The 140,461-nt window shown below is 47.8% G+C and overlaps 5 protein-coding genes across 10 annotated transcripts in view; 3 read left to right on the forward strand and 2 right to left on the reverse strand.

Annotated features, from left to right (window-relative positions):
* The first annotated feature begins 4,736 nt into the window (after positions 1–4,736).
* TRIM67 (tripartite motif containing 67) lies at positions 4,737–48,773 on the forward strand. Of its 2 annotated transcripts, none has more exons than XM_047703466.1 (10): positions 4,737–6,430; positions 32,909–33,004; positions 34,093–34,215; positions 35,216–35,326; positions 36,473–36,632; positions 38,694–38,839; positions 41,363–41,501; positions 42,836–43,139; positions 45,730–45,892; positions 46,880–48,773. In XM_047703466.1, the coding sequence occupies exons 1-10, from the start codon at positions 5,393–5,395 to the stop codon at positions 46,943–46,945; spliced, it is 2,346 nt and encodes a 781-aa protein (XP_047559422.1). In that variant the 5' UTR covers positions 4,737–5,392; the 3' UTR covers positions 46,946–48,773. The 2 variants fall into 2 exon arrangements, with proteins under 2 accessions (XP_047559422.1, XP_047559423.1); XM_047703467.1 differs by having other exon boundaries at positions 36,473–36,626.
* An 8,567-nt stretch (positions 48,774–57,340) lies between these two features.
* C14H1orf131 (chromosome 14 C1orf131 homolog) lies at positions 57,341–73,098 on the reverse strand. Of its 2 annotated transcripts, none has more exons than XM_047701971.1 (7): positions 72,874–73,098; positions 70,706–71,052; positions 60,771–60,827; positions 59,980–60,075; positions 59,744–59,830; positions 58,935–58,987; positions 57,341–57,637 (listed from the first exon to the last, which is right to left on the reverse strand). In XM_047701971.1, exons 1-7 carry the CDS (start codon positions 72,959–72,961, stop codon positions 57,499–57,501), a joined length of 867 nt encoding a protein of 288 aa, XP_047557927.1. In that variant the 5' UTR covers positions 72,962–73,098; the 3' UTR covers positions 57,341–57,498. The 2 variants fall into 2 exon arrangements, with proteins under 2 accessions (XP_047557927.1, XP_047557926.1); XM_047701970.1 differs by having other exon boundaries at positions 70,706–71,058.
* GNPAT (glyceronephosphate O-acyltransferase) lies at positions 72,429–109,441 on the forward strand. 3 transcript variants are annotated; one of them, XM_047701967.1, is made up of 17 exons: positions 73,531–73,569; positions 73,608–73,790; positions 83,402–83,584; positions 90,951–91,127; positions 93,705–93,834; positions 96,804–96,931; positions 97,181–97,256; positions 97,496–97,647; positions 97,768–97,898; positions 99,554–99,777; positions 102,513–102,755; positions 104,115–104,194; positions 105,057–105,197; positions 106,302–106,398; positions 106,475–106,568; positions 107,760–107,821; positions 109,139–109,441. In XM_047701967.1, exons 1-17 carry the CDS (start codon positions 73,546–73,548, stop codon positions 109,180–109,182), a joined length of 2,169 nt encoding a protein of 722 aa, XP_047557923.1. In that variant the 5' UTR covers positions 73,531–73,545; the 3' UTR covers positions 109,183–109,441. The 3 variants fall into 3 exon arrangements, with proteins under 3 accessions (XP_047557922.1, XP_047557924.1, XP_047557923.1); XM_047701966.1 differs by lacking the exons at positions 73,531–73,569; positions 73,608–73,790 and adding an exon at positions 72,429–72,812; XM_047701968.1 differs by lacking the exons at positions 73,531–73,569; positions 73,608–73,790 and adding an exon at positions 73,185–73,324.
* Positions 109,442–126,353: 16,912 nt separating this feature from the next.
* On the reverse strand, positions 126,354–131,217 carry EXOC8 (exocyst complex component 8). Its single transcript, XM_047702141.1, has one exon. The coding sequence runs from the start codon at positions 131,074–131,076 to the stop codon at positions 128,899–128,901; it is 2,178 nt and encodes a 725-aa protein (XP_047558097.1). The 5' UTR covers positions 131,077–131,217; the 3' UTR covers positions 126,354–128,898.
* A 125-nt stretch (positions 131,218–131,342) lies between these two features.
* The window catches only part of SPRTN (SprT-like N-terminal domain), a 12,685-nt gene continuing 3,566 nt past the window's right edge, over positions 131,343–140,461 (forward strand). The window contains exons 1-3 of one of the 2 annotated variants that reach the window (XM_047702142.1): positions 131,343–131,920; positions 132,918–133,017; positions 137,697–137,825. In XM_047702142.1, the coding sequence (XP_047558098.1) occupies positions 131,700–131,920; positions 132,918–133,017; positions 137,697–137,825 (450 nt within the window). In that variant the 5' untranslated portion in view covers positions 131,343–131,699. The remainder of the gene's footprint in view (positions 131,921–132,917; positions 133,018–137,696; positions 137,826–140,461) is intronic. The other variant, XM_047702143.1, reaches the window with a different exon arrangement.

A 140,461-nucleotide genomic window follows, 5' to 3' on the forward strand; every position in this document is an offset into this window, starting at 1 on the left:
AAGGTCAGAGGGAGAAGCAGACTCCCCAAGGAGCTGGGAGCCCGAGGCAGGACAAGATCCTGGAAGTCCAGGATCATGACCTGAGCCAAAGGCAGTTGCTCAACCAACTAAGCCACCCAGGTGCCCTAATCAGGTAATTTCTGATTGACTGGTTCCAGACTCCATTTCTAGGACAGCCAAAATTGTAATGAAGTCTAAGTTTGGTGATGTGGGTCTTAGCATAAGTGACTCTATTTGGGCCTGTTGTCTTTAACAGCACATGCACACACAGACACACACACACAAGAACAAAACGAAAATAACCTATCTGAACCTGAGACTTAAAAGGAGAAAATTTCCATGTGGATCTGTTGATACCTTCTGCAGGAAAAAAAAAAAAAAAAAGAAAGATTTCCACTAGAGCTATACTATAGGTTATGGGGGTGGAAAATCTTGAACCTACAGCCAGTCAGTTGGTCCACAAAGACAGAAAACTTAGTAGGAGCCAGCCAATGGTGGAGAAAACACAATGCAGGGGACAAGACAGACATGATCCCATCTTTGAGGAGCTCTTATCTGGAGGAGAGAGATACACAAATAAAATGGCAGATGATGATAGTGCTACAGAGAAATAATACAGGATGTTTCCAGGAACATATTAGAGGCACACCCAACCTGGTGAGTGGGAGTAGCCTGGACAGCCTCCTGTTCAACAGTGCTGAGTGAGAACAGAGAGCATAGCTTGTCTACATTCCTGGCCTCCCCTCTACCATCCACCAATTACTCAAAGCTCAGAGAAAAGTTGGCAACTGTGGCTTAAAGGAAATGCTTGAATTTGAAGTCAAACCAGCTCTAGGCCCATCATCGTAAGTTCTAAGACCTCGAGCTTCCTCATCTCAGTTTCCTTGCTTATAAAATGGGAATAATAAAATATTTCCAAGATTCTAAGTGATTATAAGATGCCTATTAATTTAATAAAAAATTTTCAAGGACTGGGTAAGGAGAGGGAGAAATTTCTCTCAATTATAGGGACTTCCTGATTTCAGCCACATCAATATGTAAAAATATGCCTATCATAAGTTTGAGGGATTGTGGTAACCCAAGATTGTTTGTGAAGATTAAATGAGATTGGGGCGCCTGGGCAGCTCAGTGGGTTAAGCCTCTGCCTTTGGCTCAGGTCATGATCTCAGGGTCCTGGGATAGAGCTCCACATCAGGCTCTCTGCTCAGCGGGGAGGCTGCTTCTCCCTCTCTCTGCCTACTTGTGATTTCTGTCAAATAAATAAATAAAATCTTTGAAAAAAGAAGTAAAAAGGATTAAATGAGATTATATGTGAGACTATACTTCCACACTGTGCTATGAACTGAGCATCTGTGTCCCCCCCCACACACACAATTCATGTATTCAAATTCTACTCTCAATGTGGTGGTGTTAGGAGGCAGGAACTTCAGGAGGTAATTTGGTCATGAGGGTGGAACCCTCATGAGTGGGATCAGTACCCTTATAAGAAAAGACATGATGGCTTGCTCTCCTCGCTCCCCTTCCCCATCCATGTAAGGATACAAGATGAGAAGTCTGCAAATGAGTAAATGGTGTCAGCAGACACCAGGTCTGCCAGTGCCTTGATCTTAGACCTGCCAGCCTTACTTGCCTCACCCTCTGCATGGCCCCACCTTCAATAATATACAAGTGACTTGAAAAAAATGGATAGGACATTCAATCCTGGGATCAAATTTCTTCATGAGTCACTTTTATTAAGTATGATATATTGTTATTCATTACTAATATACAGAGTCTTTTAGAACCAAAGGGAAATTTAAAGTTCAATGAGTTCTTTCCTTAAATTTTATCACACAAAAAACTGAGAAACAAGACTTTTCTACCCCTATGGTATATGGCAAAGTTGGGACAGAAAGAGGGCTGGTTTTTTGTTTTTTTTTTTTAAGATTTTACTTATTTGGGACGCCTGGGTGGCTCAGTTGGTTGGACGACTGCCTTCGGCTCAGGTCATGGTCCCGGAGTCCCGGGATCGAGTCCCACATCGGGCTCCCAGCTCCATGGGGAGTCTGCTTCTCCCTCTGACCTTCTCCTAGCTCATGCTCTCTCTCACTGTCTCTCTCTCAAATAAATAAATAAAATCTTTAAAAAAAAAAAAGATTTTACTTATTTATTTAACAGAGAGATCACAAGTAGGCAGAGAGGCAGGCAGAGAGAGAGGGAGAAGGAGGTTCCCTGCTGAGCAGAGAACCCAGTGCGGGGCTCGATCCCAGGACCCTGAGATCATGACCTGAGCTGAAGGCAGACACTTACCCCATTGAGCCACCCAGGTGCCCCGGAAAGAGGGCTTTTTATAGGCAATGTTGACAACTGTTAGTAATTATGGTTCTATACAGTGAAATGCTGGATCTAGCTGGGTAACCTCAGCTCATATAAAGCAGCTGTAGAATACCAATCCCCCAAGTGAGCAATGCCTTAGCAACAGTGCAGCATGAGACTAAGCTGATAGGTTGTGGAACTGAGGTGGTGGTGGGGATGGAGGGCGTGTGAGAAATGTCGAGGTGTTCAACTCTGGTGTATTAGATGAGCTTCCTCCCCAAGGGAAACAAAATCATGCTCAGCCTGAGTGACAGGGTTATTGGAATTGTAGGTCCTCTGTAGAGGGAAAGATTTACATACCCCTCCAGCAGCCCTCCTAATGTCCCTAAGCAGTTTACCTTCATCTGAAAATGACAAAGAGTGGGCCTCAGGTTTATGACTGCTTGGGAAAGGGGGCTGTTTACATTGGAATTGTAAGAGGTTATTAGTTTCTTTGTGGTCACCAGGAGGCTGGGCTGGGCTGCACCAAGCAATCACAATGTGGAAATCACAAGAAATGCATCTTCAAGTGCATTCAGTCATAGACCCACCTATAACTCATGCCAGGCATCCACAACTTGATACTGTAGCCACTTTCCTGAAGGCTTATCAAAGCATTGCAGGCAGGATCCAGCTCATTATGGCTTTATCTATAGAGGGTGGATTAGGACAGGCTTGTCACTGTCTCCCTCCTTGGGACTTGATACCTGGTTAAATAATTATTCTAAGCTCTCTGTAGCTGAAGGGAAGTCAAGTCAGGTCTCTTATCCTCCGTGGGGCTCTATCTGGCAGGAGGCTGACCTGCCTGCGCTTCAACCTTAAGACAACCTGGGTCCAGGCCGCTCCGTGCAAAACCACTCGGAAGAGTTGCAGGATGTTAAAGCCGGAAGTAGGCGATACAATTTGTATTCAGGATTACTTCATTTAGTTCACATACATAATTTGACTTAACAGATGCAAGATCAGAGACTAAGCGTAAGCAAGTTGCTCAGTGTGGGGCGACAGGTCAGTAAAGGACCTGGCAGTCCCAAAGGTGGGGGCCACCCCTCTCCCCCAGTGGTCTACCTGTGAGGGATCCCTGTCCTTAGACACGGAGCCGGTGTCAGGGCTGCAGCCTTTTCCCGCTATACCCCGCCAGCCAGAGCAGCCCCCTCACAAGGTGACTAGCAGATGCAAGTCTCCACGCCTTGCTCGGTGGCGCCTATCTTGTCTTTGTTTGGAGTAATGGAAAATCTGAGAACCGGGGAGGCGTGACTTCAATATTCATAACATTTTTAAACAAACGATTTCCTAATTTGTGTGTTTCATCCCTGGTGACTCTTCCGTAGGCAGAGCCTGCCGCGCCGCGAGCCCTTCCTTCTGCCTATCCCCACCCACCGAGCCCGCGGCCTCCCCCCATCATCCTTCCCTCCGCAGCTGAGAGAGAACAGCGGAGAGCAGACGAAACAGCTAGGGCCGCGGGTGGGAGGTTGTTCCCGGAGCTCGTGGCTGGCAGGGAGATTTCCCCATTCATAAAATTAACACCTCTGCTCGCTGACTTCCCGCCGGCCCCAAACAGCCCCATCTGCCGCGGGCTAGGACTGGGTCCCGGGGGCTCTGTTCCAAGGGCCAAGGGGCCTAAACTGACGCGTTTTCGCGTTTCTCCAGGGAGTCCCGTTTTAGAAATCCTATCTGGTGTCCTCAGTCTGTATGGAAGACTGGAATCGACCGCGGATGAGAACTCTGGGTTGAAACCAAGACAGAAAATGGCTTGTGGTTCCATCCGTAAATAAAACCTCACCCTTTGACTTCAGGCTGTCCGACATTTTGTGACTTGCATTTTTTGCTCTATCGTAGATTCAGGAAGCGCCTGTCAAACCATGCCACCTACCCATTTGTAAACAACTGGCTTTTTAGGTCCCCTTCTACCCTTTTATGGTGATGGGTGGGAGCGCGGGAGCAGGCACCGGAGAGGACGGCAGGGGCGGGGCGGGGCAGGGCGTTGCACTAATTCGAGATGCAATCTCCATCCAAATAATACATTAGTATTAACAATGATCCTCTCCACGAAACCCTTAAAATTGGCCCTTGACTCCCGTCGCAGCAAAAGGCGAGCCCTTATTCGCTGAGCTGACGCCTCCCCCCCGCCCCCCACTACTCGCTGCTCTGGAAATTACAACTCCTCAGCACGCCGCGCAGGGAGGCGGCGGCGGCGGCGGGAGGGAGGCGGGGAGGGGATTCCCGAGCCAGCCGGGCACTCGCCCTCCGCCCGCCGGCTGCAGCGTCGCGCGGCCAAGGTCAGAGGCGCCGCAGGAGCGGCAGCAGCGAACCAAGGAAGCGGGTCAATCCTTGCGGAGGGGAAAAAGCCCCAGGGCGCATTTGCGCCGGAGAGGGCGGCGAGCGAAGGTCCCCGAGCCGGCCGGGCTCCGCCGAGACAGTCGCTGGAGCGGCGACGCCGCACGCCAGGTGGCGGCCCCTCGGTCCGCGCGCAGGGAACCGGGGCTCCGCGGCCCGCTGTGGGCGCTGTCCGTCGCCTCGTGGTGCTGAACCCAGCCCCACGGCCGAGCGGCCTGCTCACCCGCCTTCTCGCCTACGGATCGCTCTGATTGGGGCGGGGCAGGGGCAAAAGGGAGCCCTTGAGCAGCTGCCCACTGGAGACGAGGGACTGAAACAGAACAGTTAGAAACGGCAGCCCGGCCACTGGTCCTGATGTGCAGAGGAGACGCGCGCTGCAGCCGGCGGCGGCGCTAGTGCTGATTCATCACCTAGAGCGCCTCACAGGCCATCGCGAGGGCAGCCGACTGGCTCTGGACTCTGGCCGCAGGTTGAAGCCGCTGGCGCAGGAGCCTCGCAGGCAGGAGGTGAGGACCCTCTCCCTTCTCTTGCCCCCAGTGGTCCTAGGGCGGTGGCCCCAGGACTGAGAGAGGGGCGTGCCCCGGGGCTGTGAAGTGGTCATGCCTGTGTAATGCCCTCGCTTGCAGTCTCTCCGGTGCTAACCACGCTTGGTCCCCTCCGCCTGTCTCTGGAGCTCGGGTCGTTCCACATCCCACCCTGAGCAGCTCGGTCTGCCCGCGCCGCGATGGAGGAGGAGCTGAAGTGCCCCGTTTGCGGCTCCCTGTTTCGGGAGCCCATCATCTTGCCCTGTTCCCACAACGTCTGCCTTCCGTGTGCTCGTACCATCGCTGTGCAGACACCGGACGGTGAGCAGCACCTGCCCCAGCCACTCCTGCACTCCCGGGGCTCGGGGCTCCCGGCCGGCGCCGCTGCGGCGCCCCCTCTGGACCACGACGCTGCGGCTGGCCCAGCCTGCGGCGGCGCGAGCGGGAGCGCAGCTGGCGGCCTGGGCGGCGGTGCGGGAGGTGGCGGGGACCACGCGGACAAGCTGAGCTTGTACAGTGAGACAGACAGTGGTTATGGTTCCTACACCCCGAGCCTCAAGTCCCCCAACGGGGTTCGCGTGCTGCCCATGGTGCCTGCACCGCCTGGCTCCTCGGCCGCCGCGGCCCGGGGTGCCGCCTGCTCCTCGCTGTCTTCGTCCTCCTCAAGCTCCATCACGTGTCCGCAGTGCCACCGCAGCGCGTCCCTGGACCACCGAGGCCTGCGCGGCTTCCAGCGCAATCGGCTGCTCGAGGCCATCGTGCAACGGTACCAGCAGGGCCGCGGGGCGGTGCACGGGGCGTCCGCAGCCGCTGCAGTGGCCATCTGCCAGTTGTGCGACCGCACCCCGCCGGAACCGGCCGCCACGCTATGCGAGCAGTGCGACGTGCTCTACTGCGCTGCCTGCCAGCTCAAATGCCATCCATCCCGCGGACCCTTCGCTAAGCATCGCCTCGTGCAGCCGCCGCCACCACCCGCGCCTGCCGAGGCCGCCTCAGCATCCCCAGGCGCGGCCCAGGGCGCCCCCAGCGGAGGCGGCGGCTGCAAGAGCCCGGGGGGCGCCGGGGCGGCGGGGGGCAGCGCTGCCCGCAAGTTCCCTACGTGCCCCGAACACGAAATGGAGAACTACAGCATGTACTGCGTGAGCTGCCGAACCCCGGTGTGCTATCTGTGCCTGGAGGAGGGCCGTCACGGCAAGCACGAGGTGAAGCCGCTGGGAGCCATGTGGAAACAGCACAAGGTGAGCGCAGGCTGGGCGGGGCGGGGGCGCACAGGTGCAAAGAAGAAGGTGCGAGAAGGGTGCCTGGCCTCTTCCCTGGAGAGTTGGCAGAAGGCAGGATTTACTTCATTCATTCATTCCCTCATCATTTATTTGACAAACGCTGAAATGAATCCAGATACTCTGAACCAGGTGTGGGGAAGGAGAAGAGCATGAAAAGATGACTTAGGTGATCCCCTTCCCCCTGACAGTGTATGATTCTGCACAGAGGGCACCCAGAATGCAGAAGCAGAGCTTTTTCACTCCCAAAGTTGACAGCCCTACCGGAATTATGACATTCAGGGCCCCCTTCCTCAGTGAAAAAATATTTTTTAAATGCAAGTGTTCCCACCCACTTGCAGGAAAATGTCTGAAGTTTCCCCACTCTTGGTTCATCTTCCCTGAAGGCAGCAAGGATTCTATCCTAGCCATCAGTGAGAGGACACACTAATTCCTACAGAGCAGAATTCCCCTCAGCTTCCAGAGCAGAAACTTGGCTACTTTCTCAAGAAGTCTCCAGCACTTTCTAGCCCCAGAATGCCTCTGGGGAAGACATAATTCCTCGTGGGCCTTATTTGAGAATTTGGGTGTGTGCCCTTTTAAGAAGGGAGGATCATTTCCCCCCCAGAGACTTTGCCTTGCTGGGACTCTGCCCCTAATGGCAGCAGAAGTATGGGGGCCCTGTAGAGCAAGCCATACTTTCCTCTGCAGGCTGCTGCAAGCCTTCTTCCCCAGTGACTTGCCTGGGGCTGCCACCTCCCTAGTGAAAATGGAACAGACTCTAAGTGCCAACTCTTGCCTGTCAATGTGTCCTTGGTACCTGTCCCTGGGAGGGAAAATCCTCAATATCAGGTCACATCCTTGTTCAGGTTCCCAGGCAAGAGTGGGGTCAGTCTTACTAATGAATTTTCACCTTAATTTTCTATCCAAAGGCCAAGCCATACAACTGGACTCACAGGTACCCGAGGTCAATGATTCTGGCCTAACAGAGTTAGAGTCCCTTGTCTGATGAACACAACTATATCTGCAAATTTGTACACTTATCATTCAATATCCTCTTTCCAGTAAACTCTCACTCCCCAAAGAGGCAGAGGTCTTGAATGGCCCATCAGGAACTATGTATTCTGCTTGAGGAGGAAAGACATGGGAAAATAAACAATCTGCCATGCTTACCTTGCATCATCCAACTGGAAATGGACAAAAAAGGTAGCATAGATCAGAAGAGAAGGAACTAAGCGTTCCTCTTATAGATTTGCTATATTTAGTTACTATATCATTTCATCTGCTACAATGTGTGTGCTATTATCATAATTTAACATTTTCAAATAAAAAATCAGAAAAGAAATGGGGGAAACATCAGACATCCACCTTGGAGTAGGAAACGTGCAGAAGAGACATCATTTCACAACTAAAATCTTTTGCAAAAAGGCTGTGATCAGTTATCAAGACAAGAGGTGTAGGTTCACATTCAGATTTCACAAGCTCTTACATTTTCACAGCCTAGAGGCCAGAATTAACTCTAGGTGTTGCCATCTAAATCTTTAGGCTTAGTGGAGAGTGGAAACCAACTTGAATCGAGAGGAGCGTGCAATCTTAAAAGAGACTAAGATTCTTGCCAGGAAAATTAAGTTGGATAATGATCTATGGTTTCGAGAACCAAGATTATGCAGGAAAAAAAAATCATTGGTCATCCCTCCCTTGGTATCCATAGCACTTTTAGAACATTTCTATCCTCAACCAACAATGCAAAGTTCTGAGGAAATATTTTAAGCACAGGTGATATTTGCTCAACAGAGTGGGAAAGTTATCTGTGGGAAACAGGACAACGCAGAGTCTGGTGTCTCAATTTTATATGCAATGCCACAGCTTCAAGGAACTAAGACATCCTCCCAAATCCAGAAGGAATGATGTGAGATACTTTTCAAGAATGAATAGAAGTTCTCCTGTTATCTTTTAGCAGGTGCTATTCTTCTACAGAAAGGACAGTTGTTGAATGCTTACTATGAGCAGCTCGACGAGGGGCTAGGGAGCACAAGTGGAATGTTTGGTCTGGTTTTGTGGACAGGCTTCTAGACCTCCACTGTGAGGGTAGCTACTTTTGAAAGAGAAACTGGAACACTCAATTTCACATGCCCACTGGGACAGTTTAAGTTCAGTGAAACTTAAAGCCTCTGTTGTTATCATCCAAAAATCCCAGCAGCCATGACAAAGCCTTGCAGTACTACCAGAACTAGATTTGGGACAGAAATACTTCCCTAACATGCCTGACTGCAGAAGCCTTCATTAAGGCCCTGCTCTAATTCCTCCCAAGCGTGACCGGAGTTTGTCATCTAATTAGTGATTTTTTAGCAAAGAGACATCTAAGTGACACTGAAATCTATTTTAAAACAAGGTTGATTATCACCTTTTGAAAACAGTGTAAAAACTTTAGGTTTAGGGGCGCCTGGGTGTCTCAGTGGGTTAAAGCCTCCGCCTTCAGCTCAGGTCATGGTCTCAGGGTTCTGGGATCGAGCCCCACATCGGGCTCTCTGCTCAGTGGGGAGCCTGCTTCCCTTTCTCTCTGCCTGCCTCTCTGCCTACTTGTGATCTCTGTCTGTCAAATAAATAAATAAATAAAATCTTAAAAAAAAAAAAACTTTAGGTTTGGGCTATACACATTTTTATGAATTCAAGTTCTTATTGAAGTATAATTGGCATACGATATTCTATTAGCTTCACATGATTCGACATTTATATACATTGTGAAATGACCACCACAATACATCTAAATTACCATCTGTCCCCATACAAAGTTAATACAATACTATTGACTGTATTGCCCCAGCAGGTACATTATATCCTCATGACTTAGTTATTTTATAACTGAAAGTTTGTATCTCTTGATTCCCTTCACTCATTTCACACACACCCAAACCCCTTCCTCTCTGGCAACCACCCCTCTGTTCTCTGCATCTATAAGTCTGGGTTTTCTTTAGTTTATTTGTTTTGTTTTTTAGAATCCACTTATAATGAAATCATGTGGTAGTAGTCTTTCTCTGACTTTTCTTTTTTTTTTTTTTTTGAAGATTTTATTTGACAGACAGAGAGAGAGATCACAAGTAGGCAGAGAGGCAGGCAGAGAGGGGGAAGCGAGCTCCCTGCTGGGCAGAGAGCCCCATGTGGGGCTTGATCCCAGGACCCTGAGATCATGACCTAAGCTGAAGGCAGAGGCTTATCCCACTGAGCCACCCAGAAACCCCTCTCTGACTAATTTCACTGAGCATAATACCTTCAAGGTCCATCCATGTTGGCAAAAGTGGCAAAGTCTCCTTCTTTTTATGGCTGAGTAATATTTGCACGTGTGTGTGTGTACGTGTGTGCGTGTACCACATCTTCTTTATCCATTCATCTATTGATGGACCCTTGGGTTGGTTCTATATGTTGGTTATTGTAACACATTTTTAGATGATTCTTCTGGAAAAGGATTAATCATTTCAAAGAACCTTTGATGTGAAGAAACATGTTGTGAAAGATAGGACACAGAGGGGAAGCTTTCAGGAGAGCTTCTGTCTTTTTGCCTATTCATGATGGAACTCTAATTGTCCTGAAGCAGGGGGAAAGGATCATTGTGAACTCTTTCTCTCCCATAGAGTGACATGTCACAGAATGTCAACCAAGTCTTCCGTAACATCTGCTGGGTCCAAATGGTTAACCCTGAAATTAAAATGAGTAGAAACTGGGGCACTTAGGTGGCTCAATCCTTAAGCATTTGCCTTTGGCTCAGGTCAAGCATCTGCCTTCAGCTCAGGTCATGATCTCAGGGTCCTGGGATCAAGCCCCGCATCAGGCTCCCTGCTGGGCGGGAAGCCTGCTTCTCCCTCTCCCACTCCCCCTGTTTATGTTCCCTCTCTCGCTATCTCTCTCTGTCAAATAAATAAAATCTAAAAAAAAAATTTTTTTTAATTTAAAATGTAAAATGGGTAGAAATTGATTCCTGAACTGAGGTATAAAATGCAGAATAAATCCTTCTTTAGAAACCTTTGGAGAACCCTGGAAAATAAGAGAGTATTAAAACGAAATCTTGTGGGGCGCTTGGGTGGCTCAGTGGTTTAAAGCCTCTGCCTTCGGCTCAGGTCATGATTCCAGGGTCCTGGGATCAAGCCCCACATCGGGCTCTCTGCTTGGCGGGGTCCTGCTTCCTCCTCTCTCTCTCTCTGCCTGCCTCTCTGCCTACTTGGGATCTCTGTCTGTCAAATAAATAAATAAAGTCTTAAAAAAAAAAAAAAGAAATCACCCTGAATAAGGTCCAGTACATTAAAAAAATAATAATAATAAAAATAAGCGAAATCTCGTTGATACCCTAGGATTACCGTTCCTAATGAGTCATCACTTCACAAGAGCAAAGGAGGTGATGAGGTCTGGAAATCTCAGGGAAAACAAGATGTCAGGCTCCTCTCATGTCCTGAGGTTCTGCCAAAGGGCACGTGACTTCTCAGCACTGTGTTCCTACCTTGTTTTATAAAAGGGATAAGGAAAGGCATTTCCCCTTTAGAGCCTCAGAGGAAAGATTCCTCCATTAAAAGAAAAACACAAAAATAAGAAAGGCAGAACATGTAACCATGGCTGAACTATGATCAGAAGTACACTTACTTGAAATCTGGTAGTACATTCTAATTTGGAGACAAAAAAAAATTCTGCTTTAGGTTTTTCTTGTAGAATTCTATCATACATTTGTGTCTTCTTTTTCTTTAATAATACGATATAAATATATTTTCTGTCAGTTAACGTACATCATTTCTGATGACTGCATGCCATTCCTTCATAAGGATTTAATATTTTATTTGATCAAAGAGTCAGTGCTGGACTTTAGGTTGTTTTCAGTCTTTTGCCGCTGTAAACATCTTTCTAATCAAATCTATGCCTGTGCTCTTAATTATTTCCTCAGATTAAATTTCTAAATATGGAGATGCTATGTGAAAAGATATCTGGCCTTAAGATATTTGTTTCATGTTGCCAAATTGTCTTCCATAAAGTTTATACCTATTTTCTCCCAATAGAAAAACTATGTAAGTAATAAAAAATGCATGTAGACAGGGACCATGGGGAGTGAAAATAAGGTGGATTACCTTGTTTCTCGTAATTAGTTTCCTATTTTCATCACACTATTGTTAGATCGATTTTTAAATCTAGATCTAGATTTTTATATTTAAATCTATTTAAATCTAGATCTAGATTTTTATATTTTTAACTACTAGTTGGTGATCTGCCTTCTCTCAAAGATTGGTTTGATCTGAGCAGCTATTGCCCAAGTATCCCTCTTGATTTGAAGGCCTGTGAAAAGACTAAGCCTTCAGGGCTGACCTGAGGGCATTTTAGGGTGGGCTTGGATGGGGGATAGAGAGTTCCGTAGAAAGAAGTACTTGGTAAAACTCTTTGGGGAGGTCTGAGTCCTACCACTCTATGCTGATTGCTGTACACTAGCTGCTGATTCTAAGACCAGTGCTATAGAAGGGCAATGCATCAGGGTCCTCAAAGCACGTGGCATGGAAATATGCACAATCTGAGTGAAAACCTAGATTTTTGAGAGATTGAATCTTTGACCACCTCCGAAGTTCTCAGAAATGAAGTGGTAGGCTGGCTTCCATTCCATCTGCCCCAGGTTGGAAGAACCAATGGGTAATCTGCTTCAACTTCTGGAAACATGAGCTTATTCTTATAACTAAAGTCTACCACATCCTCTCAAACCACCCTCTATGCTAACATCACCATGTTTTGAAAGCCACCTGGGCTATAGCCCAGCCCCACGCTTGGATTTAATTCCAAGCAGGTTGGGAATTCCGGGAGAATTATTAAAAAGAACCCTTATGTTAACAGCCTTTGGAAGGTATGCCTTCCTCAGCATTCCACACATTTAGAAAACAGAAAGTGGGTTTCAGAGAAGGCGGCAAAAACCTATAAACTTGAACTGCTTTTACCTTCCTTTTGAAGACTGTTTGTAGACATAGAAGGGTTTAGAATTTAGGAAAACCTTGAGGAATGTGAAAGGACATTACTAGTGGTAGATCTACTTCCTACTGTCATACTGTGGTGTCATTCCATGGTTGAGGTTTCGTATTTTAGCCCTTTGCGTGGATATTCATGGTGATGAGACTTTAGCTGTGGATGTTAACCATGTGGAGTGTTCTAGAGGGGAGCTTTCTCTTCCTCTCTGAGACAAAATCAGGGAAAGGGTTGACAAACTATCGCCCACCATCTGTTTTTGTAAATAAAGTTCTACTGGCACAGAACCATGCTCATTTGTTTATATATTGCCGAGGGCTGCCTTTGGCAACAGAGGCAATTGGAAGAGGGGAGTAGCTTCAACAGGGCTCCGTGGACTGCAGAGCCGAGAACATTTACCGTCTGGTCCTCTGTAGGGAAACAGTGTTCTGACCTCTAGACTAGGACCTGTGACCACAGTGTGGTCCACTGAGCAGCAGCGCCCAGGAGCTTGTTGGAAATGTAGACTCATGAGACCTGCCGCAGTCAGATCACTGACTCAGGATTTGCATGTTAGCAAGATCCCGTGTTGACTCGTACGTACTTCAGTATTTGAGAAACCCTGATGGGGATGCTTCCTGGTGCCCAAGGCACTGGGCCCACCATTCTAACTGTGCAAGTCATCTGAGAAACAGGGTGCCCCCTCAAGCCTGAAGATACTCGACACATGGACCCTAGAGAGTCTGTGCAGACTGAACCAGAGAGTCTTACTTAATTACTCTGGCACTAAACAGAATCTTTGGTTCAGCAAATTCTACGTGCTGGGAGACAAGGCAGTGTTCAAGGACCATAGGGCCCAGAGGAGCAGGAATCTCTGAGGGGTGGAGGTGTGTGCAGAGCCGTCTGGGCCCTCCTTGGGCTCCAGCATGGGTGTCTTGGGAGAAGGAAATGCTGGACAACTGATCTTTGCTGCTTTCCTGGATTGAAGAGAAACCCACTGACTGTTGGTATCTCTGCATTTCCTTTTGGTCTGCTAATTAGTTGTTCTGCAAAGAAGCAGAGAGTGCTTTATCCATTCTTGGGCCGGTTTTGAAGGTCCTGCCTAGGGAGTGGTGGAGGTTGGAAGTATCAAAACCACGGAACCTCAAGGGGCAAGGGAGAATCCAGGTGACATTGGAGAGGAGGTGTAGGGGGGAGGGTGTGAATTTGCCCCTCCCCGCTTGGAACTTCCTCTTACAAAGCAAAAACTGTGCAGGGTTTACAATTTTTAATTCCTGGAATAGGCTGTTTTCCAGCAGACATCAGAAATTCCATCCTCCTCATTGTGCAGACGAGGAAATCCAGGCACAGGGGCTTGCTAAAGTTGCACCGCAAGTTGTGAAATGATCTAGGAAAAAAGATGATCCTTTATATTTCTTCACTGTATGTTTTGATTAACTATAAAAATGTAATAGAATACTGTGCACGTATCTGAACAAAAGCACATGTTTACAGCTTCATCTAAAGAGTAATTATGAATGAAAGAAATATTTTTAAAAGTACAGACAGAGAGTGGGACAAACCCCTCTTTCATTCAACTGTAATGGAGCAGCAGAAAATGGAAATTAATGGGTGAGGAAGAGACAAACATCCTGTTTAGAATAAAAAGCATAAAAGAGTTTGAGGAGTGCCTGGGTGGCTCAGTTGTTGAGCGTCTGCCTTCAGCTCAGGTCATGATCCCAGGGGCCTGGGATCAAGCCCCACGTCCGTCCGGGCTCCTTGCTCAATGGGAAGCCTGCTTCTCCCTCTCTCACTCCCCCTGCTTGTGTTCCCTCTCTTGCTGTGTCTCTCTCTCTGACAAATAAACAAAATCCTTAAAAAAAAAAAAAAAAAAGACAGAGTTTGAGGGCTGGAGGGAATAGAACAGATCACATAGTACCCCCTTCTTCATTCTCCAGGTGGCTCTAGAGGGGTTAAGTGGTTTGGAGGTGGGAGAAGAGAATGGTCCAGAAGGGACAAAGACAGGTGAGGTGGGGCTGGTGAGCTCGAGAGTGTGGAAGAGGTCTAAATGACAGACATAGCAGACAGGAACCCTGGCACCTGCCAGCAGGGGCCTTGGTCACATGTCATTTGAAAAATATGTTTAGGGGCGCCTGGGTGGCTCAGTGGGTTAAGCCGCTGCCTTCGGCTCAGGTCATGATCTCAGGGTCCTGGGATCGAGCCCCGCATGGGGCTCTCTGCTCAGCAGGGAGCCTGCTTCCTCCTCTCTCTCTGCCTGCCTCTCTGCCTGCTTGTGATCTCTGTCAAATAAATGAATAAAAAATCTGAAAAATATGTTTAGACGCTACATAGTTTTTAAAAATGAGGTCAAGGTTGTGCTAGGAAAGTAGGCAAATATTTGTACAAATATTGTCCAAACTCTCAATCCTTGTTAATAATTTGATTCTAGGTGGCAGTAGTAAAACGGGGAATCCAATAAAACATGAATAATCAGAAATGAGAGACCTCTTAAAATGAAAACTGTGGCTTATCATCACTCAATAAATTATGTGTTGCCATATGGCTGGTCCTACCCATCAGCTGAGTGGTAGACCCACATAACTAAAAGTAACGAAAAATGGGTAACGAAAAAGCTAATGGTGCCTTTTGACCTTTAAGTCCTTTTTCTGAACTTATGCTTCTAATGAGCATTTATTCTTCAATTCAACTAATTACTTTTTGAATCAACATGTAAATCTTGAAGGTCTATACCATACCAGGTACCATTCTAAACACTGAGGCCACGGAAGGATGTGTTCTCTTCCCACAAAGAGCATAAACATAGTTCCAAGAGAAAGAAGATCAACAAATGCACAAATAAATTGGACAATTTTTTATATTGCATGATTTCTTAGTGGATATTGGATAATTTCTGATATCCAATAAGATGGAAGTAAAATAATGTGATTAGAAGGACTTCTTTTTGGGGGGAAGGTTGAAAAAGCAAGACTTGAAAACTAGATGAGAATTGGCCAGGCCTGCCCAGTTCTAAAGGTAGCATGTGTCACAAGGTAATCAAGAACCAAGAACCAGAGCTGGAAGATGCCTAATGTATTTACAGAACAAAAATGGGCCCCTGTGTTTGCAGTGTAATTTTAAAAAAGGTGAATAAGTAGCAGGAGCAGAGAGATAGGCATAGTGAAGAGGACTCAGGTCCTGGCAGGCCACAGGGAACAGGCTGGATTTTATGATAAATGCAGGGGGACAGCTGGAGGCCTTTAAGCTGGGGAGTGATGTTTATTTATTTTAAGTTATTCTAATTGCTGTTTACAAACTGCATAGTAGGGGGACAAGAGTGGAGGTAGGAAGACCAACTGGAGGGTTGGGCTATAAAGATGGGTACTTGAATTAGGTGAGAGACAGCAGTAATGGAAAAAAGTTTACATGTTCATATCCTCCTTGGGATTCTGAGCTACCTTAGATTTGTGGGTGGATGTCTTTTATTATTTTTGGAAAATTCTCTTATATTAAATCTCTAGATAATTCCTTTGTTCTGTTCTCTCTCTCTTGCCCTTCTGGAATTCCAAGTACACTTATGTTACATTGATATTGTTCTACAGATCTTGGATCATCTGTTCTTTTTTCTTCAATCATTCCTCTTCTCTGTGTTACATTTTCAACAATTTCTATTGACCACTCTTAGAACTCACTGATTCTTTCCCAGGCTGTGTCATGTAAACTGATTAGCCCCTTTCCAGATTTCCTGGGCATTTTCCAGTTGTCCTCGCCTTCTCCAGCAGTAGGGAGCTTCAGACAGTTTGGATCTATGACTGTTTTCTCCATCTCCCCCAGAAAGATAGGTATTTTCTCTTTTCTCTTTCTCTAGCTACATGGTGTCTTCACCTTGCTCAGAGTAATGGGGTAGATGGATGGGAGTTGCTGCTTGTCCCTAGTGGCTTAGGATTTTTTCATGGAAGGGAGAAGGGTCCTCATGGGGCTTTGTACTTCCTTGCAGTAACTGTCACATTCCTCTTGCAAGTCAACTTCTGGGGTGCAAATGTTTCCCTTTTTTCATCCAACTGTCTCTTTAGATTGTGTAACTAATCAGGTTTCACTTTTCTCTTCGGCCGCTAAAATGCTTAGAGCCAAATATTTGGTGCCTACATAATAGCTTTAATTACGTTACAGATTCCAAGACTTGTTTCTGGCTTCATTTTATATCCCCACCTTTCTCTTTCTCTCTTCTAAGGTAGGCACTATTGAATTCTATAGACCCTTGCAAACTGTCTTAAATACCCTTTTGAAACAGACTCATAAAGAAGCAAACAGTGGCCTGCTTGAATAAACAAAAGAGAATAAGAAACCTCTGGAAAATCTCATTAAGATAGTACCCTACTTCTGAGCAGTACGCAGTCACTGCTCAAGAAATGCTGCTTGAAAACATTCAGATCAAGGAACAGGGACCTTGCCAGTCACTGGGACACATGACTGCTCCCTTTCAGTCCCATAGAATAGACCCCAAATGACTGTACTTGTTCTGGACAATAGGATCATTCACCCTATTTCACATCTTCCGTGGGAACATCACCGCATACCATTAGCTTGTTGGAGGGTGTGATTATTACCCCCAAATCGGTTTCCTTTACAAGTATTTGCAGCTTATCACTGATGAATGTTTGTCTTCCTCACAGAGGGGCAAGTCAGGACACATTAAAGGCAAGAAAATCCTTTTGGGGGTGATAGTGTCGGGAACTGTGAGAGGTGTGAAATTTTCGCCTATGTACAACTATCGAATTCACTTACTGCAAGTTCGTGGATGCACTCAGAAGACATGAGACTCCCACGTCCGACATGAAGAACAATTTGTCACTCATAGCAATAGCAGTAGTCAGAGTATCAGCATGTTTACCCTGAGCCCCCGCTGACACTGGGGTTGTATGAAAGGACAGATGCCACCTGCACACATAGTAGGTTGTATCACAGGAGAGGAACCCTGAACCTGTGGAGCCCGAATCCTTTATAAAGGGTGGTCAGTGTGGGGCACCTTGCTCCAGAGAGGGACAGCATCTCTAGCTTCCAAGAGGGCTGTCTATACAAGCATTCTTGGAAAGACTGTCCAGAAAAAAGGGTAAGCTGTGCCTCATCAGTCAGACTTACAGAAATGAGAGACCCATGGAGAAGTCTCTTCCAATAGTATTAAATCAAAATTGAAATTTTCCTTGAATGATTTCTGCTTCATGTACATCCTGGGTTACACAGGCTCTCTGGTTCCCAAAGCTGCTTCTTTCCATTAGGGGACACAGGCTTCAGAGCCATCTGGGCAAAATAGGCAGGACTCATGCTATCATCTGCCATGTTTGGGGTTTGCTGGGTGTCATGATGAGGATGGCAGTGGTGGTGGCGATGGTGATAATGATGGAATCTCTGTGTGGTCCCCAAAATGTATGAGTTAAATCTGCACTGTCAAGGTACCTTCATTCCTGAGTTTATTTATGTTTTCTCTAGCACATGAAGGACAAATGTCATCTCATGGCTCTCTGTACTATCCAATCAAAACATTCCATTGGAAAAGCGTTTCTTGGGCACCTTTACAACTCACAGGCTGTGATGGGGGCTGTGGATACATATAAAATAGGCCACAGGACAGCTCACAGCCAACTGGAGGAGGAGGATCATTTTATAACCCACCCAGTGTACATTAAACTACCATTAAAAGTGGAATGAGTGCCATATTTGAAACGTGAATGCACCAGGGAGGGAACAAAGAGCAGAAGGCAGTTAATGCTGCCTAGAGTTTCAGAAAGGGAAGAGGAAAAGAGTAGTGAGGGGAGACTGAAGAGAAGATGATGCTTGAGCTGGTGTCTTGAATGATGAGGAGTTGTATTAGTCAAGAAGGAAAGAAGGAATCTAAATGTATAGCAATGTGTGAGGTGTTAAGATGTTTAAAATCTAGTTCCTACTTTCAAGCAGCTTATTATCTGCTGGTTGAGTGCCAGGGATTAACATATATTCACTTGAGGCAGAGGGACATTGAGAAATATGATGTCATTTCTGATTTTTGTTTTTTTTTTAAAGGGATCTCCAATTACCCATTTTTTAGCATCCAAGACTTACTGAAAACATCATAGATATGGAGTGGTAAAAAAAATGATGTGATACATGGATTCCAGAAGCCACATTAAAGGGGATATCTAGCCTGAAAGGCTAAGAAAGACTGAATGTTAGCTTTATTTCAATTTCAATGGAGAGCAGGAATAGCCTGGCTATATTCCTTTGGAAGATTCTAGTAAATTTTTATCATTTTTCCAGGCTGTTATATTTACCCTGTTTGCCAGTAAAACCTGGTAGCAAAAACCTCTGACCATTTCAGCTTGTTTTGCTCGGTGATAAGGGTGGGAAGAGAGGAGACCAGAAGAAAAAAGTGAGAAAGCTAGATGAGAAAAGAGATTCCCAGGAAGAAGGAGGCCATGAAAAGGAACAGACCGAAATGTTGATGAAGAGGATGATCTGGGATTGGTCCTTAGCTCCACTCATTAGATAGACGGAGGGTTCATGTCTCCACTGATGCATGAGAAATAAAGAACAATGTCAGAGCACAAGTCACCGGTGCTGAAAGCATATGGAACCAACCGCAAGTATGAAGGAGCACAGAGCAGGGAGTCATACCAACACAAGGGACGACTGCGAGAAAAGAGGGGAGTTGAGGCGGGTTTAGACAACTGGAAGAATTTGGAGAGGTGAAAAGGAAGGAGGTGTCCCGCCAAAAAGGCAAATGTACTTTTCTGTAATGTGACCATGGAAAGAAAACTCTAAGGCCGGTCAATTCTTGTCAGCTGTGATTTTCACAAAGACAATTTTATTATGGTGACCGGTGACTGCAGTTAGCCTGATCCTAAAAAAGCAGTCTGGGTTACTGGGTGATAGTAAAGGTGACAGTCACCTGCCTTTGCTCAGCGAATGGTTTTTGTTCATTGGCAAAGTCAGGATTCTGGTCCCAGAGCTTTGTGAACCTGACTTCTTTTTTTTTTTTTTTTTTAAGATTTTTTATTTATTTATTTGACAGAGATCACAAGCAGGCAGAGAAGCAGGCAGAGAGAGAGAGAGGAGGAAGCAGGCTCTCCACTGAGCAGAGAGCCTGACGTGGGGCTCGATCCCAGGACTCTAGGATCATGACCTGAGCCGAAAGCAGAGGCTTAACCCACCGAGCCACCCAGGTGCCCCTGAACCTGACATCTTACCTCAGCCTTGTTAGGTACCATCCACGCACGATCAGTATTACTCTCTGGTCTCTGGGCTGTCTTCATGCAAGCATGGTCTTGGCCGTGCCTAATTTTACCAACTACGTCTTCCCAGTCTTTATAGCCGCTCATTCTAATACTTCAGACAGCTTTAAAACTAAAATCCCATCTCAATTAGATTTTTCTTGTTTATACCTATCAGTGGTGTCTTGCAGCTAACAGACCTACCAGGTGTCAGTCTCTATTTAACCAACTTGATACATCACACGCATAAATAGCACTACGCCGAACGCCTTGATGGCAAGAACTTTGTCTTATTTATCTTTGTACTCGCAGCACCCAGCAGAGCCGCTGGCACCCAACAGGCCATAAGAAACATTTATTTCATAAAGGGATAGTGATAACACCAAAATGTATTCTAATAGCAACGCCACAAATGACTATTCTGGTGCAGTCCCTATTAACTCATGGTGAATCATGAAATAGAGTGATTCATGAAGGGGGGAGCACTCCAGCCAATGGCATGGAAAATAAGGGGAGGAGGGATTTTGCATTTTTCTGAGCCCCTGATCGAAAAGAGCCATCCACACTCATTAGCATGGCAAACCCCCCCCCGCCCCGCCCCGCTTCCTTATATGTGGAAGCGGTATCAGAAGAGGGAGCTGATCTCATAGCATGAAAAAAATCTAGCTGGAAATGTTCGTGTGACTTTTCCCAGATGTTAGCATTGCTGTCTTTTTTTTCCCCACCAAGTTCTTAAATTGTAATTCCAGTATAGCTGGCATACAGTGCTGTATTAGCTGCAGGTGTAGAGTCTAGTGATTGAAGAATTCTAGATGTCATTCTACACATCACTTTAGCACTGCTGTATCTCATCCCGAGACTAGATTGGGCAGAAGTTGCCTAAAGTGACATTACTGAAATATTTAGTGCTGTGGAGTGTGAATGCAGGGAATAAGAACATTCATTTTAGAGACAACAGTCCTAAAACTCTATCTCTTGCCATGGAATGACCCTGTACTAAATGTGATAATGCACTTGAAGAACTTCAGGCAGTGCACAGCTCATAGTAAGTGTTCCAAGTCGGAAAGCCACCCTTGCCATCATTGTCATGATTATCAGTGTGACGGTCAAGGCCGAGTGTGGTGTGGCAGGGCACCAGGGCAGAGGCCATGCCCAGGAGTCCTCCTGTGGTAGGGCTAAAAGCAGCACCATCCTTGGTTGGGACCATCTCATACCATCACATTAAATGGGTGCCCAAAAAGAGCCATCCCAGGATTGCCTACACCAGCCGTCCAGTTCCTCACTGGCTGAAGTAATGGGGAGGACAGGAATTGAAATCAAAATGTCTAGGATGGGCTTGGAGTTCTGTCTTTGGGTCAGTTTCTGATGCCTCTGTGCCTCAGTTTCCTCATACTGGAAAGGCTGATGTGGGACGAAGTGAGACGAAGTAAGTAAACGTGTATACCATACCTTTGAGACACTCCTTCGTTACAGACCCCGACTCCTTTCCTGAAGGTACCAGGAACTTGACCTGCTTCCCTTTAACCCCTCACCCATATTTATGATGTGAGACAGACTTTGTGTGAAATGATGCCATGTCATGAATACGTATGAAAGGGTATGTGGCTGGATGGGAGAGTATACAGAATGTATGTGCTTGCTGGGGTTGCTGAAACAAATGGTCACAAATGGGTGGCCTAAAACAGCCACAGTTTACCAGCCCTGCTGACACCTTGATTTTAGCCCTGTAAGACTCCAGAACTGTAAGAGAATAAACCCAGTATTGATCTGAGCCACTAAGTTTATGGTAATTTGTCATAGCAGCAATAAGAAACTAATACACCCTAAGAACTCACAACCAGGGCAACTGAATAAGTCTGAGAAGTCAGGGAAAGGCAGATCCCCTCAGAGGATTCTCCTACTTTGCATTAGCCCTGGATGGGGGCAGTAAGGGGGAGTGGAGTCTTCACAGATACAGGTCTTCAACGTAGACATGGCCATGGCAGCAGCCTCCGTCTAGAGGTTTCAGGTTTGGAGGATCACAGACCAGAGCACTGGATCAGTATCTAGAGCCCCATTCAAATACCATGTCTCCTCCTTAGTGGCCCAGTGGCCAGAAACACAGGATTCAGTCAGTGGGGACAGAGCAGATCCTCTACGCTGTCTTGCCTCAGGGGACCCCCCTCCAAATCTGGGCCACATCCTCTGAAAAGAAGCTGCCTAGTAAAGTAAACCATGATTGCTTAGTTCTTCCACCAAAGATATTTTCTGCTAGCCTTAGCCTGTGACCCACAGTAGACACAGAAGAGGCCTGCCACCCAGCCTTGCTCCCCTCACAGAAAATACTGGTCTAATCTTTCCCTAAGCAGACTTCTAGCTAAGGGTCCTGTCTCCTTGGCATCAATCCTTCACACCCTGTGGAACAAAGTCTCTATGACCTGGCCCCTTGGGAGTGGGCACTGGCTCCTGGGAGCCAACTGGGAAGGATAGATATTACGGGATCAATGAATCTGGGAGGTCTGGCTGCCACTACCTCATTAGGGAGAAGGGGTGTTCCCATTCCCATCTTAGCACCCTGTGTGGGTCAAGCCCTCCTGTCTGCCAGGACCTCCATGCCCTTGCCTGTCCCTATGAGATGTGCCCTGGGAGAGGAATGCTAGGTTTTCCAATCTCTGGCTCTGACCCTATATCTGTTTTAATAGTTAAGGCCCATCACTGGGTTTCTAAGCCTCAATTCAGGCTGACCACTAGGACAATTTTGTTTATTTGGCTATTAAGCTCTTAAAGCCTGTGGCTAGTTTGGGAGGAGACTGGGAAACAGAGTTGTTCTCTGACAGCTGGAGAGGGGATGCTGCTATGGGACAGGGCTTCTCCAGCTGTTGACAGGTCACTCAGAAAAGGGAGTGAGCAAGGTAAGGTGGAAGAACGCTTCATCTTCAAGCAGAAGCCAGGCATAGAAGGGCATCAGTATGACCCACCTAGTATGATGACATTTGGGTGGGTCAGTAGTGGAAGAGTTAATACCCAGAAGTCATGAAAACCATCTCAATCAGCAGGGTAGGATCAGACCTCCAGTGCCCAGTACCATATGGGGCTCTGTGCCCTAGAAACCAAACAGTGGGTTCAGAGTGGCCACATGGCCATTTTAATTATGCCCAGCATGTGGGAGAATTGAATCTTGCATAGCTCAAGGGAGCTAGTCAGACAAAATCTAGAACAAAATCAACTCACTGACACAGATATTCATGCAGCACATTCTAGGTGTAAGAGACGGTACTGCCCACACAACAGGCACAGAACAAGCTTTTCAGGCATCAGGGGCCTGGCATCAGCCAACAGAACAGGAAAGCTAAGGCACTTCTGGGCCATGTGTCTCAAAGGCAGTGAGCTATGCCCTAGAAGCTGGCCCTGTTTGAGATCAAAGGGCATACTTCATTTGGGGAGGGTAGCAAAATCTTCAGAGGGAAGTGGCATTTGGAAAGGGTCTTTACAGATGGATGGGATATTAGCAGGCAACAGCAGGCAAAATGTGAGTGAGAGAGCTTATGAGGCAGAGGGCACAGCAGGAGCCTAGGTGGGGAGGACAGAAGCTCAGGGGTGGCAGAGCTCAGTTTGACCAAAGGTGGGGAACCACATGGGCAGCCCTGGGAGGTGATGCTACAGGGAAACAACATCCAGAGCCTTGGATATTGAGCAAAGGGCTGGCCCTTGATTCAATGGGGGGTACAGAATGTTGGTGGGAAGGGAAATGACACGGCCAGAGGTGCATTTGAAAGACAATGGTCAGGAGGTTACTTGGATATGCGGGATTCAATTTTCTGGCATGACCTTTGAAGTGGTGATCTTCAGCATGTAATCATGTAATCAGACATTGCCCCCATCATTGCATGTGGGCAGCACTGAACTCAAAGCCCCACCTTACACCCTCGTAGATTCTGCTGGGGGCCTTACCTTTTCTCATTTAGCAGTGGGGTCTACAGTGCTAAAAGGAAGGATCCCCTAGCTCATGGGAAAAATGTTCTTCAAATTTCAGTGGTGATGTTATATGCACACAACTAGATGTCGTGATAAGATGGGTCTGGGGGCACCCGGGTGGCTTAGTTAAGCGTCTGACTCTTGATTTCTGCTCAGGTCATGATCTCAGAGTCATGGGATCTAACCCCGTGTTGGGCTCAGTGCTCAGTGTGGAGTCTGCTTGAAATCGTCTCTCTCCCTCTGCCTCTGCCCCTTCCCCTGCTTGTGCTCTCTACATGAATAAATAAATGAATAAATAAATAACAGATAAATAAAATCTTTTAAAAAAATAATAACATGGGTCTTATTTCTCCAACCTCTTCAAGCCCTTGGACGATAGCCTCCTTGACAGGGGCATCGAGTTTCTAGAGCTTTTACATTCGAACAAGAATGGCTTCTAGTAATCGGTATGACCTTGGGCAACTTCACAAGGGAAACATTCAGTAAGTGTCCACTGTGTGTAAGGCATGCTACTTTCTACATCTAAGGGTATGCACTAACCCATGTGTGCACTCCTTTACAGTCGCCTTTTACTGGAAGCTCGGTTTCTCCCTGTGTGAAATGAGAGGCTGGAATGAGCCATGTCTAGATCCTTGGTTCTAACCTCCTGCCCTCCTGCCAGGTAACTGGATATGAGACAACAAAGACCAGGTTGGAAAGGATGCAGTTTAGGAGCCCGTGCACAGAGACCATAACAAACATAGGAGAATTATCTCTGAGGCCATCTGAACCCAAACTATAATAGATCCCAGTTAAAGATGCTACGTATTTATCTGAGAGAGAGATGGAGACAGAGAGAGAGAGAAAACAAGCAGCGGGGAGGGGCAAACGGAGAGGGAGAAGCAGACTGCCCCCTGAGCAAGGAGCCTGATGTGGGGCTCGATCGATCCCAGGACCCTGAGACCAAGACCCAAGCTGAAATCAAGAGTCGGACACCTAACCGACTGAGCCACCCAAGCATCCGCAGTTACATAATTTAGATAAATGCATGCCTTCGGCTGTTCAGGCTGCTAAACAAAAGGCTTCAACAACAGATTCATCTCTTCCTGTTCTGGAGGCTGTGAGTCCAAGATCCAGGTGCTGGCTGAGTCAGTTCCCACGGAGACCTCTCCTCCTGCCTTACTGATGGGTGGCCTGCCACCCCCCGACTGTGTCCTCACATGGCCTTTCCTTGGTACGTGTACAAAAAGAGAGAGGGAGTAAGATTTCTCCTGTCTGTCCCTCTGAGGACACGAATGCCATCATGGGAGCTCCACTTCATGACCTAGTTACTTCCCAAAGGCCCATGTCCAGATATTGTCACATTGGGGGCTTGGGCCTCAACATATGGATTCTGGGGTAACACAAACATTCAGTCAGCAACAATTCATATATAACAGGCCCGGACTGAAAAATTAAAGAGGATTTCGGAAATGCTAGGGTTACATTACGAAGCATAATCGTGAGACATCTTTGGAGGGAGGGGTTATGACCATCCTTTCTACCTTATAGGGGAGGACAGTGTAGAACAAAGAGACGAAGATAACCCAGCTACCCAGTGACAGAGCCAGGATTTGAATCATACTAGCCCAGAGTCCTCGTGCCTTGTGCGTTATAAGGCCCTGCGCCACCATCCAGAATGGAAGACGTGGGCCCTGTGTTCCCAGAAGCTGCTCCTTGGAGAGCTGCTGCTGAAGATGTGATGCTGAGCCAGACAGGCTGTTGCCCTGACCCAGCTAGGAAATGCTTATATTAAGCTGTCTGTGTGCACAGGCTTTACAGGAATGTAATTCTAACCTTAAAAGAATAGGATAAAATGCAATTTTTCAATTCAGATTAAAACCATTCAATCATGGGGTACATGGGTGGCTGGCTCTGTCAGTTGGGTATCCGATGCTTGATTTCAGCTCAAGTCTTGGTCTCAGGGTTATGAGTTTGAGCCCTATGTTGGCTCCACACTGGGCGTGGAGCTTACTTAAAAAAAAAAAAGGAAAACCCATTCAGCCATGAATCACTATATTGTACACCTAAAACTAATAGAACATTGGCTGTTAACCACCCTGGAATTAAAATACTTTCCAAATCCATTCATTCATAAAAAACATTCATCTTCTGCCCAGATATTTCCTCTCTTTTCAAGAGTTTGGTATACTCACCATCTGAAGAGACAACACAACCCATTCTCATTTCTCAGACCACAGGCTCTTCTCTCAGACCAGAAAGGGACAATTTTCAGTGTCCACTACTAGTACTCCAAACAGTCCCCATGGAAAAGAAGAAGCACATGTCTTTAAAAAAAAAAAAAAAAAAAAAAAAAGGAAACAAAATATAATATGCTGTAAATCCTTAATACACAGCTAACAAATAAACCACTTGCCTCTTAAGAAATGATTTCCACATTCACCCCAAAAACCTTTGTTCTTTTCCCACTAGAACACCCAGGTCCAGCTTCCATAATGCTGTCCCCTGCAGAGGTAGAGGTGACTTGTGCCCATTTCACACATGGAACAATCAGGGTCAAGACAAGTACAAGTGTGTGCTTACAGGCATCCCCTAATGCCCACCCCTGACCCTGGCACTCATACTGTCATCAGAGGTTCTTCCACACTACTGGGCCCTGGGCCAGTTTGCGCTCAGGCAGCCCCTCCAGAGGACATTGAGAAAAAGGGGCAGGAAAGATAAGACAGCAAGGCTGGTGGGCCTGGCAGCAGTGTCTACTGGACTGTGAGATTATTCCCCTTTGAGCTGGATATTGGCCTGAGGTCACTGGTGTCCTTCAAAACCACTCTGTTCTTGGGCTCCCTGCCAGGCTCCTTGGTCTACTTGCCAAGGAGGAAGCAGGTGGACGGGCCCTGCGGTGGGTTAGGCTGCTGGGAGGCTGGCACTGGCTGGCCGGAGCAGGGACAGAGTGGAGCTGGTGCCAAGGGCCGTCTGGAGGGTGGACAGCCCTCACTGAGGCGGCCTCTCAGGGCTTCTGGCTGGTGAAGGGTGAGAACAGTGATGACAGAACTAGCAGGGCCTGTGCTACATTAGCATGTACCTCCTGTCAGGCCATCACTCTGCTTTTCTTAATCAGCCAATGAGCATTTTCTGAGCCCCTACTTTGTGGTGGCACCACTGGCTAGACAAAAGACAAAGACAAAAGACAAGGTCCCCAGCATCAAGGACTATATCGGTTCATGGGAGATGGGCCCCTCCCTGGGGAAGGAGCTGGTGCAGCCTCTGTGGGCCCCAAGCTTTGGGAGACTGGAACGGGGAAGGAAATGCTATGCTTTTCTAGACACTAATAAACTTCAATTAAAAAGACTTGTTGTTGGGGCGCCTGGGTGGCTCAGTCGGTTAAGGGTCCAACTCTTGATTTCAGCTCAGGTCATGATCTCAGGGTCATGAGACTGATGACCTCATCTGGCTCCGCATTCAGTGGGGAGTCTGCTGGAGAGTCCCTCTCCCTCTGCCCCTCAGCCCGCTCTCATGCAATCTCTTTCTCTCTCTCTCAAGTAAAATAGGGGTGCCTGGGTGGCTCAGTCGTTAAGCATCCACCCATGGTTCAGGTCATGATCCCAGGGTCCTGGGATTGAGCCCCACATCAGGCTCCCTGCTTGGTGGGAAGCCTGCTTCTCCCTCTCCCACTCCCTGTGCTTGTGTTCCCTCTCTTGCTGTGTGTCTCTGTCAAACAAATAAATAAAATCTTAAAACAATTAAAAATAAAAAAATAGGTATGATTATCTGTTTTGTGTGTGTTGAGTTTGAGGAGTTCTTTATAGATCCTGGATATCAACCTTTTGTCTGTACTATCATCTGCAAATATCTTCTCCCATTCCATGGGTTACCTCTTTGTTTTCTTGACTGTTTCCTTTGCTGTGCAGAAGCTTTTGATTTTGATGAAGTCCCAAAAGTTTATTTTCGCTTTTGTTTCCTTTGCCTTTGGAGACATATCTTGAAAGAAGTTGCTGTGGCTGATATCGAAGAGGTTACTGCCTATGTTCTCCTCTAGGATTCTGATGGATTCCTGTCTCACGTTGAGGTCTTTTATCCATTTTGAGTTTATCTTTGTGTACAGTGTAAGAGAATGGTCGAGTTTCATTCTTCTACATATAGCTGCCAGTTTTCCCAGCACCATTTATTGAAGAGACTGTCTTTTTTCCACTGTATATTTTTTCCTGTTTTGTCAAAGATTAACAGACCATAGAGGTGAGGGTCCATATCTGGGCTCTCTACTCTGTTCCACTGGTCTATGTGTCTGTTTTTATGCCAGTACCATGCTGTCTTGGTGATCACAGCTTTGTAGTAAAGCTTGAAATCAGGTAACGTGATGCCCCCAGTTTTATTTTTGTTTTTCAACATTTCCTTAGCGATTCGGAGTCTCTTCTGGTTCCATACAAATTTCTGGATTATTTGCTCCAGCTCTTTGAAAAATACCAGTGGAATTTTGATTGGAATGGCATTAAAAGTATAGATTGCTCTAGGCAGTATAGACATTTTAACAATGTTTATTCTTCCGATCCAAGAGCATGGAATGGTCTTCCATCTTTTTGTGTCTTCTTCAATTTCTTTCATGAGTGTTCTGTAGTTCCTCGAGTACAGATCCTTTACCTCTTTGGTTAGGTTTATTCCCAGGTATCTTATGGTTCTTGGTGCTATAGTAGATGGAATCGATTCTCTAATTTCCCTTTCTGTATTTTCATTGTTAGTGTATAAGAAAGCCACTGACTTCTGTACATTTACTTCATATCCTGCCACGTTACTGAATTGCTGTATGAGTTCTAGGAGTTTGGGGGTGGAGTCTTTTGGTTTTTCCATATAAAGAATCATGTCATCTGCAAAGAGAGAGAGTTTGACTTCTTCATTGCCAATTTGGATACCTTTTATTTCTCTTTGTTGTCTGATCGCTGTTGCTAGGACTTCTAATACTATGTTGAACAAGAGTGGTGAGAGTGGGCATCCTTGTCGTGTTCCTGATCTCAATGGCAAGGCTGCAAGCTTTTTCCCATGGAGGATGATATTTGCTGTGGGTCTTTCATAGATAGATTTTATGAAGTTCAGGAATGTTCCCTTTATCCCTATACTTTGAAGCGTTTTAATCAAGAAAGGATGGTGGATTTTGTCAAATGCTTTTTCTGCATCAATTGAGAGGACCATGTGGTTCTTCTCTCTTCTCATATTAATTTGTTCTATCACAATGATTGATTTGTGAATGTTGAACCATCCTTGTAGCCCAGGAATGAATCCTACCTGGTCATGGTGGATAATCTTTTTAATGTGCTGTTGGATCCTGTTTGCTAGGATCTTGTTGAGAATCTTAGCATCCATATTCATCAGTGATTTTGGTCTGAAATTCTCCTTTTTGGTAGGGTCTTTGCCTGGTTTGGGGATCAGGGTAATGCTGGCTTCATAGAAAGAGTCTGGAAGTTTGCCTTCTGCTTCAATTTTTTGAAACAGCTTCAGGAGAATAGGTGTTATTTCTTCTTTGAAAGTTTGGTAGAATTCCCCAGGGAATCCATCAGGTCCTGGGCTCTTGTTTTTTGGGAGGTTTTTGATCACTGCTTCAATCTCGTTACTAGATATCGGTCTATTCAGGTTGTCGATTTCTTCCTGGTTCAATTTTGGGAGTTTATAATTTTCCAGGAATGCATCCATTTCATCTAGGTTGCATAGCTTATTGGCATTTAACTGTTGATAATAACTTCTGATGACTGTTTCTACTTCCTTGGTGTTAGTTGTGATCTCTCCCTTTTCATTCATAATTTTATAAATTTGGGCTTTCTCTGGGCAGAAGATATGAACAGACACTTCTCCAATGAAGACATACAAATCGCTATGAGACACATGAAAAAATGTTCATCATCACTAGCCATCAGGGAGATTCAAATTAAAACCACATTGCGATATCACCTTACACCAGTTAGAATGGCCAAAATTAGCAAGACAGGAAACAACATGTATAGGAGGGGATGTGGAGAAAGAGGATCCCTCTTACACTGTTGGTGGGAATGCAAGTTGGTGCAGCCACTTTGGAGAACAGTGTGGAGATTCCTCAAGAAATTAAAAATAGAGCTTCCCTATGACCCTGCCATTGCACTACTGGGTATTTAACCCAAAGATACAGATGTAGTGAAAAGAAGGGCCATCTGTACCCCAATGTTCACAGCAGCAATGGCCACGGTCGCCAAACTGTGGAAAGAACCAAGATGCCCTTCAACGGACGAATGGATAAGGAAGATGTGGTCCATATACACTATGGAGTATGATGCCTCCATCAGAAAGGATGAATCCCCAACTTTTGTAGCAACATGGACGGGACTGGAAGAGATTCTGCTGAGTGAAATAAGTCAAGCAGAGAGAATCAGTTATCATATGGTTTCACTTATTTGTGGAGCATAACAAATAGCACGGAGGACATGGGGAGATGGGAGAGGAGAAGGGAGTTGGGGGAAATTGGAAGTGGAGGTGAACCATGAGAGACTATGGACTCTGAAAAACAATCTGAAGGGTTTGAAGCGGTGGGGGGTGGGAGGTTGGGGGAGCCAGGTGGTGGGTATTAGAGAGGGCACGGATTGCATGGAGCACTGGGTGTGGTGCAAAAACAATGAATACTGTTATGCTGAAAATTAAAAAAAAAATTTCATAATCAGAGAAGGAATATGGGAAATTCCTCTCAGGCCTTAAAGGAATAAACTGGTTTAATGAGGACTACAAAATAAATAAATAAATAAATAAATAAATTTAAGTTTCATATTAAAACAAACTATTTTAATATTTAAAAAAATAAAATAAAATAAAAAATAAAAAATAGGGGCAGCTGGGTGGCTCAGTCGATTAATGTCTCTGCCTTTGGCTCAGGTCATGATACCAGAGTCCTGGGATCAAGCCCCGCATCAGGCTCTGCTCAGCAGGGAGCCTGCTTCCTCCTCTCTCTGCCTGCCTCTCTGCCTACTTGTGATCTCTCTCTGTCAAATAAATAAAATCTTAAAAAAATAATAATAATAAATAAATAAATAAAACAGAAAATAAGTAAAATCCCTGTTAAAGATCCCCTGGGGCCCATGAATGATGCTGACTTCTCTGTCTCCTTTGTGGGTGCAGCTATCTGGGAATGGGCTGAGTCGTCCTGGGACCTGTGCCCCTCCCAGGCTGGGTGGAGAGACCTGGCTGGTCCAGAACAGTAGTGAGGGGCCACCTGTGGGGCTTGAAGCTTGCATTAAATAAAATGTAAAATGAGGCTCCTCAGTTACATTCGTGGCCTTTCAGTGCTCAGTACTACCCATGGCTGGGGGCTGCCAGCTACCGAATTGGACAGAGCGGACAGAACTCTTTTCTCATCCCTGTAAGTCTCATTGGCTCATCTTTGTGCATCAATCCTTGCAGCAGAGAATGGCACACACTGGGGATGGGATTAAGGAGGGCGCATGTTGTGACGAGCACTGGGTGCTATATGTAAGTGAGGAATCACCAAATTTTACTCCAAAAAACAATATTGCACTCTGTTAATTACCTAAAATTTAAATTAAAAAAAGGAAAGAAAGAAAGAAAAGGGCATACCCTGGGTGAGCCACGGGGGGAGGCGCCTAAACCACTTGGGGCAGGGGTAGGGATGGGGAAGGCAGTGGAGAATGCAGAAGCTTCTCTGAGCAGGACTGAGCCCAAATCTCACCTTGACCTCACCTTGAGTGTTGGTGCTCCCTAGGTCTGAGGCCCCCTGCTTCTCTTTCCGCATGTCTCCCTGAGTCATCTCCTCCACTCCATGGCCTCACTGACCCCAGTCCTCAGAGATGCTCAGGCAGGCTGTCGGTACAGTTCAGTGGACCTCAAAGTACATTAGATCCCCTTTGAGGGTTTCATAAAAGACAGGCTCCTGGCCCTTCCCTTCCTTTCTGATCAGCAAGCCCGGAGATGGGGCCAGAGAAGTTGCATTTTAAACAAACCCCAGGTGACAGGTGCCCCTGAGGCTGCTGGTCCAGAAACCACACTTAGAGGATCTTGGTATGGTCTAAAGATCCTGTTCACTGATTCATTCATTCCACAAGTATCCATGCAATGCTACCATGAGCCAAGGGCTCCTTCTAGATGTGAGCAAACCAGGCAAGTTCCCTGTGCTAGGGGGCTTACATTTAAGTGAGGGGAGACAGCCAGTCAACAAAGCTGTGTGGAGGGGTGATGAATATTATGAAGAACAAACCACGGCAAGGGAAAAAAGCTATTTTATAGGATCATCAGGAAAGGCCTCGCTGATCAGGTGACATTTGAGCAAAGACCTCGAGAAAGCAAGGGAGGTGCAAAGATATGACCCTGGCCTTTCTGCCCATCTTCAGCTTTTTAATTAGAACAGTGTGACTCGTGGTTAATATGCTTAACAATCAAGGTCATCAGTCTCTGTGACAGCTAGGTTTGAAGGCAAATTCGATGGTGTATGTGTGTGCATTTTGTTAAAAAGAAGCCTGATGCTAAAGGCCTTACATTTCATCTGGGCGGGGCACCTGGGTGGCTCAGTCATTAAGCATCTGCATTTGGCTCAGGTCATGATCCCAGCGCCTGGGATGAGCCCTGCTTCAGGCTCCCCGCTGGGAGGGAAGGCTGCTTCTCCCCTTCTCACTCCCCCTCCCCCTGCTTGTGTTCTCTCCCGCTGTCTCCCTCTCTCTCTCTCTCTCTCTCTCTCTCTGTCAAATAAATAAATAATCTTAAAAAAAAAAACAGAAAAATTGCATCCGGGCTGGCAGTTCCACCTCTGGGCCCCATCTGTCCACACTCCTCTCTGGGAGGTGAGGGGTCCCAAAGGTGATAAGGGGACTGCCAAAGAGCCGGTTTCAACTTCTAGACGAGGCCTTAGGGCTCCCAGGGCAGATGGCTCCAGCCCATTTCTAGGGCCTTCAGGCTTCTTCCCTGCCCACCCCCACCCCAGGCAAAAAGGCGACTGAATAGGGGCCGGGTAGCCTGGGACCTGGGATGTCCTTACACAAGCGCCCCAGGTCCGACAGACGAGACACAGAACGGCCACGGGAGGAGAGGCTCCGTGTGCCTTGTCGTCCCGGTTCCGCGAACGTCTGCGGCAGATCGGCCAGCCTCAACCGATGAGCCGAACACTCCGTACCTCTCTGCAGCTCTGGGGTCCAGACAGGAGAGTGTAAGTCAGTCACATGTGTCTACCGTTGCCGGAGGAATAAGCAGTGTTTAGGGCCACAAGTCAGGAGCCTCTCCGCCCGCATGAGGAACGCGGGCTCGCGGGTGGCCCCGGCCCCTCGCCCACGCGCCCGGTAGCGCAAGGTGCGTGCTGTCCACCCCTCACTTTCCTTTTCAACACGTGGTATCTTTTTAGGCCCAACTGTCCCAGGCCTTAAACGGGGTTTCGGATAAGGCGAAGGAAGCAAAGGAGTTTCTGGTCCAGCTGAAGAACATCCTGCAGCAGATCCAGGTGAGCCGAGCCCAGCCCCGGGCCGGGCGGTCAGGGCAGGACGCAGGCGGCAAGGGGGAAGGGGGAAGGGATGATCCCTGCGGCGAGCATGTGGTAGGTGAGGAACATAGAGGTTTAACTGCCCTACCGCGTAGCCTCAAAATATCGCTGTGTCACTTACGAAATCCGTGCGTGTGCGGAGCACCCATGCTGTGTCACACACGAAGCTGAGCACAGGTCACGCAAGCACTGTCCCCGGCCTCAGCGGCCCTGGGCAAGAGTGCGCATGCGTGCGCTCTACGTGGATGCGCATGCGTCTGCGCTGCGTGAGTGCGCATGCGTGGAGGGCCTGTTCACAGCGTTGAGGAATTCGGAAGGTTGTTTCCTTGTCTGCACCGAGAGGAGCAACCCAGGGCACTGCATTCCTAATCTTGGATTAGGTCCACGCTCGTGACTGCCTTTCAGTTTAAGCAGCTCTCTAAAGGCCGTATGTGCCAACACAGCCACATTGTGGGGCACGGGGGGTGAGAGCCGCAGCGCAGGTCACCGCGCGAGGTCGGAATCCACGCTGGTCTCAGAGACCCCGAAGGATCCTAAGACGGAGACAGATTTTGCTGCCGGAGCACTGTATTGGGGGTTGTTTTCCCGTCTTCCGATTGCAGAAAGCAAAAGTATACATTGTAGAAATTTTGGGACCTAGAGAACAATAGACAGGACTAAGGAGTAGTTCACCGTTATCTCCTCACTGTAGGTGACTGCTTCACGCTTTTAATAGGTTCCTCGTGACTGACACACATGTGCGTGCAAGCAGTGTGGAATTGTGCCGTACGTGTGCGTGCACGCGGTGTGGAATTGTGCTGTACTTCACTTACAGACTCCCTTTTTTCCCTTTCCAGTCTTTCATGAGCATTTTGCACAGCTCCCAATGAACAAGGTTTGAACAATGTGCCAAGAATCATGGTACCCCTGCCCTGACTCACATTAACATTGTTTCCAGTGTAATAATGTTACAGATGTCTCTGCCAAGAACTTCTCTGAAATACTTCTCTGTGTCTCGCCCTGGGCACAATTCGGCGTGTCTTCTCTCTAAAGCTCTCTGCCTCCCCCAGGAAAACGGGCTGGACTACGAAGCCTGCCTGGTTGCTCAGTGTGACGCTCTGGTCGACGCTTTAACTCGGCAGAAAGCCAAGCTGCTCACCAAGGTCACCAAAGAGAGGGAGCACAAGCTGAAGGTAGGTACTTGGGTGATGACAACCTGGCCCTCCTCACAGCCTCTGCACCGCACGTGCGGATGCACACAGTAGGCGCTGGGTCAGTATTAGGTGAGTGAAAGATGGATGGATGAATGAATGAATGAATGAATGAGGTGAAGAAGGGATGAGCAAGCTGACCCCACACCTGCTCACACTCACATGACTTTCCCCAAAGCCATACTCTCCCTGCAAAGCTGCATTCGGGTGCCCTGACTCCTGCTCAGGTCAGAAGTACCCTTTCCCATCTTCTCTGAGGTCCTGTTGTTTGTCTAAGGGACTCTGCTTCTCACCTTGTAGAGCAGAAGGGACCAGTGATGGTGGCGAGGCCATGCTCTGCTCAGGTCATCAGCTCTGCCACCTTCTTGAGGCCCTCTCTAATATCTCACGCCCTCAGTAACGAGCAGTAGTAATATGACCAGTGTCCACCGTGGGAAGGGGAGGGTTTCCCCTCACAGGACACTGTGCTCCTGGTGTGAGCAGGTCCACAAACACTCTGCATCGATGGAGGACTGCTTCATTGTCTTGGGGAGGTGGGGGTTCAACCTATTTTGTAGATATTTCCCAAATGAATTAGGAAATAATACTTTCAAGGAAAGAAAGAAGGAGTGTTGGGGATGGTCCGTGTTTTCAAGTGAAACAGCTGAACTGATCGAATTATCCATGACCACCAACAGGAGAGAAGTAAGACAAGAAGTTGGTCACTGGTCCCATGGGCAGTTTCAGACTGTGTACTTTCTTGGCTATCCAGAGCTCAGGAACAGAGTTCATTCTGTTGGGCATTGGGTCCGCTTGCTGGGAAGTGAGTCCATTTATCCCCCAGGAGAGAGGGCCCACGGAGCTCAGGAGCCAGCACCCGGAGGAGAGGGCGCAAGGTGGTCATATCTCCCAAGGCTTTCTCCATGCGAATTCTCCAACCCCCACTACAGCCTGGCTGTTCCTCCTCTGAAGAAATGATTACTGGGGGTTCTTTTTATCGCAGATGGTTTGGGACCAGATCAATCACTGTACACTGAAGCTGCGCCAGTCGACGGGGCTGATGGAGTACTGCCTGGAGGTGATCAAGGAGAACGACCCCTCCGGCTTCCTGCAGGTGAGGCTGGGCTCGGAGAACAGAGACAGGCTTGGCTTCCCACCTCCCAAGTCCACCACTGCTCCTCAAACTAGCCAAAGTTTGGGGAGAGTCCCTTCCAGTGAATTGAGCAGTTACTCCTTTGCTCAGAGATTCTGGAAGACCCAGGTTCTCATCTTGACTCTGACTCTCACTAGCCGTGACCCTGGTTCTGGGTCGTTGTTAAAAGAGGGAGTCAGATGTCATCATTTCTAGGGCCAGAATGTCATGAGTTTATGCTTTGGCTTCCAGAGACCCCGGCTCAACATTTTCCCCACAAATGGGAGAGGACAATCTTTGCCAGACAAGCTGGAAAGACCGTAATGGAGGAAGTGAGTTAGCAGAATCCTCATGGCCCATTATCTCAATGGGCAGAGTCCTGCAGGTGTAGACGGATGGCCACTGCCCACAGATCCCATGCAGCCTTGCTGGGGCATCCCCCCAACAGCCAAGCTGACTCAGGGCCACGAGCATCTCTCAAGAACATGACAGTGATTCAGATGGTGGCTCAGTCCTCTGTAGGGAAAATGATGAATCCCCTTGGCTAGTCCCCAAGTAGTGCACACGGGATCATGGCTCCTCAGGGACATGTGCAAGTGTCAGAATGAGCAAGACTTTCCAGCAGAGGAGAGCAGAGCTGGGGGCTTGATGGGGAGTTTGAAACAGAGCAGCTTGGAGAGAATATTCTCTGGAGAATGAGCTTCGAAATTCTGGGGCTATAGGAAGCACTTCCTTCAGACCCCGGAACAAACCACTTTTATGTTTCATTTTGCAAAGTACTAGATCTAACAAAAGCAGTACAGTGAAGAAGGCTTTTGCATATTTAAAAAAGTATCATTGGCTTCACAAAACGGTTTGGCCTGATATCTTTCAACAGCAAGTTCTTCTTCACATGTAGATGATCACTTTTTCAAAATACAATTCAAATGGTAACAGTGCATTTTTATTTTCCCAGTGTCATGCTGGCAGGGATCCTATCTTCTCCACCGTGGCCTGAGAGCCCATGGCCAGTGCAGCCCCTTCCCCGTCCCCAAGCCACAGGCACCAAGCCCCTCCTCCTTTCCCACCACTTACTGCATGATTTTTCCTTTGCAAATCAAAACCCTAAACTCTGTGCTCCCCTTTAAGATCTCAGATGCTCTGATCAAGCGTGTCCAGGTGTCTCAGGAGCAGTGGGTCAAAGGCGCCCTGGAGCCAAAAGTGTCTGCGGAGTTCGACTTGACCTTGGACAGCGAGCCGCTGCTGCAGGCCATCCACCAGCTGGACTTCATCCAGATGAAATGTAGGGGTGAGCCGTGGTTGGCCCAGTTCAGGCCGAGCTTCTTTCAGAAGAAGCATCCACTCTGAGGGGCAGCTCAGTGTCACTGGAAGACTGGTGACAGGCAGAGGGAGCAGAGGGGGAGGGGAGGGGATGCCAAAGTTACGGGCCCAAGTTCAAGTCCCAGCTCAACCACCCACTAGCTGGGTGGCCTAGGGTGGGGAGCACCCCAGTCTGAGCCTTAGTTTTCCCATTTGTAAAAGAGGATTCGTTATTTATTCAGACACTTAGTGAGCATGCCATGTGTCAGGCACTATTCTAGGTGCAGGACACAGCTTTGAACAAGTCAACAAACTCCTTCGTAAGATTGAGCTGATAGTCTAGAAAAGGAAATAGACAGTACCCAAATATATCATACAATGTCCAATGGAGAGAGATGCAGTACAGGAGAAGAATATTCCAGGTGGCAGAGGGATGGCAAATGCAAAGGTCCTGAGGCAGGAGTCCATTTTCTGGGTTCCAAGAAGAGCAAGAAGGTCAGAGGTGAGAGCAGAATGAGTAAGACAGAGGGTGCTAGGAGGTGGAGGAGAGCCAGGAAGACACAGGCTAAGGGTCAAATATTGCGTGACTTGCACCACGTCACAAGATTAGCAAGTAATGGCCAGAACGAAGGCCAGAGTCCTATTCAAAAGGCTTCCTCTCCGGGGACATCAAAAGTACATTCCGGAGAGGCCATAAAGCTGTTTGGTTTTTTAAAACCAAAATATCAAAGGACGGGGTGCCGCACCCACAGGATCTATGAGGGCAGGAAATCCTTACCTGCAAAATATGTGGCTTTTTTTACACTAAGGACGATACAAGTGTCTTGCTCATCTGCGTGCCCACTCCCACATTTGGTTTGCACCTCAGGCGAGGTTTGGAAATGCTGCCTGCGAATGAGATGTGGTATGGAGGAACGGGGAGCCTGGCAGAGCATAGGGAGGTGCAGCAGAAGAAGCGGTGGCCCTGGAAAGGGGGGTGTGAAAGGTGTGAAAGGAGGAGGCTTGGAGCTGCTCCCAAGGCTCGGATACTGCTCTGGGATTGGGTGGTGGGTTCACAGAGGAAGTGGGAGAGGCAACAGCAGAGCCTAAGATGGAGAGGGGACCCCTACATGCTTGTAAACTGAGGCCCGTGGAGTCGGCTCCTCTCAGCCAGCCCTGAGACCAAGTCTGTAAACAAGACAGGGCTGCACCCAGCTAAACTACCAGTGCCACTTGGAAGACAGCCCGAATCACAGGAGCCAACCCAAAATCTCTGGTGTTTAGAAATCCGGTGTTGTGATTTTCCCTTCGGCAGCTGTCGGTGTGGACTGGATTTATCTCTCAAATCTCTTGAGCCTGAACAAAGTTAGAATATAAACACTTTCTCCCAATCTTGCCATGATAGAACTTAGGATACATTTGATTCACATCCCTAATTCCAAGGGTTGGCTGTTGGCTACTCCAGGATTGCCTCTCCCTCCCGGATCTTGTTCCCTGGACCTTTAACGTTTAAATGTTGTCTCTGGGCCAGACGTTTAAATGTGTCTTTGAATTCTGCATGGCCCCCCCACCCCAACGGCCCCTTCCCAAGCTGCAGTGTAAGCCGCCCACTGGATCCACAGAGAGGGTCCACACAGGCCTTCGCGTGGCTAGGAGGCACGCAGGGACATGTGGAACCCGGCTCTGTGGGAATCCCTCGTGGGTCCCTCGGGGTCTGAGAATCAAAACCAGGGGTTCTCAGTGGGCACGTGGGGAGGAGGTCAGCCCTTCCTTAGGGCTCCAGACACAGAGGCTCGGAGGCCTCTGCCATGCCTTTCCCATCCCCCAACCCGGCTCCAGGAAACGCTGGGAATGCACGGTCACCAGTCACCTGTGCTTGCCCTCGCCCCCACCTGCCTTGAGACAGAGACTCCCGGGGCTGAGGTGTGCCTGCGAGAGGTTGGGAGGGACCGCAGGATGGCCACCATTCCTTCTGAGGCCTGGGAGCTGGTGCCTTGGGGGAGGAGAGTCAACACAGGTGTCCAGTGCCCTGCAAGGGATCTGGGCACTGAACCAGCGGTTCCTGTCACAGTGCCGCCCAGCCCCCTGCTGCAGCTGGAGAAGTGCTGTACCCACAACAACAGCGTCACGCTGGCCTGGAGGATGCCACCCTTTACCCACAGCCCCGTGGACGGCTACATCCTGGAGCTGGACGATGGCGACGGGGGCCAGTTCCGGGTGAGACCCTGCTGCTTGTTTGGAGGGTTCCTAACTCCGAGGCCTCTGGACTAGCCTGTGGGGCTGCCCTCAGCTCCAGTGCTGCCCCCAGAGGGCACTGGCCCAAAAGCAGAGGGCTGGTGGGTCTGGACCCTTGGGAGCTGGGGCCATTCCAACAAGGGCTAGGTCTGGGCAGCCCCCGCAGGCAGAGATGGCAGCCACAAAAAATTTAGGACAGCTTTCCTGTGAAGACTGACACAGGTCTGAGGCCAAGGAGGAGCTCAGAGAAGCTGTCACCTGCGCGGATTGACTTCCCAGTTCACCCCACCAGTGTAGTCCTACCTGTTATTCCACGTCCTCCCAGATACCCCCACTCACACAGGTCCCCACTCCCTCAATGCCCTGTCGCTCCCTGCCCTGTCTGCCTCGTGGATTGTTCTACCTGGCAAAGTGCTCTGTGTGTGCAGACAGACACTTGGTAAATGGTGGTTGGGTTGGGATGACCTTCTGTTCTCATGTTCCCAGTGATGAAATATCACGGGGTTAATAAAGGCTCTTCGTGAGCCAGAGATGGTCTTCTACTCCCCCATCTGGTAGAGACCCCAGCCCAGACCCCCTAATAGAGCTCTACCTTGAGATCTCACACAGCGAAGCTCAGGTCACTGCCAAGGTGCTTTGTGGACAGGAGACCAGGGAGCACAAACTCTGGGTCTTCTGAGAGTTGCTCCTTTTCCTTCCTGAGGACACTAAGACACACTAGAGCAAACCAGTGCCACCACGACAGTTGTGCTGTCCTGGGGAGCTGTGCCATCTGACAAGTCTTGCCGAAGACCAATACTCCTTTTGTTTCTCTCAAAGGAATTTATGCCTTTGTCATTTCATTTTGTTTGTTTGTTTGTTTGTTTGAAAGGTAGTCTACAAGAACGTAAGACTTGGGGAAAGAACTACAGCATTCCCTTGGGAATTGTTGGTCCCCTGTGGCTCTGGGCATTTTAGGGAAGAGAGGACAGAGGTCGGGTCCGCAAGGAATGGCAGCAGATCACTCACTGGGCTCAGAACCTCACAGCTCTGTGGCTGTGCAAAGGAGCAAAGACCGGAAAGAGCTCCTGGACCGGAAACAGGGAAAAGAGCCCCTGCTTCTGAAATGGGAAGAGAAGACTGTTTTAGGGTGTGCAAAGAAGCAGCCACAAATACAGATGGCCTCTCCGCTGTGAGACATGACCAATAACGAAAGCTAGATACGGGGGCTAGAATTGATGAGGAGTCGCACGTTATAGGAGGGAGAGTGTTGGCTTTGAATGCAGACAGGCCTGGACTTGAACCCTGGCTTCCACAGTGCTTCACTCTGATGTTGGGCAGGTTTCCTACCTTCTCCGTGTCTCCTCATATATAAAATATTAAAAAATCAATAACACCTTTCAAGGATTGTGTGAGGATTAAAATGCCTGATAGAGAGCGTCACACACAGCGATTATTATTAATAACTTGGAATAACAAAGGGAGAGCCAATCCCCTAAACAACCAGATAGGAAACATGTTCAGACAAAGTAGAAACAGTGGCACGGGAGGAGGGCCAGGCTGTGCATTTGGGGAAGTTAAGTGGACAAAGGTGAGTTTGAAGTGAATGGGGAACAAAATAAGTCCCTACTGAAGGATCTTTTTGGGGTCCCCTTCAGAAATGTGTCATCCGGGGCACCTGGATGGCTCAGCAGGTTAAAGCCTCTGCCTTCAGCTCAGGTCATGATCCCAGGGTCCTGGGATCGAGCCCCGCATCGGGCTCTCTGCTCAGCGGGGAGCCTGCTTCCCCCTCTCTCTCTGCCTGCCTCTCTGCCTGCTTGTGATCTCTGTCTGTCAAGTAAATAAATAAATAAAATCTTTAAAAAAAAAAAAAAAGAAAGAAAGAAATGTGTCACCCTCTCAGGAGGCTGTGAGCTACGCAGTTCTGGGGGGAGGGCCGGCAGAGGAGGGGGAGAGGGCGTGGAATGCCCCTTTCAGTCCAAATCAACTTGAACCCACCTGTGCTTGGTCACATGCTTCTGCTGTCCTCTTCTTTCCATCGAATGTACCGACCCTTCTTCTAAAAATATTGGTGATTTAGTCTAGTTAGATGCCTAGCGCATGTTTCCTAGCTTAAATTCCCAGCAAAACCCAAAAATTTTCTCTTGCTCCAACCAAGAAGGAAGTGGGGTTTCTGTACCTCCACCCCCTTGGGGAGACCTGTCTGACTGGCTAGCCTCAACGGAGGCTGACAACAGAGCCAGGACATTCTCAGGCGGCATGCTGGCTGGCTGCAGACCCACTGTCCCTCCTTGCCTCCCTAGGACCCCCCCACACCTCCCCTCCACACAGGCAAAGGGGCTGGCCGGCCAGGGGTCAGACTCTGTGCCTGACTTGGACACTGTCTGCGACCCTGCAGCCACTCATCCAAATTTCTCTGATTCAAGAGCTCTGTTGGGGCACTAGCTCTTTGAATGTCAACATGTCACTAAGAGAAATTTTCCAACTAACCGAGGCATCTCCTGAGTACTCTTGGCTGTCTTTTAGGAAGTGTATGTTGGTAAAGAGACCCTGTGCACCATCGACGGTCTGCATTTCAACAGCACCTACAACGCCAGGGTCAAGGCATTCAACTCCTCTGGCGTCGGGCCTTACAGTAAAACTGTCGTCCTGCAGACGTCTGATGGTAAGCACTCAGGCCTCAGGGGAGGACCAGATTCAGGCACTGGGGACAAGCTTCAGAAGGAGGACAGGTGGGAACACTCAGCTGTGTAGGACAGAGGAGTGGAGGGATGGAGGGAATGTGGCAGCGGAAGTGTGTGTGTGTCTCCTCCCGCTCCATCCGTGCCCTGCTCGCTGTGGCCCCTTGCCTGCACGTCCCCTCCCCCAACAAGCCACCAAAAAAGAGCCGGTTCTTCACCCCACTTGCTGGACCGGGAAGGGGAACCAGCAATTGAGAGGCTCAGGGTGCCCCAGGGGCTGAGAATGGGTAAGAGGTCCTGAAGGAAAGTCCACTGGTCCTTGGGTGTGACGATCCCTTGAAAACCTAGTGTGAGAGGCCAGATCTGAGGGTTTACACACCTCGCCACAACCTTTCAGGTCTCTGGCAACGAGAGCACATGGGCATTCAAGGGATTTTGGTCATCTGAGTCCTTAGCAGGGAGTGATGACCTAAATAAAAAACATGTTCCAAAAAGCGTCTTCCCCATTCACCCAGACATGCCCCAGCCTCGGCTGCAGCATCCTGGCATGATGCCAGTCCTGTTTATTGTCATCGTGTATCCCAGCATATCCTCTGGGTGCCCCAAGGGAAATGTGACACGCCTGGTTGGTCTCCCAAGGACGGAGGGGAGAGAGGGCAGCAGCAGATGCTCTTGTCAAGGGCACAACTGGAGATGCTTTTCTGAAAGTGGTGCAACCCACAGGCTCACTTTAGAAATCATGAAGAGGTCACCAGCTGTCTGCCCTCGGGGGCCCCCTAGCCTGGAGAGCAGCGGTCCTTGCCCCACGCACTGTGGTCGTAATCTCAGAGCAAGTGCCTCACTTCCCCCAGTTTGAGGGCTCGGAGAACGGAGGAGGCCACTCGATGGGCTGCAGAACAGGAGGATGGAGCTTGGTGACTTTGGTTACATCACTTCACCTCTCTGGATGTCACCTCCCACACCCACCGTCTTTAACTCACAACCGTGTGTGGAGCATAAGGGAAGGGTGTCCAAGACTCGGACTGCACAAGATGCATTTAGATCTGGGCTCTGACGGCCGAATGTCTGCATTCCTTGGCAAGGTTGGGCTCATGGGATTGAGACGCTGGATGAACACAGATCTGAGAGAGAGAGTGTGTGTGTGTGTGTGTGTGTACATATGTGCACGAGAACGTGTGTGCCCAGGTGTTACTCCTACAGGGAAGAACATTTGTCACGGGATGCCAGCTTTCTGAGAGATGCAAATGAGGCTTTCTCCGAGCCCAGGGTAGAGACCACTAGAGATTTCCATCCCTGATTCTGCTTCCGTCCTTTCCAGTGGCCTGGTTCACCTTTGACCCCAACTCTGGGCACCGGGACATCATTTTATCCAATGACAACCAGACGGCCACATGTAGCAGCTACGACGACCGGGTGGTGCTGGGCACGGCGGCTTTCTCCAAGGGCGTGCACTACTGGGAGCTGCACGTGGACCGGTACGACAACCACCCGGACCCCGCGTTCGGGGTGGCCCGGGCCAGCGTGGTCAAGGACATGATGCTGGGCAAGGACGACAAGGCCTGGGCCATGTACGTGGACAACAACCGCAGCTGGTTCATGCACTGCAACTCCCACACCAACAGGTGCGCCGTGGTGGGGCCTGCAGGGGCGGGGCCCGCTGGCAGCGTCCCTGCAGCCGTCCCCGAGGTCAGGCATCAGCGGGAGGTCAGAGGGGAGAGGTGTTGCAGCTAATTGGTGTCCAGTGTCCCTGTGGAAGTGAGTGTTTGCCTGCAGAGCCCATCGCAGAGACTAGAGCAGCCCCAGGGCACGTGGTTTTATGGGACACTCGGCAAACCCCATGACCAGGTTTTGCCAGGCCCCTAGGCTGTCCTTCCCTTCCCAGTTCTGCTCCCCTTTCCTTTATGCACTGTTAGCTGGAGCCCAAGTCCCCGCACAGCCAGTGCCCTCGAGGCTGTGACCAGGTCTCTGCAAAGGGAGCAGGTGCCATTGGCCAGCTGCCTCTTCACAAACCACAGAGGGGCCCAGTCCAGAGCCCCCAGCTCTATCTCTACCTGCTTAAACCAAACAGGGCCCAGATACACTGCCCACGGGAGGAATAACAGGAAGCACTTTTTATTTTATTTTATTTTTTCAGTGTTCCAAGATTGTTTATGCATCACACCCAGTGCTCCATGCAATCCGTGCCCTCCTTAATACCCACCACCAGGCTCACCCGACCCCCACCCCATGCCCCTTCAAAACCCTCAGTTTGTTTCTCAGAGTCCACAGTCTCACATGATTTTTCCCTCCTGATTTCCCCCAACTCCTTTCTCCTTTCCATCTCCCAATGTCCTCCATGCTATTTGTTATGCTCCACAAATAAGTGAAGCCATATGATAATTGACTCTCTCTGCTTGACTTATTTCACTCAGCATCATCTCTTCCAGTCCCGTCCATGTTGCTACAGAAGTTGGGGATTCATCCTTTCTGTTGGAGGCATCATACTCCATAGTGTATATGGACCACATCTTCCTTATCCATTCGTCCGTTGAAGAGCATCTTGGCTCTTTCCACAGTTTGGCGACCGTGGCCATTGCTGCTATGAACATTGGGTACAGATGGCCCTTCTTTTCACTACATCTGTCTCTTTGGGGTAAATACCCAGGAGTGCGATGGCAGGGTCATAGGGAAGCTCTATTTTTAATTTCTTGAGGAATCTCCACACTGTTCTCCAAAGTGGCTGCACCAACTTGCATGCCCACCAACAGTGTAACAAGGTTCCCCTTTCTCCACATCCTCTCCAACATTTGTTGCTTCTTGCCTTGTTAATTTTGGCCATTCTGACCGGTGTAAGGTGGTACCTCCATGTGGTTTTGATTTGAATCTCCCTGATGGGTAATGATGATGAGCATTTTTTCATGTGTCTGATAGCCATTTGTATACATGGCGCCTGAGGCTTACAGTATCTCATTCAGTTCTCACCAGTATACAAAAGTCCTTTTACAGATTCTAGGAAGGTCTTGGGTTAAACAAGTGTCCCAAGTCACAGCACTACCTCGAGGCGCTGTCAGGACTTAGCTCAGAGTCCCACCTCCACTTCTGTGTGGGGTTGGGGAGCAGGTGGGACCCTGGGTAGGGGGCTGTGGTAGGGGAGCCCTGCACCGACCCAAGGCAGAAGCCCCACTTGGGTGGGAAGCCCGTGTGTGCGACTCGGACCGGTCTGTACCGCCACCCGGTGGTCAGTGTCTGAATAGCACCAGGGGCCGGCTCCAGTTCCTTTTCTCCACCCTGGGCTCAGCACACCCAGGGGGAACCTGCCCTCTTGGGAAGCCCTTTTCCAGTCAGCACCCCAGGTTTTTCCCACGACCTTCCTCATGACCTTGCTCTCTGCCCCTCTATCAGCCTGCAGCTGGTGAGCTCGTGCCCCATCAGGAAGAGGGTAAAAATGGTTTTTTTTGTCAGCACGGAGCCGCTGGGCTGGGGGTAGAGACCTCAGCCCTCAGTGGAGGGAAGGGCGTCTGGTGGACCCGCTTCTGACACGGAGAGGAGGCAGGTCGGCCAGAGCCCCCGCAGCACAGTGCAGCTCACCGATGCTTCTCGCGGAGCGGACGTGAACTCCCACCTTGGCCAAATGTGGGATCAGGGATGCTTATCGGAGCGTCATGACTTAGCCTCAGGCTCCACCGCTGGGATCCACAGGATGGCGACTCCGACAGGGGACTTGGTCACGAGTCCCTGGGCTGTTTCTGAGATGAGCTGAAGCCCCATGGACCTTCTGAAATGTCCTGGAGGCCTGGCTGGCTGTCTCTCTGTGGCTCTCAACCTCTCACGGGTTAAAGCCCTGTCCAGGGCACCAAGTTCGTTCCTTTCCTTGGCAGATAAAGGAGCCTTCCCAACCCACTCCAGGTTTCCAAGTGGGATCTGCTCATCAAAACCCGAAAACTCCGTGGGGGTCCAGGTCTCAGGGACTGTGAGGGTAAACGGGACGGAATAAGCTGGTTCCCCCAGGGTAAGGAAGCAAACAGGAGGGGTAAGGCCTTCCTTTGTGGCCCTTAACTGGTGAGTGCGCTTCAGGAAAAGTCTCATAGCCCGGAAGAAGAGCCCCCTGCATGGCCAGGGGCGCTGTGTGTCGGGGAGGATATTCCGAGCATCCTTTCAGTGACTCAGAGCCATCACCTCCATCCCAAGCTGGGTGTGGTTGGTGATGGGGCTTCCTGGGGCTTCTCTTCCCAGAACGGAAGGTGGCGTGTGCAAGGGGGCCACTGTCGGCGTGCTCCTGGACCTGAATAAGCACACTCTGACCTTCTTCATCAATGGGCAGCAGCAGGGCCCCACCGCCTTCAGCCACGTGGAGGGGGTCTTCATGCCGGCCCTCAGCCTCAACCGCAACGTGCAGGTACTGCGTATCCTCGAGGCAGGAGCCCATCTGGCGGCTCCCCTCGGGGCTCGGGGGCTTCCAGAGGGCACTTGGACGATGTGGGCTGTAAGGCAGCTGACTGTCGTGTGCCCAGGCAGAGAGCCACCTCCCCTCAGCCCACCCTCCCTGGAGACAGTCTCTCCGGCGTGATCAAGTCTCGCCTACTCACTTGAAATAAGCACAGGCTCTAAGCCGGTGGCCAGGTGTGCGCGAGGCTCTCCCCTGAGAGGAAAAACACACAAGTGGGCTGAAAGAGACCCGTCCGAGGGGCTGTGAGTTTCCTTCTGCTCCCTCTCACCCTTCTCTGCTCCCTCTGGTTCCCATGTGAAGCAGGCAAGAAAGATGTCCTTTGAGATCTCAGGGCTGGGCCGTCCCCGGGGAGGGCTCAGGAGGCCGCAAAAGGGTAGAGACAAAATGGGACCCCAGGTGAGTGTGTGTCGGGGGGAGAGTAATGTCGAGGCAGCACCCTTGGCCTCTGGCAGAGCCCTCCTCCCCCTGGGGGTCCTGCTTTGTGGTGCCCACTGGCTCTGAGTATTGACAGGGCTGTGTCCATCACTGATGGATTGATTTGTACCTCCACTCACGGGAGGGCTTTGAGGCAGCCTGAAACGTGGGCTGTCCTCCCACCTGGTTAATAGAATAGGTGCCGGAAAGGCACGGGGGCCACGGAAAGAAAGCAGAAATAAATACATAACCTCGAGGGACATACGGCTGCTGCAACAGAGCCTCAGCCTTGTCTGGGCTCCTGGCTGCCAGGACAGAGTGGGCCATCCGGGCACAGACCAGCTCCTCGGGGCAAACTCGTGGACACTGCAGGAGTGAAATTGAGCCACACAGGAAACAGCGTAGCCCATGAGAGAGAGAAGGCCTCGGGATGCTGCCTGTGGCCATGCACTGTGCTCTGTGAGCACTCGGGGTTCTCATGGTGGCCTCCCCCACCCTCACTCAGCCCGCCTTCTTTTCCAGGTCACCCTGCACACGGGACTGGAAGTGCCAACAAACCTGGGGCGGCCCAAGCTGTCCAGCAACTAGCCTCCCAGCTCCAACTGCTCACCGGCATCTGGCAAGAGACCCCCCCCACCCCTCACTACGTTCAAAGAACCCACAAGGGTAGGACGATTGTGTCACAGGTGCAGCCCCAGCAGCCACTGAGTATCTTAGAGAAAAGTTTTCTTTGGGAGATGCAGAAGAGGTCTGCGAGCCATGCTTGTTAGGGTGTCTGGTTAAACTGGCCACTTGCGAAAGTGACCAGTGGTTGGTGGTGGAGGTGGGTGTGTGTGTCCCTTTCATTCCTCCTGGACATTGCAAATACTCCCAAAGAAGGACCTTTCTCATGTTTCCTGCCATCTGTTTTCAAAGCTCATCTTTTGGGGGAGGGAGGCATGAGGAGGGCAGACTGGCACCCTGAGAGCAGGAGGCAGGAAGACAGTTTGGATTCCCATGCTCCAAGCGTTGACCCTTTGCCGGGACACCACTCAGTCCCGAGGCTGCAGGTTCTCACCTTCGCCAGGAAATGTGATCCTTTTGCTTCTAGGTCCTGGAGGTTCCACTCGGTTATGCCCTTGCAAACCTCAAACAAGGTCGATAGAAAGGGGCACTGATATGGACCTTCACCACTCCCACCGATCTGTTGAGAACCTTTTAAAATGGTTTTCTTTGGTCCTTCGTTAATCAACCAGTCTCTGTCTCTCTCTCTCTCTATGTGTGTGTGTGTGTCTGTCTGTCTCTTTGTCTCTCTCTCTCTCTCTCTTTCTCTTGCACGCATACGCACGCACACACACCACACACGCCCGTAGTTTGCTAAAATTCATTCACTCGGTTGTTCTTAAACACAAAGGAAAACACGGACATCTGGAATGATAGTGTGAGGAGTCGTCACCCGGTGGCTCTTTCTGGAACTGCAAGCCTGTCTGAGTTGCTCTCTTCCAGGCCTGGGACCCCCCTCCCCAACTCAGAGCAGGAAAGGTGGGGGGCCCTGGGGAAGCCGCTTAGAGCCGCCTCCCTTTGCTTGGAGACCCACCCTACTGTCATCCTGGAAGCAGGAGGTGGCCCCAGGAGCAGGCGTGGTTCTGCTCTGGCGGGGGAGGGGGGCAGGTCCTCCGAAGAAGGCAGGAAACAGCAATATCAGCGAGTTCCTCGCCCCTCAGTCTCCCAGGGGGACCTTGGGTGTCCGGAGCTCTAGAGGCCCAGGTGGGGCCTCCTTGCTGGGAACACAGACCTTCTCCCAGGAGACGCGCGGGAGTGATATGCGTCTTTCGGAAAGGGAGCTCGCTTTCGGGGCTCTGAGCCTGGAGCCTGCCTTGCTCCTGTCCCCAGAGCACCTTCCCGTCCTCTTCTTCTTTTCCTCCCTGTCACCTGCCACCCCCACTTTCCATCTGGTAGTGAAACGTTCTGTCTCCTTTTTTTAAAAGAATCTATTTTATCAAGCATTTTATTTTGTCCACTTGCTGGATCGGATTTTTATAAAACTCAGCCCGTAAACCAGCAGCAACTGTGTTGACTCGGTTCTACCTGCTCATTGAGACGCTGCCCTTGCTTTCTGAGTCTCCCCGGCTGATGCTGTGTAGACCCTGCCCCTAGCAGCAGATCCGACAATCCTACCTCAGAGCCCGCGCCCTTGGATTGCAAGGCTGCCTTGTCCTCGCCCTGTGGGCAGGTGTGGCGGGCTAGGCCAGCCGCCGGCATCTTCAGGAGCTGCCTGGTGCTGTCTCAGCCTCTGTGCCGGTCCTGGCAGCCACCTGCCAGGGATGCTGAGGTCCTGCCTCTTCATTCTCCGCCTGCTGCGTGGTTCCTTGGGTGCACGGAGGCACTCCTTGTCGTGTCCCAGAGCTCCGCCAGATCGCCCCGCTGGGGATGTCCCTCCCGGCAACTGCCTCTCTCCTCTTTGCTTCCACTTGCCTTTGGTTCGCTCCTTAGCCATAGCTCCGGGTGGATTCAGCTTGGAAGGCAGAGAGGATTCCTAAAGCTTGGAGGACACAGAGGAGCCACGGCCTTCCTGGGGCTGATGAAGCTTGGCTGATGGGTCCAGACATATCAGCTGTGGGAGAAGAACCACCAGTGCCCTGGGAGTCACACCAGGAGTGAGTGTGGCTGGGAAGGTGGTGGTGGCAATCTGTAGCAGGGTCCCAGTGTGAGGCTGGGGAGCACCCAGAGCGCCCAAAGCTGGCCCCGGCTCTGCCTCATTGGAGAGGAACTGCTCCAGGTCAGTCAGCTGGACTTGGTACCACGCTCAGGACAGCCAGCGCCTCGGTCAGAGGGAGATAGGAACAAGGAGAATGGCAGGGGGTCTCTTTGGGAAATAAAAGGTGGTTTTCCAGAGGGAAGCTTCCAGAACCCCTCACTCCTGTGAGGGCCCAGAGCAGGCACCTTGCTACCTTTGCCATCTCCTCCAGGAGCCCAGCAGCAATACGGCCGATGCCAGGCCACCTGTCAGGCTGTCCTACAGCCACCTCTCCTGTCCTCAGCACAATACACCTTTCAGGGACCAGGATGGACTGAAGAGAGAAGGCAGGTCCATGCCACATACCTGTGTTTTTGAGCGACCAGCAAAATGAAGAATGAATCATCAACAGCTCGGGGCTTTATGTCACCCTCCCAGGAAGCCCCTGGGATGTGGAGTCGAGATGACCAGTAATGGGTTTCTTACCTGCCATCGAATTCCCTGTCCCTTTACAACGAACGTGGTGGCATTTTTGTACATAAAATTATATCAAGACGATGCTTGTTTGTTGGCTGGCCAAGGGATAACTTGGTGTTTGTCTGTTGAGCAGTTTTGGTGAGAAAGGAGTTCAAAGTAACTTAAATCGGCAAGTTCCATTGCGTTGTAAATAATGGCTCTCTAGCATAGTTCTGCGGTTTGTTCTTTGCTGGTGAGCAAGTTTGGTTAAAGTGTATGCCTTTCCTTCCCTTTTTAAAAGTATCCTAATAGCAACTCACTGCATAGCATCCTAGCTCCCAACTCAAAGCAAGGTAAGATAGCACACGCAGCCCTGCCTCCCCCTCTCTGTCCTGTTTGGGAAAATAATGATTCTAATTAAAGTGGACATCAGTAATCCTGACCCACAAAGTAAATGACCTAAAAACTATAAAACTGTATATAGTTCTAGGCTGAATCCTCAGCCATATATGAGTTCCGTGGTTGTGACAGCACTCTCAAGCGCCCCATGGCCTGCTGAGAGGGAGGAGGCTGGGGAGTGAGCCTGGGGATGGGAACAGGCTCCTCCTCCTTGTTCTGGGCGCCCAGGAATGCCCTACCTTTCTCTGCCCACCAGAGCACTCCCCGGAAAGGATGAGGACGCAGGTCCTGCGTGTCATCCTTCCGGGGATATTTGCATTTTAGCCTTAATTCTGACTGCAAGTGAAAGGCTCACCCCCCACCCCTTGAAGGCGTGCTCCCACAGAGGGGTGGGCAGCGCTTACACAAAGCTGTTGCGGGTTCGACCCCGTGGCCATCTGCTCATGGTGAGGTAGTGAGGGTAGGGAAGAGCCCTGGGCAGGGCGGGATTCAGCATGGCAATGCTGGAAAACACTGTCTCAAGGCCCGTCCATGATGCCGGGTTTCTCGGTGTCAGCAGTATTGACATTTTGGGGTGGGTAACTCTCTTACTGTGGGCTGTCCCGTGCGCTGTAGGATGGTTAACTGCATCCTTGGCCTCCACCCCCAAGAGGCCAGTAGCGCCCCCCCCCCAAGTTCGCTGCCATGACTACGCGTCTACAGACATTGCCAGCCGTCCCCTGTGGGACATCCTGGGCCAAGAGCCACTGGTTTGTCCTGTGTCCATGTAGAGTGACGGGTGGGGCTTCACCCCAGTGTTAGACAGAAAGCCTGTATCACCGGGCTGTGGGCCTTCCTCCTAACCCCCAACCCCAGGATGCACCAGAGGGCTGCAGCATTCCGCCAGCGGGGGAAGCTGGGGGAAGATGGGGTGAGCCACAAAAAGAAGCCGAGGGGTCAGGTCTCACTTCGTACTCCCTGCGGATGCCCCCCGCTCCACAGCCCCACTCCTAGAAGGCAAACACTTGTTACCTTCTTTTTCCTTGGCCACGTTTGACCAGAAGTAACAGGAAATTCTTAATGGATTTGTGGCCTTTCTCTGGTTTTAAAAATTGAATCCGACTCCTTAAAAGGTATTTAAGGTCTGCAGTAATTCCAGGAAATCTCCACTTCTGTTTCTCAAGTAAGCTAGTAGCTGTGTTCAAGGGATCGCATTCCTTGGCAGTCCTCCCTGAAGAGAACAGGATCCTGGTGGCTTTAACTTTGAATGGACTGGAAAATCATGGCATGGGTGTGGGCAAATGTCTTAAATCTTTCTGTGCCTCTGTATCCCCACCCGAAAATGGAACGAGTCATACTAACCTACCTCCTCTGATGTATTGTGAGGATTATAGAATAACACTTTTTAAAGGAAAAAAAATAAGTCTTTCATCTATTCAGTCTAGGCTAATGGTTCCCATTCAGTGAATCAAGCCTGTGTGGTGACTTTTCAGAACCTTCTCTGACCACAGACAGTGTCTTCCATCCCAGCCTGGTAGGACCAGGAGCATGTGTTTATTACACTGTTGCCTGGCCTTGAGGAGGGGAAATTTCGACATGTAAAATAGGCTTCACATGACCATACAAAGCAACAAAACACCCCAAATGTTCCCATTGCCAGTGAGGCCTGTTTTAATGGTACTTTTTGTACAAAGTGCCGTAAACAGGCTGTGTATCAGCATCTCATTGTTAGTCCCAAAGGCATCTGAGTGCAGAAGCCCCCATAAGACCTGGAAAGAGGTTAACCTGCCTTTCCGCCACCTCGGTCACCTTAAGTTCTAGTATCTAAGGTGTCCCCCACCCATCGTGTAACTCCATTGTCTCCCAAGATGTCAGGCAGGGGAGCAGCTCTGAGAACCAATGTCTAAGAGTAAGGCTGGAGGCCCCTGCTGGGCGGTCATCACAGCCCTGGGACTCCGCTTGTACTACCTGCTAAGGGGGGTCTGGCAGGGGGGCGGGGGACTCCAGGCTTTCTCAGTGAACAAGGCTGACTTCAGCCAGGGTTTGGGAGTCGAGACCTTACAGGGGAGTCTCATCTGGAGGCGTCACTATTCTCTCAAAGAGTGCTGCTCCTGGAGGGAACAAGCTGCCAGCCCCGGTCCTAGGAAGACCCGGGCAAGGTGGGCACCGCTCATCAGGCCAGGCCCTCAGGCAGGCTCTGAGGAGAGCCCAGAAACAGACTTCGGGTTTGAAAAGTGACCGCCGCGGCTGTAGGAGCGGGAACACGACTGGTGTCTGCTGGGTGAGAGCGCAGCCTGGGGCCAAGCTGAACCTTTCCAGTTCCTCCCACACCCGGTGACTGAGCGTCCCTCGCCCCCAGCTTCCTCGGCACCTAGAGGACACACAGAGGGAGCAAAGCAGAAGATGTTAAATGCATGAGGTAGAATTGCTGCTTTCCCACTAAACTGTGTATTAAGCATGAGAGATTTGTTTAACGTTGGCAAAGGAATTTTAAAAAGTAACAAGCTTTGTGTCCTTGTTTTGACTGCCCAGAGAACGTCCCCGTGCCTGCCTTTCTTTACCCGTTTTCTCCCTGCTCCGCGCTCTCGCATCCACTTCCCGTGAGAGTGGTTGGTATCTGGGGGCAGCTCTTGGTCCCGTTTGTGTTCATGTCCCACTGCAAACACGGGGAGCGGCGGGGGGAGGGAGGGAGGAGGCGGGGGAAGGGGTGGGGAGGAAAGCAACTTTTTTCTAATTTTTGTATTGGTACCCACAAGCGTTTGTATTTTTTGAATTGCAAACACTGTGTTTTCTGGTCTTTGGGGGTCGGTTGAACTTTGTGTATTGCCTTTTGGAAAACCTGAGTTTTATCACAGTCTTACGCAGATTTGAAATAAATTCTTTTGACACTGCCAACACCTGAAAGACAGGGCACAGTCTGTAACCCGTGCTCAGCTGCCAGGTGCGCGTCTGGCCTCAGCAGGCCCTGCGTGCAGGGTGGAGGCGGCGGGAGGGGAGGCCACGGGACTGGAGGCGGCGGGAGGGGAGGCCACCTCTCACCCAGAGGCCCTGGGCCTTCCGCGGTGCCAGAGTCAATCCGGCCGCCGCTGCGTGCAGACCAGGTGTTGGGGCGGTTTAGGACACAGATGATAGGGTCCGTCTCAAAGCACGGGGCGCTCACGAATCCATTCCTGCAAGAGGCGACAGGGCTGGCGTTGGTAACTGGTAACATCGTGGTGAAGATACAGCCATGAATAAAATACTAGCAGGGCTCACAAGACACTGAGAGCTGGGGAAGACATCCTCATTTCTGAGCTCCAAGAAGGCTGACCAGCCCCTTCAACCACACAGACTGAGTCCCCCCCCCCCGGGGGGGGCGGTGTCCGACCTAAAAGCTGCGGCCTGCCTCAAAGTGTGATTGATCCCCAGGAACACCCGCCCCGCACGCCTCCCGCCAGCCCCTTCGGCCCGGCCTCAGGTTTTCAGTCACCTGCCAGATCCCGGGATGGCTGACTGCAGGGGCTGTTGCAGACTGAGACTGGGCAGCACGGCCTTCACTCACAGGGGCTGCGGGGCACCCCCCTTGAAAGCCAAGGAAGCAGGACCCATCACGGGGAGGTCGAGCTGTGACACAGACCCCGCGAAGGGCCCAGCCAGGCTGGGCTGGGAAGGGAGCGCCGGGCTTTGATGGCCTCACGTCAATCCAGCATGGACTGTGCCCCCCCACCCCGCCCCATCCCAGGAGAGAGGTGACACGATCCCCACTCAGAACAATGAAGTGACAAGTACTCGTTCCTAAAAGGGGATCTGAGTGAGGCATCACAGCACCCACCACCACCATCCTCGTGCCACTGACCCACCCTCCACTCAAGTCTGGGGAGAAGCTCTTCCAGAATTCCGGTGAGGGAGGCTTAGGGAAGGCCAGGGACTCAAACTACATTCCCCGTCACTGTAGCTGGCCTTGGAGCTGCATGGGACGCTCATGGTCTGTCAGTCCCGACTCCACTTGCCCTCACCTAGTCACCCTCTTTTATTTGTGATCCAGACCCTCATCCCGGGGGTCCAAGCCTCGGGTCACCAGGCCCTTCTCCCCCAGGGTTGCTGCGTTTGTCTATTTGCCATCAAAATCAGGCTAAAGGAGTATGAAGAGATGCCTGAGGGGACGGCCTGGGTGCAGCTTCCTCCCTGCCCCACTGGTGACAGCAGCCCTATCCTGACAGTCAGGGTCACCCCTGCTGGTGGGACTGTTCTTATAGGGCCAACCACCTTGGTTCAATGGGACATGTGCTGTGCTGTTTCTTCTGGGAAGCAGGGGCTCCAGGTCCATGGGGCCAAGAGCTGTGGGGACAGGAATCTCAAGGTCCTTAAGTGGGTCGCTGGGAGTAACGGTAGGCGGGGTGTCATGTGGAGCGACATTGATCCACCAGACGGTGTCCAGGACGGGAAGAAACCCCTGCGAAGGGGAAACAGCAGTATGCAGGCTATAAGGGAACATGGATCCAGTCACTGGTCTGTTCCGTTCTGAACTGGTCTGAACTGGTCCATCCCCTTTGTGGCTTCTAATTAGAATCTTCCTCTTCCTTTGGATGGCTGTTTTCCTTTAGATGGCTGTTTTTCTTTCTTCCTTTTTTTTTTTTTTAAGATTTTATTTATTTATCTGAGAGAGAAAACATCAAAGAGCTTGCACGAGCAGGGGAAGGGGCAGAGGGAGAAGCAGGCTGGGAGCCCGACAACCCGGGACTTGATCCCAGGTCCCGGGGATCATGACCTAAGTAAGCCAAAGGGAGACACTCAACCACTGAGCCACCCAGACACCCCTGGATGACTGTTTTTCCTGGGGGCTTCTCTCTGCTGCTCATCTTGCTGGAAGAAACTTTCTCAACAGGGAAATAAAAAGCATGGTCTTAAGCCTGATCTCCAACCCTTAAAATACAGGTTTCTTTTAGCCACTAAACGTTTTAGAGCTCCCAGTGGTAACAAAGCCACTCTTTAAGTGTTAATTCAGTAAATTACAAAGTGAAACCCAAACAAGGTGAGTAGTTTATACATGGAACTTTTCCAGAACTGACCAGCCTGTTGGTCCAGAGTCTTGGCTAAGGGCTCAGCTGTCTAAGCCACATGGTTCCTGGAGGTGGGGGTGAGGCGGAGCTGCCTCGGGGCCTGAGCTCTCTGTAGAGAAGGAAAGAACGGACAGGCCACTCCGACATCAATTAAAATCCTCTGCTGTGTTAAAAGTCACAGCTACATATACCACAAAATTGTTTTATTTACATAACTTCTTTTTCTTTTAAAGATTTTATTCATTTATTCGACAGAGAGAGAGATCACAAGCAGGCAGAGAGGCAGGCAGAGAGAGAGGGAGAAGCAGGCTCCCCGCTGAGCAGAGAGCCCGATGCGGGGCTCGATCCCAGGCTGCCGGGATCGTGACCTGAGCCGAAGGCAGAGGCTTTAACCCACTGAGCCACCCAGGTGCCCCTATTTATATAACTTCTAACAAAGGACATTTTGTATACTTAGGAGAGTAAAAATTACAACTGCTTTCCCCACAAGACAGCTGCCAAATCTGCACACTGTTGGTTCTTTCATCATAGTAACATTACACAATGTTTATTTTTCTGTCACTTAGTCCCCATACAGTACATTAGTTTTTGATAGCGTTCCATGATTCATTGTTTGCATAGAACACCCAGTGCTCCAAGCAATCCGCGCCTTTAATCCCATCATGGGGCTCGCCCATGACTCTGCCCCTCTCCCCTCTGAAACCCTGTTTCCTGGAGTCCATAGTCTCTCATGGTTCGTCTCCTCCTCTGATCCCCCACCTTCGTTTTTCCCTTCCTTTTTTTTTTTTTTTAATATTTTATTTATTTATTTGACAGAGAGAGATCACAAGTAGACAGAGAGGCAGGCAGAGAGACAGAGAGAGGGGAGCAGGCTCCCTGCTGAGCAGAGAGCCCGATGCGGGACTCGATCCCAGGACCCTGAGATCATGACCTGAGCCGAAGGCAGAGGCTTAACCCACTGAGCCACCCAGGCGCCCCATTTTTCCCTTCCTTCTCCTAATGTCCTCCATGCTCTTCCTTACGTTCCACAAATAAGTGAGACCGTAGGAAAACTGACTTTCTCTTGACTTCTTTCACTCAGCACAATCTCCTCCAGTCCCGTCCATGCTGATCCTAGCGGCTGAGTAATATTCCATTCTACACATGGACCGCATCTTTACCCGTTCGTCTGTTGAAGGGCAGCTCAGCTCTTTCCAGTTTGCCTGTTGCAGCCATTGCTGCTATGAACACTGGGGTGCAGACGGCCCTTCTTTTCCCATCTGTATCTTTGGGGTAAATACCTAGGAGTGCAATGGCAGGGTCATAGGGAAGCCCTATTTTTAATTTCCTGAGGAATCTCCACACTGTCTTCCAAACTGGCTGCACCAACTTGCAATCCCAACAACAGCGGAAGAGGGTTCCCCTTTCTCCACGTCCCCTCCAGCACGTTGTTTCCTGCCTTGTTAATTCCTGCCAGTCTAACTGGTGTAGGTGGTATCTCCGTGTGGTTTTGATTTGTATTTCCCTGATGCTGAACATTTTTTCATGTGTCTGTTAGCCATTTGTATGTCTTCTTTGGAGAAGTGTCTGTTCACGTCTTCTGCCCATTTTTTGACTTGGTTATTTGTTTTCTGGGTATTGAGTTTGAGTTCTTTATAGATCTTGGATACCAGCCCTTTGTAGGGTCATTTGCGAATATCTCCTCCCATTCTGTGCGTTGCCTCTTTGTTTCGTTGACTGTTTCCTTTGCTATTAAACCACTTTTAGAAAATAAAAGGCAATCTGGGGGCACCTGAGTGGCTCAGTTGGTGAAGCGTCCAACTCTTGATTTTGGCTCAGGTCACGATCTCAGGGTTGTGAGACAGAGCCCTGCATTAGGCTTTGCGCTCAGTGGGGAGTCTGCTTGGGATTCACTTGCCCCCTTTCCCTGCCCCTCTCCCTGCTCATGTGCTCACTCTGTCTCTCTAAAATAAATAAGCCGGGGCGCCTGGGTGGCTCAGTTGGTTAAAGCCTCTGCCTTCGGCTCAGGTCATGGTCCCAGGGTCCTGGGATCGAGCCCCGCATCGGGCTCTGCTCAGCGGGGAGCCTGCTTCCCTTCCTCTCTCTCTGCCTGCCTCTCTGCCTATTGTGATCTCTGTCTGTCAAATAAATAAATAAACTCTTTAAAATAAATAAGTCTTTTAAAAAGGAAAAGGCAATTTAAAGCTATTAGCATTTACAAGTCAATAAATTATTAAGTTTATGAAAAATCACATTATAAGCAAATGCCCAAAACACCAGGGAAAGCAAATCTAGTGTAAATCTCACCGGACAGGATTAAGCATAGGTTAATAGGTTTTTCAATAGGTTTGCTTTCTACGCCCAGTGCAGCTGGCCCTTCCCGCCACCCACTCATCGCCGTGAAACAGACACTTAAGGAACTACACATTTTATTATTCCTGAAATTTTTTCCCTAAAAATAGAAAAGCGGCCTATGAAATATAAAATAAATAAGAAGAATCTGGAAGTCTTATAGGGGTCCAGTTTCAGTGCAGCAGCACTTTGCTGTTCCTCTCTTTATTTTATAAAGGACTTCACTTCGCCACTCGGGAGGAATTTATTTTCTTGATATCAACCTGACTCAGAATCAGCGTCCCATTTTTGAATTTTCCAATCTGCCCAATCCGTCCGCTGGACAAAATACTAGGAGCTGATTTCTTCTTTTTGGATTTCCTGCAGTTAAAGGGGGAGAAAAGTAGCAGAGTTAAGCTTATGAAGAAGGACAAGAGGATGGCAACACCAGCAACCAAGTGACCACGGTCCGCTCCTGCAAACTCCTGGGGTCATCCCGTGCACACCACCCTCCACCGCTCTGCCACAACCACCACCCACCTTCCTGTGGTCCCTGAAACATGCCAGCCGCCTTCCTGTCTCGGGGCCCTTGCTTCTTCTACAGAGAATGTTCTGCTACTGATCTTTCTAGGCTGTGCCCTCCCCTTCACTCAGTTCTCAACCCAGAGGTCACCCCCCTGCCGAATGACATCCCAGCCCTCCCACCCCCAGTGATATTCTTTTATAATGCTTTACTGCAACCTCCTCAGAGAACCTGACATTCCCTTGCTTACCTGTTTGTAGGTTTCGAGGTGTTTCCCTCACTACAATGTAAGCTCCCCAAAGGCAGGTATACCCCCCCCAACCCCAGGCGATCATGGCTGAATTCCCAACACCCGACACCTAAGACACCTATGTGCCTGGCACGCAGCAGACCCTCAACAGACAGACGCATGTGGCCAGGACAAATGACCACCCATGCACAAGCTCACTAAGGAGTCCAAGAAGAGGGTTAAGACAAAAGAAGTCAAGGGATGCCTGGGTGGCTCAGTGGATTAAGCCTCTGCCTTCAGCTCAGGTCATGATCTCAGGGTCCTGGGATCGAGCCCCACATCGGGCTCTCCACTCAGCAGGGAGCCTGCTTCCCCCTTTCTCTCTGCCTGCTGCTCTGCCTAGTCGTGATCTCTCTCTCTCTCTACATCAAATAAATAAAATCTTTAAAAAAAAAAAAAAGACAAAAGAAGTCAATTTTGAAATGGTAATTCAGGGAGTGAGGAAAGGCTTATTTGGACCAAAGCTAAGAAACCAGCATGAAGAGACTCGATGATCTGTTCCTCAGGTCACGGCGCTCTGCTTCCTGCGGTACGGCAGAGAACAGGACACGGCCCTGGACCCTGCCGCCATGCAGGCAGGCTCTTAGTGTGGGCTAGGAATGTCAACCTCAGTTTCTCCACGAGACACCTGAGCTGTCTGATCTTCGCAAATGGGAGCCTGGAGGACATTCCTGATTCAGTTCTGAGGGAGCTGTTCAATCTGGGACACTGTCTTCCCCCCACCTGGGACTTGCTCAGAACGCATGAGGGGCAGTGAAGCACTCTACCGGGCTAGAAACACCAGGTAAACTCCAGGCGTTAGTTTCAGAACTAATCAATAGGTTTACCCAGATCATTCCTCCCCAGTACCTGAGGATGTCACTCACCTGTCTTCCTGCCCTCTCCTCTTCTTTTTCTTGAAGATATCTGTGTCCTGGGCCTGATTTCAGAATTTAGGATAATATATGTGTCAATAATGGATAACAGAGATTCAAAAACAGACAAGAGGTGTGTGATCAAAAGCCAGTGAGGCGGGCGCCTGGGTGGCTCAGTGGGTTAGGCCTCTGTCTTCGGCTCAGGTCATGATCTCAGGGTCCTGGGATCGAGCCCCGGATTGGGCTCTCTGCTCAGTAGGGGGCCTGCTTCTCTCTGTCTCTCTCTCTCTCTCTCTGCCTACTTGTGATCTCTGTCTGTCATATAAATTTTAAAAATCTTAAAGAAAAAAAAAAAGCCAGTCAGGCACCATTTACTTTTCATCTTTTTCTCAAGCAGGCATATTAAACATACACTCGGTTTCATCCTAAAGCTCTTTCAAGAGTGTCAAAGGTCATTCCAGAAAAAACTGACAGGAGAAACATTCCATCTTTCACTATAGGGGAAAGGGAGGGAGCACAGAATCTACCCCTCTGTCATCTGTCATAAGCCCTTGTGTTCTGTACAATGTAAAACGCAACACAGGAGAAAGACCACAATAGCTGATGGGATCTGAGCAGGAACTCGCTATTTCAGAGCAAACCCTTCACGTGAATATGCCGGCTTCCCTGGCTAGTGTTAGAGAACGAAGCTGACTTGAACAGGGGAAAGAATGATCATGTCACTCACTACCTTACTGTGGCCACTGCCTCCCGACTCCACTGTGGCCAACTGCGGCCACCACCTGGTTCTAGCTTGGTAACAAAACGGCTTTTACTCGTACCATTCTCTTTTCTTCTTCCTTGGCTGCCTTCTTTTCTTTGATTTGCTCCTGCAACACCTTGTAATTCACGTAACTGTTTTTGGGAGGCTGAAATGCAACAGGAAAAATAAAATCCAGAGATACCACTTTTTTATTTTGCAAGGATCTCCCAGTAACCCCTCCCCTGCCTTGCCCTGGGTTCTCCCCTTTCCTGTAGGTATCCCGTCTGCTGATGAGAGATAGAAGCAGCCCCTCACCTGAGCACCCAGCATGATGGCGCGTTCCCGCTCCAGGAGTCGTTCCTTCCCTTTTCCATAACCCGTGATCCCAAACCGGTGCACTTCCAAGCGAGCCTGTGGACGCAGAGCGGAATGAACCTCAAGTGCATTCCAGAGACCCCCGGGAAGAGATCTACCTCTGGGGTAGGCCACGTCAGACACGATGTGCTGGAGCGGGAACTCTGTCGTGCTGTGGTTTACAGAGCTCTGTGGCGGTCTTACGTAATTTCTTACCATAACCTCCCAACATGCGTTCTCCCGTGTTGAATTCTGGGCAGATGAAGCAACAGAGCTCTGCATACTAGGATTCTCTCTGCAAGCTACTGCCCTTCCAGACAGGAATTTCCACGTAAAAGTCCCTCTCTGAACATTCGCGCCCTCTGAGAAACCACTTCTCATAGGTGCTTCTAATACAGATTTGTGTTTGTTTGTTTAAAGATGCTGCAGAGGAAGAGAGATGCCCCTTCTCAGCAGTTGAATTACCTCCTCCTGTCTTTTTTCTCATGCACTTTAAAAACATAGTTACAACCGCAGAATACACACTTCCCTCCCTGCTTCTCAACTTACCTCTGCATCGTGGGCCCTGCAGCCACAAACCAGTGTGTTTTAAGTGACAGCCTAGTATTCACCACCTGAAGGCAGGGGATTCGCTTAACCATTATTTCAACCACTGGACATGGAAATATATATATATATGGATATATAAACATATATATTTTTGGGGGGTTACTCCAAAACTGAAAAAAAATGAACAGTTTCAAAACACGTACCTTCTCTAAGTTAAATTCTTGTCTCTCCACACCTTTCCCAGGGATACTAGTTTTGGTCTGAAAAGAAAAAAAATTATTGAGATCCTCTGTGACTGTATCATTGGCGCATTTGTCACCAACAGAGTGGTCATGTTTTAAAAAGCCTTGAAACTGGCCCAGATGCCCAAATACCAAATGACAACACAAGCGTGCTGCACGAAAGTCTTCGTCAAAGAAAAATGGAGAAAAAAAATGTTAAGGTATCAAAGCTTAAGAAAGGATGAGAATTTTTTTAAAAATACAAAAATAAAAAAGATGATGCGAGACACCAACATCTCTCATAAACCACATGCAGAAGATTCTGTTCAGTGGGGGTTTAGAAGAGGGTTAGTGAGCAGGGATTCTGGAGGATAAACACTATATATCTTTTTATTATTTATTTTTTTTTTAGAGGAGAGAGAGTGCGTGCATGAGCAGCGGGGTGGGGCAGAAGGTGGGGGAGAGAGCGTCTTGGGCAGGCTCCATGCCCAGCACGGAGCCCACCGTGGGGCTCAATGTCATGACCAAGATCATGACCTGAGCCAATATGGAGAGTCGGACACTTAACTGACTGCGCTGCTCAGGCGCCCCTTAAACATTACATTTAAATAGCTCTTTCCGGGCGCCTGGGTGGCTCAGTGGGTTAAGCCGCTGCCTTCGGCTCAGGTCATGATCTCAGGGTCCTGGGATCGAGTCCCACATCAGGCTCTCTGCTCAGCAGGAAGCCTGCTTCCCTCTCTCTCTCTCTGCCTGCCTCTCCGTCTACTTGTGATCTCTCTCTGTCAAATAAATAAATAAAATCTTTAAAAATAAATAAATAAATAAATAGCTCTTTCCCTCTTTCTTCCCATCCACCCATTAAAATAATGGCTAACAAAACTCTCTTAACTAAATATTTTTACAGGAACATCACATTTCTAGAAATGGAGATTTGGTTTATAATTCTCAATACAAAATAAAGGTGCTGCAAATGCCTTCAAAGCATGTGATTCTTTACACCGACACGGCCACTAGCTATGGTTACCAGCCCACAGAACTGACCAGAAGCTTGAGATCTGAAGGAAATGTACTGTCACATCTGGCTAACAGCAGCGGTCACCACTCTACCCCAGCCACCGAGTCTAGGCCAACAGGAAGCAGGGTCTGAAAGCTGGGGAGCCTCCAGTCAAGGCACCCTTGCAGCCGGCCGCCCACCAGGGCAGCACTCCCCCCCCCCCATCCTGCTCAGCAGGGGGCGCTGTGGAGGGACGCAGCAGTGCCCTGCACCACACCCTGCTGAGACAGGGGCCTTGATCACAGCTGTCTGCAGGTCTCCCCGTCCCTCCTCCCAACGGAAGCTGTACTCTGGATGATCCTGGTTGTATTGTGGATGTGTGGGTCGATCACTGAATGCCTCCCCAGGTGACAGGCTCTCTGACCATGTCCTGACCTTCCAGAGAGGTTCTTACAAAGTGGATACAGCGCTCACTGCTAAACGTTACCGGGGTCCGGGAATGGGAAGATGTGGCCAGTACTCTCAGTATTGACTGATCCACTACGAACGACGGCCCCCTGGGCAGTCACCACAGTGCTGCTCACCCACTGGCACGCTGCACAATGACTCTTGGCAGGACAGACAGAACATGGCACTACGAGGAGGTCTGCCACACTCCAAGCGTGTGGCCCCGTTCTGTGCTTACAGTCACAGTAAATGCATCTTCCACGTTACTTTACCAAGATTCCTGACTTTGATGATGCTTACGATTTTCCTCACTCCCGTATTTCACAGAATCAGATGCTTTAATTAAGACCACGGGCATACAAAGGACACCAGGAGCTTCCGTTCCTCTTCCCCAGAAAGTCTTATTTCCTGTTCTGTGCCTGGAAAAAAATGTCTTTACCCTGAAGTTAAAAAAACCTTTTCTGCTGGCATGCACACTCAGTCTATTTACTATGATAAACAGTACTACTTCTTCTGGCTTAAGTCTTAATGACTTCGGGATCACCCAGATCCTCAAACACAAATGGTAAGTTAAAGAAGAGAAACTGTGTGCGGTTCACAGACCTCCAAAATCCTAGGAAACATTTACCTCCTTTTCTAAAAATTTAAGTAGTTCTCTCTCTCTATTCTTCCCTCCCATCTGTCCAACGAGGCACCGGCTAACCAAAGTTTTCTGAGTTGAAAATTTCTTTCAAGAGCATGAGATTCCCGGTGTTACTGGAGATGGCACAGGTTCCCTCGGCTGCCCCATTTCCAGAACATCGGCACGAGGAAGGAACATCTAAGAGGACCTAAGCACTGTAATAAAATACTTGGCCACCTGCATGACTGTCACCGTGAGGCTGAAAGCCTTGGGTCTGGGGACAAGAGTGGCCCACAGAGAGGGGCACGGCTTCCGATGTCCCTGCTTTCCCCAACACCAACCCCACAGAACACCCCAGACCCCGCACGCAGGCCTCAGTTCACCCTGGCAGTGGGGACACCTGGGCCGAGGGCCTGTGTGGGCCTGGGTGGCAGGTCTGGGGGGACATAGATACCTTGCCATTTGCAAGCCCTCTGTTAACATTTTGCCAGAAATATCTCCGCTTTGCAGCTCTCGATTTGTCTGAGAAAAGGTCTGGATTCTAGATCCTTTTTATCATAAAAGCAAACATTCTTAGCTCACTATTTTCTGATGCTCAGTTCATAGGCATGACCCTGTCAATGTCTAACTTTTATTCACAGTTTTAAAGAACTTTCAGTCCATTACTTAGCATATATTACCTGATTTAGAAACCATCAGTGCTTCTCCCTGTCTGCTTTCCCCTGGTACTCACTGTAGCAGGCAACACCGGGTCCTCCCCTGCTTCTAGGCTTCCCTGCCTACCTGAAGTTAGGTAGGGCTATGTGAGTTTCTTTGGCCAAAGACATGTGAGCAGAGGGGAAGTATGCCCCTTCCATAAGGAACCTCTAAGAGCCATCCATCGACTCCCCTTCTCCGCCAGAGCAACTGAGAGCCTTCCAGCTGGCGGAGTTCCTATTATCCTGGGCCCCTAGACGAGGACAGTGTGTGACAGCACACTCTGTCCTTGCCAACCCTGATGGACATGTAAAAATAATTAATTTTTGCCTTCAAACCACTAAGATGTAGGGACTAAACTACCGAACCACAGCCTTATCTATCCTGACCACTAGAGCTATAGGGTCCCACACACAGGAAAGAGAAATGTTTACAGATTTTGAGAACTTGCGTGTCAGGCTCCGAAGACAGAAGCAAGCTATAAAACGAAGGAAGAGTTTGGGGTGCGAGATGAAGGCCGGCAGGCCCCTGGGGCTCGGTGAACGCGTCTATGGGCTGACTGGCTGACCAGAGCTATTTGTGGCTGCACTGGTAAGATTCTTTTCTTCTACTAGTTGCCGCCCAACCTTTGTCCAGAGAGAGAGCAGTTGGGTAAGTAAACAGTTTCTTTTCTACCAGCCCTGGATTTGCTAAAGAACAGGGGTGTGGAACAAAGTTATAGGGTGCCCTCGAGGGTAGAGGATTTCAGGGTTGAGCCTCGGGGAGGGATCGAGATACTGCAGAGGTCATGAGAGTAGTAAGCACTGTGGCAGAAACACGGGGACAGGTCTTTCTACCTAGTGAAGGTTCCCAGTCCACGCGCTTGTGTTACTCAAAGGACAAGGAGCCTAACCTAACCTGCTTGCTCTCCACTTGCTCTTGCTCTCTCGCTCACTCGCTTGCGCTCTCGCTCTCTCTCTCTCTAGCAGAACATCTTTCAAGTCAGAAAGCCTGGGGTCTGAACCTGAGCTCTGGTTCTTACTTCATATCCACAGTCCCTTCTGTGGAATCCTTAGAAAATTCAGAGGCTTTCACATCTTAGGAAGGTCACGCTGCCAACGCACTGAAGACAAAATACCACTTGGAGCAGGAGCCGCGGCAGAAGCGGCTCATTAAGGACATTTGTATCTCTGCCGCACGATCTGTGGATAATTCAAGCCAAACGGAATAGACAAAAATAATGCCTAAGCCTCGTATGAGTTCACGTCAGGTTTTGCTGCCAAATAAACCTGCACCAAACTTCCAAACAAAACCAAACCAAAGCTGTGCCTTCCAAAGCTCTGGGCTTCTGGAACTGCAGAGAGGGGGCGGCTGTCTGTTGAAACGCGGGGCAAGTATCTTAGCCTCTCTAGGCAGCGATGAAGACAGGGCAACTTGTCAGGATTCAGGGAGATAAGGAATTAGCGACCAGACTAAGTAATCACTTGAGCGGCGCACAAGCCCCATAAATGTCAGGTGTTACCATGATCTGCTACGTGCTTGGGAGCGGTCTGCACGCACCTGTGTGCGAGCCATAGGAGCCAAGAGGCCCTTCAGATCTAGAATCCACTGTCCTTGGATTTCTAGGATGTCTTTTTTTTTTTTTTAAGATTTTATTTATTTATTTGACAGAGAGAGGTATCACAAGTAGGCAGAGGCAGGCAGAGAGAGAGGAGGAAGCAGACTCCCCACTGAGCAGAGAGCCCGATGTGGGGCTCGATCCCAGGACCCCAAGATCATGATCTGAGCTGAAGGCAGAGGCTTTAACCTGCTGAGCCACCCAGGATGTCTTTCCTATCTCTTTCTATGGAGGCCACAAAGGAGGCTAAGGTTCAGCACATAGATTATGCTAAGGGCGGAGAAAACACACCAGCCTAGCAACTCTCGGCTCGTTTCCAATCGCCAACCTGGGGCTTTCACTCCCCCTCACAGGCAGCCTTGCACTCGGTCCTCAAATCCCAAGTCCAGGTCGGCCCCGGCCTGGCCCTACACCACAGCTCATCTTCTCTCCCCTCTGTCCTACTCCGCTACGCTTCCAGTTCCCAGACCCCCTCAGGCCTTCTCACCCACTGGGCACTGGTGTTGGCTCTTCTGGCTCCTCTCACGGGCCAGCATTAGCAGAGTGTCACCTTGTCCTGAGACTGCCTGCCCACTCCACCGAAAGGATGCTCTCTTACTCTCAAGACCCTATTTCTTTCCATTAGAGGTTTCAAAACTTTTTTTTTAAAGAGTTTATTAATTTGAGAGAGAGAGGGGGAGGGAGAGAGAGCGAGCCAGCATGAGGGGCAGAGGGAGAGGCTGACTCCTGGCTAAGCAGGAAGTCTGAATGCGGGACTCGATTCCAGGACCCTGGGATCATGACCTGAGCCGAAAGGAGACACTTAATCGACTGAGCCACCCAGGCGCCCTTTAAAACTCTTTTTAATTATATTATTGACTTGAGATCTGACTCTAGCAGTAGACTGTATACTCCACGAGGGTAGAGGACTATATCTCGTTCACTGCTGGATCTAGTGGGTCTGGCAAGTAGTGGGCACCCAATTATTTGTGAATAAATGAGTTAAGTGCATAAACAATCTGTTACCTACTATTTCCTACCAAACTACTTCTATAGTCACGGCTTTATAAAAGGGATAGGATCAGGATGTCCATTTATAGGTTAGACAGTTGGAATGGGTAAAATGTTCTATAAATGATGGCCAAGTTCCCTGATTAATCCATGAAATGGCGTGATGTTGGGGAAGGGTTTCCCCACAGAGCCAACAAGCAAATGCTCCCACACCAGCTACAATTCAACTCAACTGTGACACGCTATATCTGAAAATGGCATCAGATTGCACAGGTTACAGGCTCAGTCCTACAAGACTGCCACCCACGTCACTCAGCAGCTGCAAGCCCATGCTGTCACCCGTCTGTGCTTTGGACCAACCACCTACAGATCAGCAGCTCCCACAAACCCCCTCTTTGGATTCGATTAGTTTGCTAGAGTGGCTCGCAGAACTCAGGAAAGCCATCCACCTTACAGCGCACTGGCTGACTGTAAAAGGATGTAACTCAGAAACAGGCAGATGAGGGGACGCCCAGGGCAAGGTATGTGGGACAGAACGAGGCACTTCCATGTCCTCTCTGAACGTGTCACTCTCCAAGCACCTCCACACAGTCACCAACCCAGCTCTCCCAACCCTTTGGGTTTCTACGGAGGCTTAACTATGCCAGATTAAATCACTGGTCACAGGCAGTCAATTCAACCTCCAGCCCATTACTTCTCCCCAGAGGTCAGGGAGATGGGACTGAAAATTTCTAAACCTCTAATTGTGCAACTGATTCTCCTGGCAACCTGCTTCCACCTTTAAAGCACTTCCACATCACTTGCTAACAAAAGACACCTTTACATCCCCTAGGGAATTACAGGGATTACTGGAGTTCTGTGCCAGAAATGAAGCACAAAAACCAAATATAAATATATTTCTCATTATAAATCTCCATAGTACACCACGGACCCTGTTTCAATACACAATGCTGTTTAATCACAGTATATAGGTCACAGGTCCAAGTTCTAGGGAAGGAAGGTCACTTCCGGGGTTCAGGCAGGGCCAGCTGGGTTGTCCAACTTGTATCTCTCAAGTATTCTCCAAAGACAACCAGCGGACTCCATGTGGGCTGTTATTATCTTACTAGCTATTTGGGCTGATTCCATGTCTGCTGAACTGTCCTACAATGACCCGAAGCTTTCAGAGAACAGGGACTACAACTATCATTTACCACCTTATACAAACCCTTGGCATAGCATCACTTATCCTAATTACTCCCAGCTGACATCCTTAGCTGACATCCCCTTTACCAGGATATGCCATTAATACCCAGCGTTCTCTTCGTTTGTATTTGTTTACAAGTCGCAATACGACATCGAGTCTTTTACAGGTATATGTGTTTTTATTGTGTTCGTTTTCGGTCTCCTTATCCAGACACATTCATGTGTTCAAAAGATACATTTTAAAAAGAAGGAAAGGGCAGGATCGCCTGGGTGGCTCAGTGAGTTAAAGCCTCTGCCTTCTGCTCAGGTCGTGACCCCAGGTCCTGGGATCGAGCCCCACATCGGGCTCTTTGCTCAGCGGAGAGCCTGCTCCCCTCCCCCCCCCCGCCTGTCTCTCTGCCTACTTGTGATCTCTGTCAAATAAATAAATAAAATCTTAAAAAAAAAAAAAAAAAGAAGGAACGGGCAGAACGCCAAGAGCAACTGAAAAATTTCATTAAGGTCAGAAAATCCAAAATGTTGGATAAGCTGAGGTTCCCAAGAAAAGCCAATGAAAAAGGGGTTAATCAGAAGGGGAAGAAAAAGGATCTAACAGCTGGAAGCAGATGTTCTGTTAGTAAGAGACAGAGAAATGCACTCATTCAATGCCAACGTTTTTGTGCTATTAGAAAACTTTCCATTCTAGAAAGAACCCAACGAGTGTAAGAGGAAAGAGAAGACCGAGACATCTGAAGAAATGAGAGAGGTACCCAGATGTTTGTTAAATTCCCCAAACCAGAATTATATATGATGCAGTGTTCAACCTTTTTCACTGCATGGCACACACAGAAAATACTATGGTACACAAGGTTTGGTGCACAAGGGTTTGCTGTCATAATACTGACCACTGTAAGCTTCCCCGGCTGGCCAATGTGGTGACTCTGGCCAGCTGAATGGCCAAGGAAATCCACTTCCTGGCCTACCTGTGACAGCTCCCAGTGTCCCAGTATTTGGAGTTGGAAACTGACCTAGAATCCTAAAATAAAGGTAGATGATTACAAAAAGTGCTATTAGTCTTTGAGGAAGACAAGTTGGTGAACATGACATGAAGAGCTACCTGAACGCTAGGAAAGATGCCACAGCTGGGTTTTTTAAACCACAAACAAGATGGGGTAAGCACTGGATGCTAGCACGTGCTCACACACGTTCACCAAGAACGATGCAAGCCTGACTATCTTTGCAGTGGATTGAATTGTGGTCTCCAAAAAAAGACGTGACCATGTTCTAATCCCCAGAATCAGCGAATGGATCTTATTTCTAAAAAGGGTCTTCACAAGGGCGCCTGGGTGGCTCAGGTGGTTAAGGAACTAACTGCCTTGGGCTCAGGTCATGATCCTGGAGTCTTGGGATCGAGTCCCAAATCAAGCTCCCAGCTTGGTGGGGAGTCTGCTTCTCCCTCTGACCTCTCGCCTCTCATGCTCTCTCTCTCTCTCTCTCAAATAAATAAGATCTTTAAAAAAAAAAAAAAAGGGGGTCTTCGCAGTATAATTAAGTTAAGGATCTCATGACGGGACCCGTCCTAGATTTCGGGTGGGCCCTAATCCCAATGACAGCTGTTCTTCTAGGAGAAAGGTAGAGGGAGATTTGAGACTCCGATGGACACAGGGCCGCATGCAGGTGAAGGAGGAGTTGACGGTGATGCAGCCACGAGCCAAGCCCAGAGCCACAGGTGGAAGAAGGAAGGATTCCCTTTCGGAGGCGGGTGTGCCAGACCAACACCTTGACGTTGGCCTTTCTGGCCTGCAGAACTGTAAGACAACAAGCATCCTCCCAGCAGCCCGAGGAAACCAATACAGTCCCCTTTCCCTTTGATGACAGACAAAAGTTTACAGGACATGAGGAATGCAACAGAAATAGAATGCCTGGATTTTTGCACGGATCCTTAATGCCCTTGTGGGTAAGTTGGATAAGCAACTACACCTCTCTCCTGGACTGAATTTTGCATAAGACTTAACACATTCAGTCTGGGAGAGATTACTGCTCAGTGAAATCCAGCTGCTTTCCACCAGAATGCAAGTTCCTTGAGAAAAGGCAGTTTTGTCTCTTTTGTTCAATGCTGTATCCCCATGCCTTGTGGCCAGAAATAGTTGACTGACTGACTTTTCTGAGCACCATCAGGCAGAAGGCTTATCAGCATGGAAGGGTGCACTCAGCAGGCTTATGTTCCTCAAACTCTGTACATGCCTAAGGAAGTCTTGTCTTCAGACCTGGCCCTTTGCTGGTTCCCGGGAGCTGACCAATTGTCTGATAAGAGCGTTTTTGCATCCCTAAGGCCTTGAGCCAAGCCGTCTAAGTTTGCCCAGATTATTTATAGCAACAATGTGATTGATGGTCAATATCTACTTTTTTCCTGGGTGCCTAGAGCTTCAATAACTACGGTCAGTCTGTTTGTCTACCTAATGCATTTCTCAGTAAAAACCGTGGACACCCAGGCTGGGGTGAAATTCCATGGTTGGCCAACACCCCACATACTGTCACATGTCGCCGCTGGGGGAATGAAACGCATCCCATGCAATTCCACTAGGAGGGGACATCTAGACTCTGACACCTGGTTTCCTCCAGGCCTCCCTTCCTGCACTTTTTTCCTTCACGGCTTTTACTCTGTATCCTTTTGCTGTGGTAATTTGTAACCGTGATGGTGACTTCATGCTGAGTGTTGAGGCCTGTGAGAGCTTTTCGCAAACCATCAAGCCAGAGGGTGGTCTTGGGGACCCCTGACACGGTCTGAAAAGACAGTCATCTAAGGAAGCCTGGCAGGCTCAGTCGGTACAGCCTGCAACTCTTGATCTTGGGGTCATGAGTTTAAGCCCCAAGTCAGGTAAGAGTGCTTAAATGAATAAAACCTTTTATATGTTTTTTGATTAAAAAAACTTTAAAAAAAACAATTTATTTATTTATTTGAGAGCAAAAGAGAGAGAGAAAGCACGAGCAGAGGGAAAGGGAGGAGACTCCCCGCTGAGCAGAAAGCCTAGCTCCCAGCACCCTGAGGTCATGACCTGAGCTGAAGGCAGCCGCTTAGCAGACGGAATCACCCAAGCACCCAAACCCTTTAAAAAAAAAAAAGGGGGGGGCGCCTGGGTGGCTCAGCGGGTTAAGCCGCTGCCTTCGGTTCAGGTCATGATCTTGGGGTCCTGGGATCAAGCCCCGCATCGGGCTCTCTGCTCAGCAGGGAGCCTGCTTCCTCCTCTCTCTCTCTGCCTGCCTCTCTGCCTACTTGTGATTTCTCTCTCAGATAAATAAATCTTTAAAAAAAAAAAAGGAAAAAGAAAGAAAAAAGAAAAGATACTTCTCTAAAACTGCGATATCAGGGTTTTCACCATATACACAGAAACTAACCAACTCATTACCTGTGTGTTTTCATCTTGATCCAGCTTCTCTTTTCTTTTCTTATTTCTGCTGTGAAATTCTATCACTTCTACTGGCTCTCTGGGGTTCTTCAGGGTTGGGGGAGATACCGCAGCACTAGGGGCTTCCGGTCCTGAAGGGGAGCCAGTGGGGGTCACAGCAGGCGCACGCCGCACCTCTTCTTGGAGTTCCTTGAAGAAGCTGGAGGCGCTCTTCCTTTGACCTCTTCCAAGGGAACCAGGTAGGGGAGCTGGCTCTGCTGCCGCGACCACCGGCGTCTCGGCACCTCTCTTCTTGTTTTCTCCTCTCCTCCTGATCCTTTTCTGTTCTGCTTCATCTTCTGTCTCCTCTGTTTCTTCAAACACAGAGCAGGAAAATAAACAGCTTTGGTTTTATCAAATTGTCAAATCACGTGAATGTGTCTGTATGTACGCCACGGCTATCAACACCCAGAAATACAAAGAAACAAAAGATTTCTTTTTCTTCAAATGGGGTGATTTTTGCACAGTTCTGGGGTAGGGGTATTTTTATTTTCTTTTTTAATTTTAATTCAATTAATTAACATATAATGTATTATTGGTTTCAGAAGTACAGGTCTGTGATTCATCAGTCTCATATAATACTCAGTCTCATCACATCACATGCCCTCCTTAACACTCATCACCCACTTACCCCATTCCCCCAATGCCCCCTCCAGTAACCCTGTTTGTTTTCTGATTCTCTTACGGTTTGTTGTATTTGCACAATATGTAGAATCCAAGACGCAACATCTTTTGCTAGGTAACTAACTATCGTCATGTCTGACCTATGGCACAATTACTTCAGCCCTGACCGCAGTCCATAGTAAGAGCAACCTCAAGGCAACAGTCTCCAGGGAACTGGCAATCCCCATTGGCTCAGGCTTTGTGCGAAAAATGTCTGACACTACAGCTGATGTTTTATTTTTTAATACTCTCTAGGGTTGCGGGTGGGTATTACAGTCTTCCCATTTTTTTTTCAGTTATGAATTAGGATGAACCTACGACAAGTGGTTCAATGTGAACACATTTATTTTCTACGAAATACCCGTATCGCCTCTATGTTTCACCTGTTCAATTCTGACCAGCCACCTGAAGGCTCTGACTTCAAGTGCTCACCTGAGTAAATACATGAAAGACGGGGACTATATGGCAAATTCTCCATACTTTTTAGCTATTATTTTTACTGTGTAAGTGAGCTTAGAATCTTTTTTTTTAAGAATTTATTTATTTATTTATTTATTTATTTATTTATTTGACAGACAGACAGACAGACATAGATCACAAGCAGGCAGAGAGAGGAGGAAGCAGGCTCCCCGCTGAGCAGAGAGCCCCATGCGGTGCTCGATCCCACAATCCTGGGATCATGACCTGAGCCGAAGGCAGATGCTTTAACCCCCAGAGCCACCCAGGCGCCCCGAGCTTAGAATCTTGAGCAATGGCTCCCAACTACAATAGCTTTCGCAACAGCACGTTACAAATTGAAGAAACGTTTGCTCCTTAAAAACACCAATGCCCAGGCTATCTCTTGCCTGAGCAAGGGATGTCACCTAGCCTGGACCAAATTCTTCAGTGTGTGGAACTGTCCTTTCCTACTAACGTGCCAGGCGGTTGCCAATCTCAAATAACCGTTTTTCTTTCCTTCTCCCCAAACAAAAAGAGAGGACGGCCAACTTAGTGGAAGTCCGCGGGGGAGGAACGCACTGAAGGTTGGGGGTCTACGATGACAAGGTGGCACCACGGCACTAGGGTCACGCGGGGCTGGGAGGGCGGTGTGGGGCAAGCAGGCTTCCCAGACGGCCGGGAAATATCCACGGGGTGGGGAGGGCTGTGTTCGGGAGCCCAAGGTCCTGCGCGCATCACATCCTGCAAGCCTGAAAGCCTCGGCGCTTCCGACGAGCAGCCACGCCGGCGCCCACACTCAGGCACCGCTCCGGAGGCTCGGTCCAAGAAGAGCACCGACAGAGCCCGGCCGTGGGGCGCGGGGAAGGGGACCTCTGTCGGAGGCGTGTGCTGCACCAATCCCGGGAACCAGGTCGCAAAGCTGAGGGGTGCTCCACGTGCAAGGGCCGAGGACGGCCCAGTCTCGAAGGTACAGCAGACCCTCAGCGGCCAGTCCGCTTCCCACGTGGGCCCCGAGGCCCCGCACTCACCCAAATCGTAAAGGTTCCGGAGCAGGGCGTCCAGCAGCGTCTGCGAGCCGGGAAGCGCGCGGGCCCCCAGCCCCTGCTCCTGAGCCATCGGGGATGGGGGGTGGGGGGCGCCGCCGCCGTACGGCCCACAGCCCGCGGGACACCCACACTTCCGAGTTCCGACGCGCTGCGCGCGCGCGTCGCAGGTCCCGGCGCGGCTTCCGTCCTGGTTAAGATGGCGGCGCCCGGGGTCCTGTGGAGCGGCCGCAGAGGGTGCCGCCGCCCTAGGCGAGGTCGGGCCGCCCAGCGCGGAAGAACCGCCCCCAGCAGCAGCAGCAGCAGCACCACCGCCTAGCAAAGAATTTCAGGCCCCGCCCGGGACGGCAGCCGCACCATGGATTCTTCTAGTTCATCCAACTCTTATTTCTCCGTCGGCTCCGCCAGTCCCGGCGCTGTCGTGCTCCTCTACTCGGTAGGCGCCCAGGGGAACGAGGCCCGGGGCGGGGCCGCGAGAGAGGACACCCCCACCCCCAACCCCGCTCGGTCCCGGCCTCCCACGGACACGACCCCTGGCCCGAAACAGTGGGTCCCGGGGCCGCCGAGGAGGGGTTAGGTGGTTGACTTGGTTTCCAAGGCAACGGTGTCGCGCCGCGTGTGTAAATGCGTGTGTGCTTTTAGAAGTTTCTATGGGCGATGGTTCCTCCGGTTCCTTTCCACTCGCTCCTTCTCGTTCCCTCTACCACGCACCGGGCCTTCGGAAAGCCCGTGGTACAGGAATGAGGCGTGCGAGTTGGATCTCCGTCTGCAGCGTGGGCTGCCTTTTGGTTAAACCTGAGAAACCTGCGGGTCTGACCTGGCCTGAGCTGCATCGGCGTGTGGCTCCCCACCCCGCCCTTTTGTTGCTGCCGTTAGGTTCCTGGGAGAAGAGTCTTTGGGTGGTAAGTGGGCATAGAGTTTGTAAGACGTAAAGTTTTTAATCTAGGAAGATTGGGAACTTCTAGAAATTTTTATTGCGTTTTTGTCTTCCATCCGTACTTTTCGCGAAAGTGACTCTGGAAGACACCTGAGGCCACCCAGCCTCTCCCAACTTGCCTTACAACCCCCAGCCCCGTCCTCCCTCTCCTGATTTTAACTGATCTTTTTCGCCGCCGCAATGTTGGTCACTCACGATTTATGTGAAGAAATTATGAGGTGAACCCTTTGTAGTTCTCAGGGTTGCACAATTATGGGGGAACTGATCTTTTTCTTTTTAACCACTAAATTAATTTTTATCTACTTTACAAGGAAATAAAAGAATGCATTTTCAAAGCATGTTACTATGTCCTGCAGGTTAGTGCCGGTTTGACTTTTTTTTTTTTTTTAAGATTTTATTTATTTATTTGAGAGAGAGACAGTGAGAGAGAGCATGAGTGAGAAGGTCAGAGGGAGAAGCAGACTCCCCATGGAGCTGGGATCCTGATGTGGGACTCCATCCCAGGACTCCAGGATCATGACCTGAGCCGAAGGCAGTCGTCCAACCAACTGAGCCACCCAGGCGTCCCCAGTTTCTGACTTTAATGTTAATGTGTGTAAGAAGGTCATAGCAGGGAAAAGTCGAAACAAGATAGACAAAAAACTTGGCTTCAAAAGAGAACCAATATATGCGGCTGTACATCAGGGAAACCGAAGTTTCTCCATGTTCCAGAGAATACTGGTGTCTCAGTTTGTTTCCTTGATGTGGAGAGCTCTGGGCCTATAATTGCTGTTAACTGTCCACTTCTGTAGGGTTAGTACTTTAACCTGTCTCCTCATCGACCTTCTTACTCCACACCTCTGTAGTAGAACTATTTTGACCTCATTTTCTGACTCTGGTATTCCAGAGCCGACGTGTAGGGAAGCAGCTTGCTGTGTACATCCGGTAGCTTTTTCAGCCCTAAACTGGTTTGTGAGTTGACTGCAACTTTGCACCTGTGTGTTAAAGGAAAGAACTGGTTTTTTACTTCCCTGTTTACTCCTGGTTCTTTCATGATAACACTTTTGCCAACTTTCTCACGTGAAAAGTTAAAGCAATTGTATTTGAGCTTTTTCTGCTTCTGAAGCTGGACAGAACCCTCACTACTGCCTAGTCTACTTTCATGATGACCTGAACTTTTTCTTAACTAGTTCAGGCTGGCCTTACTTCCTCAGCCACACTTACTGTACAATACTCCCATCTAATATGAGAGTAGTGCTCAGAGATATTTTAAGATACTCCTGATTGCAGGAAACATTACTGCACTCGTTACCTGTAGCATCCTACTCCTAATTCTCCACTCCCAAGATGTGGACGTGAAAGATCCACCCCATGTGTCCTTGGACTTGAAGTCATGGCAATAAATAGTTAGAATTGAGATAAGGGCAATGACCGAATCACGCACAGTATGTTGTTGGAGGAAAGAGAAGGAGCACCGGACCTGTTCCAGGCTTCAGAGAAGGCTTTTAGGAGAAGGTGATACCCAAGCTGAGTTTCTGGGAGACGAGGGAGGAGAGGAAGACTGGCCCAGGCATCCCTGTAAGAAAGCCAGTCCTTTGCATGTTTGGGAGAACCAAGAGGTTAGGTAAGGGTCAAATAAAGGAGACATGAGAAACAAAACTAAGGAAGTAGGCAGAAGGTACTTCCTAAGGGCGTTTTATATACCAGGTTTATACCCCTTAAGGATAAAGTCTTTACTTTCTGAGGGAACATTTCAGGATGATCAGATTTGTATTTTTGAAAGTGTAAGAAGACTAGGTTTCCGGAGTGGTTGTTTGTGTGGATAACCTTTACTTGAGCACAGACTGTAGAAGGAGAATCTGATTGGAGAAGGGAATCTGATGCCAAAAGCGTGGAGATCAGCAGAACACTACTGTAGTAATTCCAAGAGGTGATGAAAGCCTGAGGCAATGGCAGTGAGCTTGGGGAGAGGGGAGATGGACGAGTGTGTGTGCTATTTAGGACAGTGGAAGTGCCGTGACTAAGAGGAGGTTTCTGTGATTTGGCCTCTGGGTGGATGTTGATGCCTTTTGCTGATAGGAAATCTGGGGAGAGGAACAGGTTTAGTCGGGGTAATATAATAATTTCAGTTTGGGATGTGTTCAGTGTGAGACGCCAGTGGTAAAATGAATGACTTTTAACTAATGGATTATTATGTTATGGACCCGATACATCACAAAATGTTGGGGAGACATCCAGATAGAGTTAGAAATATGGTATCAGAGCAAACAAGGTCTGGCCTGAATCTATGGATTCGTCAGACATCAGCAAGTAGATTGTATGAGAAGCCATAGGTCTGCTGGAAACCTTTCCATGAGACCACAGAATGAAAAAGAAGAGTGGGGCTGGAGAATTACTGGTATATCCAGAACCCAAACTATGATTTCCTGAATGAATGAAAAATCTGGACTCCTTACAACATCTTACAAGACTACGTAATTGCTACCTCCCTGATTTTACCAATCTTGCACACTGGGCTTCAACCACACTGGCCTTCTGTTTCTCAGACAGTAAGCCTGCTCTCTCAGGAGGGCACACCGTTCCCTCTGTGTTTTCCCAGAAATTGGCATTGCTGCTTTCCCCTCTACCTCCCCACCCACCTTTTTTTTTTTGAGGTCACAGCTCAAATATCACCTCACAAAGAGGCCTTACCCAATCATTTGATCTAAAGTAGCTCTCCAGTCACTCCTTCTCGTTACTCTATTTTCTTTATATTCCTTTCTAGGGTTGTGCTGCTCTCAAAGCTCATTGTTAATTTTCCATGACGTTTGTGAGCCCGTTTTTGGGACACAGCCGCTATTAAAGATTAAAGATTAAGTTTTACAAATTTACAGTTAAAGAAATTGTTAAAAACAAAAGTAACAAATACTCAAAACTCAGCACTTCCTAATTATTTTACTAGATTTTGCTATTATCTATGCTTTTGAGGTTATTTATGTCCGCGATACTGGGAGATGGAAATCCTATGTAATCATGGCTACTACACAGCTCTCCCCAGCTCCTTGTTCAGTGAGGTCATGTTGGTAGCTTGAAATCTGCCATGGTGGGAGTGTAAATGCCACCGAAATTGGCGAGTGCTATAAATCAGGGCTCTCACGTAGTTAATCACTCACCAGCATGCTACCGCTAGTATGCCTAAGTAAACTTTATTTGTGTCTGTCTTTCCTTAAGGAAGTGTAGGCTCCTTCAGTACACATTCTTTATTTAAGTTTTTCTTTTTAAGATTTTATTTATTTATTTGACAAACAGAGGTCACAAGTAGGCAGAGAAGCAGGCAGAGAGAGAGGGGGAAGCAGGCTCCCCACCGAGCAGAGAGCCTGATGCGGGGCTCGATCCCAGGACCCTGGGATCATGACCTGAGCGGAAGGCAGAGGCTTTAACCCACTGAGCCACCCAGGCGCCCCTTCAGTACACATTCTTTGTCTGCTTTGTTCATGCTTTATTCACAGCCTGTGGAACAGTGCCTGGTACATTGTGGGCTCTCCGTAACTCTGTTGAATGAATAGAGCCTCCAGGGCTTCAAAAGAGAGGTACGAGGAGAAGCCTGTTTACTGGCACATGAGGAGGGGCTGCTGTAAAAAGTAAGAGAGAACGCAGGGAAACAACCTAAACCTTCTTTTTTGGGCTCCTCTTTGTATTGTCCTCCTAGATAAGTAGCCTTGTAAATATATTTATCTTATGATGGTAAATACTTCTCCATCATGGTTTTGGGAAGGCCAACAAATGAGTAGTTAACACTCAACCCTAGCTGCAGGTAAGAGTCACTGGGAGTACTTTTAAAAATCATTCTGATGCCCAGGTACCATTCACAGACCAAATTAATCAAGAATCTCTAGGGGCACCTGGATGGCTCAATCATTTCAGCGTCTGACTCTTTATCTCAGGTGTTAGTCTCAGGGTGTGGAGCCTACTTAAAAAAAAAAAAAAATCTCAAGGCGTCTGGGTGGCTCAGTCATTAAGCATCCGCTTTTGGCTCAGGTCATGATCCCAGGATCCTGGGATGGAGCTCACATCGGGCTCCCAGCTCGACCAGGAACCTGCTTCCCCCTCTCCGCTTGTGTTCCTTCCCTCGCTGTGTCTCTCTCTGTCAAATACATAAATAAAATCTTAAAAAAAAATAAAAATAGGGGCGCCTGGGTGGCTCAGTGGGTTAAAGCCTCTGCCTTCCGGCTCAGGTCATGATCTCAGAGTCCTGGGATGGAGCCCCACATCGGGCTCTCTGCTCAGCAGGGAGCCTGCTTCCTCCTCTCTCTCTGCCTGCCTCTCTGCCTACTTGTAATCTCTGTCAAATAAATAAAATCTTTAAATAAATAAATAAAAATAAAAATAAAATCTCTAGGGGGGCCTGGGCATCAGTATATTTTTATTTTATTTTATTTTTAAGATTTTATTTATGTATTTGACAGAGAGATCACAAGCAGGCAGAGAGGCAGGCAGAGAGAGAGGAGGAAGCAGGCTGGATGCAGGGCTCGATCCGAGGACTCTGAGATCATGACCTGAGCCGAAGGCAGCAGCTTAACCCACTGAGCCACCCAGACGCCCCTCAGTATATTTTTAAAGTGCCCAGGTTATTCTCATGTGCAGCCTGGATTAGAAACTGCTGGATTAGACGTCAGCTGGGCCAGAGTGGGAGCAGTATGAGCGGGAGCCCTCATCTGCAGGGTTCAGGAGGTGGCTTCCTTCAGTAATTTATGTTTTCTTTCTACAGTGATTGAGTGCTTGCTAGGAACTGAGAAGACGAAGCATATAAGACACATTACCTACACAGACAAGAAGTTTATAGGCATGTAGGGGAGATACCAATCCAGGTTAATGAAGTATTTTATTTTTTTATTTTTTTATTTTCTATTTATTTGACAGAGAGAGAGAGAGGTCACAAGTAGGCAGAGAGGCAGGCAGAGAGAGAGGGGGAAGCAGGCTCCCCGCTGAGCAGAGAGCCTGATGCGGGGCCTGATCCCAGGACCCCGGGATCATGACCCGAGCCGAAGGCAGAGGCTTTAACCCACTGAGCCACCCAGGCGCCCCTAATGAAGTATTTTAGGTGCTGTTATGAAAGGCTCAGTCAAGACTCAAAGGGGATGATCAATTCAGTCTCGGTTGAGGGGGGAGTCGGGAAATGGTACACAGAGGTAAACACGAGCCGTGGTTGAAGGCTAAGTATTTCCAGGTGAACAGTGCAGAAAGGGTCTCTCCCTGTTTCTCCATCTCTCTCCTCTCTCCCCCTCCCCCTGTGTATATATGTATATACACACGTGTATACTTATTTCTAAGTATTTTACATATTCATAAACATATGTAACCTGTTTATAAATGCCTGTATGTTAATATATATAGTATATATTTGTCTCCCCAGCTGATTCTGATCCTTTTCTCTTTTTGCCCCCAGGACCACTAAGTGGAAAGTCTCTGAGTCCCCTTTTATCTCTAAAATTATATAATTTATGATAGCTTGTTGCATTGTACCAAGTCTGAGTCTACATATAAACTGCCTTTTGTTTTTCTGATGAGAAATGTGAAGTTTGGGTGCTTGGGTGGCTCGGTGGGTTAAAGCCTCTGCCTTCAGCTCAGGTCGTGATCCCAGGGTCCTGGGATCGAGCCCCACATTGGGCTCTCTGCTCAGCAGGGAGCCTGCTTCCCTTCCTTTCTCTCTGCCTGCCTCTGCCTACTTGTGATCTCTGTCTGTCAAATAAATAAATAAAATCTTAAAAAAAAAATGTGAAGTTTGAGAAGGTTCTTGAAACTTAGAATCAAGAGCATAGTATGTTACAAAGACTTGCTATTTTCCACCAGAATTCGAGCAGTTAGATTTTTCCCACGTATATTATTCTCTATATATGTGTTGATGTTTGCATATTCACATGTTTTACATGCTACCCTTTTGATATTGAAACTCACAAATGGTCTTCTGTTTCTATTCTTATTAACCTGGTCATGTTCTCAGTTTAACATTCTGTATCTTTTTCCATTACTTCAACATGTAGTCATTCGATTACACCGTATTCCAAATGCAGCTTGGTGTTGGGAGATACAGAGAGGTCACATGTTTCCCACCTTCAAGATAATTGCATCTCAGGGAGGCAGACATGCAAATGATTGCAGGGTTATGACTACATACCCTAAAATATGTAGGTAGTAGGCAAAGATATTCTAATGAGAAAGGCAGAGTGCATCCTTGTGGGCAGCTCAAGGAGGGTTTTCACAACAGGGATGCTTGAGCAAGGATGACAGAGGAACAAAAAGGCCTTCAGGGCCCAGAGATGAGCGGGGACCAAGGCCCAGAAGCATGTCCACAATGGATTGTATTAGGGAAAGGTAAATCACTTCCTATCGAGTAGACCTTGAGCATGGTGGGCAGTGAGGCCAGAGAGGGAAGGACAAGGACAAGGTCATAGAGTTTCTTGTATGATACCAGAAGTGGCTTGGGCCTTAATTCTGAAGGAGGTGGGGAGTCATTGAAGTATTTTAACCAGGGAACAATTTGGTCAGAATTGTGTTTTGAAAAGAGCACATGGCAGCATGGAGGGTTGATTCAAAGGGGCAAGGAGTGAGGGGGTTAGAGTCATAAAGTGCACAGGCTAGACCTGGGACCGAGGAGTAGTCCTGCTACATCCTGAAAGGCCACCTGGACAGGATTAGATGGATCATGTGTAAGGGTGAGGGAGGAGGGTCAGGGAAAGGCAAAGGGATGTATGTGGCCTGGCGGTTGCTGAGATTTCTGGGAAATAATCATGTAGGATCATGCAGAGGAGAGGTGAGTTCAGTTTGGGAAAGGCCAAAGGTGAAGCGTTTGCAACTAAATGTGTCTATCAGGAGCTCACATGGGTGAAGAGAACAGAGCAGGAAATTCAACAGCATGTATAATTAGTATCTAAAGCCAGCGGAGTAGGTGCGAGGACTCAGCACAGTGTATGAAGATGGGAGGGTTGGAGATGTTACCATGAAGGGAAGTGGGAGGAAAAAAGACATATTTTAGTTTTGGGGGGGTTAGTTTTCCCTTCAGGTTGAGAATCACTGGTTTAGGGCAATGAGGTAGATCTGCTGTGACAGGAGTCATGAATGAATTAAAAACCAAAGCAGGAAAATTTCAGGATGGTTGGAGATGGGGAAAGGAAGGAGCCTTTGAGAATGGTGTCAGGCTGGAGGGAGGTTTAGGAAGTTGAAGACTAGAAAGAGACCAGGGTTTAATGATTAAATTTGAAAGAAGTAATAATGTGTGTTGCATTTTCTTCTAATAGCAACGCATGAAAAATAATTCACATGTCCATTATTAAAAATAATGCGGTGGAAGGAACTTAAATGAAAGGAAGCATTTATAACATAAAGTGGAAAAATTACGTGGGCAAATCAAAATGTATGTGTGTCAGGGGAGGGAGTGTGTCAACATGCCCAGAAAAAAAAGCATTCACTAAAATGGACCATGGGTCATTGGACAATAGGTGATTTTAATTTTCTTCTGTGTGCTTTACTGTATCTTCCAGATTTTTATAATGAATATATAGCACTTTGGTAATTAGAAATTTTTTTTTTTTAATGAAACCCTGTACCTGTTTAAGATAAAGTAAAGAAGTAAAAGTAACCTGATTGCTAAGCATTTTTCCCCAGTAAGTTACAATGCAGGAAAGATGTTAAGTTCCTAGGGCCTGCCCAACCCCAGATGGAAGACAGCCTTGTGTCAGCAGAACCCACAGTAGCCAGGGAGAAGGGATATGGCTCTTGGCTTCTCATCACAGCCCCATAGATGGAAGTGGCGGGAGCGGTGCATAACCAGGCGTCCCCACCATCTCTACAGCACTTCTCCAAGAGGGTAAAGGCCAAAGCCCAGCCCTTTGGTCACCAGGGAAAAAAGTATTTGAAGAAGTTGCCTCCACTAAAATGCTTTAAAACAATAGTTAGTACAGGAAAATGTGCATACCATATTTGAAAAGGCAAGATAAACTATATTTGGTTTGGTCCACGTTTTGAATAAAAACTGTGTATTTGTGTAGCTGTGAATGGAAAAAAAAAAAGGAAAAGTAGGAAGTGGTAAAGAGTTGTTATTCCTGGGGTATAAAATTGTGGGCAATATATGTTTACCTATATGTTTCCATGTTTCCAAACTTTCCATAGTTAATATGGTGAGTAGTGTGGGATAGAGGTTAGGAGCAAGGTCTGTGAAGCCATAAGGCTTGAGTTTGAACCATGTCTCTGCCCTTTGCGAGCTGTAGAACCGAATAAGTTATTTGGGTTCTTTGTGCCTTGGTTTTCCCATTTTTGTGAGGATCATTCCTGTATTTAGGAATAATGCCTTGGAATAGGGCGTGACATTTAGGAAACAACTGTACACGTTAGCTAAAATTATCATTATTACTATTATTACTTTTATAATCAGAAAAACAGAATTTTAAGAATTAACAATTCAGAAGTCATAGGTAACCTGATAAACAGCGGTTTCAGAGGCTGGTTGGATGGAAGCTAAACTGTCTGGAGTCAAAAGGGTATAAGAAAGTAGTCCTAGCAAGTACCGACTGCTCGCCAGGAGCTGCTCTGGGAGCACTTTTTCTTTTCTATTTTTTTTAATAATTTTATTTATTTTTTTATAAACATATAATATTAACCCTAGGAGTACAGGTCTGTGAATCACCAGGTTTACCCACTTCACAGCACTCACCATAGCACATACCCTCCCCAATGTCCATAACCCCACCACGCTTTCCCTACCCCCCTCCCCAGTTTGTTTTGTGAGAGTAAGAGTCTCTTATGGTTTGTCTCCCTCCCGATCCCATCTTGTTTCGTTTATTCTTTTCCTACCCCTCAAACCCCCCACGTTGCCTCTCAACTTCCTCATATCGGGGAGATCATATGATAGTTGGGAGCACTTTTTTCTTAAGTGAATTTTCCTTTTATTTGCACCCATATATTTTTATTTGGTTTAACATAATTTTGAATTTCAGTTGTATGCTCTTATTTAATTTTAAAGCTAAGTAGAAGAGACAAACAAATTTCATCAATGTGTTTGATAAAATTGATCAAATAAAATTGATTGTAAAGTTAATCAGATTATTCTCGAGCTTAAAGTCTCAGTCTTTACTCTCTTTCTTAACTTTCCTGGAGGGATCCTGGATTTACAAAGACAGCAAGCAAAAATAATAAAATATTATACTCAATATCTATTTTGTGACCCCAACTATCATTCCATTTCCTTTTCTTTTTTCTTTTTTTTTTTTTTAAGATTTTATTTATTTATTTGACACAGAGAGACGCAGTGAGAGAGGGAATACAAGCAAGGGGAGCGGGAGAGGGAGAAGCAGGCCTCCCGCCAAGCAGGGAGCCTGATGTGATGCAGGGCTTGATCCCAGGATGCTGGGATCATGACCTGAGCCAAAGGCAGACGTTTAACGACTGAGCCACCAGGCACCCCTACATTTCCTTTCCTTGTATAGAAAGACCTGTTATCAGTGTATTCATATGTCATAGCATAAGAATGTGGGCAAAGATGAAACCTTACCAGTGTAGTCTCTTATCTGTCCTGATTTACTTTACATTGTAAGCTTTACTTTCTCTCATTTGCCTTACCCACAGAAGGAGCTCAAAAAATGGGATGAACTTGAAGACATTTTAGAGGAGAGGAGGCATGTCAGTGACTTGAAATTTGCGATGAAGTGTTACACACCTCTTGTCTATAAGGGAATTACTCCTTGCAAGCCAAGTGATATTAAATCTAGTGTTCTCAGTTCCGAAGAGGTTCATTATGTCATTAAACAGGTAAGTGATTCCATCTTCAACCATAGCCGGACTTGTTCATTGTCAACAAGGAACGACACAGGTTTGAACCTCACAGGTCCACTTATACATAGTTTTGTTTTGTTTTGGTTTGTTTTAGGTTTTTTTTTTTTTTTTTAAATACAGTACAGTACTGTAAATGTGTTTTCCTTATAGTTTTCTTAAAAATGCTTTTCTTTAAAAACAGTCTATAATGCATGTAACATCAAAAATACGTGTAAATCCACGTTGATGTTATCAGTAAGGCTGTCAGTCAAGAGTAGTCTATTAGTCAAGTTTGGGGGGAGTCAAAAGTTACACGTGGATTTTCAACCCATATGGGGGGTCGGCACCCAGCCCCCATGTTCTTCAAGGGTCAACTATAGTCTGACAGGGAAGGACGCCAGTTGTACAATTACAATGAAATATCATACAAGACACGCTAGTGGGAGCCCAGTGTACAGGGGCAGTAATTATAGGGCAGATGATTTTGTGTAAGGAATTAGAAAAGTGATTTTTTTTTTTAAATGATGCCTAAAAGATGGTTAGTGGTTTTCCAGGTGAAGTGGGTGAAGAAGTATTCCTAGCAGAGCAAATAACACTTTCCCCATGGTTAAATCTCACTGCACATTAAAATTGCTGGAAAAGGGGTCAGGAATCCCTGTGCATAGATCTCACCCCCATATGAATTAAATCAGAATGTTGGGGAAGGAGCCAGACATCCTAGTAGTAGTTTTTAAAGAAGCCCAATCAAGGGGTGCCTGGGTGGCTCATTTGGTTAAGTGTCTGACTCTTGGTTTCAGCTCCGGTGAGGATCTCAGGGTCATGAGATGGAGCCCCTTGTTGGGCTTCATGGTGGGCGTGGCACCTGCTTAAGATTCTCTGTTTCTCCCTCCCTCTCTCTCTCAAAAAAAAAAAAAAAAAAAAGAGAAGAAGGAGGAGAAGCCCTATTGGTTCCAAAGTATAGCAGAGCTTGGGAACCACCAGCATATTTTAGCAACTAGAGAACATGCATACGCAGAGTCCTAGAAGCAGTTTGTTTTGACCAGACTGAAGAGAGCGAAGACAGGGTACAATGGAAAGAATGTAGAGAGCCAAACGGGGGCCATATCACAGAGGGTTTTATAAACTATCCAGAGGGGGCAGCTGGGCGTCTCAGTCAGTTAAGTGTCTGACTTCAGCTTGGGTTAGCATCTCAGGGTCTTGAGATCAAGCCCCATGTTCTGCTTCCTGCTCAGTGGAGAGTCTGCTGGAAATTCTCTCTTCTCCACTCTCTCTCCCTCTGCTCTCCCCCTACTTGTGCACGCTCTCTCTTTCTCTCTCTCTAAAAATAAATAATAAATCTTATAAACCATCCAAAGGAGTTAGATTTAACCTACATACAGTGCAAAGCCATTGAAAGGTTTCAGGTTGGAGTGTGGCCTGATCAGTTAATGTTTGAGAAACACCAACAGGGCACCTTGGGGGCTCAGCTGGTTAAGCAACTGCCTTCGGCTCAGGTCATGATCCTGGAGTTCCAGGATCAAGTCCCACATCGGGCCCTCTGCTCATCAGGGAGCCGGCTTCTCCCTCTGCCCCTCGCCCCTTTCATACTCTCTCTCTCTCTCTCAAATAAATAAAATCTTTAAAAAAAAAAAAAGAAAGAAACACCAACAAATGGAGACAGGAAGTCTGGTTATGATGCTCTTCCAGTAATCCCTTTGTGGGATCACAGTTGCCTAGGCTGTGGTTGTAGAAACAGAGATGGACAGATTTAAGAAATTTAAGAGGTAGGGTTGCCTGGGTGGCTCAGTCGGTTAAGTGTCCGAGTCTGGATTTTGGCTCAGGTCATGATCTCAGGGTCGTGAGCTAGAGCCCCGCGTCATGCTCTGTGCTGAGCATGCAACCTGCATAAGATCCTCCCTCGGCCACTTCCTCCTCCTCTTTCGCTCCGTCTCTTAAAAAAAAAAAAGAAGAAAGAAAAATTTCAAGGTGGAGTAGACCTTATTTATGATCAACTGGATGAATGATGGGAAGGAAAAGAGAGACAGGATGACAGAAGCATTCACTGAGATAGGGAACTTAGGAGAGGGATTGGGCTTGGGAGAAAAGCTAGGTCTGTTTTGGGCATGTTATTTGGAGACATCAGATAGGGGTATTCAGGGGGGCGCGATTACAGCTTCCTCATGGCCGGCCCTCCCTGTCACATTGTCCAGGTGCTCCCAGGCTTTGAGGTTTACCTGTAGAGATTGGGCTCCATTGACCTTTTTTTTTGCTTAAGATTTATTTATTTGAGATAGAGAGAGTACACAAGCAGGGGCAGAGGGAGAAGGAGAAGCAGACTCCCCTGCTGAGCAGGGACCCTGATGTGGAGCTCGATCCCAGAACCCCTAGATCATGATCTGAGCTGAGGGCAGATGCTTAACCTGAGCCACCCAGGTGCCCCTCCACTGATTTTTTTTTTTTAAGATTATTTATTTATTTATTCGACAGAGAGAGAGATCACAAGTAGGCAGAGAGGCAGGCGGAGAGAGAGGGGGAAGCAGGCTCCCTGCTGAGCAGAGAGTCTGATTCGGGGCTCGATCCCAGGACCCTGAGATTAAGTGGGTTAAGGCAGAGGCTTAACCCACTGAGCCACCCACCCCAGTGCCCCCTCTATTGATTTTTAAGTGGAATTTAGTCAGGCCTACAACCTCAGAGAAATTCTTTATCTCTGCTCTCTGTTTTCTTCTTTTTAAAAACATTTTTTTTAAGATTTTATTTACTTATTTGAGAGAGAGAGAGAGAGTACGAGTGGCATGAGGAGCAGAGGGAGAAGCATGAGGAGCAGAGGGAGAAGCAGGAGCCTGACCTGGGACTCAAGCCCAGGACTTCCGGATCATGACCTGAGCTGAGGGCACATACTTAGCCAACTGAGCCACCCAAGTGCCTCTGTCTGCGTCTGACCTGTGCTCCTAATCCTTCTGGTTTACTCTGCCTGTTGTGATTTGTCTTGGGGGAAACTATTAGTCCTGTCTGACTCAGCCTATTTCATAAGTGAAGTAAAGTTTCCTTATCAGTTAGAACTTACAAAGACAGTGGTTCTCAATACTGGCTCTTTGTTAGAATTACCTGGAGGGGGAAAAAAAAGAATTACCTGGAGAACTTTCATAGAAGGTGAACTATTATTTTCTACTAGTACATATACTCCATGAAGGCAAAAATTTTTATCTCCCTTATGACTCCCTTTTTTTTCCTGTATTCTATATTTTTATCTCTCTCTCTCTCTTTTTGCTGTATTACTAGTGCCTAGCACATAGTACACTTTCAATAAATATTTCTTGAATGAATGAGTGAAAAAAAAAATGCTTTTGTCCTGTCCACAGTGATTCTGATATAAATTGGTCTGGAATAGGACCCAGGTATCTCTTTCTTCTTTTTCTTTTTTAAAAGCTCCCCAAGTAATTCCCATATGCAGCCAGGTTAAGCATGACTGATATAGGCCAGTGTTTCTCAGACTTGGCTGTTCTACTGAGGAAAAAAAAAAAATCACTCAATGTAGGTAGATTGGAATTGTTATAAATTCAGGATCATGCAGCATAGCTGGGACTTCTCTGTTACCCAAGAATTCCTTGTTTCCCCAGGGAACTCTCTCCCGTTCTCCGAACTGGGAGTGTCAGTGTCAGTCCTCCAACCGAGGACTTTCTGAACCTCCAGCCTCTGCCCCTTACCTTCAACAGGTGACATTTCTTCCTACTTCCCAAAGAAAATGTATACCGTTAAATGACCACTCTCACCTTCCTGTGATCAAGCTACTAATTTACCTGCATCTGATACCCTCATTCTCTTCTTCCCTCCAGTGAAAAACGGGACAGGAAGCTCTTTCTCCTGTTGGAGTTCAACCCCTCCCCTATTGCTGAGCTCTGAACTTGACCGGCTCCATCCTCCTCAGGGACTTTGGTGTCTCCCCTCAAATGTCTTCAACTTCTTCCTCTTCATTGGCTCTTTACCGTCATCCCTGAACTCGCGCAGTCCTCTTCCTGCTGAGATCAGCCTCGTTCGGGCAGATTCCTTCTCTCCTTGTGACTCCGCTCTTCCTTTCCCACTTCTCTACTCCGGGAAGAAGTCAGCTGTGTTTGCCATACTCGGGGCTCTACTCTCTCACCCTCTGTATACACGCAGCTCCCTGGGATCCAGGGAGCTGGATCCCACTGTAATTGCTCTTTCCAAGACCGAGAATGATTCCTTCCTGATGGCTAAAATCAACCTTGTTGACACCCTTCGTAGCCCGTGGCACACTCTCCCTCCTTTCTGTGATACCATATTCTCCCCCTTACCCACCAAAATTTTTTTTAAGATTTTATTTTTAAGTAATTTTTACACCTGCTGGGGGGCTCAAACCCACAATCCTGAGATCAAGAGGCACAGGCTTCAACCGAACCAGCCAGGTTCCGCCCATCACCACCAAATCTTTTTTTATCATTCCTCAGTTGTCTTTGTGGGCTTCTTTCCCTTTCCCTTTTCCTGTCTCTTTAAATGCTGCTGCTCCTCAAGGTTTTGTTCTAATCCCTTCTTATTCTGCCTACTTACTGGGCTGTTTTATGTATTACCAGAATTGTAAATACCTTCCTTATGCTGATGTCTCCCTATTATATTATTATAATAATATATTATTATAAATAACAATATGTAGTAAATAATAACTGGTATCTATTGCTTCAGCCCAGATCTCTTTTGAGTTTCATACATGTATTTTTATGTCTACTGGAATACCTACTTGGAAAATCCAAAAGCATCTCACATTCGGGATATCTGAGCCAAAGTCTTTGGCCCTCCCACCCCCACCACTGTACCATGTACATCCCCTACACCCAGTTCTGCGTATCTCCAAGAACGGCCCCTCCATATGCCTGCTGCTCCTACCAAAAATCTCGACACCGTCTTCGGCTTCTCACTTTTCCCTTCCTGTGCTGTGGGTCACTAAGAGCTGCTGCCAGTTTGCTCTCCTCCATAGCTCTTGTCTGTCTCTTTCCATCTCTGCTGCCAACTCAGGCTGCCTTTGTCTCACAGAATGCTATGCAGCCGTTGAAGGGCTTTTAGCCCAGGAAAGATGAGATTACTTCTGCATTTAAGATATTGCTCAGGGGCAAATGGCTGGCTCGGTGGGTTGAGCATCTGCCTTTGGCTGAGGTCATAACCCCAGGGTCCTGGGATGGAGCCCCATGTCGGGCTCTCTGCTCAGCAGGGGAGTCTTCTTCTCCCTCTCTCTCTGCCTGCCTCTGTTCCTGTTCATGCTCTCTCTCTCAAATAAATAAAAATCTTAGGAAAAAAAAAAAAACCACTCTGGTTTGTGATGTGGAGAACAGACTGAGAAGGAACAATGCTGGGCGGGAGTTACAGAGCTAATGCTCATCTTTTAATCTTATCTAGGTTTCCAGGAAGAAGGATCTGGAAGGGGAGACATATCTGTGGGGCTTTAGCCGGATTGCACAAAATAAGAGAATAGGTCATTCTCTGCTTCTGTGCTTTCCTCCAGTCCTGGAGAAGGCCATTCCTTCTGAACTGACCAACCTGCTCACCTGTGTTCTTCCATCTGTCCATTTCCTTCAGATCCCCTGAAGACTTGTCTGTCCTCCTCTTCAGCCTTCTGCATGGGCCCAGTGTGGGGGAGGGGTGGGCAAGAAGCCCCTTTCAGCCATGTATTTTTTTTTTTTAATGCTCCATTTCTCTTTCCCTTCTCATCCCAACTCCTCAAAGGTGCCGTGTGTCCTTTCCCGTGCACCTCCCACGTTCAGCAGGTTGCTGCCCTTGATTCCCGTAAAGGTTGCTGTGCATCTCCAAGTGACCCGGTCCAAGGGGTTCTTTTAGTCTGCACTGTGTTTCTACTGTGTCCAGTTTGTTGGACACTCTCCTGCAGGACCTCTCTTACCTTCACATTGTGGCATCACACAGTACAGTTCTCTTGCCGTTTTTCTTGTTAGTCTCTTTACAAGTTCTTCTATCCAATGGGTGTTTGTCAAGGTTGAACCCTCAGCCTTCTTATTTTCATCCTGCAGTCTCCCTGGTCCATTTTATCCACTCCCGTCATTTCCATTTTTATCTGTAGTCTGGTGATTCCCAAACAGGACCTCTAGCCTTGGCTAGATAATCGGGGTTCAGACTCTTATCTCCCACCAGCCTCCCCGCTGCAGTTACTTTATACGTCTTCAAACACGTCAAAATCAGTATAGCCACCTTCTCAACCCCTGCACCACACTGTCTTCTATACCTGCTCTCCATCTCCAATTTCAGGACAGCCCCACCATGCATTCCATTGCCCAAAACAACCGAGCATCTCACTGCCCTTCCCCTTCCCTTCAGCCTATTATTGCCTTTTGGGGGCCTTTTCTGTCTCCCGCCTGAACTATTGTGATGGCTTTCCAACTGTATTCCCCTTTCCTAGGCTTGTTTCCTGAAATCCATCCTTACCACCAATCCATTGATTCCTCTATTTCCCTGAAAAAGATAAAATACGAAGCTAGGGAGAGGTTGATTATCCATTTATGAAGGTACCAAGCGCCACAGAATTTAGCTTGAAATGGCTAATTTTATGTATGTTAATTTCACCTCAATTATTTAAAAAAAAAAAAAGAAGCTATTTGTCCACTGCATGTAATTGAGGTAATTGGGACTCCAGCATCCTACCCTCTCATCTTCTGGGCCACATCCTGGAACATTCTCCTCTGCGAAGGATAAATACAGTTTATCACATAGACACCGTTCTTTCTCAGCGTGCTTGCTTAAGGGGTCAAATTGGAGTTCCCTGAGGACAGAAGCTGCCTTACTTATCCCCGTCCCCAGGCCTAGCACACAGCCAACATGTTGTTCTCTTTAGAAAAAGATGTGGTGCCCTTCGGAGTAAAAAGAGTTCCAGTGTGAGGGCATCGGCTTTACTAGTTACGTGGATACTTTGGAAAGCTTTGTCCCAGTGACCTGTAGATCTGATACAGTCTGAATGGTTACTTCAACCTGATCTTCTGTTTTACTTTGTGTATTACCTTGTATATTACCTTGTGGTAGCAAGGGGCAGGTCGATGAGCGGCAGCAATCTGCTAAAAGCACCCTGGTTCGTGGGCAACAGCTTACTTCAGAGAATTTGGCTGTGAGCTTCTTAACAAATCAGATGGAAAGGTGAGACGCTTTCCTAGAGGGCCTGTTCTCCTTGAATTACCATCTTTGAAGTTGTCTAAATAGGATCATTTATCTACTTGAGTTATATTGGAAAGTAAATTACACCGGTTGAAATGAAAGCAAATGTAGCATTTTTGAGCTATGAAATAAGGGTCTGTTTGGAACTAGTCGTAGTGGTTTGAGTGAACACGAGTTCTGGCTTTTCCTCAAAGACACATCCCTGCTTTCCCTTTCTTTCTAGCTTTCCAAGGAATCCCTTCAATCCGTCGATGTCCTCCGAGAGGAAGTCTGTGAGATTTTGGATGAGATGAGCCACAAACTGCGTCTGGGAGCCATCCGGTTTTTTGCCTTTGCCCTGAGCAAAATATTTAAACAAATTTTCTCAAAAGTGTGCGTAAATGAAGAAGGTATTCAGAAAGTGAGTATTGCTTGTTTAAAAAGAAACCTTCTGGGGTGCCTGGGTGGCTCAGTGGGTTAAGCTGCTGCCTTCGGCTCAGGTCATGATCTCAGGGTCCTGGGATCAAGTCCCGCATCGGGCTCTCTGCTCAGCGGAGAGCCTGCTTCCTCCTCTCTCTCTGCCTGCCTCTCTGCCTACTTGTGATCTCTCTCTGTGAAATAAATAAATAAAATCTTTAAAAAAAAAAAAAAAAAAGAAAGAAAGAAAGAAACCTTTCCCCCTCACGATTTAGTCAACTTCAAGACCTCTCACACAGCACAAAACGAGCAGGCCCTCGCCAGCCAGCTTTCCGGCTGGGCTGAGGAGGCTTTGCTTCTCTGGAGGGTGGTACTTTGTTTACTTTCAGACCTACAGACTTCAGACTAACTCACTTGGTCCACTAAGACTTCCAGACTAACCTCATGTCAGGTGTCTGCAAAGCTACAGAAGTAATACCAAGAATTTCTGTATATGACCCACCTGGATCCCCTCACAACATTTCCTTTATCCTCTCCTCAATACTCTGCTGTGTTTTTCCCATAAGCAAGGACATTCCCTTATGGTGCAGTTATCAGAATAAGCAAACTGACATTGATACAACACTAGTACACAGCAGTACAGACCTCATTCGTATCTCATGGATCACCAGTTATATCTTGTATATTGTATAGTGAAAGAAATCCTACATCGGGTTAACATTCAGCTTCTGTATCTCTTTCGACTCTTTTAATTTAGAACAATTCCTTTGTGTTTCATATTAGTTTAGAAAAAAAAAAAACAGACGAGTTATTTTGTAGCATGTCTTGATTTGGATTTAAGTGACGTTTCTCAGGATTAGACTCACTCTGTAGGGCTTGGGCAGGACACAACATTGTATCCTTCTCAGTGCAGCAGATCAAGGAGTGCATGGTGGCTGTCTCCCTACTGGTAGTGTTCACTTTCGTCATCTGGTATCAGCCGGGTTTCTCCGCTGTGAAGTTACCCTGTTTCCCTTGGCAATGAATAAGAATCACGTGAAGACGTGAAGAGAGACTCTAAGGACGGGCAGGGGTCCTGGTTTCCAGCAGAGTCTCCATCACAGGTTTCACACTGATGATTTTTCCTGAACCAGTTATTACTCTAATGATTGCCAAATGGCGATTTTTCTAATTCCATCACTCCGGAGTGATTTAACAGGCGTGGTGTAGTCTTTTTTCTTCTGGAAAGAAGAGCTTTTCCTATTTTTATTCACTTATGATTTTTAATGTTTTGCCTCTTACTAAGAAGCTCTTACCTCCATTGGCCTTCTTCCACATGTCTTTTAATGTTTTATTCAGTCATTTACTTTCATGTATTTCTTGTTTTCTCCTCTAATGACTATTCTGTAGTTTGCTGAGTTACTCTCTGTCTCTCTCCAAAGAATGTTTGGAGGGGGGCTGCCTGGCTGGCTCAGTCGGTTGAGCATCCAACTCTTGGTTTCGACTGGGGTCATGACTTCATGGGTCATGAGATGGAGCCCTGTGTCTCTGTGCTCGGCAGGGAGTCTGCTTGAGATTTTCCCCCTCTGCGCCCCACCGCACGTGCTCGTGCACTCTCTCACTCTCTCAAAGAAATAAATAAATCTTTAAAAAAAAAAAGTGTGTGATACAGCCATCCAGAGAATGTTGACTGGCCACGTCTTCTTAACTGATCACACACGACCTTGCCTTGGTGAATTTTATTTAGATTTTTAAAAAACAGATAACACACTGATCCCAGTGAATATTTTTGAGGCTCAGAGCCTGTGGAATATATCTGGAAGCTCAAATTCCTTCTAACTAAGGGCACCCCTTCTTCCTGGTGGAAAGTCCAGTATATAAATAGAAAAATACCATACCGCTCATTTGTCCTACTAATGCAGATGTGTTTTTATTAATCTACCTGAGAGACACTTTGTTCTCTTACTGCACTCAACCGGTCTAGCACATTGCATAACAGCTGACTTCTTTTTTTTTTTTAAGGTTTTATTTATTTATTTGACAGAGAGAGATCACAAGTAGGCAGAGAGGCAGGCAGGGGGCGGGTGGGTGGGGAGCAGTCTCCCTGCTGAGCAGAGAGCCCAAATCAGGCCTTGATCCCAGGACCCTGAGATCATGACCTGAGCTGAAGGCAGAGGCTTAACCCACTGAGCCACCCAGGCGCCCCGACAGCTGACTCTAATTCAGACTCACTTCAGTTCCACTCGCAGCTTGGCCATTGATGAGACGCGTGACCATGTCACGAATGGGGAACCTAATGCTTAGGCCTTATTTACAAATATGTGATATTAAACAGTGCATGTAAAATGCTTAATATGGGCCCAACTAATATGTTAGTGATCATCTCTCTTATGATGATCTATAAAATGTACATTTTTAATGTTCTTGCATTATGTGAGGTAATTTTAACTAGAACTCTGACATAAGTTTTCTGTATGTATTAGGGAGGCATCCATAGTATTCTCTCTGTCCATATATACCCGTTCTTCCGTTTGCTGATGTGACATGTGATTTTAATAACAGGAAAACTGAGAGTATTCAAACTGTAACCTTTCTTTTAAAGCTACAACGAGCCATCCAGGAGCACCCAGTCGTCCTGCTGCCCAGTCATCGAAGTTACATTGACTTTCTGATGTTGTCTTTTCTCTTATACAACTATGATTTACCGGTGCCTGTCATAGCCGCGGGAATGGGTGCGTATTGTTTTTCTCCTCTTCTGCTTTCATTATTAGAATGAAAATAGTCACTGAAATGATTTTACCGGTGACTGAGGTACGTGAAAGATGAGGATGCAGATCCCCTCTCCCTTCTGCCGTCCAACCTGAGTGACCATGTCGCAAATATAATAAATATATTATAAATATAATTATAAATATTATAACAGATAATTAATATAATAATTATGTTATAAATATAATTATAAATATTATAATAGATGGCTAATATACTATAGTAGATATATTATAAATATAACCCCAGATAGTCAGGATTAGGTCTCTGTGCTGCACTTCGCTACAGATGGAAACAAGGACAAGTGCACACCGGCGTTTTGGTTTAGATTTGTAAATGAGATACCACTTGTATATGTGACCTGCCTTTGCTTTTTTTATTTGATAATTTATCCGTGGTTATCTCTAAGGTCAGGAAATCTAACTTTTTTCTTTTACATATTTTTAATTGTGGTAAAATACACAAAATGTTATGTCTGCCACCGTAACCATCTTGAAGCATATAGTTCGGTGGTATTAAGTACATTCACGCTGTGAATCCACACACGGATCTCCACCTACTTTTCACCTTGCAGACCTGAAATTCTGTCCCCAGTCAGCACTGACTCCTTCTGCTCTCCCCCCAGCTGCTGACCACCACCATTCTACTTTCTGTCCCTAGGAATTTGACTCCTCTAGATACCGCATACGAGTGGAACTTAAAGGATTTGTCCTTTCGTGGCTGGTTTCTCTCACTCGGGGTCTACTTATGTTGCACCATGTTTCAGAATTTTCTTCCTAAAGCCTGAGTCCTGTTTGGCTGGACGTCCAGAGCACATGTTGTTTATCCGTTGTTCCGCCCGTGGATGCTTGGGTTGCTTCCACATTTTGGCTATTATGAATAACGCTGCTATGAACATAGGTGGGCAAATGTCTGAGTCTCTGCTTTAAATTCTTCTAGGCATATACCCAGAAGTAGAATTGCTAGCTTATGTGCTGGTTTTATTTTTAATTTTCTTTTCCTTTTTTCTTTTCTTTTTTTTTTATTTTTAATTTTCTTGAGGAACACCGTATTGTTTTCCATAGTGACTGTACCATTTCACATCCCACCAATGCAGTGCCTGAGGGTCCAGTTTCTCGGCATCCAACACTTAATTTCTTGTGGTTTTTGTGGGGTTTTTTGTTTTTTATTTTTTTAAGAGGAGAGAGAGAACACAGCAGGGGTAGCGGCAGGCAGAGAGGGAGAAACAGGTTCCCTGCTCTGCAGGATTCAATCCTAGGACCCTGAGATTGTGACCTGAGCTGAAGGCAGACACCTAACGGACTGAGCCACGCAGGCATCCCTGCTTCTTGTTTTGTTTTAATCACAGTCATCCTAATGGGTAGGACATGGTACTCAGTGTAATTTTGATTTATATTTCCCTGATGACGAGCAGTGTTGATCATCTTTTCATGTACTTTTGGCCATTTCTGTATCTTTTTTGGAACAGTTATCTATTCAGGTCCTTTGCCCATTTTTGAATTGGGTTGTTTTGTTATTGTTGTTTTTGAGTTGTAGGAGTTCTTTATGTATTCTGGAAAATAATCCCTTATTAGATACATGATCTGCAAACATTTTTTCCCTTCTTCCATCGAATCTCTCCCAAAGTTGACTCTGCAGTCTATCAGTGGATCCTTTGATGCACAAAAGCTTTTCATGGTGATGTAACCCAGTTTCTTTGTCAGTGTCTTTTGTCCTCTGTGCTTTCGGTGTGCTGTCCAAGAAATCATTGCCACATTTAACACCATGAAGTTTTCCCTCTATGCTTTTTTTTTTTTTTTTAAAGATTTTTTTATTTATTTATTTGTCAGAGAGAGAGAGGGAGAGAGAGCAAGCACAGGCAGACAGAATGGCAGGCAGAGGCAGAGGGAGAAGCAGGCTCCCTGATGAGCAAGGAGCCCGATGTGGGACTCGATCCCAGGACGCCGGGATCATGACCTGAGCCGAAGGCAGCTGCTTAACCAACTGTGCCACCCAGGCGTCCCCCCTCTATGCTTTCTTCTAAGAATTTTATACTTTTAGGTCTTACATTTAGGCCTTTGATCCATTTCAAGTTAATTTTATATGCAGTGTAAGATCAAGGCCTAAATTCATGTCTAACATTATAACATTCAGCAGCATAGGTGTACTGTGGTTGGATAGTTCTGTGGTTGCAGTTTTACAGTATATTCTCATATCAGTGCTTTTATTTCTGGATGACTGATTCCTAAAAGCAGGATTGCTCATGCAAACCATTATTTATCTTCTCCCTTTGGAGGGAGCCAGGAAAGTTGGGATTCAGGCATATACCTTGGTTAATAAATGCAGTCAATGGTAAGGTAAAAATTGCCAGGGACTTAAGTACTTTAAAAGCATTTTCATCTGTACAGACATGTGAGGAAGTTCTTTGAAAGTTAGGGAAAACGGAAAAAACGAGGGTTTTAAAACTGATGGTAGAATAAAGCATCCCACAGTCCCTTTATTTAATTTGTGCCACTAAAAGAAGGCTGATATTTTTACCTCCTGGGTTAAAAAAAAAAGGAAGGTGGGAGCTGATCTGTCCAGCTGTCAAGCATGGAAGACACAGGCTGGTCTGTCATCAAGCAGAAGCAGTAGCTAAAGAACTCGATTATGGTGACGTTACCGAGCTTGTCACATTGCCTGTTGTGGCCCCCGTCTCAGGTCGGTTGGGTTATAAACACGGAGGTGTGTGGGGGCGCATGAGGTGGCCTCCCAGTGGGCCTTCCCCCACTGTCCCTTCTCTCCCATGATTCTATTAGATACTTCTTCGGGCAGATTTTCAGCTCAGGAAGTATGAGTAGTGATATCATCGTGGTGTCTTCTGCTGTTTCTTTACGGAATGTGGGTTTAGGTATTTATAGAAGGTTTCAGGATCTGCAAATACCGATGAACCCCTTCTCTGTGTTTTGTTTAGACTTCCTGGGAATGAAGATGGTCGGGGAGCTGCTGCGGATGTCGGGCGCCTTCTTCATGCGGCGCACCTTTGGTGGCAATAAACTCTACTGGGCGGTGTTCTCTGAATACGTGAAAACCATGTTGCGGGTAAAGGCAGATAATTTCCCGGTACCTTCAAGCCGCATTTCCTTTTCGCTCAAGATTGAGCTTGCCATAGGATCTTACTTAAATTCTTCACTCCTGAGTGGTCCACTTGGCTACTTGTCCCCCACAGTGTGTTTTAGGCTGGGGGTGGGGGACAGCTTGGGGAAAGGAATCAAAAGAACCTTTTCTCACTTTGAGACTAGGCAATGGGTTTTGTGTTTTGTTTTGTTTGTTTGTGTTTTCTCTTTAAAGAATGGTTATGCTCCTGTTGAATTTTTCCTCGAAGGGACAAGAAGTCGCTCTGCCAAGACATTGACTCCGAAATTTGGTAGGTCCTTTAGAGACCAAAAGAATACACGTCCAGGTGTGTGGTCATCATAGCTGCTAAATATGGCTCGACACTTTTTTTATGGCAAGATCATTTTTTTCTTTATAAGTGTAACTGTTTCTTTAAGTTGTAACTGTTTCTGTGTATGGGCTGTGGATATAATGTACACTTCCTGTTTATGGACCCTCATTCGCTCCACATTTCACTACATACAGAAAACCATTTCTCCCTGTTGACAGGTCTTCTGAATATTGTGATGGAACCATTTTTTAAAAGAGAAGTTTTTGATACCTACCTTGTTCCAATCAGCATCAGTTATGATAAAGTATTGGAAGAAACACTTTACGTGTACGAGCTTCTAGGGGTTCCAAAGCCAAAAGAATCTACAACTGTACGTAAAGGATAACCAGACTTGATTTTCCTTGAATTTAGAGAAAATGCTGTTTTGTACACCAGCTCCTTTCTGAACTTACTCTTCTTTGTTCCATTCCCTCTGTTTTGATACTATTAGGGATTGTTGAAAGCCAGGAAGATCCTCTCCGAAAATTTTGGAAATATCCATGTGTACTTTGGAGACCCTGTATCACTTCGATCTCTGGCAGCTGGGAGGATGAGTCGGAGCCCATATAATTTGGTTCCAAGGTGCAAGACCTATGTTTTCATAACTGATGTAGAAATAAGGATGAGCATCTGGAAGTGTGTGGTTGGGCTTCTAGGACTGAACCTGGTTATCTGAGATCACATAGCAGGGAAGCGGAAAGCTCCAGTTAAAGAACTATGTTTGTGGGGCGCCTTGCCGCTCGGCGGGTGGAGCATGCGACTCTTGATCTTGGGGTTGTGAGTCTGAGCCCCACACTGGGTATGGAAAATTACATAAAAGGTAAAAAAAATTTAAGAAAAGAATTGTATTTGCCAATTATACAGCCAGCCGCAGGATATATATGTCGAATACCCAAAGTCAGATGGTGCTGCTCGTTCTTCTCAGGAGAACCAGTACCCTCCTGCCTATACTATACTCCACCGCTTAGTACCCTGCCCATTCTGTGGGCAGGGCAGTGGCTGAGCACTACTAGTAGGTCAGCCAAAGTATATAGTAAGTATTATTTTTGATCCTAGAAGGGATTACATGATAATGAATGAGGATGACTCTCTCCCCTCAAGATTACAGTTTTGTTTTGTTTTGTTGTTTAAGATTTTATTTATTTATTTGGCGGTGGGGGAGAGAGAGAGACAGAGACAGTGGGAAGGTGGGGCAGCAGAGCAAAAGGAGAGGGATAAGCAGACTCTGCACTGAGCACAGAGCCCGACACGGGCTCGTGACCTGAGCTGAAACCAGGAGTCAGATGCTTAACCGACTGGGCCACCCAGGTGCCCCCAGAAGGTTGTAGGTTCATGGGCACAGATATGTGCTTTCAGGATGCAGGTACAGACACACACCTGGGTTTTTTTAATCTGGAGAAGCACACCTGGGGAAGTAAAGGAGACAGAACCCATCTGCTCAGCCAGGCTGCCGGTGACTACAATATCACTCATCATTTATCTGTCATGCCAGGGGGCCCACGGCCGCTGGCGTGCGTCACTCGCCGCTTCCTCAGCTCTGAAGCGGATGTTAGCTTAGCTTTCCCTCTCTAGCTCTCAGATTGGGTCTGCCAGGTGTTCTCTAGGACCGGGCGCCCTCATTGGTCCTAGATTTCATGCGAAGCCACCTTACCGTGGGGCTGCTTTAGGTCCTGCACCTGTCCCTGCTTCATCCCGCTCTGCCCAGGCTCCGGAGAGCATCTGATTCCAAGGTTGCTGACACACGCCTGAAGAATCTGTCAGGCGAGGATCGTGGCAGTACGTGGCAGGCGACCTTGTGCTTTTTAGAAGGGCAGGGCGGCCGCCAGGCAAACTGGATGACCTGTGCAGCGCAGACATGAGTGGTCACGTGTTCCCTGGAACGCATGTTCTGGGAGACAGGTGTTCAGAGCACAGAGGATTCCAGAAGGACCCTGTCGTCCAGTCTGCTGGCGGAGGCCTCCGTTCTCACAGGGGAGTTGATGGATCCACTGATAAAGCCGCAGCAGTTGTGGTTTTTGTGGGTTGTTATTTTTGCCTGGAACCCAAAAGAATAGGACTCTGTCCCATGGGGCAGGCTACACTGTAGTCAAGTCAGGGTGTAGTCTCACATTGTGACCTGAGAGAATTCGGTTGGCAGAAAGTCGGAGAAGCCTTCCCAAGGGTCTGTCTCCGCGCCCCCCGCCACTCACCTCGGCGCACGCCGCGGAGTGGTGATTCGGTCTTCGCTGTTCTCGTAGGTATATTCCTCAGAAGCAGCCGGAGGATGTGCACGCCTTCGTCACAGAAGTGGCCTATAAGATGCAGCTGCTGCAGATCCAGAACCTGGTCCTGAGCCCCTGGGCCCTAACGGCCGCCGTTCTGCTCCAGAACCGGCCGGCCATGGACTTCGACGCCCTGGTGGAGAAGACTTTATGGCTCAAAGGCTTAACCCAGGCCTTCGGGGGCTTTCTCACTTGGCCCGGTACGTATGTGGGATGCATGTCCTGAGAGTGCTTGCTTTTTATTTCTTACTCTAGAAGAATCCTTGCCCAAGCATGGAAAAGCCTGTACAGGACACGGAGCAAAGCTTTGCTCCGAGAGAAAGAAAACTTTACTTGTTGGTATCACTCTGGGACATTGTGCAGCACAGTCCCTCGAGAATGAGTAGTGGTTCACACGCCGTGTCCTCCTGGACACTCAGTACCTGGAGAGCGAGAACACCATCTCCTCAGCACCCAGCGGCCCAGAGAGTAAGTGGATCTTATCGTCCTCCACGCATTCCTCCCTCCACGCCACCTCTTTATTTTCATTTTTTCTAAATTTTTGTTACTGAAACATGGTCGGCATAGCATGTCCCACTTGTTTCTGGTGTGCAGCGCTGGTGTGACAGCTCTGTGCACGACTCGGTGCTCGCCACGACTGGGGTGGTACGCCCTCCTTTTAAACCTTCTTGTATTCGCAACCCATTTGCCTCACTGCGTCCTAAGGACTAAAGGGCCTTTATACAATTCTCTGAAATTTAGAACTTTATACAATTCTCTGAAAACGATAGCTTTGTAAAAGCCTCATTAGAGTTATAAATACTGTGCTGGGAGTTTGGGATGTTATTTGACAAGTGTTAGCTTTAGTCCCGTTTTCAATCTCTCTGGGTTAAAATTGCAGAGACCGCTGTCAGAAGTGGGATCCATTTATACGCAGCTCCCTGCTGTTAGTCATTAAACCTCTTGAGTCTGGTTGGTGCTGGGAACAGCCAGGGATACAAAGGGGACAAGCTGCAGCCTCTGTGAGGTTCTCCTGCCTTGTGGAAGTCAGGGCTGGGTGATCTAGAGACAAGGTCCAGTGGAGTAAACAGAGCTATGGATGGGGGCGCCTGGGCCGTTCAGTCAGTTAAGCGTCTGCCTTTGGCTCAGGTCGTGATCTCAGGGACCTGGGAACGAGCCTCAGGTCAGGCTCCCTGCTCATCAAGAAGTCTTCTTGTCCCTCTCCCTCTGCTGCTCCCCCTACTCATGTGCACTCTCTCTCTCTCAAATAAGAAAATATTTGAAAAAAAAAAAAAAAAGCTACGGACAGACCACAGACAGTTGCTGAGAATACTGTGTAGGGAAGGGTCTCCGCTCTGGGAAGGTTTCATAGAAGGGACTTTTGATGTCGGGTTTCACCTTGATGGAAAAGGAGGAGCTGTTCAGGAAGACGAGTGGGTGAGGGATTGCTCACACAGGAGCAGATTTTAAGCAGGGAAGCATGACTGAAAACAGCTGTAGCAAACAGCCCATGTCAGCTTTAAAGGTGGACGAGCTACGAGATGTGTAGGCGGAACTGCTCACAGAAGGGACATCAAACTGGATGGCGGTCACCAATGGGGAAATGAAGATGAATCAGACACATGTCCCAGTATTTTCATGGTCTCCTGGGAGTGTGATTCAGGTGGGAGATCCTGGAAAAGAACAGGTAAAGTGCTGACTCCTGCAGGCCTGGGAGCCTGTGAGAACACAAGCGCCTCCTTCCAAGCGCTTCGCTCTTGCAAGGTGGGGTCGATGCGCGGCCAGTCCACGGCTGAGAGTCTCTGTTGAGCCGCTGAAGTAACTGCAGCTACCATGTGGGTATTAAGTAGCCGTCATGGAGAGTGATTCGGCACATTTCCTAATTCAGTTCCTTTTTTCTTCTTACTCCACTCATCTTGCCTGCGTTCTCATGGCTGGAGCTCTTTACCGTATCCTATTGTCCTGGCATACTGTTCCGTGCTCTGTGATGTGTATAACAGTATCATAGGTTGTATCGTTACCTCAAGCAAGCTGGCCCAAGGCCTGTGAGCCCAGAATGGTGTGGTGGAGCCCAGAAGGAAAGCCACACCCTTTGGTCGACCTTGTTGGCCAGCTAGAGCGGTGTCCCTTTGCTTATGTAGCCTGGCAGCCTGCTGTGTGGCCCAGGGTAACAGGAAAATGATCTCCCTTGCCAAGAAGGCTGACTGTCACCATGTCTCTGGTGTGCTTCGGTAGTTCTAACTCCTTGGCTATCTCCAGGCTAGTGAAGTGTCAGTGGAGTGAGTTACCAGGATCTGAAACGGGCCCCATCGTTTCGTTTTCTCGGATGTGGGAAAACCAGATCTCACCAGGGAGGCCTGGTGCTAGGGGAGTGCCTCTTGGGTTGCCCTTTGCTTCGCCAGCAAAGTTGCAAAACAGTATTCTTGCGGTCTTGGAGTTAACTGATCTAAGCAGGGAGTGTGTGTGTGAGCGAATGAAGCACGTTCTAATCGTGAACCTGCTGGTATGTGGTTTTCTTGTCCTATAACTTGCTTTTACAGTCCTTGGGACACACTTGGTTCCTGAGGAAGTGTTGGTTTTCAGAGCGGGAATCGATATGTATTTCAGAAGAGATGACAGATTGGGGGTAGATAAGAAGGCGTGTTAAATGTCTTTAGAGAGAGAGTTACAGTACTTTCATAGTCTCTTTCACAGGGCGCCTGGCTGGCTCCGTTGGAAGAACATGGAACTCTGGATCTCAGGGTCATCAGTTTGCGCCCCACATTGGGCACAGAGATTACTTTAAAAAAAAAAAAATGTGTCTTTCCCATAGGGTCTCATTACTTCGATTGGTAGAGCCCAGAGCTCGAACCTGGCACTTGAAAGTGAATGTGCCAGGCCACTAGCATTGCTGGACACCCAGCAGAGACCCATCCCATCTCCGCCGCCCGCCTGAATGACTTGTCTCTGTGTGTAGATAATGAGCCTGCTGAGGAAGTTATCCAGTCCAACATTCTCCTGCATTCCAACATCGCTAGCCTCGTCAAAGACCAGGTGGTTCTGAATATGGACTCTGGAGACTCCGAAGTGGTCGAAGGACTTATTTTCCAGCATATCACCCTCCTCATGTGCTCGGCCTACAGGAACCAGTTGCTCAACATTTTCGTCCGCCCTTCCTTAGTAGCTATGGCACTGCAGATGACCCCCGGGTTCCGGAAAGGTAACTCGTGGGAATGTGGTCTTGAACTTTGGAAGAGACCCGGCCATCCAGTTCCACATAGGGAGCAACATTTGAAGCCTTACAGTGCTCAGCCACATGTGTGCACCCTAGACAGCAGCAAAAGTGGGGCCTGTACACTCAGAAGCAGTTAGGTTTGTGCCCCCAGTACATGGCCCTCTGCTTCAAATTTGGGAATGGAAAGGGACGGAAGAAATTAACCTAGACCTCTCCTTTTATAAATATGGAAAGTGAGGCCTAGCAAGTTACATAATTACCTGAGCACGGCTGTGAGACTAGAGCACAGCTCTCCCTCTCCTGGCCTGAGGCCCTTTCTCCCTTATCCGACAGAAGGTGGGGGGTGGGGGAGTGGGTAAACGGTCCAGCAGTGCAGGAGCGCCGTCTGGATACGTAGGCGTGTTCTAGTGGCACTGAGGGGGAACCATGAATAACACCCTTTTGTTCCCGGGAACCTGTCGTCAAGGTCCAGGGTGTTCTACCCAGGCTCCCCTGGAGTTACTGAAGGGTGAGCCCCACCTTTCAGTTGTTCCAGAGTGTGGATTAGATGCTGATGTTCTCATTTTTGTTTTTCAACGCTCCATAGATCATTTTAAGGAAGAGTCAGACTTTGACCTTTAGCCTTGGAAGGAGCCTCAGGTCCTGTGTCCATAAGTCAGCTTAGTTCAAGACACAGAAAACTTAAATCTTGGTCTTAGTTCTGAGGTTTCTTACATCGGAGTTCGTTCACAGCTACGGGGATGGTACCTGCGTGGTCTTCTAGAGTGTTGGGACCACCCTGAACTTGGAGACAGCACTTCGTGTCCACATGTCTACATATTCTTCTAGTGAGAATGTTCATAGCATGTGTCAGAAAGACGAAGAAACCTCTGTTCTTCATTTACTAATGGGCAGGGAAGACCTATGTTTCTGGAGAATGAGACAGTATTTTCTGTTGTGTGCTGGTGTATTCTAGTGCTAAAGATACGGGAAAGACAACAGGAAATAGGACTAGAGAAGGGATCGAAGTAATTCATTCCTTTCCTTCTCTACTCAGGAGCCGTGGGCAGGGGATCGTGAAGCACCCTAGCTTCTTAGAAATGTAGCCTCTCACACGTCAGCACACTGACTGGATAGAAGCCTGGCTGTGACTCAGGTCTAGCTCTTTGCACTGCTACACTATAGTGCGCTCTGTAGGTAAAATTTGGGTTGGCTGTGTAACTTCCTTTGGGGGCCTGCATTCTCGTCCTTGGCATTGAATAATAGGCCTTTGGAGTGCTGCACTTTGGAGAATTGTAGACTTCTTGGTACTTCCTGAAAGTTTAAAACCAGCATTGTAATTGGATGTAATTTATTTATTTCCAGAGGATGTCTACAGTTGCTTTCACTTCCTGCTCAGTGTTTTTTCAGATGAGTTCATCTTCCTTCCAGGAAACACACTAAAGGTAAATCTTTACAGCCAAAGAGCACGAGTGTGTTCACAATGTGAGTTCTGGAAGTGGTAGGCTTGGATTCACGGGTGTGAATTCCCTTTCCCCAAGGCTGTACACAGCAGAAATAACAAAACTCTTGGACACTCACATTTCGATGAGCTCTGTTTTGATTCTTGGTCAAGGTTAATCAGTAACGTAGGGATTATTTGGTGAAAAGAACGCCTTAAACCTTAAACCTTGAGTGCAGCCACTGTAAGTAAGTTAACACTGTTTGGTTAAAAAATTTATCAGCTGGTACACATTTTCCTGTTAACAACTTGTTGCAATGTATGGGGCCCTTTGCTTTGAGATTAGAGAGCAGTGGTCTTGCCTGATGGTATAGACAGCTCGTGAGGGATCAGACCCTCAGAGCTGGACCTCAGGTGTGCTAGGGCAGGGGATATACCAGGATAGACAGAAGGTGGTCAGGTTTCTCTACACTGTGCCGAGGAGCCCAGGTTTTACTCCATTGAGAACGAGGTCAGCAGTTTTTTGAGCATTAGCACAATTCCACATATCTTTAGGACCAGCTATATGCTCTATTTAAAATTTAAGGAATGTGGCTGTGCAAAGTGAGAAAAAGCCATCACCCAGGTCATGGTTTCTAAGGCTCCTGAATCTCTTGTGTGTTTGCTGTGTTTGGGGTTCAGCATTTTGAGTGTTCGAACACATGCTTCTCTGGCTGCTATCTAATAAGCAGAACCTTTTGGACGGGCTGTGGAATTAGCTGGTGTTCTCTAGTTCTGAGGACCCATGGCTGTGTTTACTGAGACCAGCAGAGTTCCTGTTAACCTAAATTAGTGGATGCTCCCTCTCTTCTCCCCTCCCTTCCCAGGACTTTGAAGAAGGCTGTTACCTCCTCTGTAAAAACGAGACGATACAAGTGACGACAAGAGACATTCTAGTTACAGAGAAAGGAAATACCGTGTTAGAATTTTTAATAGGTCTCTTTAAACCTTTTGTGGAATGTTATCAGGTATGTATCTCTTTTGCAAGTTCTCCTTCATCCCCCCGTATCCAGTATAACTAAGACTTCCCACCCTATGCTTCCTTCCTTCTGGTCCGGAGGGCAAGTGCCTTCCTCAGGTGAATGGTAGAACTAGAGATTGCTCAGCAAGTTGGAAGAGTCACCTCTCAGGTGAAGACCTTGCTCCCCTAATGGGGTCCCTTACAGACCCCAGAGGGTAACAGCTTCAGGATGCCCAGAACCACACCTAGACCCGAGTGCCATCATACTGTACCTTCGAGGCTTTTCTCGTAGTTCAGTGTTTGCTACATCGCAGGCACTCAGTCAACGCAAGACTGGAATGATTCGTCATGTCAGTGATTGTATCACTAAAGGCTAATGGAAGGGGAAGTAAAGGTTCAAGTGCAAGTATCCAGAAGGGTCTGTCAGAGCTCTAAGGAGTGGTTAAACAGAGGGGGGGAAGGTAGAGATGCCGGGCAGGAACGGTGCCAGGATTCCAAGGGCAAGGGGAGTTTGCAGGGGCTGTACATATTCACCAGAAGCGGACCCTGGCTCTGAGCTCTGAGCACTCAGCACTGGTCAGCGGCCCCCCAGGACCAACATTCTGGCAGGGGGGGGTGCTCTGACCCATGATAGAGCGAGCCCCTGTGCCAAGTCCCGCACTGAGCGGGCAGCTGAGAAATGCTCCTTCTGCCCGTAAGCACTTTTTGCAATATAAGTCTTCAAGCATCTGGGGGCCCGACAGGCTCTTAGGTGTTTTTAGGGAAAAAGCAGTTACACAGAATCTGGCCACTTTCTTCCTGAGCAGTGTAAGACCTGTTCAGCTGATGGTAATTCACTCAACTCGCAATCATTCAAGTGAGGAAGTGTATTTTAAACAATGTCAGTACGAGTTCACACTCTGGTTTTCCAACTATAAGCAGTGATACCAGCTCCAGGGCGACCTCCTAAGAATTCTGTAGCTTCTCTGTGCTCCAGCCTTAGAGAGCCTTTATTCTGCTCCCACACGACATAGCTTTCTGTCATGGGGGCCACGGCACGGCCGTCGCCAGTGCAGGGCGTTTGGCTGCCTTTTTCTCTTTCGTTTCCCCTCACCCTTTCTGTTAAAATCAGATAATTTGCAAGCACCTCCTGAATGAAGAAGACTACTTCACTGAGAAACAGTACTTGGCTGGAGTCCGAAAGTTCGCGGGTCAGCTTCTGGATCAAGGTCAGTCACACCACCGTGCGTGGCGACTTCTTGCAGTTGAGAACAAAAGGGTCCACTCACTCTTTCTCCCTCGCAGGTGCCTCGCAGTGTTACGATGTCTTGTCCTGCGACGTGCAGAAAAATGCCTTAGCAGCTTTTGTGAGGCTAGGTGTGGTGGAGAAGAAGAAAGTGTAAGTACTGTACACGGGACCGGGGGAATGGTGGCCGCTAACGGCCGCTGAGCACGGAATGCAGAGCAAGTCCTCGAAACAGGATATCCTGCTTCCCTCCCCTGCCTCCCGATGAGTTATGTCAGTATGAGTTACTGTGCAAGTTTTATGTGGTTATGAATGAAGACGGTATTGAAGCAAAGAAAGAAATTATTCTAGGCCAGCATTTTGGCCTTGACCTAATATTGAAATGTATAGATGAACTATAAGAGATTTTGGGGGAGTGTAGTGGAGAGAGAGAGAGAGAGCGTGTGTGTGTGTGTGTGCGCGCGCGCACCCGCGCGCACACTTATATACACACACAAACATGCATGTGTAGTACATAAAGACATACCTGTGTGTGCAGATAGTTCGTTGTTTCCTCTCTGAGTGAAGGAATTGAAGAGTGACCCAGCTTCGTGGGGAGAGTCTCATAATATATCTCTCCTGTCATCAGGGGGATGAAGGGTGAAGCCAGCAAGTAGGGCAGGAGCAACAGGATTGTCGGCTCCTGAAAGACTTGGCCTTCGAGAAGTAATCTTGGAGAACCTGGCTGGCTCAGTTGGTAGAAACTATGATTCTTGATCTTGGAGTCATGAGTTAGACCCCCACGTGGGGAGTAGAGATTTAAAAATAAAAATAAAAATAATTGGGACGCCTGGGTGGCTCAGTTGGTTAAGCAGCTGCCTTCGGCTCAGGTCATGATCCCAGCGTCCTGGGATCGAGTCCCACATCGGGCTCCTTGCTCATCAGGGAGCCTGCTTCTCCCTCTGCCTCTGCCTGCCATTCTGTCTGCCTGTGCTTGCTCTCTCTCCCTCTCTCTCTCTCTGACAAATAAATAAATAAAATCTTTAAAAATAAAAATAAAAATAATAAACTTGAAAAGTAGTCTTGGTATGCCTGGGTAGGTCAGTCGGTTAAGCGTCTGCCTTCGGCTCAGGTCATGATCCCGAGTCCTGGGATCGAGCCCCGCATCGGGCCTCTTGCTCAGCGGGGAGCCTGCTTCTCCTTCTGCCTGTCACTCCCCCTGTTTGTCTTCTCTCTCTGTGTCTCTGTCAAATAAATAAAATCTTAAGAAGAAAAGGAAAGAAGTCATACTATATAAGATAATAGTGAATGTCGACTTCCCCCACCCAAGTTTATGTAATAAGAGCTTTTTGCTTTCTTCCCCAGAAATAGTGACACTGTATTTAATGTGAACGAACCTGCCATGACAAAATTAGAAGAAATGCTTGGTAAGTACAGTTCAGGGACCCGTGATGGGTTTTCACATTGTATTTATCACCATCCAGTAAGACGAGAAAGTAGACTGTGGCACCGGATACTTTATCAAAATGAACAACAGTTTTAATACAAACAGAATTATTTATATCATCTAGGTTTTTCTCAAGGGAAGTAAGGAGGAAGTGCAGAGGAAACACAACAGGCAGAACATGGTCGATCTTCTGCAACATAACTGTCAGCATCTACCACAACTAATGAGGGTCTGAGATCTGGACCCCTCACATCCCATCTCGGTGGACATGGAGAAAATACCTCTTGTCTGAGCCCTTGGATTTATTCTCCTCCTCTCTACTCTTGGATCCCTTTTTTCCCTGGCAAAGGGTTGGGATCAGTGTTCACAGCATATAGACTTCCTGAACTCAGAATTGGAGCTGATAGCGTATCCTTAGGAGAATAATCCGACCATTACTCTTCTCCAGACGCCATCAGCTTATCAATAGGTAGTTCAGTCCAGAAAGGCAAGGTCATTTGTTTGCAGTACAAGGAGAGAGTCAAGAGTGTGGATGTAAGGAAAGAGATCGAAGAGGTCAGAGGAATTAGCGAACATTTCTCTTAGGAACGATGGGGTAGTTTTGGAACGGGAGGGTGTCACTATTTGAAAAAAAAATACTGTCTGCTGATTGTATTGAATAAGCACAACATTGTTGAATGGATATTCTTGTAAGTAGTATTCTTGTACCTAAACCTAATCCAGCACGTTTGTTAAGCCTGCGTGAAGAGCTTCAGGTCGACGTCTGGTGGGATGAGGGGAAAACGAATGGTAAAGCAGAATGGCTGAAGAAAAAGGGGAGAAGGCAAAGAAATGGTTGACATCAGTGGGGAAGATGGAAATACTAGTTTCTTGTTGAAGAAAATATGAAGGTTGAAATCTCCGTCTTCTGTTTGTATTATGTCTGAAATCTGAGAATATGTACCCTTGAAACTCGATTTTGAGTTTGGTAAGAGGAGCATCTAGCTTTGAAACAACCTCCAAAGCCCTCATTCTGTGAGGATGACGGAATTGATTTCTTAATCACAGGTGGCAGATATGACATGGGTATGAATGTGCTAGAACATACTAGAACGAAAGTCCCGAAGGCAAACTGTTCTGATTCTGGCTCTGCCCCTGGCTGTAGGGTGGTGGGTGGGGGCCGCTGCTGCTTCCCCCGCAGAGGGGCGGGTGTTCTCCCTCGGTGCTCAGTCAGCCTCTGGAACCACGAGGCTTAAACAGCTTTGTGAGGAAGGGCAAACTCAAGGTCATTTCATGGGCTTTTTTTTTTTTTCCTTAGGTTGTAAGACACCAGTAGGAAAGCCAGTGACTGCAAAACTTTAATATTGCCAAGCAGTTACAGGAAATTTGGTTACATAATTGCTGTCATCCAAGGACTCACTCCAGCAAGCAGGGACATGAAGGAAGAGAGCCATCTGCTCGTGCTTCTTAGGACAGCCGCGGGCTCAGCGGAGAGGAAGAGGAGACCGGTAGAAGGGCAGTCCGTGTAATGCTCTCCACGACACTTAAAAAGGCTTTTGTGTCCAACTCTGTGTGTGTTTTAAAATAAAATAGCCTTTGGAAACATGTTTGGAAAAACAAATCCCAGTCCTATTTCACTAACACTTTTTATTTTACCATCACGTGTATTAAACTTGTTGTGCTGACTTGTGAATTACACTGTGACATGGACACTGCCAGCGCGGCTGTCAGGAGCAAACCACCGGGAAGGGCACAGCTCCGTTTCTCGTGGCTGCCCTTCTGTGCAGTGGCCTCAGTCCGGTCCAGGTTGGGCAGAGCTGTGTAATCACTTCGCTAGCTTCCGTAAGTTTGCCACCCAAGGGCCTCATCACTGAAAGTGCTTCAGAGGAAGTACGTGCGCCGAAGAGAAGTTAGTGATGTAGCAGGAATAGGCTTAAGGGAAAAAAATGGGCCTAAGAATTTGGGAGAAGAGGGGGTGTCTGGCTGGCTCAGTCAGTAGAGCGTGTGACTCTTGATCTTGCTGTCGTGAATTCAAGCCCGATGTTGGGTGCAGAGATTACTTAAACTGTCGGGCGCCTGAGTGGCTCAGTCGTTAAGCGCCTGCCTCTGGCTCAGTCATGATCCCAGGGTCCTGGGATCGAGCCCCACATCGGGCTCCCTGCTCAGCAGGGAGTCTGCTTGTCCTTCTCCTCTGCCCTTCCCCCTGCTTGTGCTCACTCACTTGCTCTCTCAAATAATCATTTAAAAAAATGAAAATAAAAAGTAAACTTTAAAAAAAAATTCGGAAAAGTTTGAAATAAGATGGGTGAATACCAAACACTGTGACAGACAGCCACCTCTGGGAGTGACATTGAAGTCAAGCACTAAGATGAGCCAGTGCCAGCCCTCGAAGTGTGGGAGTAGGGGTCCAGGGGCGAGGTATGCAGAGAGAAGAGAGATCAGAGTGTCCGGGGCTGCTTCTGGAGCCTGAAAGACCAGCGCGGCGACACAGGAAAGGCAGGGCTGGTAGTCGGCTTGGGCTGCCATGATGAGCTACCAGATGGGAGGGGGTGGCTTACACAGCAGAAGTTTCTTTTCCTCCCAGTTTCCGAGGCTACAAGTCCCCAGATCAAGGTGCCAGCAAGGTGGGGTTCCTTCTCAGGCCTCTCTCTGGGCTCACGGAAGGCCCCATCTTGCTCGTGCTCCCACGGCGCCGCCAGCCTCACTACTCTGCGCAGCCCCAGCTACTCCCCAGAGGCTCCATCTCCGCAGTGATGTGGGGGCGGGGTGGTTAGGGCTCCAAGATCAGAATTTGGGGGGCCACAAGTCAGTCCGTGGCAACAGGGTCAACACAGGTGAGGGCTTAGGGACTCGTAGAACATCGGAACGGGAATATAAGTACCTTGGAAAACGTTGCAGAGTTTTGGCGCGTGGCGCCAGGGCTGGCAGTGTCCAGAGCCCTGGAATGGGCACTGGTTTTGCAAAGGCCAGGCTGTCTCTGCTGCCCACACAGATTGCAGAAAGCCCCCGGACCAGTCTGTGCGCCAGCATCAGGGATGTCCTCTGTGTCGCTCTGCTTGTTTGGGAAGTCGGAGATTTAGGTGTGTTGATACGAAGGAGGAGGCAATTAAGCAATGTTCCCTGGCAAAGGATTTCATGGCGCGCCGGCTAGACGGGCAGGGCACCCAGCAGCTGCCGCCCAGGGAGAGAGAGTGAGTCCAGACAGCTGAGAGCCTGGGAGCTCGGCCGCTCGTTGCTGACCAAGTGCACCTTAGACCGAATCCCCACTCACCCAGCTCTGGTTATTTGGTTTTCCCCATGACGGTCATCCGGTGCATCGAAGGGCTGAAGGCGGGGTAAGATGACCGGTTTACACGGAACACATTTCAGGTCTGGGTGGCCAACCCTGGAGCCCCGGGAGCCTGCCCCGTCAGCTTGCTCCTGGCAGCTCCGGAGGCAGAGCCGGCAGGTAAGCAGGTACTGGAGGGGCAGGGAGACGGGTGCGGCCAGAGCCGAAGGTGGCCTCGGCTGCTGTGAGAGACGGACCGCTGTGTCTCCGACCCTCTCAAGCAACGCAAGGAAACCTAACATCTTAGGGGCTAGCATGCGTCCTATGCTAACGTACTTTCAAAGCACATATCCCGGGCCCTACCCCACACACGCTCCCGCACCCAGCCGTAGTTCCAAGCCACATGCTGTCCCTCAGCTCTTCTGCTCCCGCCGGTCTACAGACTGTGAAGCTGCCACTGCTTTGAAGGAAATAAAAAGACCCACAGCGGGGCACCTGGGTGGCTCAGAGGGTTAAAGCCTCTGCCTTCAGCTCAGTTCATGATCCCAGAGTCCTGGGATCGAGCCCCGCATCAGGCTCTCTGCTCAGCGGGGAGCCTGCTCCTCTCTCTCTCTGCCTGCCTCTCTGCCTACTTGTGATCTCTGTCTATCAAATAAAGAAAAGCTTCAAAAAAAAAAAAAAAAAAAGACCCATAGCATGTGGCTTTCCAAGAACATCTCCTCTCCAAACACAATATAATGAAGCAGCTGAAAATGCAAGGTCCAGAGCCCAGCTGGGGTTGAAATCCAACTCTGCCATGCGCTAGTCCTGTGTTCTTGTGTGATTTACTCGTACTCAAAGCCTCAGGCTCCTCATCCATAAGCTAAGGATGATGCTAATCCCTCTTGGGCTGTGAGAAATGGAAATGCGAAGGGGCGCGTGGCTGGCTCAGTCCGTGGTGCAGGTGACTCTTAATCTCGGGGTCCCGAGTTCAAGCCCCATGTTGGGCATAAAGCTTATGGAGAAAAGAAAAAAGGAAAGAGGAATGTCGGTCAAATACTTGAAACCGTCTTTGGCAATAAGTATCATCTGTTACTACCATGACTGGCGGGGACCCTCGCTGGCGTCTCTGACAAGATCAGGTGCTGTCCAGTGCATGCTCTGGCTGGAGGTGCTCGCGTCCCTGACCTTGAGAGCCTGCCTCAGCCCGGCTGCTCAGCCCAACGGCGTTATGCTCTGTGCATCGCTCCGTACCTCACACAGACACCGGCCACATCCCAAGTTTTGCAGAGCCATGATAGAAATCACATAGTTTCCCTACATCTCAACTTCCACTAACAGAATGGAAACGTTCAACTTGGGGTAGAAAATAGATTCTGATGCCTTGTTTGACTTTGTTCATTTATTTTTATTCCCTCAATTAAAATTACCAACTTTGGCAGAAGTACAAATCTCCCGTTGATAGACTCAAATGTCGCTTTTTTCTAGAAGCCACTCTGGGCCTGCTGCACAGCTCTCAACCTGGGGTTTCCCATCACTGCCCTCTTGGCAATTCCTTTCACCTTTCTGTGTTGGATTCTCCTCTTTTGGTCCCATTTCTTCCTTTTTGATTGTTTATCAATTCTAGTGGAGTCCTGTCTTTCAGCTGTATGACGGATTCATGTTTTAGAACTCACCTGTTCAAACATGTCTTTTTCCCACTCTCATAGTTGTCTGACGACTCAGCTAGGTGAATTCTAGGTCATTTTCCCTGAGAATTTTGAAAATCCTTTCTCCATTGTCTTCTAGTTTCTAAAGTTATTCTTCTCAAGTCCAAAGAGCATTCTGATTCCTGAACACAAACTATTTTCTTTTTCAGAAATCTTTAGGATCTCTTTTCTGGAATTTCGGATGACGTGTTTGTTGTCTGTGTTGCAGGTTTTGTTTTCTGTGGCTTCGATAAATTGATGATCTTACCGTTGAGGGGGTCAAAGTCTGAAAGGAATATCCCTGGGCTAAAATCAGGGTGCCAGCTTGACCTGGAGGCTTGAGTGGGAGAATCTTTCCTCGCCCTTCCCAGCAACTCGACACCGCCCTGCCCTCCTTGGCTCCCGGCTCCTTCAAATGCAGCAGCGTTGGGTGGAGTCCTCATTCTGGATCTTCCTGGTTTTCTCCTCTGTCTTCTTCTCCCACTTTTTTTTTTTTTAAAGTGAGATATAACCGACGCATTATATTAGTTTCAGGTGTACAACGTAATGATTTGATATCTGTATATATTGCAAAATGATCACAATAAGTCCAGTTAATCTGTCACCACACAGGTACAAAAATTGTTTTCTTGTGATGAGAACTTTCAAGATATGTTGTCTACTTTTTTTAAAATTTCTTTTAAAGATTTTATTTATTTATTTGACACAGAGAGAGAAAGAGAGATCACAAGTAGGCAGAGAGGCAGGCAGAGAGAGAGGAGGAAGCAGGCTCCCAGCTGAGCAGAGAGCCCGATGCGGGGCTTGATCCCAGGACCCTGAGATCATGACCTGAGCCGAAGGCAGAGGCTTAACCCCCAGAGCTACCCAGGCAACCCCATAACTTGTCTACTTTAAAATATGTGATGCAGTAGTAAATATAGTTACCGTGGTGTGCATTACCTCTTCATGACTTCATTTTGTAACTGGAAATGAATACCTTTTAACTGCTTTCAACCATTTTGCCCATTGCCAAGTCCTCTTCACGCAACCCCCAATCTCTTCTCTAGGTTCATGAACTTGGTTTTTTGCTGGTTTTCTTTGGGGTGGGGTGGGGTGTTTCCTTCGATTCCACCTGTTAGTGAGATCATGGAGAATTTATCTTTTTCTGTCTGCCTTATTTCATTTAGCATAACACCCTCAAGTTCTCTCCATATGGTTGCAAATGGCAAGGTTTCCTTCTTTTTTTTTTTGTTTTTTGTTTAAGATTTTATTTATTTACTTGACAGACAGAGATCACAAGCAGGCAGAGAGGCAGGTGGAGAGATGGGGAAGCAGGCTCCCCGCTGAGCAGAGAGCCCGATGTGGGGCTCGATCCCAGGACCCTGGGATCATGACCTGAGCCGAAGGCAGAGGCTTTTAACCCACTGAGCCACCCAGGTGCCCCAGGTTTCCTTCTTTTTAACAGCTGAATAATGTATTGTGTGTGTGCCAGAACGTTTTTATCCATTCATGCGTGGACATGAGTGACATCTAGGGTGCTTCCGTGTCTGGGCCATTGTAAATCACATTGCGGTGAACGTGGGGCTGCAGAGGTCTTTTCAGGCTACTGTGTCCATTTCCTTCAGATAAATCCCCGTAAGTGGAATTATTGGGTGATACGGTAGTTTTCTTTTTAATATTTTGAGGAAGCTCCATACGGTTTCCCACAGCGGCTGCACCAGTGACACTCCCACCAACAGCGCACAGGGGTCCCGTCTCTCCACATCCCGGCCGGCACTCGGTCTTTCTCGGATTTCGAGAGCAGCCGTTCTACTAGGTGTGAGGGGTCTGTCGCTGTGGTTTTAGCTTGCATTTCCCTGATGAGGAGTGACACTGAGCCTCTTTCCATGTGCTTGTTGGCCTTTTTGGAAAAAATGTCTGTTCAGGTCCTCTGCTCATTTTTTTTTTTTAAATATTTTATTTATTTATTTGCCAGAGAAAGAGAGCGAGCACAGGCAGGCAGAATGGCAGCAGAGGCAGAGGGAGAAGCAGGCTCCCTGCAGAGCAAGGAGCCCGATGTGGGACTCGATCCCAGGATGCTGGGATCATGACCTGAGCCGAAGGCAGCCGCTTAACCAACGGAGCCACCCAGGCGTCCCCTCTGCTCATTTTTTAATTGGATTTTTTAACTACGTAACTACTGAGTTATGGGAGTTCTTCGTGTATTTTGGATAGTAACCCCTTTATCAGATACGTGATCTGCAAATACTCTCTGCAATTCAATAGGTTGCCTTTTCATTCTGTTGGTTTGTTGTCTGTGTTTTTAAACCCTTTATTCTGGGGGCATCTGGGTGACTCCGTGAGTTGAGCATCTGACTCTTGATTTTGGCTCAGGTCATGATCTCGGGGCTATGAGATCGAGCCCCACATCAGGCTCCGTGCCCAGTGAGGAGTCTGCTTGAGATTCTCTCTCCCTCTCCCTCTATCCCTCCCCCTACTTCCTCTCTCTCTCTAATAAATAAATAACGTCTTTAAATCCTTTATTCTGGGCCTTCAGTGGGTTCTTAACAGATGTGTGTTCTTCAGTTCTTCAAGAATGTTCTTGTGTTACTTCCTTTATCATTGGCTCCCTTCTGTTTTCTCGACTCTTTGTTGCTAAAATTTGTATTATTTTATTTTAGGGCCTCCTGGCTTCTAATGTTCTAACCCCCTGTCTTTGTCCCCCGGACGGGCTAGCCTCTTCATCTCACTGATTACACTGATGGTTTGTGGGTATTTTCTTTGTCTCTTGAGTTGCATCTCTGCCAGGGTTTTGCTATGTTTTTCCCTTTCCGGTTTGAGATCCCTGAGATCATCCGGTGGCCTTTGCCTACCCATTCACACTCAGCCCTGAGACACCACAGAGCCATCGGCAGCTCTCTGCGCGGGGGCAGGCTCCCCGGAGTGGGCTACCCAGATAGGGCCTAGGACAGAAGCCTGGTGGTTTTGTTGAGAGATCCAGAACTTCGGTAGATTGTGGTCTTTTTCTGTTTGGCCAGTTTCCCCAGAGAGGAATCACTCCGTCTCCTGCAAGTCGCTGCCTGCACTGGGGGAGGTGGTGGCCGGGGTGGGGGTGGGGGGTCGCTGAGGGTCTCATCCAGCAAATACGCTTTCACAGCACCTAGACCCAGCTGTGCTCAGTGACTCTAAGACTACTGTCACTTTGCTCAACCTCTTCTGAAATCACGTCTCTCATCTAGAGGCAGAGGAACCCCCGCCCAGAGGCTGTCTGGGGCGCCAACTGCTTCTCTCACAGACTCCCAAGAGCAGACCTCCTCCTCATGCCGTGCCTCTCCCGCACGCCCAGTGTCTGAGCCCTGCTCGGGTCCTCTGGCCCACGGCGGTCGGCTTCGTCCCTGTCCCCGGCAGGTTAAGGCTGGGATCTCCTAAGTCAGTGAAGCCAACTGCTCATTTGTTGCCTTTCAGCTCGCAAGGATCCAGCCTGCCTGCCTTCTGCCAGTGTTCTCTCCATCGCCTACGTGGAGAAAGCAAAGGCTTGGTCGTTGAAAGCAGGCATGTTATCTCTTTCTGAAAGGATGGCCCTTCTGAACTTTTTTTTTTTTCACTCTTACTGTGACTTCTAATAGGTGACGGTCTATAAAACCAGTTTTCCCATGAAGGGAAAGGTTTTGGCTGAATGTACTATCAGAGTCTGCACCAGCATGGTTGGAACAGTCTAGAAGGCCACTGGGGGCCCCCAAGGCCCAGCTTTTATGGATCACGTCTCTGAGGCCCAACTGTGCTTACTGGGCAGGTCGGTTCCGGAGGCTTGAATTAGCATCTTCTGCCTCGTCTGGAACAAAACCAGACGGAGAACAGTTCCCGGGAGTCAGGAAAGAGAAACCTGTTAGAAGTTATTGACCATGAAATGAGAGAAAGCAGAGAGGAAAGGTCACAATCCTCTCAGGGCGGGAAACAGATTGTGGGGTCCGTAAAGTGCTGCTTCCCGGTCCGAAAGGTGCTTTCTTTGGAAACTGGGCCACGGAATACGGAGAACAGAAAGGAAAGAACCCCACAAACCACAAACACATGAAAATGAAATTTCTTAGAGAGTCTGAGCCTGCCTCTGCTGTGTGAGCTGGGAACAAAAAATGAGTTTTCTGCCTGTTTCAGTTTGACAAAGAGGCAAAGAGATTTGTCCAGCTTTTTGGTCCCAGAGGTAGAACGACTCCTCAGTTTCTTTCTTTTTCTTTCTTTCTTTTTTTTTTTTAATTTAAATTCAACTAGCCATCCTACAGTATACCATCAGCTCCGGCGTAGTGTTCAATAATTGATCAGTTGAGGCAACACCCGGGGCTCATCACGGCCCTCATCAGTTCCTTAAGCCGGGCTTGGGGAGCACATCCCACTGACCTTGTATACAGACCACGTCTGTAGACTTGGTTGTGAGTCGCCGCGTTTCACGCTCTTGCTAGTGCGCAGGCGGCGTGCCCGGAGAGCTGGGGGGCCCATCTGCGTGCACACGGCCCGCTGGCCCCCCGCAGGCGGAGGGGGAGGTTGGGGTGTAGGTGTGGCGCCCAAGTCTGATGGCTTTCGGGGGGCATCCATCTCCATCCCAGGGACACGCGTGGGAGCGAGTGGAGCTGAGCCAGACCAAAGGCTCTGGCCGTGCGCCGAGCACCCCATCCACGTGCAAGGAGGGGTGGGATCTGAGACCCGGGCTGGGGGGCGGGGAGAGCAGTGAATTCCTCGGCGGATGGAGGGACGTGGCACCATGCGCTCAGTGGCAGCATCGCACATGCAATTGAGTCTAACAAACAGGATATTCTGGGACCCGAGCAGGGCACTTGTTGGTTGACGGGCCAAAGCAGAATCAATAGCTACGTGTTCTCAAAGGCGTGGTTTAAAAAAAAAAATAAATTCTGATCTGATTTTTCCTCCCGATGTTTCTTTTGGGGATAGGGACTAGACTCCTTCGGAATGCATTAAAGGGGCGCCTGGGTGGCTCAGTCCCTAAAGCCTCCGCCTTCGGATCAGGTCATGATCCCAGAATCCTGGCCTCGCCTCCCACGCTGGGCTCCCCGCTCGGTGGCGAGCCTGCTCCTCCCTTCCCCTCTGCCCCTCCCCAGCTTATGCTCGCTCGCTCTCTCAAATTAATAAATAAAATCTTTTTTAAAAATTAAAAAAAAATAAAAGTGCCTTAAAAAGTTTAAAATTAGGAAATCTCAATCCCCTTTCGTGTTGGAAGTGCCAACTTACGTATTTTCCAGCTGCAGGTTCTCGGCGCGCCGCACCACTGTTCATAGGAAACAACACTGCTCCGTGCTCGCCAGCAACTGCTTTGTTCTCTCTGCCTACTTTGTGGGAACAGGGCATGGGGCCAAGCAACGCCCGGGCTCCTCTGAGCCTCGGGAGGGGGTGTTGGGGGCGCCCTGGCGCTCAGAGACCAACAGCCATCACAGCAGCCGATGCATGCGAAGCCCCCGCTGTGGGCTTGATTAAACTGGACGGTAAGGTTAGGCTCAAACACCTCAGCTTGGGGCGCCTGGGTGGCTCAGAGGGTTAAAGCCTCTGCCTTCAGCTCAGGTCATGGTCTCAGGGTCCTGGCATCGAGCCCCGCTCGGGCTCTCTGCTCATCAGGGAGCCCGCTTCCCCCCACCCCTGCCTGCCTCTCTGCCTACTTGCGATCGCTCTGTGTCAAAGATATAAATAAAATCTTAAACAACAACAAACAAACAAACCTGCAGCTTTAGCCCAGCCCCCTACCTCGGGCAACAGTTGCGGGACTAAAGCGCTTAATTTGGGGGCAGTAGTTGGGGGGGGCGCTTGGATCCCTCTCTCTCTTCCCCCCATCCCCTCTCCCCCTACTCTCTGTACTCAAACCCCTCATCCTGGCGAAAACTGGTGTATATACCTATTACATATGTGGATGAATAATATTTCTTGATGTTCTCGGTTTTTTTCTCCTTATATTTTCCTTTCTCCTTGTTTACCGTCGGAGCAGACAGACTTTGTTTTCCCTGTCTTGAGGGAAGTTAGCAGCCAAGGGGGGAGCAAGTCACCAGCAAACTTTTGTTCCTGTGATTTAAACCCAAGGCAGGAAATGGGAATTTGCAGAAAGAAGTGGAGAGCCTTGAACAGTGCGCGCAGGGAGAGATGCCACCCGGCCGACCCCCACACCCCGCGAAGGAAGCAGCTTCTCGGGGCTGGTGGGGTGGCTGCTGTCGGGCAAACTGTCTCCCAGGCCACATCAGAACACAGCAGGATGCTGGAGGGAGCCATCTCCCGGGAAAGGGTCCCCCAATGCACTTGGGGCTGCGGCAGCCTCTGAAGGAGCCCCTGGGAGGGGAGGCCGGGGGACACCCTGCAGTAACCCTTGGGACCGGTGACCACGCCACACAAAGCGCTGTGCCGGGTGTCCTGGGGACAGCAGCCCCAACAGCTGCTTAACCAACAGGTTAAGGTTAGAGTTTACGATGATGCTGAACCAGGCGCTGCTCCTTCCCTAGGTCTGGAGCTCCTTGAGAAAGAGACCCAAGTGTCAGATGGATGGAGAGCCAAATCGTTTTATTCCTGATAAAACTGGGTTCCAGGGGCGCCTGGGTGACTCAGTGGGTTAAAGCCTCTGCCTTCGGCTCAGGTCGTGATCCCAGGGTCCTGGGATCGATCGAGCCCCACATCGGGCTCTCTGCTCAGCAGGGAGCCTGCTTCCTCCTCTCTCTCTGCCTGCCTCTCTGCCTACTTATAATCTCTGTCTGTCAAATACATAAATAAAATCTAAAACAAACAAACAAACAAACAAAAACAAAAAACTGGGTTCCAGGCAGAAGCAGGTTTGTTTCTCTTCCCCTCATGCCAAGTTCTAGCGGGTCAGCAGGGGCTCAGCCAAGCCCCTGCGTCCTGCGGGCAGCTAGACTGGAATGGGGTTCTTCCTTATTTTTTTAGCCTAAGTATATTTGGGAGGCTCATATTTGTCCCAAGTACAGCAATATTTGAGACATACTTATGCTGAAAGTTGTGTATCTGAGACTCAAATTGAGCTGTACCTTGTATTTTGTCTGGGGGGCCCACCTGTCCGCCAGATGCCTGTGTTGCCCTGGAGACCCAGGAAGGGGCAGGTGGTGGGGGACTGGGGACCCTTTCACAGCAACAAGTCAAACGGGGTGGGGCAGCCAGAATGCAGGTAAAAAGAAATGAAACACAAAGACAGGAATGATCATTTACAAGGAGGAACTGATGGTAGAAGGGCACATTTGGGGCAAAGATAAAACTTGCAGCATTTGCTTTTAGTTCTGCATTTTGCAAACTTCACTTTCCAATTCTTTGGTGTCTCACTCCCCTTTCTACCTCCTGGATGAGCACTGTCTGCTAGAATATTCTGTAATGACGGAGATGTCCTCTGTCTGCATAGTCCAATGGAATACCCACTGGCCACCTGTAGCTATTTAGCCCTTGTAATGGGGCTAGGATATCCGAGGAACTGAGTTTTATTATGATGATGATTATTAGATAATTTGTGTTTGAACAGCCACATGTGGCAAAGGGACTACATACCTGACAGTCTGACCTTAGACTGGATGTTTCATCTCTTAGACTAGAACCACCCACCCCACATTCCCCTCGCATCCTTCGCAGCTTCCCAGCATACCAAGGGCTGCAAGTATACGGCTGTGGGACTGTGCCTCGTACCTCCATCGATAAGGCTCGCTCAAAATAACTCACCGAGACCTTCAACCTCCAGGCAACACGGCCCAAGAGTTACAACTCTCAATTATTTAGGAAAACATGATTTTCTTTTCCAGAAAAAGAACCTAAGGTACAGGAAAGAACATGAAGAAGGGCTACACAGGAGAGAGGTGACACCCTCATCACCACATGGAAAAATGAAAACGGTGGACATCTTTACTGGGGAGTTGTTACATAAGTAGATCCACTTTCCAAAATTTTAGAGTTAAGATTCATACATCACAATATGTGTATAAAGTTTATCTCCAGCAAAACTGTAGGTAATAATAATAATCAACAACAACCCAGTGGGGTTGGGCAGGGTGTGGAGGGCATGGGCCATTGTTGGGTATAGTTGATATAGTAACAGAATGTTGACAGTTGTTGAAGCTGGGTAATGAGGACACGGGATTCTTTATTCTTTTTTTCTTTTTAAGATTTTATTTATGTATTTGACAGAGAGAGAGAGATCACAAGTAGGCAGAGAAGCAGGCAGAGAGAGAGGGGGAAGCAGGCTCCCCACTGAGCAGAGAGCCCGATGCGGGGCTCGATCCTAGGACCCCGGGATCATGACCTGAGCTGAAGGCAGAGGCTTAACCCACTGAGCCACCCAGGCGCCCCAGGATTCTTTATTCTTTATGTGCCTCTGTTACTCTCTATACACCAAAAAATTTCAAAATGAAAGTCTAAAAATAAGTATCCTTAAGAGCCCCTTGGTGGCTCAGTTGGTTGAGTGTCTGACTGTTGAACTCACAACCCCGAGATCAGCAGTCGCATGCTCTGCCCACTGAGAGAACCGGGCACCTGTTGGCAACCTATGTTAGACATCTTTCCACCTCCAACCTGGCCAGGGCTGTCACTGTTAAGCTGCATGGTGCTACATTGTATGCTTGCCCTGAAGTTCTGTATGCCTCCGGGCGGTATCTCGTGCTGTTACATCTGTAACCTGTTTAGTAAGACCTGTTCCAATATTTTTGTTTCCTTCTCTTTCTTCTCCTTCTGGTATTCTCATTATAGTTTGTGACACTATTTTTTCTCTTTTTTCTTTTCTTTTCTTTTCTTTTTTTTTTTGAGAGAGAGAGAGCAGGGGGAATGGAAGGGGGAGGGGCATAGAGAAGGAGAGAGAGAGAATCTCAAGCACACTCCCCTCGGAGCATGGAGCCCAGTGTGGGGCTCATCTCACAGCCCTGAGATGGTGGCCTGAGCCGGAAACCAAGGTCAGTTGCTAAACTGACTGAGCCACCCTGGCGCCCCCACCATGTCATACTTCTTACGGATGTTCCTCGGTCTTCGGATATTCTGGGATTTTGTTTGTTTTTGTTTTGTTTTGTTTTGTTTTTGTTCTCTTAGCTTTGCAGTTTTCAAGGATTCTTTTTTTTTTTTTTTTAAGATTTATTTGACACAGAGAGAGCGATCAAATGTAGGCAGAGAGGAAGGCATAGGGGGAGGGGGAAGTAGGCTCCCCGAGCAGAGAGCCCGATGTGGGGCTCGATCCCAGGACCCCAAGATCATGACCTGAGCCAAAGGCAGAGGCTTAACCCACTGAGCCCATCCAGGTGCCCCAGTGTTCAAGGATTCTACTGATACATCCTCCAGCTCAGATTCTTTCCTTAGCACGGTCCAGTCTACTAGGCAGCGCATCGAAGGCGCTCTTCATTTCTAGTACAGTGTGGGTCTTTATTGTTGTTTTGTTTTATCTCTAGCATTTCTTTTTTTCTCTAAAGATTTTATTTATTTATTTGAGAGAGAGGGAGAGCGAGCACGCACACACGAGCCGTGGGGAGAGTCAGAGGGAGAGGGAGAAGCAGGCTTCCCACAGAGCAGGGAGCCTGATGCGGGGCTCCATCCCAGGATCCCGGGATCATGACCTGAGCTGAGCCACCCGGGCGCCCGGCTAGCCTTTCTTCTTAGTACTTTCTTCAGATTTCCATCCCTCTGCTAATATTACCTATCTGTTCTTGCAGACTGTCTATTTGATCCGTCAGAGCCCCTGGGGTATGAATCGTGGTTGTTTCCAATTTCCAGTCTGGTAATTCCACTACCCCTGTCATGTCTGGCTCTGATGCTTGCTCTGCCTCTTCAAATTGTGTTTTTGCCTTTTGGTGTGCCTTGCAATTTTTCTCGGTAGCTGGACGTGGAGTTACCCGGAAAGGGGGACTGCTGTAAATAGGCCTTTCGTGAGGTGCCCGTGAGTGTGGGGGAGCAGAGTTCTATCATCTAGTGATTAGGTCTGTCAGTGAATTTCATGAGAGTTTCTCAGCTGTTTTCTCCCCCTTCGGGGGGGGGGACAGGATGGCTAGAGTGAGCTGGGGGGTGGGCTAGTTCCCTTCCGCTGGTCAGCCAGGCTCTGGTACTCCCCAGCAGGTTAGGCTCAGGTTAACTAGTCTCCCCTAAGGGCAGGTCTTGTTCAGAAAAACAGAGGGCTCTAGTCCGTTTCAGAAGGTTCCCTGTCCCGCCCCCTGCTGGAAGCCTGAGGGGTTTCCCTCTGAAACTTCAGTGTGAGAACCTGGAAAGGGTTATTTAGTTCACAATATTGTGGGGTTTCCCCTTAGGACTGGATCCCCCTGGAGTTTTAAACTCTGAGCTGTGGGCACGGAGTCTCCAGCTTTTGTCGCTTACGACTGAGGTTTCTGTACGGCTCCCCCATCCCCACACTGGGTTCCACAGTGGTTTCCCCCTGAGCCCCTGCTCCCCTAGGATAGGACTTCCTGCATCTGCCCGCTGGGCTCTCCAGTCTGGGGCTGGTGGTTTGCCTTGTGTCCCGCCCCGCTCTTTGGATCCAAGAAGACTTGTTGATTTTTCGATCTGTTCAGCTTTCTCCTTGTCAGGATTGAGTGCCTCTCCTGAGCTTACATGCAAAAGTGGAAACTAGAAGGGTTCTTCAAAACTTACTCATAAATCACATGAGTTTCATGGGTAAATTTAATTTAGGAAGTTTGTTTTTGTTTTTGTTTTTTTTTAGAATAAATCTCCAGAGGTGGGGTGTGGGGTCAAAGGGTTTGTATAATTCTGTGGTTTTAAGGCTTGCCAAATTGCCAGTGCCCAGTTTACAGTAATTCCCACCAGCGACGTCTGAGATGACACACACAAATATTTTAGAGACTTGTCAACACTGGCTTGGCTTATGTAACTTTGTTTAATGTGATTAGTGAGAGGTATAAATCTGAGAGAAAGTCAGCATATTAGGTGAAACTAATCAAGCATGACATTTAAAGAAACAAGCCCTTGTCCGGCAACTGTCCTCTATCGGAGACACACACCCAGCCGTTCCTGAGCTTGGCTGCTTATCACAGGAGCTAAGTTACATGTTATCTTTTTTTTTTTTTCCCATCAAAATTTAAGAATTTTATGGAAGCAGGATTCCCCAGAATGCATCCCATGCTGGTAATGTGTGTCATGTTAATCAAAGCGAAAATAGGGTTGAGCATTTCTGAAACTTATTTGCCCTGAGAACTTTTTCATCTATTAAAGGTCAGTGTAATTATGTTCAACTGAAACTACTTTACCAAATCCCTTGAGAAAGCAAGGGAAGGCTCTTCGGGACCCTTTCCATATCTCCCAAGGCAAAATGGCCAGTGCAGAGGTTAGGGCAGGCAATTCCCATTGCTTCGTTTCTCATACGTGCCCCAATTATGAACATCTGTGCCAAGCAGAGGACTTTGTCAGAACTTTGTGTAAGAAAGAATTACCTATAGAGCTTGTTATATACTCAGATGTGTGGGTTTGGTCCTCAAAAACTCTGATTAAGGGGACCCAGGAATCTGCATTTTTATAGAGCACTTCCAGTGATTCTTTTTTAAATTAACATATAATGTATTATTTGCCCCAGGGGTACAGGTCTGTGATTCATCAGTCTTACACAATTCACAGCACTCACCACAGCACATACCCTCCCCAATGTCCATAACCCCACCACCCTATCCCTCCCACCACCACCCCCCAGCACCCCTCAGTTTGTTTCCTAACAAAACAAGACAGAGGATCATAGGGGAAGGGAGGGAAAAATGCAAGAAGATGAAACCAGAGACAGAGACTCCTAATCTAAGTTACATGTATCTTAATGCCCAAAGACATTTCTTCAAGTTCAAGGCTACTTAATTTTACCAATTACCAAGAATTCAATAATGTACAAATTGATGATAATGGGGCAGGTGACTGGCTCAGTCTGCAGAGCATGTGACTCAAACTTGGGGTCATGGTTCGAGACCCATGTTGGGCATAGAGATTACTTGAGAAAAATATTTTATTTAAAATTTTTTCAAGATTTTATTTTTTTAACTTAATTAATTAATTAATTAATTTGACAGAGAGGGAGAGAGCATAAGTAGGCAGAGAAGCAGGCAGAGAGAGAGGAGGAAGCAGGCTCCCCGCTGAGCAGAGAGCCTGATGCGGGGCTCGATCCCAGGACCCTGAGATCATGACCTGAGCCGATAAAGGTGCTTATCACACTGCTTGGAACACAGCAATCATTAGCAAATGATTCCCTAAAGGAAGGTTCCCACATCGCTTCTCATACGTGAATTTTTTTCATGTCAAATATTCTTATTTTTTTGGCTCAAATGCCAACAATTCCATGAAGACTCTCCAAACTCCTCAAAAACACATTGCCCTCTTCCTTCTCAGTATTCCCATGAAATCCTGAGTATGAAAACAACAACGCACAGGGTTGTTGGTTTTTTTGGCAACACGCTGTCTACATTCGATTTAATTAATGTAATTTGCAACACACTATTGTGTATTTAATTGACTCCCTAACCTAGTTTTTCCAATTTTTTATTCTCCATTTGTTCCAATTCTCAAGAATTTCAGAGCAAGCACGCTCAAATTTATTTTATCTTCCCCACCCCACATTATAGTCAATGTAAGGCATAGCACTGAATATTTTTATTTTTTTGATAAATAGCTTTAAATCAATTATATGTAAAAGTTCCCTCAGGGTCTATATGTATTAAAAAACAGATCCTTATCATTGATGCTCCTAGTTCTTAGGTCATATGGCCTCCATTATATTTTCTTCATGTAGGGATGTGCAGATGGCATAAAATCCCCTTTTTAGAGCAAATTAATTTTATATACCTGAAATTTCCCAAAGGAGTCCTTAAAAAAAAAACCTGAGATCTGATTTAATCACAATTCTGACAGTAAGCAGAACATATATTTAAATTAGCTAACAGCTTCCTATCTGTCATCCCCCTAGACAAAGACAAAACAAAACAAAAACCACCTCGGCTCTTAAAACAGTATTTCAGGGGCACCTGGGTGGCTCAGTGGTTTAAAGCCTCTGCCTTCGGCTCGGGTCATGATCCTGGGGTCCTAGGATCGAGCCCCGCATCGGCCTTTCTGCTCGGCGGGGAGCCTGCTTCCCCCTCTCTGCCTGCTTCATTGCCTACTTGTGATCCTTCTCTCTCTCTCTCTCTCTCTGTGTCAAGTAAATAAATAAAATCTTTAAAAAAACAAACAAGCAAACAGTATTTCAGGGGCACTCAGGTGATGAAGCGACTGCCTTCAGCTCAGGTCATGATCCCAGGGTCCTGGAATCGAGTTCCACATTCGGCTCTCTGCTCAGTGGGGAGCCTGCTTCTCCCTCTCCCTCTGCCTGCCGCTCCCCCTGCTTGTGCTCTCTCTCTGTCAAATAAATAAAGAAAATCTTTAAAAAGCCCGGTACTTCTGTAACAAGGACATAAGAATATTGAATCCTAGGGGCGCCTGGGTGGCTCAGTGGGTTAAAGCCTCTGCCTTCAGCTCAGGTCATGATCCCGGGGTCCTGGGATGGAGCCCCGCATCGGGCTCTCTGCTCAGCAGAGCCTGCTTGCTCCTCTCGCTCTGCCTGACTCTCTGCCTACTTGTGATCTCTGTCTGTCAAATAAATAAATAAAATCTTTAAAAAAAATATTGAATCCTAATTAAAGGAGATACAACATTGTAATGCCAATTTATCCAGTGTAAGAAAAATTTTAAACTTTATTTTGATAAACATTTCAGAATCCCTCATATCACAGCATATCAATAAGCAAAATGTACATATACTGATTTTACGCCTTATGTCAAGTCCCAAATTTCCAATCGTAGGTAAGCGAATTGCAAAATACAAGTGCAGGCAATTTAACTACAGGTAGTCTTTTAAACAAAAGTAAGTGTTCAGCACTTTAAGTGAAATGAGGCCTTAATCAAAAAGAGACTTAATTCCACAGGGTGTCTTTTTTTCAACAGTAATTAATTCAATCAAGTCTGTGATTCCAAGCTCGAGTGACAGTGTGATGTGGGAAGCAGACAAGAAGAGGCAATCAAGTCTACAGTGGTGTATTACAGTGTGTGCTGTATTTCTGGACAATCTCTAACTGCATTCGATTTTTAGGACTTGTTTTGGAGTCTATGAAACAAGAACGAGAGGGAAGAGCTCTGACTCCACTCTGAGGAATGGTACACCATAGCTCAGTCTTGGCACAAAGATACATTATGAAACTGATGGTCTCTGATCCACTTCCCACACTAACTGAATCACCACCGGCCGACTTCCTTCAGCTACAACTCTGATTAAGGAACACGCAAAGTTTACCCAAAGAAAATTCTGTACTTCCAGTTTTAAAAAGCAGACAGTTCTATAGAGAAGCAACCATTTAAATATCTGAATATACACATTTACGTTTTTTACAACTTCATGCCTTAAGTGTTGATTTCAGAAGTATCGTTTCATGGACCCAGCATCAGATATTTACACATGTTTTATACAATATAGTTTTAGAAACCGTAAGTTGCACAAAATAATAACATTGTCATCAAATTCAAGTTTCCAGTGATCTTAAAAAAGGCAAATTATAACTGTTCTTGCTCAGCTGAGATATCCAGTTACGGTTATTGTCTAGAAAATTCTAAATTTATGTGAAAAATTTAAAGAAAATCTGTAATTTTAATAATTTTCAACTTTTAAAATGCATAGCTAAAAATAAATAAAAGGACTCCTCTCACAGCAAGTAACTGAGTCAAGGAGCTTCACAAACCCTAAGCCACTCTTGGAAGCTATTTTAGGTTTTACATAATTTCCAGTCTTAATACCACTATTTTAATTCAGATAAAAGACATGACCTTTGGAAGTCCTCGGCATCAGAAATGGCACTTTTGGACAAGAATCACAGCTGGAAAGAGGAAAAAATGGTGGATCTTAGCACAATTTCTCCATGTATGGGGAATCTTATATAATCAATGCACAGTGGAAGCAGTAGTTCAGAAATCCTGGGAAGCTCCAATTTCTTTAGCTATTTTTGTTTTATGAAACAACCTGAAGTAAGCATTATATTTACTTTTCGTAACAAAGGAAAACACAAAACAAGAGAAAGGCAGTATGTAGCATTCTAGTAGGAGTCACCAAAAGTTCTTTTCTTCCCTTGGCTTTGGGCACATTGTCTCACCTTTTTGTTCTCTACTTTGTTAAAAAAATCAAAAGCCAAATCTCTGCTCAAAACAGTCATACTTGAGAACACTGTAGAGTTTGCATATGATTTTTTTCTAATTTCCCATCCACCCAGGCCCTGAAATCTCAATAAATATTTCGCTGAAAACTTTCCTCCCGTTTCCATGTAGTCTGAGTCATTATATGTCACAGGGAGAGTGAGGGAAGGCAGCTAAAAGTCACTGGCCGTTGCCAGGTTCCTCAGTCTGTCCTGTTTTGGTGGTTTTCTTTTAATCATTTTAATTTTTTTAGTATGATAAGGAGAAAAGCTGTGGCTGGAAACTCACACAGTTCAGGAATATGTTGAAAGAAAAGTTACCATAGTCCTTAAGATTCAAGTAAGTGCTCCGGAATCAAGTATTAGAAAGCTGCTAATTAGCAGGTGAAAATAATTAGTCACTCAAATCACATTGGCAAAATGTTTGCGGAGCTGTTTCACAAAAGCTTATGAAAGCTATCCAAGTTATTTGAGTCCACAAACTGACCACTTTCAAGAAGGAATTTTTTTGACCAAAATTTATGCTAAAACCAATGCTCTCAACTCCTTCCCCCCCCAAAAAAAAAATTGTTCAGCCACATTTTAAGGTGGGGAAGTGTGTGAAGCAGGGTGTCTGTATGGCACTGTACTCTTTTAAGAGACCCAACATTTTAGCGAACTGGGAAACCTCACGACATACTTAAACTCTACATATTTATAGATATGATTTCTCTGAGCTGTATAATATAGACTGGAAGGAAGTGTGTTTTGACCCAAAAGGATACACTGAAATGCTGTAGTGTGACAACATATTCATTAGAGAGTTAGCATAATTTAAAAGGAAAGTGTGTATTTTAATAATTCCAATGTTTTGTTATTTTGGCTTAATTTTAACTTTTTTTTCTTTTTCCTTCTGATTCTGCATTTCGATTTGAGAGGGCGTCTTTTATTTTTGATCTGTGTTTAAGACTACAAAGAATATGCTAATGCAACTTAATATAAATATAAATAATGTATAAGCAATATATAGGCATACATAGACACAGAGCCACGGGCATCAGACCACTGATGTTGTACTTTCAGGGTTCACACGAATAAGTCTGGATGCATTCCTCAGGTCCTGGAGTTGCTTGGCGGGTTTCCCCACGCCTTCTTCAAACCTTTTCTCTACCACAGGGAGGACGGTCTCATAGAGAAAGGATGCATTCTGTCTGATAAAAGCCTTTTTCTCCGGATCCTGCTCGCACCGAAGGCTGTAATCCACATGCTGCACGGCAACCAAAATGATTTCCACCAGGCTCTCCAAAAGTACCATGTGCAGCTCTGGGAAATAGAGCTTCAGGGCTTCTTCCAAGAAGCCCATGGTCTGTTTGGTGAAGGCAACCACGGTGTAACTCAGGTTCACCCAGCAGTCATCCCCGGTGTACTGCTCAAAGTTTCGGACCCCACAACTCTTCATCTCCTCTTTGAGCTTGCCCAGGGCCTCTGGGGTCATCAAATTCATCCTCCTCCACATCTCCTCAGAGTTGCGATGTTTAGTGGCTTCGATGATGATTTCTTTGTAACTGTGCAAGGCCCCTTGGATGTCCTTCACCAGAAGGGCATGGATGATGAAGGTGAGGTCGAGTCCGATGTCCCCCAGTTGCTGACAGTGCTCCTTTGCCACTTTCACACACTCGGCCGCGGTAGAGAGGCTCTCCTTACTATCAAACACCTGCTTGCTAAAGGCATCCACAAACATGCCCATGGCTGATCTTGCCCAGACCACAAAGGCAGAGTAGCAGCCACTGTCTGTGCCTGCAAAATCCATCTCAAATTCCCGTGCGGTTTCAAGAAGGCTGGTAAAGAAGACATGGCACAGCTTATGAATGTAGAGTAAGGTGGCACCCTCGATGCGAAGCTGACGTATTGCAGTGTGCACAGCTGCTGCCCTGTTTCTCAAAAACAGCTCACAGGCCTTTGTGCACTGGCCCAGCCGGATCAGCTGAGAAACTGCCCTACGTGTAGCCTTGGGACCACCTCTCAGGGAACGATCTGGGGAGAGTTCAAACACCAGCACCTCCGTGAGCTGCCGGACACGCTCATCCACCTTGGCCCTTAGCTCTTTAACAGGAGGTGGACTGGGCTTATCCTCCAGGTAATGGTTTAATTTATCCAGCAGGTCAACAGCTCCTTCAAAGTCCCTCTGGGCAATACAGACATCCAGGTCTTCCGGCAACTCCTGGATCCATTCCATTGAGAGGTCCACCTTCTCCTCTTCTACCTCAGGAACGGCCGGTTCATCTTCTTCTTCATCCTCAAATGGGTTACTGGCCTTGGAAGTCACCTGGGGTGGTGCTCGAGGGGCCGCTGCCTCCTCCTGCTCCCTTCGTCTTTTCTCACTGAGGGCCCTCTTGGTTTCCTCCAGCACTTCCAGCCACTCTCGTTTGATTTTAGCATTTTCCGCCTGAAAAATACGGCTCTCGGGAAACATGAGCAGCTTGAACATGTCCTTCATGGGCGGGTTGTCCTTGACGTTGACCACGGCCAAACCATCCAGGGGATAGAGGGCGTTGTAGCGGTACATCCCCCGCCGCTGGGGCAGCCAGGTGGCCACCAGCAAACAGTCGTTCATGAGAAAGCCGTGCACCCGCTGCAGCTGGGCCATGTGGTCGGCCTCGTATTCCACCAGGTCCCCGTTGTACACCAGGTACTGCCCTGGCGTCTCCAGCAGGTGCCTGCAGCCTTCCACCTTCTCGAGCAGGGTGGTAAGAGTGCGCTGCTTCCCTTCCTCTCCCGGACCCGAACTGTCGCGGGAGGCGCCCCCGGGAGTGGGGAAAAAGCCTGCCTGGCCCCGCAGGTGGTCTCGGCCCCCCGCGCCGCCTCCCCCTTCCTCCCCGCCGGAGGCCGCGGCAGCCCCAGCGGCGGCGGCCGCCGGCAGCAGGGTGAGCGGGATGCTCTCCAGGCTGCTCTTCTGCTCGGTCAGCAGATGGCTGAGCTGATACATCTCGCTCTCCAGGTAGGAGATTTCGCGGGCTGTCTCGATGAACTGCCGGTAGTTCTGGTAGACGTTGCGCTTCAGGTTCTGCGCCGTCTCCTCCGCCAGCGCCTGGATGCGCTGCCGGTGCTCCTGCAGGTCCCGGTCCCCGTCCGACTGCTGCGAGAGCTGCTTCACGTACAGCCGCGCCTCGAAGCCCCCCGATTCCAGCTGCCGCCGCAGGCGGGTCGCCCCACTGTCCGACAACGCCATCGCCATTTCCGTCCGAGTCTCACGCAGTCACTGTCACTATCGCCGCCGCCGGTGCTGCCGCGGTTGAGACCCACCCAAGCCCCGCCGAGCTCCAGGGCTGAGGAAGCAGGATGGAAGGGAGACAAGTACGCCTGCGCCTGGGTCTGAGCTTCGGACACCGCGCCTGCGCAGGGGCCGGGCTCAGAGAGCGCGCCTGCGCAGGAACGCCCGCAACCTACGGCTCATGCGCAGGAGGCGCTATTGCGGAAGAGAGTGGAGGGCGAGGCAGCGGGACGTGGGTACTGCGCATGGGCTGAGCGTGATGTAAGTGTTTGAAGTTAGCGGCGAAGCGTAAAGGCGGTAACCGGTTTCCTGAAACCCTCCTCGAGTCCAAGCCCTGGAAACCCAGGTTTTGAACCCACTAGCAGGAGTCTTGCCGAGTTCTCTTTTTTAAGCCCCAAAATCTTGGCTTGGGGCAACCTCAGTTCTCGTTCTACAGCCAGTTATTCCCGAGTTATCGCGAGACTGGCGGGCCGACCCGAGAGCAGCCCGAGAGCCGGTATCTCCTAGGAGCTCCGCCGGGCCCTCGGAGCTTCGGAGACGCGGAGCCCGCCTAACGCCGGCGCACGCCGACTGGGCTCCCGGAAGAGATGGATGAGGACCTTGTGCTGGCGCTGCGGCTTCAGGAGGAGTGGGACCTGCAGGGGTCGGAGCGCGACCGGGCCCAGGCGCCCCTGTCGCTGGTGGACGCGTCCTGGGAGTTGGTGGACCCAACCCCGGATTTGCAGGCCCTGTTCGTGCAGTTCAACGATCGGTTCTTCTGGGGCCAGCTGGAGGCCGTCGAGGTGAAGTGGAGCATGCGAATGACCCTGTGAGTCCCGAGCCCTGCTGGGGGAGCGAGAACGGCTGGCAGCCCCTCCGCAGCCCCCGGCCCTGGGCTCCCCTTCTCGCTCCGCCCCGATGGGCCCGTTGGGGCGTGAAACGCGGGGTCTTGTTTTGGACCAGCAGCCGCTCTCGGGGTACCTCTCTCTTCCTGCTCCGTCTCTCTCCCGCTCCAGCAACGTTCGGGAGCGGTGTGGCCCATCCCGGTAGCAGTTTGATGTGTAAAGGCCACAGTGAGGGAAAAGGAAGTGTCTTTGGATCTCCCCCAGTTTGGAAGTAAATTAACACATTTCTGACCCAGGAGGGAGAAGCATCCAGAGTCAGTCGCTAAGAAAGAATGCCGAGGAGGCAGGGAAGCCGCCCAAGGACGTGTGTTGCCCTGTTCCACGCTCTTTGAGATAACGCCACTCAGTAGTGAGCTCCGGTGTTAGAAGGGGGACGGGCTTGACGTTTCCATATTTCTGCACCCAGAGGATCTTCGGGGATGCCTCCAAAAGGATGTACACTGAGGTTGAGGAATCCCGATTTGAAATAATCTGTTCCTGCACCTGAAGGGGGTTTGCAAGTTTAGGATGGCGTTTATACCACTTGCTTGTGTTCCAAGTGATACAAAACAGCCTAAAGTAAGACAGATTAAGATCAGACACAGAACTGTGTGTAAAGAACCAGTCTCTTTCACAGAGGCTTCTGTTACAGTTTTCGAGTCGTGCTGTTGGAGATCTGGTTGTTAACACAAACTGATTACAGTTTGTAGGGAGGAGACTGGGAGCCACAGAACAGGATTGTCCTCTTTGGGGCCCCTGCAGCCACGCGAGGGAAAGGGACGCATTACTGTTGACACATCTCACTGGGGTGAAATGCAAATCTCTCCTAACCAAGAAGGTACTTGGTGTGACCTGCCCAAGAATGTATAAGGATTTCCTGTTTCGTCTCTGTTTCTTTTGTTGTATATTAGGTAAATAATTTTTTGTGGTGTTGTTTTCCAGGTGTGCTGGGATATGCAGCTATGAAGGGAGGGGTGGAATGTGTTCCATCCGTCTCAGTGAACCTCTTTTAAAGTTGAGACCAAGAAAGGATCTCGTAGAGGTATTCTTTGCATAAACTTGATTCTTTAGCTGAGTAATTTGAAAATGCTTATGACTGATTTAGACTGCTGTGACTTAACCTGTAATGTAAAACCAAAACCAAAACCTCTTTTTTTGTCATTGCAGACTTAAACTGCAGGGTAAATGATAACAATTACCTTATATTTTTATAGTTTTTCACAGCGAAAGTCTTTCAGGTGTTTTATCTGATTTGATCTTTGCAACAACCCTGTTTATGTACAACATGTGTTGTCCTCTTTTTTGTAAATGAGGACATTAAAGCTCAGAGAGGGTAAGTAACAGGTTTAAGTTGCATACTTAGCGGCGGAGAAAAAATTAGGACCCATATCTTCCAACCAAGGCACACAAACTTTGATTCTCTGTTCAGACACTGTGGTGCTGCCCTCCCAGAATATCTAGCTGAGCTGGTATAACCAGCCAGCACGAGCGAGGGCATGCGTCACTAGCAAAATGGAGGAGTAGGAGCTCCCAGATTAAGGTTAGTTGAGTCTAGAACATGCCTGAAATTCCCTAAGATGCACCCAGTGTGACTGGTCTTGCCCCAGTTACCTCACTTGAAGCATATGCATTACAAAGAGGATAGAGTGGTAGAGATTGGATGGGAAATATGTTAAAACATGCTCGGAATAAAAAAGATGGTGTTTTTAAGGATAATGAAAGGTGATGGGTTTCAGAACAATGTGAATATAATTCACATTCCAGACCTTGTACACTTAAAAATAGTTCAGCTGGTAGATTTTACGTCACATGCTTTTTACCACAATTAGAAAAAAAAAGTAAATAGCTACTAAGTATAGAATGGTACAACAGAAATAATTTAAAAAAGGAAGGAGGGATAAAGGAACAAAGTCCTGCAAAGAAAAAAGAGGTAGGCATAAAAACAATATCAGTAGTTATGTTACATATAAACGGACTAAGCACTAAAGACTTGGAATGACATACTAGATGAAAAGAGATAGGCTTAAGGTGAAGACACACATACATGTAGAAGGTTGGAAAAAAGTACACCATCCAAACAATAACAGAAAGCTGTTGTATCAAACTAAAGATTTTAAGGGAAGAAGTTTTACTAGAAAAAAAGGTTAACATTTTAGAATGATAAAATAATCTATTAAATAAAAACACATGATTTGATCCTTAAAGTAATAATATAACCTTAAGCTACATGAAACATAAATTAGTAGAAGCAAAAAGAGAAATAATCCACAATCATAGTTGTGTGTTAACATGACTCTCTTGGTAACACAGTGAATAAGCAGAAAAAGTAGGCGTAAAAAAAATTTGAACATGATTAACCTTATGAGGAGCTCTAATTAGAACAGTAGTTGCTTAATGAGTATTTATTATGTAAATGATTAAACACACGAACAATTTTTTTTTAAAGGTAATGGGCGAGAAGAGAATGGGAAATGTGTGGTAATGCTATCAAGGGAGCACTTGCTGTTGAAAGAAAGTTACAATATCAAATCAGGGTGAGAAGGACCGAGGAGGAACCGTGTGACTCTGGTCTGTACATAGAGTATGACCTAAGTTATCATGAAAAGGGTTCAGAAAAGGAAACGATTTTGTGTGGTCGAGGACAAAGAAGAAAAGCTTCATGGCTGTGTATTTTGTGACTAATGACATCGCCACTCCTCCCACTCACTGTTGAGCACATATTGTGGCCAGATTTTGGACTAGATTAACACTAGTTAATAACAATAGTTAATCTAGTGTGTATGGCCCTCCAAGATCAGGACATCCTCATTTTAGGCGTGAGGAGCGCGTTGTAACTGGTCCAGGGTCTTGAGCGTGATAAGTAACAAATCCTTCGTGTAGGTCCCTGACTCCAAAGCTCTTGTCCTGTCCCCTGTACCACTTGGCCTCATTACTACCACTTTATAATTGTTACTTCTGCTAATTAGAACATGGAGGTGAGCCTTACAGGACAGACTGGATTCTGACAAGCAGATATGGCGGAGGAAAACTACCCTTGGCAGAAGAAATGGGCATGCAGTGAGCGAAAGCGAGGCCTGAAATTAGGGCATATTGAGGACCAGAAGTAGTTCCTTTTGTCCAGATAGAGAACAGTGGTGGAAAGTAGAGGTGTTTTGGGACCGTGCTGAGTAGAGCCTTGAATCTAGCCTAAATGTGGAAAATGGTGGGTATATAAAGATAGAAATGGTTTGGTATGGTGCCATGGGCCGTTCCATTTTCAAGGTATTTAAATTGTACCCAAAATTAGGAACTAAGTTTCTTTCCCTTTATAAGAATAGTTACTGATCATTACTTTAGAATATAGGAAAACATTTGAAATGTAGAATGCTCTTTGAGTTTGAGTCCCAAAAGAGAGGCATTTACTTAAAAAGATTAAGTTCATTTCCAGAGATGGAGTTGATAATTTTAAAAGGGATGTTTTCATAGTGACCAAGTTAAAATGTTTGATTCACCCATTTTTCTGTTCAGCAGAATTTGATAAGAGTACAATTCATTAATGGCAAGTCTAGTTCCTTTGATAGAAATTCTTTGTAAAAACATTACGAACAAGGTTTGCTCTTGAAGACCTTCATGACTTTCACTTTTTAAGAAAGCATATGTATTTTTTAAAGATTTTATTTATTTGTTTGAGAGAGAGAAGGAGGGCACAAAGGGTGAGGGAGAGGGAGAAGCTGACTCCCTGCTGAGCAGAGACCCCTGATGCAGGGCTCGATCCCAGGGTCCCAAGATCATGACCCGAGCCGAAGGTAGACAGTTAACCAACTGAGCCACCCACGTGCCCCACTGACTCTCACTTTGTAAAAAATGTATTCCTATTTCTTTAGGGTACATTATGAGACGGCAGCCTTAAATACTTCTCTGAACTTTGCACCTACACTTTGGCATCCTTGGTGTGGAAATGAGCAGTAGGCTGTTGTTTTAATTCAAACAAGATTTATGTAAATTCAGATGAAATTTGGGCCAATCACATGATTTTCCGTCAGATGCTATTCACTAGAGCAGTAGATTTTATTGTTTTTGTTCTGAAATTGTCACGATTCAAAATCCCAAAGCTGTCGAAAGCTGTACACCTAGAAACATTGTCCTGCTCCTTCCCTCTCTATGCTGAACTCCCCGACTACTATAAGATATTCTTGTTATTAGTTTCTTTGTTGTTTCATTGTTCTGTTTTGCAAATTTTTTTTAAAGATTTATTTATTTGAGAGAGTGAGCATGAGCCTTTGGGAGGGTGGGAAAGGGAGGGAGACCACCTCAGGCAGACTGCACTGAGTGTGGAGCCGGATAGGGGGCTCGATCTCACAACCCTGAGATCATGACCTGAGCTGAAACCAGGGGTCAGACGCCTAACTGGTGCCCCTGTTTGCAAATATTTATGTCCATTCTTATTTCCCCTCCCGATCACTTGACATACTTCTCATACAAAAGACTGTGTACATTCTTCTTTGTACTTTGCCTTTTTCATTCAAAAGCATACCCTGTAGGTTTCTCCAGATGACTCCATAGAGATCTTTGCGTTCTTTTTTAAGTCTCTATAGAATCCCATGTTGTGGATTTTCCGTGGTTCCTTCAGCCGGGCCCCTGTCGCTGAACACTTATTTCCGGTCTTAACATAATAAACAATGTTACAGTGAAAATGCCTGGTACACGGGACCTTTCCTGTTAGTCTCAGGATTGCTGGGTCAGAGGATAAGTGCATTTGTAGTTTGTGAGATGTTACCACATTCTCCTCCGTGGGCTTTGGCTCATTTTGCTGTCCCATCGGAGATAGACGGAAATGTTTGTTTCCCCTTTGCTTTCCTAATGGTGTCAAACTCCAGGAGTTCTACTAATGTTAGGTAAGCAGAAGTGACCTACTGGTGTAGTATTAGTTTGTATTTGTTTTATAAATGAAGTTGCCCATTTTTTTCATGTTTATGGTTTATCCTAATTTTTGATCATTTTACAGTTTGGTTTCTAAAACTTTCAGCGTTGACAGAGGCTTTTTTTTTTTTTTTTTTTAGATTTTATTTATTTATTTGACAGACAGAGATCACAAGTAGGCAGAGAGGCAGGCAGAGAGAGAGAGAGGAAGGGAAGCAGGCTCCCCGCTGAGCAGAGAGCCTGATGCGGGGCTCGATCCCAGGACCCTGGGATCATGACCTGAGCCAAAGGCAGAGGCTTTAACCCACTGAGCCACCCAGGCGCCCCTGACAGAGGCTTTATATTTCTTTCTCTGAGAACCCATCTGTGACCTTCGCCCACTTAAAAATGGGTTATTGGTCATTTTCTGTCGACTTTAATAGCTCTTTGTAGTTTAAGAATTAATAGCCTGAGGGATGCATTGCACATACATTGTTCTGAATTAGTCTTTTCAGTCACCATGTTTCTCCCCCACACAGAATTTTAAGATTCTTATGTAGTTGAGTTCATTGATCTTTCCTTTTGGGTTTCAGTGAACAGTTAAAAAGCCTTTCTTGGAACACAGAGTTCCAAGTTAACCTGGGATCTGCAGAGCTTCGGAGAATATATGCAAAGTTTTGTGAATGTATGTGTATGTAATTTTTCTAGAAAGACAGTTTATGACTTTTACCAGTTTTTGAAAGGAGCCTGTGATCTAAGCAAAGTTAAAACGCCACGTGGAGTAAGAAAATGCATTTTTATTTTCAAAAGCACCCTAACAAATTAATTTGTTTTCTGTTTCAGACCCTCTTGCATGAAATGATACACGCCTATTTATTTGTCACTAATAATGATAAAGACCGGGAGGGGCACGGGCCAGAGTTTTGTAAACACATGCATCGCATCAATCGCCTGACAGGAGCCAATATAACGGTATGTGATTTAAATAATAAATATAACATTTATTAATTTAATCAGCTTATTAAATATTAAATAAGTATAACGTTTATGATTTTTAATAGTTATTTATTCAGTAATTCTTGGGATTTAACTAAAAATAGACAACCTGGGTCAGAACAAATACTATCTTTGAGGAATTTCCACAGTAAATGGTAAGACAAGCAAAGAGAAGCTGACCGGCTCGTCTTGGGCTGGGTGTCCCCGCAGCCCCCGCAAGGCTTCTGGTAAAAGGGCGACGCTGCACACACGGCGGCTGCAGGCCTGCCCTACCTCTGGGTCATCACAACTGTCCCTCAGCTTTGTTTCCATGTGACAGTCTCCTTCGGTCGCTCCTGTATCATGTGTCGTTCCCATCACCCGAAGTCTTGATTCATATTTCTGCGTGACCCTGTCGGAAGCAGAGCCTGGGGTCAGAAAACCCAGGAGTCTGAGGCTGGGGTTCCGAGGCCGGCTCCACGGATGCCGGACGGTGGGGGGCGTCTGCATAGGAGGAGGAAACGAGGGCCGTAAGGACACTTACCTTCGGGTCCTTGAGGAGTAAAGGAAAAAAATACAAACGTTGTAGCCCAGTTTGAGTACAAGGTAGATACTAGAAGTTTTTATTACGGATTCATTTGATCAGGTGACCATCCTGTTCGTTGTCTCTTGCCTCCCACAGCCACAGCTTGTCTTGGTTCTGAGAGAACTTTCCTGCCCCCGTGCTGCCCCTCACATGTGCTCTCCCTCCCATGTGCCACTTCCTCTGTGCTGTCACATGCCCCTCTTCTTTGCAGCAGGCCAGGACTGCTCTGTCCTTTGAGTGTCCTCAGCAGCTCCTGGACCTTCTACAATATTTTGTTCTGCTGTCCGACCTCTGAACACAGGGCGGTTCTCCTGGTCTCTGTGCACCTCCGTAGAAGCTGTGTGGTGCAGCGTCCCCACGAGGGCCTAATGAGTACGACATTGAATTGAACCAAATAGGATATTCATCCCTGCAGAGATTTCCTGCCTTTGAAAGGCATAAAGGCCAGTGTGGTGGAAAATGGATAGTGCTCACCTTCTGTATATATTTTTTTCTAGCTGTTGGCTTTAATATTCTAGAGAGCTCATTTAATTATCGAATGGAGTTACTTCAACATCAAGAAAGTGGCTTGCATTAAAAAACAGTCACATAAAGTCCCGACCAGCAAAAGAATTGTGGAGGTGCTCATGCAAAAGGCTTTTAGTTTCCTCATCAGCGTTTTCACTGTAAGCAAAGTCCTGGTATGCTTCCTGCTGTGCATTTGGAAGAGGATATATTCTTTTCTCTTGCGCGTCTGTGTTTTCACCGAGGAGCGGTTTTATCGAGTGGACAGCCCTTGCTTTTACAGGTCACATCCTGTTATAACAAACTCCACAGGACATTCAGTTGCACAATTTTATTTTAGTGACGACATCGTTAAAGAAGTCACATCCCCAGGCTGTAGGAGTTACAAGACTTGGAAGCAAAGCAGGTCCAGTGCCCTGGGTGTTTGACCAGTGAATTAAGTGCAGAATTCTCAGTGTAAGGGAGGACGGTGTTCCGTACATCTTTGTCCCCAGGCCCCTGCCCTCTGGTGTCTCGTGCACCGAACGTAATACACACTGTTGGGCGCGCTTGCCAAGTCACGCAAGGGTTTGGCTTAAGACGGAGAGCCGGGATGAAACCTCGAGGGAGAGTGACCGAAGGCTTCACGTTCTTTCTCTCGGGAAATTCATGAGAAAGTTAAATGTCTTTGGTTAAAAAAAACCTCATCCATGGATGCTGCTTATCCTGTACAGTAGTAATGGTTATTTAGGATTTATTTAGGGTTATTTAGGATTAGCAATTTTTTAGTGGTACCCTGCTGTCCGCGGGGGGGAGGGCTCACTTTCCTTTCAGACCACTTTCCCTGTAAGTAAGGTTCCTTCTAGAGGGTGAAACTAAAGGATCCTGGGTAAGGACTGAAAAGCACATTCGCAGAGAATGTTCTTTGGGTCAGTGACGAAGCTTTTCCTTTAGGCAGGTGGCAGATGCAACTGAGCACCTTGACTGTGCCAGAGCCTGTGTTAGCCACGAGGGACACAGAGATGAACCAGTTGAAATCTGGGGCGCTCTTTGCCTTAAGCAGATAAAAATGATGCCCCGTCGGGGCTCATTACAAAGACCGGAGCAAAGAGCTGTGCGCATGTGGCGTGGGCGTAGCGGAGGCGGCGTCCGGCAAGGTGCTCGTGGCGGTAGGGGCGGAGCGTTTATATTCCGTGTAAACGAACCCTTGGGGGGTGTTACTTGTAGGAGAAAATTCGGTTCAGCAGTAGGAACAATTCTTACATGTTACAGCTTATATAAAATTGTGTCTTTACCCTAAATTTTGATCATTTTGAAACTTGGTTTCTAAAGCTTTTAGCATTGATAGGGGTTTTTGGGCGTTAAAAATTTTTTTTTTCTAATCTCAGATTTTTCTCTCTTTAGACAGTTCATGAAGTATTAGCTGCTGCTAGTCCATTAAAATGAACTTTTGCTCAGAAGCTCGGTGTAGTCGCTGCCTTCCCCAAAGTGTCACTGAAACGGGGACGTTTTGACAATAAAGGCTGCTTATCTGTTTTCTTAAACTTGTTAACGTGCCTCGTTA

The sequence above is a fragment of the Lutra lutra genome, chromosome 14, assembly GCF_902655055.1.
Source record: "Lutra lutra chromosome 14, mLutLut1.2, whole genome shotgun sequence".
NCBI lineage: Eukaryota > Metazoa > Chordata > Mammalia > Carnivora > Mustelidae > Lutra > Lutra lutra.

What these genes read in the sequence shown, in the direction of transcription:
- EXOC8 (XM_047702141.1), bottom strand. Translation starts at nt 131,076, where the DNA reads ATGGCGATGGCGTTGTCGGACAGTGGGGCGACCCGCCTGCGGCGGCAG.
- C14H1orf131 (XM_047701970.1), bottom strand. Translation starts at nt 72,961, where the DNA reads ATGGCTCAGGAGCAGGGGCTGGGGGCCCGCGCGCTTCCCGGCTCGCAG. An exon ending in ATCAAGATGAAAACACACAG is followed by an intron (nt 60,828 to 70,705) that starts GTAATGAGTTGG and finishes TTTTCTTTTCAG; the next exon opens with ACCAAAACTAGTATCCCTGG. An exon ending in CCATCATGCTGGGTGCTCAG is followed by an intron (nt 59,831 to 59,979) that starts GTGAGGGGCTGC and finishes GTTGCATTTCAG; the next exon opens with CCTCCCAAAAACAGTTACGT.
- GNPAT (XM_047701966.1), top strand. Translation starts at nt 72,444, where the DNA reads ATGACAAGGTGGCACCACGGCACTAGGGTCACGCGGGGCTGGGAGGGC. An exon ending in TTCCAGGAAACACACTAAAG is followed by an intron (nt 104,195 to 105,056) that starts GTAAATCTTTAC and finishes CTCCCTTCCCAG; the next exon opens with GACTTTGAAGAAGGCTGTTA. An exon ending in GTGGTGGAGAAGAAGAAAGT is followed by an intron (nt 106,569 to 107,759) that starts GTAAGTACTGTA and finishes TTTCTTCCCCAG; the next exon opens with AAATAGTGACACTGTATTTA.
- TRIM67 (XM_047703466.1), top strand. Translation starts at nt 5,393, where the DNA reads ATGGAGGAGGAGCTGAAGTGCCCCGTTTGCGGCTCCCTGTTTCGGGAG. An exon ending in ACCCCTCCGGCTTCCTGCAG is followed by an intron (nt 35,327 to 36,472) that starts GTGAGGCTGGGC and finishes CTCCCCTTTAAG; the next exon opens with ATCTCAGATGCTCTGATCAA. An exon ending in CATCCAGATGAAATGTAGGG is followed by an intron (nt 36,633 to 38,693) that starts GTGAGCCGTGGT and finishes TTCCTGTCACAG; the next exon opens with TGCCGCCCAGCCCCCTGCTG.